This window comes from Gopherus evgoodei, chromosome 3, assembly GCF_007399415.2.
Source record: "Gopherus evgoodei ecotype Sinaloan lineage chromosome 3, rGopEvg1_v1.p, whole genome shotgun sequence".
NCBI lineage: Eukaryota > Metazoa > Chordata > Testudines > Testudinidae > Gopherus > Gopherus evgoodei.
This window is the reverse complement of record NC_044324.1, coordinates 30,795,390-30,923,451: the sequence shown is the minus strand read 5'-3', so window position 1 is coordinate 30,923,451 and position 128,062 is coordinate 30,795,390. Positions and strand designations below refer to the sequence as shown.

Below are 128,062 nucleotides of genomic sequence, written 5' to 3'. Positions count from 1 at the left end.
GAATAAATTTAGCCTCTTGCACAACTTTCATAACTCTTCACAATTTAGCTGTCTCTTATGTGTTTGCTCTTTTCCATTTGTTTTCTTCCCTGGTCTCCAATGCTTGCTTTACTCATCATAGTTTGCTCATGGCGCGATCCTAAAGTGTCCTTTTCCTTTCACTCACTTATGCATATTCTTTCATACTGACTTTTTTGGAACTCCCGTTCTGACCCTGTCCACCAAGCATCCACTCCCTCCTCCAGGACCCATCTCAAACCTAATTCTTCAAGGTGGTTTATATGCTACACATTCATTTTAAAAATCTTATTGTGCTTTCAAAGGTTACATCCTAGTCATTCAGGCAACTAGATCTTGTCGTCACCGTCCTCTACCTACTCAGCAAGACATGACCCCACCCACCTTGGGGAGGTCAGTACGACAACATTTCTAGCATTATTCAGGACACAGAGGAGAATGGTCCCTGCCCTGGGAAACCTACACTTGTTGCCAAAAAATGGCACACTACAAGAGGACTCCTGCTGTGAAAAACGCCCAGTTTGAGCAACAAAAAACTTCCACCCCTACAAGATACTTTTGTCGACAATAACGGGAGGGGAAAAGAGCCAGTGTAGACACTGCTGACTGTTGTGGGGACAGAACCAGTATCCCACAATGCCTGCCCTGATTGCTCTGCTCAGTGTTTTGATCTCTGCTGCCCCTGTAGGCATGCACCCCTCCCTTTTCAAAGCTCCAGGAAGTATCTGTGTGCTGCTCCCTTTGGGGAGCAAAGAGCAAATCATTGGAATGCTCCTGTTTTGCACTGCACTAGGAACACAGCAGCAGGCAGACTGCTGCTGCAGGGGGGCAGACTGCTGTGCTGCTTTGCCATTCCTCAGCACGCAGAGCTCACAGAGCTACTCAGGATACTGCTCTTGGAAGCTGAGGGGGCTGTGGGAGAACTTGGAGAGAATCCCAAGATGCCCACTGAACACTGCACTGTGGTATACATACCTACTGTGCATTGCTCACCCTGCCGATAATGGTATCCCCACTGTGGACATGATCTGTCGACAGAGGAGGGAGCAAGTGTGAACACTCTTTGGCGAGTTTTGTTTTATCGACTTTTGGATGTCAACATAAGTCTTGTCAACAAAACGCGGTAGTGCAGATAAGCCCTAAAAACAAGTCAGAGAGCAGCAGGAGAGGCCCACATGAGAGAACAAGCTCGGTGCTACTTGTTTCTCCTGCACTGAGGAAAAGCGGTGGGGGAGCAGAAGGTCCCTGCAGTCTGTGGAGAGCGACAACCCGGGGCCCCGCACAAGCAGCGAGTCCCGGAGGGGGGATCTGAATGTGAACACGGCCCTGCTGGCTCGCAGCGACTCCGGTCCCGTAGTGCACAGAGCGCCGCACAGCCCAGAGCCTGGGGAGACGCGCAGGAAGGGCTGGGCGGCGACTAGCCAGTGCAGGGGCGAGGACACAGGCCCCTTCCAAGGCGGGGGAGGAGCGGAGGCCGACGGAGGAAGGCGGGGGGGAGCAAGCCCCCTCCCCCCGGAAGAGCTCATGCAGCTTCACAACACGACTAACCGTAGCACACAGGACAACAGCCACCGCACATGCGCCACATGGGCGACCCACGTCTCTGCCCCAAACACGCATGCGCTTTACTGCCTATGTCTCGGGGATCCTGCCCGCCCAGCAACAGACGAATTCCTTACGCATGCGTAGTGCGAGAGGGCGCCCCCTTTCCTTACGCAAGCGCAGTGAGGTTGAGGGAGCCCCTTTCTGTCCCCGCGGGGTGCGAAGCCTCTTACCATGTACCACGTCCCCAGGATGATGGTCCCAGTACGGACATGGCAACAGCCGCAGCAGCGGGTGCTGTAAAAACGGTCCCGGGCCCGGCTGCCCTTGAACGTCATAGCGGCGGTAACAGCGCCTTTTCCTCACACGGGCCGCTCGCTCGCGGTCTCAATCGACAAGCCCCTTCCCCCTCTCCAGCGGAGAGAAGCGCAGCAACGCTGCCGTATCACAGCCGCTCTGGCCAATCAACGGCGAACAGCTGGGGCGAGGGAGCCAGGCGGAGGAGGGCGGGGGCGTTACCAACAGGCGATTGGCAGGCGACTCCGCCAATCGTCGCACAGCATCTCTGTAATATGGATCAGCTGCCTCCGGGAAAGTTGGTCAGCGCTCCCGATAGCTGCCGGCAGAGGAGCTCTGACGGAGGGAGGGGGCGGGCCTTGCTAGCAGGGGCGGGGCCCAACCGCGCAGGAAGGGGAGATCTGCATACGGTGAACAACCCTAGGCAAGGGGAGGGGCTCGTATGGGTAGGAGGGGGTGGAGAACACGTAGGAAGGGGGCGGGGCTCTGTGGCGGGGAGGGGTTCAGCTGAGCAGGGGGCGGGGCGAGAGCACCTAGGGTTCAGGTTGCTGGTGCAGGGCGTCTGGAGCCGCCTGTGCATAGAACGGGAGGGGGGTGACTTTAACTCCAGCACCTGGTTCCAGCAAAGGGATTGCATGTACACAGCGGTGCCTGCTTCTGTGCACACAGGCATCCACCACGTGGGAGGAATACCAGCCTGAGCCTGGGCAGCACTAATTCCTGTCTCCCAAAGAGGCTGAAGGTGGCCCCTTCAAAAACCAAGATCCTTATTTTATTAAATAAGCAATTAACTGCTAATTTAAATGTTTATCAGAGTCAAACACATTAATTTGATGAAATGTCTAAATAATTAACCTTACAGAAAGAGAGTGGAAAAAGCGGGATTTTGAGTGTGGACTGGACTTTCCTTCAAATGGACACAAACTATTAGAGTAAAAGCAAAATAATAATACTGTATATCACAGAAAGGAAGCCCTTTAAATAAATTACCCACGGGAAAATGTTTCTGTAAGTGGCTTGCAAGATAAAATCCTAGCTCCATTTAAGTCAATAGTAAAACTCCCACTGAATTTAATGTGACTAGGACTTTACGACTTTACGTATAGTTTATTAGGAAACTAACCTTTCCACTGAGATAGACTCTTTTGGAGAGAGAGGAAAAAATTGTGATGTTCTGAGTTCAAGTATCGGTTGCTTCAGATTCCCTCATAAAAATCAATTACATCAAATAAAGAGACTGATTCTGGAAAACTTGCCTTTTTTAAAAAGTTTGTCCAAATAAAATGAATCACGTTGAACTTTGCATGTTTTTTAATTATTATTCTTTGTTTACTGATCTAACACTGTCACCACTTTTGAGCCCTTTAATGTGATACTCCAATCCCATATACTTTATGTAGTTAGATTATAGTACCTTCCCTTTTACTGGTGAGAAGCAATTTAACTTCATGTCCAAACTACTTAAAACAGCTGGATCTGAGGGTGAGGGTTAGCAGGCAGGTGAAATATAGGAGTTATAAGTATAGGGAACATGTAAAGTTTTTATTAGCATGAGGCTGGATGCCTGCTTTATTTGTATCTTCAGGATTTTTGGATGTGACACATCACAGAAAAATTCTCTTGCAATTGTTTTATAATTTCTAAAAATGTTATTCAGAATATTTTTCATAATGCCTTGCCTATAAAGCTTTAGTTACCATGTGTCAAACTGTATAAGGCTGAGGAGGAACCATAAAATCCTCTAAAAATTATGTTCATAAAATGTCAGAAATATAAACTCTGATATCTCATCTCCTGCATGGCTAGAAGTGAGCACTGACTCCCCTTGGAAACTGGGAAGATTAATAGTAAGATTACTTTTTCTAGGCCTGTGGGGCCATGAGATAACAAACTTTACAGTCATGACATTTTTATTTATAGAAAACAGGCCCTGGTGCAAGGCTGCATCTAGTCTGTCCTGGGTTTCATACCATGGTAATATAGCTGGCTCTGAGGGTCAGAATTCTGCATTTAGGAGTAGCAGGAAAAGTAATTTATGTGACAATTTGATTTTTTTTAATTTTGATTTTTCTCTGGCTTGTGGTTTGGAATGTTGAAAGTAATCCTGGTAGAGATGGATTAGTGGCAGAGGGCAGGTGATGCAGTCAAAAGAGCATGATAAATACACATAGCTCTGTAATTATTACACTAGTATCATATCCATAAATGTGGTTACTGTGAGAAAAAATAAATTACATTCATTATATATCAAAGTTTGACAGAAAAACTGTTTACCAAGTCTTTGGGAATCTTTGAATGAACAGAACTAGACAAAAAACTCAATTTCATTACTGCCCTAAGCATGGTAGCTTTTGCCTGATCAGTCACAGTGAAGATCAGTTTTGGGCACAAGGAATCTTACATATCTGCTCTCCCTTTCAGATAAGAATAGCTAGTAGGTAAAATGTGTGCGCTTTTAGATATTGAAAACTTCAGTTTGCCTTGAAAAGGTTCCAGGGGCTGATCCACTTGGATTCATAAAAGAATTACTGGATGAATTCTTGACCCTTCCAGACCATAGTTAACAAAAAAACCCTCCTTGCATTATTATGGAGTAGGCCGGGGTAGGCAACCTATGGCACATGTGCCGAAGGCGGCACGCGAACTGATTTTCGGCGGCACTCATGCTCCCAAGGTCCTGGCCATCGGTCCAGTGGGCTCTGCATTTTAATTTAATTTTAAATTAAGTTTCTTAAACATTTTAAAAACTTTATTTACTTTACATACAACAATAGTTTAGTTATACAGTATAGACTTATAGAAAGAGACCTTCTAAAAATGTTAAAAGGTATTACTGGCACACGAAACCTTAAATTAGAGTGACTAAATGAAGACTCGGCGCACCACTTCTGAAAGGTTGCCGACCCCTGGAGAAGGCTGTTGTTCATCACAAGAATAGTAAGTAAAGTAGCTCTAGTTGAGCAATAAAACCACTGTCCAACATTCAGCTCATACTTGTTTGTCAGCTGTAATACTTGTTTATAGTTTGGGTGGATACTTGTGATTATATAAACAGATAAGTACAAAGCACTAGGCCAAATTCATCTACGGTGTTGCTCCATTATCTTCAATCAACTTGGCCAATTGAGCCCAATTAAGAGTGCAGGATGTAAATCAAAGCTTCAAATCCTGCATATACATAATCTCTCTATATCAATACAGATAAACTATGTAGGTCAATTTCCCAATCAATTTCATAGTGAGGACCACATGTTAATATAGGGATTGCCTCATGAATGCATCTCCCACCCTATTCATAATTACATGGCTCCTTTCCCTTCTGCTCCCGGAAGACTTCCTATGAGGAAGAATAACAATTCAGTCATCTTATTAGAGAGCTGGGAGTCTTATATCAGAAAGAAGAGACTGGTTTTGAGATGAAATTTGAAATCTTAAAGAATTAGTTAAACAGAGAAAGGCTGGTCTAGGTAGTGGATGCAGCATATCAGAAGCTACCATGCTCTATAAAATGACAAGTTTGACAGACAACAAAAATATCCAGAGTTATCATAAAAACAACAGTTTTGGAAGGGCTTAAACCAGTCTAATATTGATCAGGATCAGACCTACTGGGGGGGGAGGGGACGGAGGGGCTGGTAGTCCAATATCTGCTTACTGCATGGGTTCTTATTACTTCTTCCTCAGAAGCAGGTGGTGCTGAGAAAGAAATGTGGCATTTTAAAAGCATATAAGGAATGAGCTAGAAAATGGCATGAGGTTCCACAGATGAAAGAGGCAATTTCACAAAGGCTGTAAGGACTTGATTTTCAGAGGTGATGGGCACCTGCACACCCTATTGATTTCAGTGAGTTATGGATTTTCAGCCCTTAAAGACTGAGAAAGTAAAAGAATACACATAGAACTTTATAGGAGGTACACAGAGAAAAATCAGGCCATTTATTTAGTAACTTAACCGCAGGCATACTTCGCATATAGTTTTGAAAAATCTTGTCATATTGTGCAGCTCCACGCATGGTAGCAATAATGGAAGATGTAATTAAGACAGGGCTCAGGCAGTTTTACCACTATGTACCTGACCCTTTACCTAGACTAGCCCTTCCACCGCTCATACCAGTAACACTGATACCTTTGGTGGTGAATTACAGCCAGAGTATGCTAATGTACAAGCAGCCTTGGAACTGCGCATGCATATAGGAGGGCATACTCGATTAATATTGTAGTCTTGGGGATATACTCTCCTTCCTATGGCATTTTGTATAATTATTCATTTCCACATGAATACGACATAAGGTATGAACATCTGAGCCCTGTCTACATTACAGTGATCACTTACTACCACTGGGTAAGCTGCACTAGTGGGGAAATATGGTTACAGGGTTTGCTAATGTAGCCACGGTCCAGCTGACTTCAGTGGGAGTTGTATTAATAAACATAACAAAACTGGGCCATATATAATCTGTTTCTTGTTGCTGTCAGACTCTCAGCTGTACAAGTGAATGTCATTTGCCCACTGCATGTGTTCTTTTATTCTAACAAAATAAAAACTTCAATAAGTTTTCCTTAAAAAAAACAGTGTTGAGAGATTTTCCCATTCTTGATAAACTGTTTCACAATATCCCTGTGGAAGCCTGAAAATAAAATGTTTCCTTGCCAAAAAGCTTTTTCTTCCACTTCTTTCTCTCTAACACACGCTTGTTACTGGAGGGTTACTCAGAAGTTACTCGGCTGTTGCCAGTGATTTTAATATTTTTTATTAGAAAGAAAAATAAAACATTTCACTTTGGAAATAAAACAACATTACATGAACATTGCAAAGTTTGCAGACAGACATATAAGAAAAGGTAGGTGAAATTCTGAGTCTACCAACCTTAACTTCTCTTACATCTTTCATTAAGATATTTTCTCTTTTTATTCAGCAATGGAAATTATCTTCTGCTGCTAAATAAAGATTTCAGGTAAAATCCACAGTGGAATTAATAGGAGCTTTGCCATTGATTTCAATGGGACTAGAACTTCACCTGTTATTTACATATTTAATTAATCCATCCTCTAAATCCTAATCCTTACTAGATTTGTTTTCTCAATAAGTTCAAGTATTTTCTTGTTAGTTTTATGCATATGGTATTAACAAGCTGCTTTTCAAGGAAGACATTGTTTGCTTTATTAGCCTCATTCATTAATTGCCTATATTTTCTCTTAACTGATATGTAAGCATTAAGATATGAAAATTCTAAAGTGTATTCTTGAATGACCTCACTTAAAAATATCCTCTATGATGGGAAAAAAGCTCACAACTATGTGTCTGACTCTGAACTAACCTTGTTTTGTTCACACTCAGGGCACATTGCAAGGCTCATTTATTATCTCTGGTTCTGTGTGAGGAAGTGGCTAGATGGGGCACTTGTCTGCGGGTGTGTGTGTATGTTTTATGGTAATAGGTTAGCTGCTGGTATTACTTTGATTAACTGTATCTTTAATTTGTGTCAAAGGTGCTTAGACCATAGGATAATTGCTCTTTTACATATATCGATAAATATAGTATTTCTGTGCAGTAGCTTCTTTAAGGGATACTAATGCTTTAAATCCTACAGCATGGGTGAAAGCCAACATGTAAGCACTCAGGGTTTTAGATAAGATTACACTTACACAAATACATTGACAACAGGGGCTGAGGTATGGAGCTTTTTACCTCTAGCTCAGTGGTTCCAGTGTGAGTGTAGCTGGTAATGACTCCAAGCTGTTAACAGCTGATGGTGGCCTATGTGAAATGACTTTTGTGATGTCAGACCAACTAGGAACAAATGTCCATTTTACACCCAATAGTAACTGGAATCCTTTTTAGCAGTTTCATCAGAGGCACAGAGATGAATAGGCACAGAGATTGAATAACTATCATCTCACGCATCGAGGTGGCCTTGCCAAGATGGATCAGGGTTGAGGCATATTCTCTGGGCAGTACAGGGAAGCATTTATAGTTACTGCTGTGCTGTAGATGTTCTGTGGATAAAGAGCCACCAGTGGTGTCAATCTCACACCTTTCACAGACTCTTGGCATTTAAGGTAGAACAATTTGTTTTTCAATACTGGATATTTTCTATTTTAAATAGCCCTTTGAAGATGAGAAGTATATGCCCTTCACCATAAAAAAAGATTTTTTTTAACTTTAATCTAGATACTTGGCTTATAATATTAGAAATTAAGCAATAAAATGGTAAAAACTGCCGAACTGCAAATTGGAAAAATGTCCTCAACAAGATCTCTCAGGTTAAAATACGGTAATAGCAAAAGGATCATGCTTTTAACATACAGGGTACTAAACTCTAGCCCACCACAAAAACAGAAAAGTTAAACAACTTTTCTAAGTAAATTAAAATCTCCTTTAGAAATTTTCACCTTTAGAGCCAACTGGTCTGCGTATGCACTGAAATACATTAAAATGTCACTGTGTTAGGTAAAAATCCAACTTCAACAGCTGCAAGGGGTTAAAAAGATTCAGAGAAGATTTGTGGGTGAGTGGTGCTGTTCTTTGTAGGTCTAGCAACTGCTTTCTTATGATTTATAGACGCTTTAGCATGTACCACCCACCTTCTGTACATTATTAACCTGTCAATGAGCACATCTGCACACATCACATTTTAAATTGCAAATGGAGGCTGGAATAAAAGGTGGATCCTCTATAGAATCTAAATACAACTGTGGTCATTTATGGATTTTGACTAATTCTCTAATGTCATACAACATGCCAACTTGATAAGTAACGGGACACTGAAGGGTTTAATGTAAATGGTCTAAAACCTACTCAATAGTTTTCTTTAAGTGATCAAGGGCAGTGGGTTGTTTTTAAACAGCAATCCTGTTTCAACACCAGCTCCTGCACACATTATGTTGGTGCATTCTCTCTCTCTCACACACACACACTCTCTCTCTCTCTCTCTCCCTCTTCCTCTCCCACTCACTGTTCCTGTTCTCCTCTTCTCCCATTTATTGGGATTCTTCTAGATCCTCTCTTTGTTTTGGGCTCAGTGCATCACCACAGAAAGCAGAACTCTTGCAGCTAATCAGCACACGTGCTATTTGGTTTTCACACTGTCAGCTACACAGCCCCATCAAGTCTCTTTCCTCATTTTCTTCCTCTTCCGCCTCTCCTTTTTACCAGGTACATCTGCCATACAAACAGCAGCACAGATTATAAAAAGCTTCCACGCCAAAATCATGTTGCTGGACAAAACCCAAACAATTTCCAGAGTATGATCCTTCATGTTGTGCATATGTATTTCTCAGTGGACACCTGGTTACCAGGCCTGATCCAATCCACACAAAAATCAATTAAAGGACTTTCAGTAACTTCAGTGTGCTTTTTGGGTACATATCTATCACTGTCACCCTGTTCCATGTTAAAAAAATCCTGCATAGGTCCTGATCCTACTCCCATTGAAATCAAAGGGAATTTTGTCATTAACTTCAATAGGTGCAGATGCAGGCCTTGTCAAAGAACATCTGATTAAACAATGTTATTGTGCTTCTCTGTAAAAGTGAACATATACATCTAAAGAAAAAGGCGATTAACATTTTAGTTAAAATAATAAACGAATAAATAAATAAATGGATGAACACTCCTTGAATTACCAAAAATTCTGAAATCACAGTTCTCTAAAGTGCAAATATAATCACTTACCATTATGGGATAAATTGTTAGCAGGGTCCTGGGGTATTTTGAAAGAGGTACAGGTAGCATGACTACTATGTTTCATAGATATCAACTCCCTTCGACCTTCCTCTGTTCTCATTTCCAAACCTTGCTGAGGCTTTAAGAATAAATATGAAATAATATGCTTAACTAAGCATATACATTAAATGAAGTATATGCAAGTATAAAATATGAAAAAAGCAAATATAATAAGCAATTAGAGTATTTAAAAGAAACGTAGGACAAATCTAATTCTAAAAGTATTAGACTTAACAGCATGTCATCTACCCAACTACTATATGTTTGTAGTAGACAGAAGTCAAGTCTTATAACCTTTTCTCTTCACTACCTTTGCCCTTATTATCCTCAGTGCATGGAAGAGGAGCAAAATGCTTTCAGGGAGAGGTGTAGAGCAGTCCAATTTTAGTCCACAATCCTGCAAGTTGCTAACTGGCAACAGTCCACAAAACTTGCTGATGAGGCACAGAGATTGTGATGAACAGCTATATCTGGATCTCTGACTTGTAAGTTTACATTATTTATATCTATTTCTGTATGAATAACTTGCACAGCAGCCAGCATCAACATTTGGGGTTAGCTTGAAAACTGGTTTTTGCTACTTTCTCCCCCAAGTGCAACCAACTCCTGTCCCCCATGATCACACTACTATACACATGGCAGGCCTAAGGATTCTGGAGTGATTTATGAAGGTAATTCTTGGAGAGATACCTCTACCTCGATATAACACCACTGGATATAACACAAATTTGGATATAACGGGGTAAAGCAGTGCTCCGGGGGTGCGGGGCTGCGCACTCCGGTGGATCAAAGCAAGTTCAATATAACACGGTTTCACCTATAATGCAGTAAGATTTTTTGGCTCCCAAGGACAGCGTTATATCGAGGTAGATGTGTACATGCCAAACTTAAGTGACTAAATTGACACCAATATTTGTGTGACTGAGAGATCTTTTAGTTCTCCAACGTCAAAGCCTGCTGCTGCAAAAGTGGGGTCTAGCTGCTTGTTCCGTCCAAGTCTAGGAATCATGTCACATTGGTTTATGTTTCCAAAGCTAACTTTGCAGCAACACACAGATGACTTAAAGCTGGTGTAAGCGGACAGCTTAGGATTCCCCTCGCGTAGGGAAGCCTCAAGTGGTGTCGAGTTATCATAACTGGATCTAGGTATGTGTAAGGTTTCAGACAGGTTAATGCTCAGGGTAGCTAGCCCACTGCAGTTACATTTGTATTTTTAGCAGGCTAGCTCAATCACAGCTAGTGTGGGTATGTCCACTTGGGCTGGAAATTACACCTTCCAGCTCCAGTGTAGACATACTTTAAGTCACCTCCTCACCTTTCAAAAAACCGCCAATATAGGGGACATGTTGAGGGGAAAGGGGCATGGCTGTACTCCAGAGATTCCTGCCAGTTACAATGACCCTTTGGGGGCCAATACCAGATGACATAAATTGGAGCACTCTGAAGGTTACTCTAACATAAGCTGGGGGCAATATCAGACACTGCAGCCCAAGCAGTTGAGGGAGCAAAAAAGTCCCAAAGGTTAGGTCCTGGGTACACAATCTCACAAATGGACTCTTATAGGATGAGTGGAAGGCCAAGAATATTGTACTGCTGTAAATGTTCAGAGTTAATTTACTATATCCAGATATCTGTTATTAAAGTCAATTAAAAACTGAATATATTTTGGTTTGTTTTCTCCACATCCCTTTCCGCAGAGTAGCAAGTACTTTTCAGACAGGTGGGCCAACCAGTATTCTCACTTCATAGTTGCGACTTGAAACACCTACCACACCAACTGTGCTCAGATGACATTTTCCTTACCCTGCAGGGCTCTCTGTGGGAACTTTCTCTGTGTAAACTTGTAAATGGTATAAAGCTGTTCCTGTTTACCCTTAACTGGTGCCCAAGGTCTCATCTATACTATGAAAAATTCTGCCAGGTGACCTGGTTACAATACTGCAGCCCCCCAATTCAGTCAAAACCTAGCTCAGGATTGCAGTGCAGACAGGGCTGCAGTGTGTTTCACACATGTCCCAGAAACATGTTACAGCACTGGATTTTCCATGGTTAACACAGCCTGTTCCTATCTACACTGCAATACCGAACTATTTTATAACCATGTTAGGGGAATACCATGTCATGACAGGGTCCCCTTGATACTATACTTATAACTTTTTTTTTTCTTTTTTTGCAGGGGGGCTCAGATCCTCACAGCAGAGAAGGCCTTCTGCATCCATTTTTAGCAATTAAACCTCAAAGGTGTCACTTCAGCTCCACCCAAGTTTTCCTGGGGTTCTACTTTCTTTCTGGTTATGTTCAGAGAGATAGGAACAAATTTCCTCTCTGCCTTTTGGCAAGTCCTAAGCAGCACAGAAGACCCAGTATCCTTTGTTAGAGGAAGCTGGGGACAGCTTTCCCTAGGACCATGTGCTGATGTAATGGATGTGCAGGTCCTTTTTCTATGGAAACTCTCTTTAGAGCCTCTGACTCATGTACAAGCAGCCCAAGTGGGGTCTAATAGACTGGTGTGAGAGAGCTGCCTGCAAAGAGCTCAGAAAGCTCTTCTCCATCCTCTCTTAAAGAGTCCTGCCTGGGCTAGTCAATAAACTTGGCAGCTTTTGCCTGGGTTTCTGGTAGGAGAAGGAGTTCAATCAGCAAGACTTGTGCCTTGGGTTGTCTGCCCAAGTTACGAACATGTCAGTTTAACTCAATTCTCTCATTTGAATATGTACCTGTGAACTAAATGGGAAGGTGTAAGAAAATAGGTTACTTGTGTTTGCTATGGACTTTGATCAGTTAGGGCTCAGACATTCTGGAATGTCAGCCTCAATAGAAGGAGTGCTTTTCTGCAGCATAGCAAACGTACCGTGCACAGACTGAATACTGATTGCATGTGAAAGCACCGCCACACTGATGATAAACTTGCAGAAATCAGCTGACTTCAGATTTATGAGGCTGGATTGCAGCTAGCCCCCAAAAAGGAAGCACATGGCAACGAGAGGAAGAGGAACTGGCACAAGGAACCTTTTCCTCCCACTGTGCCCTTGGGCCAGTCCTAGCATGACAGGGGAATGCAGTGCCTGTGCACACTGCAGCACCAGATGCCCCAAAAGGGTCGAGGAGGGGTAATCTCATAGTGCATCCTCTCCTAGGGTGAAAGGTCTTCTATTGCAGCGCAGCTCTTTCACACACCATCCAACCCAGGCTCATCCTTGATTGCTTTTCATCGAATATGGTAATGCTCACACATTCACTTACATCATTTCCTCACCTTCTCTCTCTCGGGTCCTGTGCATGTCTCCTCCTCTCCCAGCCAGTTTCCCCACTCCTCTGTGGGAGCATTCCAATCAGAATTGAGGTCAATTGCTAAGGGATCATCTGTTAATACAAGCACATGAATGAACTGCATTCAAATCTATAAATATTACTTCCTCGGCCTGTACTAGCAAAGCAAACATTACTTAAAACATCTAAGGTCTCACTGTCTGCACAAGGGAATTTGTGTATTTGTATCGTATTAAAAATGTCTGTATCAATTGAACGTTAAATGCACAACAAGGGATTAAATTGTTCAGGCAAGAAACACAATTAAAGGAAGACACAAAAACATTCAGACAGTCTATAAAAGTCTCTTTCACCATCCCCTTTGGGAAACAGGCTTTTACAAAATCTGATATTAACAGAAATGTTTTCAATTATTATTATTTTTTTCATTTCACTGAGAACATTTTATTTTTAGGGGATTTCCTGAACTGTCCGCAGAGACTGCAGCATGATGTTAGTTCAAGGGCTGGCACTGGTCCACATCTTAACAGAGAGATTGTTTCCTGAACTTCTCCTCTTCCATTCACAATGGCATAGAATCCCCATAGCAACAAAAGCAATTGCTCAGAGGGAAGTTTAATATTAGGAAAGGATTTAGGCATTTGTAAATGTCCTCAATGCAATGCAACTTTTCTTTTTCTGAAAGAAATTTAGTCACACTCTCTTGATTTCCTCTCCCTTTTCCATCTATTCCAGTGGTGGGCAACCTGCAGGCTGCCAGACAGTTTGTTTACATTTGCACGGCCACCCGCAGCTCCCAATGGCGCAGGCTGCAGGGACGTGTTGGCTGCCACTTCCCACAGCTCCCATTGGCTGGGAATGGCAAACTGCAGCCACTGGGAGCTGCAGGCAGCCATGCAAATGTAAACAAACTGCCTGGTGGCCTGCCAGCAGATTATCCTGACAGGCCGCGTCAGCCAGTGGGCCACAGGTTGCCCATCTGTGTCTATTCTGTGTTTCATAGTTGCAAACAAAGAGGAGAAGTAGCTGCAGTATCATGAGCCAGATTTTTTATGTTATTCAGGAGCATAAAGATGCAGATAGGCGCCCACTGAGATTTTCAAAGGCACCTACCTCCCAATGATTTCAATTCACTGTATAGGAGTTAGGTGCCTAATGTGCAAAAGCACCTTTGAAAATCCCCCTTGGCACCTATCTGGAACTTTAGGTGCCTAAAACCTTTGAAAGTCTGACCCCCCATGCCAGCTCTTCACAGACTCCCAGCAAGAGGTCCACCAACAATTCTGAGAATCACTGTGCTAGTGACCGAAAACCAGAAAGCAAAACAGACCAGTCTAGTTTCTTTGTACAAACTGAGTGAAGGGCAAAAGGCAAACAAGCAACATAAAATTATGAAAGTTCTGTCTGAGTTTTTAAAAAACCCTTTTCAGTTCTAAATTCCTCAGATCTTAACAGAGATAAGGATTTTTGAAACTAAAACTTTTAACCTACCATGTCTCCTGAAATAACAACAAATTTAAATAAACCCTGAGTAACAGAAAAAGCTTCTTCAAACTGAAAAGGTACCAGTATCAAAACACTGCTACCAGCAATAAAAGAAAAAAGTTTTCCAAAAGGTTGCTTTCTCCAACTTGATGCTAATTTAATATAATGATGCTAAACTTATTGCTCTACTAATTTTATATTTAAAAACATCCTCTAGACACTCACGTCTTTTCTTAATCAAAAGGAAGGAAACATTCTCTAATACACTGTCTTATAAAAAGTCAATCTAAGTACATATATGCTGAGTAAATGAACACATCTAGAATAGATGAAAGCATGTCCAAATGAATGATCTAGAGAGAGAAAGTATCAGAGGGGTAGCCGTGTTAGTTTGGATCTGTAAAAGCGGCGAAGAGTCCTGTGGCACCTTATAGACTAACAGACTTATTGGAGCATGAGCTTTCGTGGGTGAATACCCACTTCGTCGGTCTACATGCATCCGACAAAGTGGGTACTCACCCACGAAAGCTCATGCTCCAATACGTCTGTTAGTCTATAAGGTGCCATAGGACTCTTTGCTGCTTTTAGAGAGAGAGAGTAATAAACGAACATAAATTGTGAATATGAGGCAGATATTCTGTATAGCTATATTACTTACTAAACTGCAAATGAACACCAATGTGAGGAAGAAGTTTGGTGGAGTGAAAGTAAGAATGACTATACCGTAAGATGCATGTATTATAAATCATCATTTTAATAGTAATATATTAAATAGGGCCCTGATCCTGCAAATACCCACCCACTTGCTTAGCTTTAAGCATATACGTAATCTCAATGGCTCATTTCCCTACTAGAATGATGTATATGCTTAAAGCTAAGCATATGATAAGTGTCTGCAGGATCAGAGCCTTAGTGATACAGTTATTACTATTATTTACCTCAAAGTTACTATCCTTAAAGCTGTTATATCATAAGCCATTTAAATTCAACTCACAATAAATTGAATTTCATTATAAAAAATCTCCATAACCTGCTGGCTTTTACAGGGAAAAAAAGAATTAAATGTACTTATTCTAAAGATTTGGCTTAAGACTCTTTCAGTTTTACTGCATATTTACCTTTCAGTTGCATTAAACCCTCCTCTAATAGCATTATAAACATTACTTTGTAACACAACCAGTGTTTTTAGATCTGCAACTGTACCATTTTGGGCCATCTCTCAAAAGCTAAACAGAGTAAAGCCTGGCCTGGTCAACAGATCAATGAGAGACGTCCCAGAAAACCAAAGTATTTCTACAGGAAGACTCTGGTGATTCAGTATGCAGTTGTGATGGGGTTTGGAGGTGCAATCCAGACCAGTGAAAGCTTGTGTCATCATTTGCCCTGCAACCTTGAGTGCCTCAAATGCTTTGCTACTGTAACTCCCTGTCTGGGAATGTTCACAACCAGCTAACAAGCATGCAGGTCACACCTTGATTGTCTATGTATAGCTGCAGCTGGTCCAGTAACTCTGACTCCAGCAGCCTGCCAGCAACACACCACAGTCACAGTCTTGCTTCTACCAGCCTTGGTTACAACTAGCAAGGTGATTCCAACACGCTCACAGTCTAAAATTCGCACAAAACCATGTGCTCTGCAATATCCAGCCCTCTTGTGGACAGTTCAGGGAAGTGATAAGGCACAAAACCCTCGGCTTGCCACTTTAGCTGGAGTTAACATTCACTTTAATCCAAACACAGCTCTGTTGGTTTCGATTATTAGTGAAACAAGTTAACTAACAAAAGAAGATAGGGTATTAAGTGAGTTCAAGTATACAAGGGAAAGTTAAAAATGGTTACAAGCAAATAAAAGTGAAAATATGCATCTAAAAGTCTAAAATTTAATCTAGGAAAGTATAATCTTTGCCTCAGCAGGTTTCCTATATTCAGTTTCCAGAGACTTCAACCCACCCTTTAGTTGAAGGACCCATCTTTCTCAGCTTGCAAGAGCTCTGTTTCCTTGTATCTGTCTAGTGATGGATGCCAAAGGCCACGTCCAGACTAGGGTATTAAAATCGATTTTAGAAACGCAACTTCAGCTACGTGAATAACGTAGCTGAAGTCGAATTTCTAAAATCGAGGTACTCACCCGTCTGGACGGCGCGGCATTGATGTCCGCTGCTCTCCGTGTCAATTCCGGAACTCCGTTAGGGTTGATGGATTTCCGGAATCGATGTAAGCGCGCTCGGGGATCGATACATCGTGTCCAGACTAGACGCGATATATTGATCCCCGAGCAATCGATTTTAACCTGCCGATGCCGCGGGTTAGTCTGGACGTGGGCAAAGGTGGCTTCTGTCATTGCTTATATCTCCCAAAGTTCAATGACTTTGTTTCAAGAGGCAGGATGACCTCATGCTGTTCTTCCCTTCCTGTAGGCTTCCCATCCCCCCTGTATGTAAATAGTCCTTCCATTGTTTTGATTCCACCATGCTTAATTTACATAGGAGACAGATAAATAGCTGCTGTCTCTCCTGACTGGGAAGGAATTTGTTTATCGCTGTTTTTGGCCACAGACTTTAAAACATAATATCATTAAGTATCTACATTTCCTCATAGTATTAATACAGACATTTCACAATGGTATTAGTCACCAGTGTGTCATTAGCTTTCAGAAAAGACCTCACTCTACACACTTATAATACGGTAACATTGTATACAATCAGTTGATTCAATTGCTTATCACTCGAGGTTCAGCCCCCTTTGTCTTTATAGGCCAGCAAACTTTTGCAGTGTATTCTTCTGTAGGTTGCTCCTGAAAGTAAAGCTTATTCAAGTTGTAAGGGAGGTGACATGGAATCTGGGGGTGAAGGAAGCTCCATGCTCTTAACTCTGCCACTTGTGTTTACTGAAATGCAAATTGTTCTGTTTCCTCCCATCTCCTCCCACTGCCGTCTTGATGTCCTGTTTACTGCTTATATGTAAATATGGACCTTCACTGTTTTTCCCTGAAGATGAGGCTGGTGAAAGGATCAAATACACATTCCTTTGTCTAAGCAGACCTGTTTACCAGCTCCCCTGACAAGCTTGCTTTATACACACTTTAGTCACAAATCTAGTACATATCTTAATACCCACATATCATGCAAGAATATTAATGATCAGTGAGTTACTGGTTTTCAAAAGACACCTCACAAGATACCTCATATTTTGTACAGAGATTGTTACAATTCTGTGTAATGTGAGAATACTGGGGTGCTTAGCATAGGCATACTTTGACTGCAAGAACATGCCCCTTGGAGAGCTTTTCAGTGCTAGCTGAAGTGATTTCTGTACACACTCTGTAATTTGTTACGTGCTTTAAGATCTTTCAGGATTACTATATAAATAAGGTATTAGAATAGAACCTCAGAGTTATGAACACCTCAGAAATGGAGGTTGTAAGTAACTCTGAACAAATCGGCAAAGAGTTCTGCGGCACCTTATAGACTAACAAACGTATTGGAGCATGAGCTTTCGTGAGTGAATACCCACTTTGTCGGAGGCATGTGGATACGAAGTGGGTACTCACCCACGAAAACTCATTCTCCAATACATTTGTTAGTCTATAAGGTGCCACAGGACTCTTTGCCGCTTTTAAGATCCAGACTAACACGGCTACCCCTCTGATTCTGAACAAATCGTTATGGTTGTTCTTTCAAAAGTTTACAACTTAACATTGATTTAATACAACCTTGAAACTTTACTATGTAAACGAAAATTGCTGCTTTCAATCTTAACTTAAATGAAACAAGCACAGAAAGTTTCCTTAGCTTGTCAAATCTTTTCTTTAAAAGAATGTTCTTTTTTTTTAGTAGTTTATATTTAACACAATACTGTAGTGTATTTGCATTTGGTTGTTGTTTCTGCTGCTGCCTGATTGCATACATCCAGTTCCAAATGAGGTGTGAGGCTGACCAGTCAGTTCATAACTCTGGTGTTCGAAAGTCTCAAGTTCTTGTATAAACATTATCAGAGGTTACGGACTCTTGTGAACAGGAAGCTGTTCCAAACTCGAGCAACAAAAGTTCCTTACTCTCCTGTTATTTTACCACTGCAAGAGGGTAGTTAGCTACCTTTCAGGCTGGCAGACAGAAGAAGTAATGAGAGAGGGAGTGGGAGGGTAAGTCTACACTACGCAGGGCCGTCCTTAGGATTTATGTATGGTGCCCTAGGCGGGATTATTAAACTGGTGCCCCTGTGCCTGTCTTGCTCTTAGCAACACAAACATAAGCTTACAGTATTGGAAAACTTGCCACATGCATGTTACTAAAACCAGTTTAAGTTAATGAAGCACAGTGTAATGCTGATGAACTAGCACTAAAAAGTAGCACTATAGAAAAAATTCTGATTTGACAGAATGATGCAAATAATATCATTTTTTTAATTTGTCAACATTTTATTGGAAATTTATATGAAGAGGCATTGAAACAAGGATTAGTTTTTAATTAAAAGCAATCTTTCTGGCTTTTTTTGGCTGCAAAATCAGTAATACTGTCATCATATGACAAAGACAAAGTGATGTCTTGTTCGATTGCAAGAATAACAAGACCAGTCAAGTGTTCCTGACTCATTGTAGAGCGGAGATAGTTTTTAATGAGCTTTAGTTTTGAGGAATTCCGTTCTCCTGATGCTACTGTTCCAGGAATTGTCAGTAGAATATGAGTGGCAAGTTTGCTGGTATGAATAAACTGTACAATGTCCATCATCGATTTTGCATGTGGCAACAACTCAATTCTTCGTACAGTTCAAGTCCATTTAAATAAAAATGATCACCATGCTTCAGGAGGCTCTCTTGGTCAGGAGTCCCCAATGTGGTGCCCGTGGGCGCCATGGCACCCACAGGGGCCTCTCAGTGCACCCGCATACTGGCCGGAGGACGAGCATCTGCCGAAATGTCGCCGAAATTCGACGGCATTTCAACGCCGATGCCTCTGGATGACACTGCTTGCCGCCGAATTTCGGCAGGATTTCGGCAGATGCTTGTCCGCCACCATGGTCCTTCGTCTGGTGAAAAAGGTTGGGGACCACTGCTCTAGGTTCTTGCACTTTGTCATTAGTTGCTCTTGTTTTCCTATTTCGTTGAATTTAGTCCCACTCAGCCTGTTGCCAGCTGAGTGAATGGAACCCCAGGCCAACAGCGGGTTGAGTGGCTCAGCCGGAGTCTCAGCTGCTGGCCTGCTCAGCTCACTGCCAGCCTGGGGTTCCTTGGGGGTCTCCAGGCCAGCAGCGGCTGCTGAGTGGGCCTGACAGCCAGGACTCCGAGTGGCAATGGGGCAGTAGCCGGAACCCCAGAGTAGCAGTGGGCTGAGCTGCTTAGCCCACCACTGCATGTCATCAAAAATCAGCTTGCGTGCCACCTTTGGCCCATGTGCCGTAGGTTGCTGACCCCTGCCCTATATACTAGTAAGGAGATGAGCATATTACAGTTGTTGGAGGGTTCTATTTAGCAGTAACAGGGCTATAGGAAAATCAGTCAACAATTTTTGTTTCTCTGATGAAAACTGGCCCACTCCCTTCCCCATACCAAACTTGTCACAAATAATTGTCAACAACTTAATTTTCTGTTTTTGGCTAAGATATTGATTTTTAAAAAATATATATATTGAAATTGAATTCAGGATTGTTAGCAAGCATTTTTGGCAAACTAATTTGCTCAATGACAATCAAAATGACAACACAGTACTGCTTTCATGCTTGGCTCACCCCCCCGCCCCCAGCCTGCTGGTTCAACAGATGCAGTAGAAAAGGAGATAGGTGGAAAACTGCAGGACTCTAAAATCCAGCTCTTGGGGTGCAGAGTGACAACAGCAGCAGCAAACCCTCAGGTGTGATCACACGCCAATGAGCACCACCGCCAGCCCAACAGACCATGGTGAAGTTAGCACAGCATCTGATCTCAGGGACGGGGCACTCATGGAGCCACAGTAGCTCATCCTGCCCTGTGCAGCTCCCCTTGGAGAAGATGGATCACTGCCAACCCGAGAGAGAGACACGCTCCCCAGCTAGGGTGACCAGATCCAGATGTTCTGATTTTCTAGGGCTAGTCCAGATATTTGGAGCTTTGTCTTATATAGGCACCAATTACCCCCACCTAGGGTGACCAGACAGCAAGTGTGAAAAATCAGGATGGGAGGTGGAGGGCAACAGGAGCCTATATAAGAAAAAGACCCAAAAATTGGGATTGTCCCTATAAAAGTGGGACATCTGCTCACCCTACCCCAACCCCCATCCTGATTTTTTGCACATGCTATCTGGCTATCCCCAGCCCAGCCATGTGTGACCATTCCAATCCTGGGTGCCTGCGAGGAAGTGAGTTACTTTCACTGTCATTCCTCAGCAAGTAGACAGCCAGCCTCACCTCCCCCCCAGCACCTCACCCAACACAGCCCTGACAGCCCTCATGCTGGGGGAAAGAGTCATACTCACAGGTGAGTTCCTTTCCCCACCCCTTCCCAGAGACTTCCCAGCAGTCAATCCCCTCCTTCAGACTGTGCTGCATTCGGCTCTCTCTAGGACCCAGCAGCCCTGTTCTTACATTCTCCACTGCTTCCCATCTGCCTGGGCTCCTGGCAGAGTGGTGCCCCCAGACCTAGCGGTGCCCTAGGTGGCTGCCTGTTCTGCCTATGGCTAAGGACGGCCCTGACACTACAGGGTTAAGTCGACCCAAGTTAAGCAACTCCAGCTATGTAAATAACATAGCTGGACTTGATGTACCTTAGATCGACTTACTGCGGTGTCTGCACTGCACTGGGTTAACGGGAGAAACTAAGGCCTGGTCTACATTGGAGGAGATCAATCTAAGTTACACAACTTCAGCTACATGAATAACTTAGATCAACAAGGTGAGTCGACTGCTGCCACTCCCCCATCAACTCTGCCTGCGCCTCTTGCAGCGGTGGAGTCGATGGGAGAGCGCTCAGGGGTTGATTTATCACATCTAGACTAGACGCAATAAATCAGTCCCTGCTGGCTTGACCGCTGCCTGCCAATCCGGAGGGTCGTGTAAACATACCCTTAGTTCTATTTACTTAGTAGAATGTTTTACATTCTCCAGAGTCATACAGCCAGATGAGCGGTTACACTGATTGCAATTTGGACGCAAGTCTCAACCTTCCCCACACCCATGAAATAGGTCATTATTATTATCATGGATGAACTGGAGCAGAGAGGGTGACTTGCCCATGAGCCAGTGGCAGAGCTAAGAATAGAACCCCAGGCTCGTGACGTCTAGTCCCTTGCTCTAACCACTATGCAGTCCTACCAAAAAATTGTTAGGGAAATGAAAAGGAATTGATTGACTGTATTCATCTGGATGTGTTGGAGTCACATCCAGTGGTCTTCATGTAATAAGTGACATTTTTAGTCCTCATATCTGAAACAGCTAACAGGCCTTGTTTAAAGAGCTATGTCACATGCCAGCACAAATCCTAATGCCAGGCATTATCTCAGCTAAATTGAAGGAATATATGTTAGTGACATTCCCCTTCTTTCTGCTATCTGATCAAAGCTGTGCTATGCAAATCAAAAATAGTAAAAAATGATAATAATAATAATTACAAAAAAACTGCTGTGTGCAGAAAACCTTCCATTTCCTCTTTCAATTAAAATGTACAGTGAATAGCAACAGCTGCGGAGTTCACAGCTATATATTCAAGCTGTCAGTTAAACATGATGCTATTCCACGGAAGCAGAAGAGCTCTGTTTCCCTATCCAATTGGGAATCAAACACAAAATGCTCAAACAGTAGCATGTGCCAAATAAGATACAAAGAAGTACCAATGGATGAACCACCTATGCTGCCATCCTCCTTACTCATGTGTAGCCAGGACTATGTTCAGAAGTTATAATGTGAAGAGTCTGGAATATCTAAACAGCTCCTTCAAGATAAATAAACAGAGTGCAATGGGCTGGGAATACTTGTTTTTCTTTTATAAAAGATGTTATTTATAAAATCCTGTGACAGGCAAGCTGTTGTGTCTGTTTCAGAATCTTAATTAGTGCTGGGCTGAAATAGAAAGATGCCAGCAGATTAATATCTGCTTCCTCTATTCAGTCAATCATTCCAGATTCCTCTTTAGTTAGGATGACCATAGATGGAAGAGATCATGCAGGATAGAGTACCCCACCAGCAGAAGTATAATTAGATAATTTTTCACATCTTAGCTCACAGAGACAAGAAGCATTGAATCTTTGGAGAGATGAAACTACCAGATACCCATAACACTTGTGACAGCCTCACCTTCCAAGATCTATATAGGTCTTTCCCACAGATTCTAAAATTCAAACACTGAAATCCTGGCACTAATGAAATCAATGGGAGTTTTCCTACTGACTTCAGTGGGTCCAGGATTTCCGCCCTTGTTTTAAGGGATACTAAGAGGTTCCTAAATTTAGGTTCTGGTTTTTAAAATAAATTTCTTGACAAAAGTTAATACAAATATATTTTAATTGTTTTTTGTAAAAATATCATTGAAACCATTTCCCCCCAAACATTCCAGCATCGTGCTATGGTATGGGAATCAAGATGTGAAATCAACTACAAGCTGTCCACTTTAGTTTCACCATGGAAGTTCAAAGAAGCGAGAAAAGTAAACAAAGTACACTGGTTACAATGATTCCTTCTGGCCTTGGAATCTATGAAATAGTAAAAAGCAAATTCAGTAAAAACCTATGCTGACTAGTAACACATCTTTAAAATACAGAAATCATATCCACAGTGTTCCTTTAACCCTGCGGTTTAAATAAACAAAACTCAAAATTCATGTTGAAATTCTATTATTAAAACAAATCTTTAAAGAGATACTGTCAAGTCAAATTTACTCCCAAATTTAGATTTAGCAAAACCCAAGTTTTTATGAAATAAAATGTTTCTGTGAATTAAAAAAAAAAATCCAACAGAAACTTAAAAACAAAGAGATGAACAATTCCCTGAAGTGTCTGCAACCCAAATACTGCAGCACTATGCCAGAGCATAAGAACCTGGAAAAGAAACTGATTAGAAAAGTATTGTAACTAAAGTAAAAATGAATAGTCTTGTTCAAGGTGATAGAAGTGCACTAAGTAAACAATCAGGATAAATGCTAAAAAGAAAATTTGATTTGTAAACTTCACTCAGTTTTAATAAACTAAGGTGTTATTTATAAAAGAAGCAAGAAGGGACTTTTAAATGACACTTAATCATATTATTAACCATCAACCAGATTTTTTGAAAAGGAAAGGACTTGTGCTTCTGACTGATTTCAGCTGGAGTTGGGGGTGCTCGGCACTTCAGAAAATCAGGCCCCATCTGAATTTTAGCCTGAATGCGCACTGAATCCTGCTCACCTTCCTCAAGCAAGCAGTCCCACTGGCCAATAGACACTTGGTAGATCAGGGGTTCTCAAACTGGGGGTCGGGACCTCTCAGGGGGTCACAAGGTTATTACATTGGGGGTCACGAGCTGTTGGCCTCCAACCCAAACCCTGCTTTGCCTCCAGCGTTTATAATGGTGTTAAATATATTAAAAAGTGTTTTTAATGTATAAGGGGGGGTCGCACTCAGAGGCGTGCTGTGTGAAAGGGGTCACTAGTACAAAAGTCTGAGAAACCCTGTTGTAGACAGTCTCTTATTTTTTATGCTCAAACAATAAAGGTAAAAAGCAACCTGCACTCATCTCTCCACAAACAAACAAATCAATCAATCAATCAGAAAATTGAACATACGCTGCCCAAGCCATGCATCATCCACTGTGAGGAAGGGTAAGTTGGCATTCCAATGATATTTGGAGGGGTTGTCCTGAGATGATTTGCTCTTCTGATTACCTGAATAGAAACAAGTATGCCTTTTAATAAAAAACAAAACAAAAACCAAATCACTTAGGTATATTCACATTGTTAAGGCCAATTAATCCTTTCCTGATCAGCACAGCTGTGGCACTATGGAATTTAAGCTGCAAAAATTAATTTCTGTTGCTCATAACACTGAACTTATTTTAAAAGGCTGGACAAGGACAGTACATGATTAAATTACTATCAGAATATCCCTCTGAACAGTGATTGAACATGTATTGTCCAAAGTCGTAATCTGTTTGGCTGGCAAATGACTTTCAGAGATGTCAAATTGAAGTTTTAGTTCCTACAGAACAAAGACCTCATCCATTAGACACCTGGTAAAAAGCCAGATCCATCTCCCTATTCACATTAACAGTAAGACTCCTACTGACTTGAAAGAGAGCTGAATCAGGCCCATAGTTATCCCTTTTTACACGTAATGAAAAGTAGGGTGGAGAAAAAAGCTCATAGAAAGAAGGAAGCCAAAGCTTTTCTTGATGATTATTTGCAAGTAATTGAAACAGCAGAGTTCACTCCTACAAGTGCTGAATAATTCCTTACAGCACATCAATCTTTTAAACTACTTGTATTATGGATTAGCTCGTCTCATATTTTTTCTTGTTTATTCTTCTTCATGTCCAAGAATATGATTTTGTAGGTTATATTTTTCAATCTTCCCCTAAATATTTGTTCTTTGTGCAGTTCTGCCCTGTAGCAGCTTGCCTTTTTGATGCACTCACTAAGGCAGATGAAAGCAATGATTTTTGTCTGTCTCGTGCTGTCTATTATGAGATGCCTCAGACCACTGTTTAATACAAGATTGGAAAATATATGGCTGAATAAGTTATACATTGTTTCATCTGCAATGTCTTGCTATGGAGCAGAATTACATTATTTTGGCTTGCACAGCTCAATATACATGATGCATGTATGTATGCTTTCACTTAACATATCATAAATGTTTAGGACCAGATTCTGCATTCCTTATACATCCAAAACGCCTTTTGAAGTCAATGGCAGTTTCTGGTGTGCAAACCAATGCAAGAACAAGTCTTTTCAAAATATTCTATTAAGAATTCAGGAACCTAAACCCCACATCTACCTTTTCGCTCATTGGTATTACACATTGATAAGTCAGTGTTATGCTGTCTACTGTGACGTTGCTTCAACCCAGCACCACTCAGGGCCTACATAGCCAAAAGAAGAAGCATAGCAATTTTAGGTGAGGTTAGAGAAGGCACAGATGAAGCTGAAGTGGAATGGGAGAGACCAAGAAAGACTGCCTCTCTCCCCACAGTTGCAATCAGCAGAGGCTCTCAAACTGGAATTCCCTAAATGTAAAGAAGGAGCATGCCACTGGCAAGGTGTTCTCCACAAGGGCCCCATGACTTCGGCTGCTGGCCCTTCTCCTTTGGTCTGAAATATCCTGAATTTGCTTTATGGGGGATTATGGGGAGAGAGTTTGCTGGCAGGGCAATATTTGAGGAGAGTAGGGTGCTTTCTTGTTATCTGATCTGAAGCATAGTTACTTACTGCTCAAATGGTGGAATTTGCTAATCTCTATGTTTAGATGTGTTTTTTAAAATAACTGGTAAGGACACATCTCAAGTTTTAAAGTCATACCAGGATGACACAAAAGTAAGGACTAGTTTCAAGGAAATACACTGAAGTCAGTCACTAAAAGGTTGGAGCATCAGATTTCAAATGTGAACAAGGTGTCAGAGAAAACATTGAAATATGGCTAATGGTGTGCAGAATTTTTAAGGGTCTGAATATCTGGGGATATGGGTGATGGAAAACTCAGGAGGAAGTGAATCAAAAGTGTCCACAGAAAGACTACTCACTTAACTCCATGGACAGCTCTGGTAAAGTCCCAAAGGTCACAGGATAAGCTTTTGCTTCTGCAATATCCCATGTTCCTGGATTAAAAAATAAACCCAAACAGGCCATTCAGAATTGGCGCATGTGGCTCCAGACACATTCAGAATGTTTCAGTCTCTCCTCCCCAACCCTGTGGGCAATGCTGCTGCAGTTGGGAGGACAATCGAGTTTGAAAAAGTTAGCCTCTTAGGATATGTCTACACTGCAAGCTAACTTGTGACTGCAGTGCAGGTAGACATACCCATACTAGCTTTATCTGTGCTAGCCTAGCTAAAAATAGCAGTGTAGACAAGACAGCATGGGCTTCAGCGTGGGCTGTGTAAGCACTCTAGGGATTCTAGGTATATATGGACTAGCCCACACTGAAGCCAATGCCACCATGGCTATTTTTAGCCATGCTAGCACGGGTAAAGCTAGTGTGGGTATGTCTACCTATGCTGCAGTCACATCTCAGATTGCACTGTAGACCTATCCTAAGAGGCTAATTTTTTCAAACTTGATTGTCTTCCCAGCTGCAGCAGCGCCTCAGATTGCAGTGTAGAAATACCATTAGTGCAGAGGAACTTTACATCTTCTTCTGACCCTCTCAAAGTGCATTAACTTAGACTCATTATAGACTTACTCCAATTTGAACTCTCACCCCCTTACACATAAATTTGCATGCAACTCTCCTTACATATCAGCTGGGAATTTGGCGTACTGAATCTAAGGGAGTATGAAATGATATTATTACACACATCCCTCCTGATGGGGCAAAATAAAGGAGTGTAGCAAAGAAAGCAACTGACATTGTAAGAAAGTGAAAATTAAAGTAGGGTAACCACTTTGTGGCTCCTGAGTGTGTAGGTTACATCAACATCCCTTTCATATCAGTACATCTTATAAATGTAATGGATTCTGAGTTTAAAGGAGTCTAAGTTACACCATCTTACATCTCTGGCCTGTTGGGTTACTGTAGACAAATCACTTTACTGACTTGTGTATAATTCAATCTAATAGGATGGACCTTAATGAAAATCAGATACTGATTTGAATTAAGTAGACTTAAAAAGAGGTGTTACCGACAACAAATCTATTTAGTTTTATTTTTCAAATTTCTTATCACACACTGTCAAAACTAGGAAGAGAAACAGAAGATACTAAAGGCCAAACTTTCAGCCTTGCCATACTACTATTTGTATCACAGTAGTTCCTGCAAGCCACAACCAATATAACATGGTGAGAGACAGTCCCTGCCCTGAAGTCAGACCAATAGTGAGAGCCAAAACAGATGTACAGAGAGGAGAAGTAACTTGCCTAACATCACACAGCAGGTCAGTGGAAGAGCAGGGAACAGAAACCAGCTCTCCTGAAACGAGGTCTCTGTGTTGTTTTTACTGATACAGACTAACATACATGGCTACACCTCTGAAACAGCTCTCCTGAGTTTCAGTCCAGTGCCCTACTCACTAAATCATGCTGCCTTTTGACTGGGCCTTGACTTTTATGGGCTCAGTTTAGCACCTTTGGTACAGGTGATGTAGGAGTCTAACTCTGATTTGCAGGTGCAGCTGTGGACTTTGTACTCTAAATGAGTTATACTGTGAGCACAAAACTGCACCACCAAAGCATCTGCAATTTGCATCTACTAAAATGGAAGACTACATCTAGAAATCTGTCCCCAAGCTTTGACGTAAACAGACTCCCACCACAGAGTGTTTTTTGACTCCATAGCTGTTTTTGGTCCTTTGTCTAATGCTAGAATAAAAGTCTACTGTGAGAACCGTTCAATGAACAAGCTGGAGGAAAATGCCATAAAGGCAGATAAATAGAACTGGCTGAATGTTCCCTTGCCCAAAGTCTGAACTCCTGCAGTGAGCTGGTTTACTGGGGACACTCACCTACATTGGAAAAAACATCCTCTTCAGACCGTGTGGGCTCAGATTCTTCTCCTGTGGCTTCTGAGTTCCTAACAGTGGAACCACCATCTGTCTTTGTCCCTGACTCACAGAGAGCTCCCTGTCCACTACTGCTGTTGTCCTCTGTCCCACTCACAGGGTGTGGCCAAATGGTTCCTTTCCCATCCCCATCACAGACTGCTTCAACCACCATGGTACCGGATGACACCCTGCTAGGGTTTTCTTGAAAACAAACATTTAAAATGGATTTTTTTTAAATAGGGTTGGGACTTTGTACAGTATAAACAAAAATGTAAGGCCTGATCCAAAGTCAATGGAAAGACGCCCTTTGACTTCACTAAGGACCAGATTCAAAGCCCATTGAATATATTTACACATACAGTAGCAAAAAGACAGAGCCCCATGGTCTGAGGTTGGCAGAAGCTGAGAGTACTTGGAAGGTAGCACATTCAGCCCATGTAGGAAAGGAGGGCATCACACAGCTCATCAGTGACCCCTTCAGGGGATTAAGAAACAACGTCAGAGGAGTCTTGTCCATTCTTCCTTGGCTGGAAGGATAAATCAAGGTCATAAAGTACAGATGGGGGCACAGAGTGTTAAAGGAAGAGAAAGAAAGGGAACTTCAGGTTTCCTTCCTGCATATGGAGCACTGTTCACGGGAGAAGAAAAATAAACACAATTTGTTGAATGTTGACATTTTCAAGATTGCCAGAGAAATGAGCACTTGGAAGGACATTTATTATGATAATAATGATCACGATGATTTCATAGCACCTTTCATCCACAGGATTTCCAAAGCAATTCACAGACTTAACCTAAGGGTAAACAAAGCATCTCCCTGGTTTTCTGTGTGGGGAGGAGGGGCCACAAATGATCCTAACCCCATCTCCACACAGCTTAAGCTGGTACTGCTGCATTCCTGCTATGAAACAGCAAACAGAACTCAGCAGGATTAGGGCTTATTTCATAGCTTCATATATTTTAATGCCAAAAAGGGACCATTATGATCATCTAATCTAACCTCCTGCATAACTAAAGCTCTGAATATCTCCTAGTGATTTCCGAAAGCCCAATAACATGTGGTTCAGTTAGGACTGGTCCCTGCTTAGCACTCTGGCCCCAACCCAGCAAAGCACTTAAGCACATGCTTAACTTTAAGCATGCAAGTCACAGTGACGTAAACAGAGCTACTCACATGAGTAAAGTTAAGCATGTGGCCTACATGCTTTGCTGGACTGCAGCAAGAATGCTCAGCACCTCCCAAGATGGAGCCTCTGGACCATACCTTTCGTAAGGACATCCAGTCTGGATTTAAAGACCAAGCGATGGAGAGGGTGGTCCCAAAAATATCTAAATATTTGTACAAATCATAGTTTGTCATTTTTGTCCTGATCTTCACTTTTAGAGAAATACACAAGTGCACTTTAAGGTGATGCGCTTTTGTAAACAATTCTCTCCTTCCCCACAAATGCCCATGTTTGTGTCACTTCGGGTCACAATTCTAAATTCACATTATAGCCTCTAAGATGTTCTGCTGTATTTACCTTTGAGGATTTCTTTGTTGTGTTAATAGATTTACTGAGGAGAATTAAATTGCGAGGTTTTTTAAAAAAGCATACATTTCATTACCTGCTTTCACATACCAGAGTTATAAGAACATAATTAGCATAAGTACGTAGGACCTTCCTATATAAGTCAATGGAAAGCACTGTGAGATCACCAGAGGAAAGGCGCTGAGAGTGCACAGCATTATTTAATGAGCATTGGTAATGTTGGGTCTCCCTTTTTTATAGCTGCAAAAGAAACAACCGCTTACTATAAATAGCTCTTAATTTCAGAAACCTTTCTGAAGTAGGCAATTATGTAGGTTCTATAAATCAACTGTTACACAAGATTTTTTTATGAAGTTATACAAATGCAACAGGTCTGCATGACAACCTAACTGCTGCAGATCTCTTATTCACCTCATATGTAAATCTCATTTGTTTTCAAAATTCTGAGACTATTTTTGTGGACTTTCATGAAAGCATGCGGTAAAAGCTGAAGCTCTTTTCCTTAGCAAATGGCCTTTTATGGGAAATGTTTACTGTGGAATAGCAAATTATCAAGAAAACTAGCAGGCAGTTGAGGGGTAAATAGGCTCTAGGCGAGAAAAAGAAAGAGAGACCCAGCCAGAACATATATTGTACATGCATGTCAATATATGTTGGAGGTTTACCTTTTTGTTTCAGACGTTCTTTCCTTAAGTGTCTTTTTTCTCGGCTACTGATCTTAGTCTGCCAAATACCTGCAACACAGAACAAAGTTCGCCATCTCCATGCCACTAGTTGCTATGAGTGAATAAGAAATTTCCTATATGACCCACATTTGTTTACAAGGCAAAGAAAAGGAAATACTCTCACACACATGCTATCCAGTGATGATTATAAAATCGATGTTGCAACAATCTTGGTAAGGGCCAAACATACAAAACACAATCATTGTGGTTAGTATCATGTACAATCCTAGGTATTAATTTGTAAGCATTAGAGTGTGCCCATCCCTGTGGCACTTCAGGCTCCCAGAAACTCAGGCTACAATATATAACTACTCTGCAATGCAATACTGTCTATTATATGGGCTGACTGATGTGTCGCCACATAATTTACCGCCCTTTATGTAAGTCAAACTACATGACACTCCTTTCCTCAGGGAAGATGTCACAGCAGAGAGCCAAGTGCCCTGTATGCTTGAGAATTGCTTTGGATGACAACATCAATGAAAACATTAACTAACAAAAAGGGCACTATTCTATTGCTGTCTCAGTTGTCAATTAATCTGACTCATAGCTTGGAGCCATCTTCCAGCAGCTCCTGAGCTCAGCTCTGTGGGAAAAAAACTATTTATTTAATATTTGTATATAACACTAATTCTTACTTAGTTTTCTAACATAGTCCCTGACTAGCTCATTAGATCTACTCAGGGATATGGCTCCCTCCAAACATGCAAACACCTTTGTACATATTGGGCCAAATTCTGTCCTGACTTATACCCTGTGCAATCCCTGTTAAGTGAATGGGCCTGGCACAAGCTGTCAGGCAAGGCAGAATCTGACACTTTGATTTTGCTTCCAAGAACAAGCCACTGAGGGTATCTCTACACTGCAATGAAAAACCCACAGGCTGGCCCATGCCAGCTGATTTGGGCTCAGGGGGGCTCGGACTGTGAGGCTATTTCATTGCAGTGTAGACTTCCAGGCTTGGGCTGGAGCCCAGGCTCTAGAACCCTGTGAGGTGGGAGAGTCCCAGAACTTAGGCTGCAGCCCAAGCCCAGAAGTCTACACTGCAATGAAACAGCCCCTCAGCCCAAGGCCCGCGAGCCTGAGTCAACTGGCACACACAGGCCAACCGTGGGCGTCTACTTGCAGTGTACACATACCCTCAGGGAAGCTGCGGCCTGAAAGAGATGTGGTTAGCAGAGATGCAATCCCCTTCTCTGTGGTCACCGGTGGGAAGGAAGGGGTTAGTCCAAAGACATCTGTCAAATTTGCAATTCTTTTGTAATGTTATTATTTTAAATACCAACTACCAAACAGCACCTGTTCTGTCCACTCCTATGAAGATGTTTAATCGTTATAATTCTCACTTCTTTCTGGCAACACAAATCTGCTAACTGAGCGAGCCACACATTTATTACCTTCCTCTTCTTCTGGCAATTTGTTTTTTTCAGCAGAGATATGGTCTTTAGATGCCCCCTTTTCTGAGCACTGGGTCTTCTTCTTTTTCTTAGACTACAAAAAATACACACACACACACACATAAATATATATATATAAATAAATCTCTCAGCTAGAGGCTTATTAGAGAGAAAAGAGGATGAGACTGAGTGAGGACTAAAGTCCTCGTCCTGCAATGAGCTCACACAGAGTTCTGTTGAAGTCAATGGGACTCCACATGGGTGCAGGGGTTTGCCCAGGTACAGGTTATTGTGGGATCGAAGGAATGACCCTATTACGAACTCCAGAGAGCAGAATATTATACTCTCTGTACTACAAAATGACATTTATCTGCAAAGTTAGAAACTGTGCATTCAAATTCAGACAGCTGCTGTATATTGATATTTAGCCCTTTTTGTCTTCAAAGCCCTTTATAAACAGTAATTATTTCTCAGAACAATGAGATAGGAAATACACACTATCTACCCTATTTACATTGGGAAAACTAAGGCAGAGAAGACCAGCCCACCAGATGCTTAGAGTATGGCACTACAGTAAGTGGTCTGATTTTCAAAGGTACCAAGCACCCATAGTTTCCACTGACTATAATGCAGGGGTTGGCAACCTTTCAGAAGTGGTGTGCCGAGTCTTCATTTATTCACTCTAATTTAAGGTTTCGCGTGTCAGTAATACATTTTAACGTTTTTAGAAGGTCTCTTTCTGTAAGTTTATAATATATAATTAAATGATTGTTGTATGTAAAGTAAATAAGGGGGTTTTAAAATGTTTAAGAAGCTTCATTTCAAATTAAATTAAAATGCGGAGCCCCCCGGATCAGTGACCAGAACCTGGGAAGTGAGAGTGCCACTGAAAATCAGCTTGCGTGCCGCCTTCAGCAAGCCTGCCATAGGCTGCCTATCCCTGCTATAATGGTTGTTGTAGGTGCTCAGAATCTCTGAAAAGCAGGCCGTTTTCATGTAGGAACCTAAATATGAATTTGTATCACTAACTTTAGGCCATAAAGTTTAAACATTTTAGTTTCCCTTAGTAACTCTCAACTTTTCCAAGCTAAAATACCCACCTCCTCAAATGTGCTTCCTGTCTAGCCAGGGCCCTGCTCTCATTGAGAAATATGGCAAAGGCAGATTGTCATGGCCCCCAACATCAGTTCACAACCCCAAGGATGAGAAACCCAGGCTAAGTGATTTTTCCAGAAGTCTCCAGCATCAGAGCTAGGATTTGAATTCAAGAATTCCTAGCTCCCAGTTCCGTGTTCAGACCACTGAACTATGTCCTTCTTCTTACGCTATAAAGCAGTAAAAAAAATGCATTCACTATGGTCACACGAGTGAAACAAAGTCAGCAATCTGATTAGCTAAATAAGATTCCGACGCAGCAATAATGGGATAACCACCAAGTAGGATGGAATCTCTAACTAATAACTCACACAAATCCATGCACCCAGGATAAAAAAAGAGCAGAAGAACAATATGCTCAAAATATTCATTTGAATCAACTGCAAATGAATAAAGAAACAGGAGCTTGTGTTTATTGAGCTCTGCCATCTGTTACAGTGAGAAGCTTTTCAAGCAGTTACAGCTCAGATTGAAGACACTTTCAACAATTGGGGAGACAAACTGGCAGTTTAAAATAAGAACAAAAATAAATAAATTTCTATTCTGCTTCCACTTGGCTTTTAAACTTTACTAATCTGGAAGGAGAACAATTTTCTGTTTTACGAACTATGGGTTTGTCTCCTTAGTTGTTCAGAGTAGCTTCAACCTAAGCCTTTGCTCACTACAGTTACCTCATGTGTGCATCCTATTCTGTTGCGTGTTGTTGCTTGTAAAGCAGATTGTGAAGATGTCCAAGGTGACTTTCTTTAAGACAGTTTTGAAGTGAAGTCAGGACTACAATATTGGGAGGGTTAATGACAAGTTTTTCTAAGTTAAATGTATTGCTGAAAAATTCATGTAAAAATAAGCATTCCATAGCGATCCCTGAAGATTGGGAACATTCTTTGACTTCACATACATGGGAAATGTGCTAGTACGTCGAAACAAATAAAAGAAGGTAAAATCAAACACTCTAAAGTTAGAAATTGCCAAAATTAAGGTTTAATTCAAGCCCCCTTGTGTGTACACACTGGTACAGTCTTCATCTACATGCTCACATACTACTTATTCCATGGGACTCCTGCCTCATTCAAGTCACCCAAATACTGAGCTGAATATAAAGTTATTAATTTCCTCATGGGCTTTTCTATGGTGCTCATCTGAGCTCTTCACAAACATTAATGAATTTATGAAATTAAGTCTTTATTATCCCCATTTTAGCTTGGGAACTGAGGCACAGAGGCTAAAATTGTCAGCAGTTTCCACTAATTTTGGGTGACTAACCTGAAGCACATACACGGCTTTTTCAGAATACTTAGTATTTTATAGCACTTTATAATTTCAAAGAACAGTTCCCATTGACCTTAATTGCAGCTCTGAGTGTTCAGCACTTCTGCAAATCAGACACCAGGGTCTGAAGTCAGGCATCCAGAATATGAGAAACACACAATTAGTGGCCAGCTGTGAACATTTTGGTTTAAGTGATTTTCCCACTTCACACAGGATCTGAGGTAGAGACAGCATTCTGTCATTTTTTTGCCCAGTTAGCCAGTTTACTTTAAAGCAGCATTCAATAGCCCTGACCATGAGACCATCCTTTCTCTTCCTGCCATGCCTGCCACATTCACTATACACGGAGCAACCTCTGCTACAAATGAGGCAGGGGTCCTACAGATAACAGCCTCCTTCACTACACAACCTGCATTAACTGTCAGAATTTAGCCCATCTTGTGCACTGAATGAGTGCACTGAATGGAAAAAAACCTGTATGTGATCATGTAATTAAAGATCCCATCCTAATGCAGACACAACATGGCCGATTTAAGGATGTCCAGGCAACATTAATTCTGGCATTTCCTACCTTTTAAATGCTTGACTTTGCAACCTGAACATTCTTGTAATATAGGCTTTTAAAAAACTAATCTTTTAATTAAAAAAAAAAAAAAAAAGGACACCTCTTCCCCAGAAATTCTATCACGTGGAACCATTCTGGCTCCCACCTTGAGTCATCAGCAGGATTCGTACCTTTAGATACACAGCACAGACCTCTACCACTTGAACTAACGGGATAACTAGTAGCTGTAGTAGGCTGTTCTGCTCTACATGGACCAGTTGTTAGAGGGGGAAAGCGATACACACCCTGCCAGTGGCTTTCACAGCTATTTGCTGTCAGCAGAGGAATAGAGAGAATCTGGACTCCTGGTTTTAATTCTAGGGCCAGGTCCACACTAGAGCGTTAAATCGATTTAAACAGCGTTAAATCGATTTAACGCTGTAACCGTCCACACTACAAGGCACTTAAAATCGATTTTAAGGGATCTTAAAATCGATTTCTGTACTCCATCTAAACGAAAGGAGTAACCCTAAACTCGATTTTACAAAATCGATTTTGGGCTAGTGTGGATGGAAATCGAAGTTAATGGCCTCCGGGAGGTATCCCACAGTGCACCAGTGGCCGCTCTGGACAGGTAAAGGAACTCTACTGCTGGCCAGGTACACAGGAAAAGCCCCGGGAACTTTTGAATTGCATTTCCTGTTTGGCCAGCATGGAGCTCTCAGCAGCACAGGTAACAATGCAGTCTCCTGAGAATAGGAAAAGAGCTCCAGCGTGGAACACACAGGAGTTATTGGATCTGATAGCTGTATGGGGAGAAGAGTCTGTGCTATCAGAACTGCGTTCCAGTAGACGAAATGAGAAAACTTTTGAAAAGATTTCTAATGCCATGAGGCAGAGAGGACATAAAAGAGACTCGGTACAGTGCAGAGTTAAAGTTAAGGAGCTCAGACAAGCGTACCAGAAGACCAAAGCAGCAAATGGCAGATCCGGATCTGGCCTAAAAACATGCTGCTTCTATGCAGAGCTTCACGCAATTTTAGGTAACTGCGCCACGAAAAGCCCCCCCTTGTCTGTGGATTCAGAGGTGGGGGTAGTAATCTCAGCCACTGCTGATGATTCTGCGGACGGCGAAGATGTGGAGGAGGAACAGGAGGAGGACGAGATGGCAGAGACCACACAGCACTCCATTCTCCCCAACAGCCAGGATCTTTTCCTCACCCTGACAGAAGTACCCTCCCAGCCCTCTCAAGCCAGTAGCACAGACAATGAAGCCGTGGAAGCGTCCTCTGGTGAGTGTACTTTTTTAAATAAAAACCATAGTTTAAAAGCAACCGTTTTTTAATGATTGATTTGCCATGAGGGCTTGCATGCAGTAGTTGGCATTAAAGTTACTGGAAAAGTCTGTTAACATGTCTGGGGATGGAGCGGAAATCCTCCAAGGACATCTCTATGAAGCACTCCTGGAGGTACCCCAATAGCCTTTGCAGAAGGTTTCTGGGCAGGGCAGCCTTATTCCGTCCACCATGGTATGAAACTTTACCACACCATGCCTGGAGCACGTAATCGGGTATCATTGCATGACAAAGCCTAGCTGCGAATGGCCCCGGGGATTGCTGGCATTCAAGAAGCATAATTTCTTTTTCTCTTTCTGTTATCCTCAGGAGAGTGATATCGTTCATGGTCACCTGTTAAAAAGTAATGTACTTTATTAAGGGGACAGAGATGACCATTCCTTCGTTTCTGCTTTCTTGCTCCTTTAATAAAAAACCTTTCCTAGCAGTTAGCCATGTGGGGGATGGTAAAAACCTGCAAATTCCTACGGGGAGGTGTCTCTAATGGCGCTAAGCTTTTTAGCATTTGGGCAGCAGGAATCATCGCTGCTAATTGCCAAGGCAGAGGGTGGAGAGGGGAGGCGGTAAAGTGACCTGCTATTACAGCAGAGATGCAGATTGGGGAGGGGAAGCCATCCACAATTTTCCTCTAGTGCTGAACCTTTCTGATGGCATAAGAAAAGAAGCAAGAGTTTTGCTTTTTAGCAATTTGGCTGCCAAGCGTGAATGCTACCTGTTAATAGCCGGGGGTACAGAGTAATAAAAGAGGTTGCACGGTTCACTGCCATTAGACTTACCATGTCCTCCAGCAAGCTTTTTTGTAATCTCCTGACCTGCGTCTGTGTTGATCTCTGACTCCACAGCCGCAAGCACTAAATACTAAAAGAATCCTAAGGCGACCTTGTAGTGAAGTGACGTGCTACGTACGGTGAATAGTCTAGTTCACTGTGAAAGAGTATAACCATTGTTCTGTGAAATGTATCTCTTATGATCCTTCTATCACTCTTTTCCCCCACACACGCAGCTGCACATTTCTCCAGCCTCCCTTCTCCTGTCCGAAGGATAGGTCAGAGAAGGAGACTGAGGAAGAAGAGGACACGGGAGGAGATGTTCACAGAAATAATGGCAGTAACCCGCAGTGAAAGAGCTCATCTGGGGGAGTGGAAACACGTGGTCGCAAAGTACAGGGACGCTGCCAGTGAACGTGAGGACAGGAGGGCTGCTCGAAATGACATGTGGCGGCAGGAAGATCAGCGGTGGCGGGCAGCAACGCTGGAGCTTCTTCGCGATCAGACTGACCTCCTCCGAAGTCTGCTGGAAGAGCTGCGAGGTCACAGAGTGCCACTCCAGCCCATGTTTAACCTCCCTCAGTACTCACCATATCCCATATCTTCCACACCCAGGCGTGTAGGAACACGTGGGGGAAGGCTTTCTGCACCTGCCCACTCCACCCCTGTGGACAGTCCAACCAAAAGGCTGTCATTACATTGAAATGCCCTTAATGGCATTTTTCTTCCCTCCTATACTCCTCCCAAACCACTCCCGGGGTACCTTTTCATTTCTTTTACTCTTAGGACATGCTATTCAAAGGCAGTGGGAGGGTGGGTTGGTTACGATAGTAAGCAAGATGTTCTGGAAGGGTGGAGTCAATACATGGGGGGGGGGTTAATCAAGGGGAAAGAAACACAGCAGTCACACCGTACCCTGGCCCATGATGAAACTCGTTTTCAGGGCTTCCTTAATTGCCTTTGTCTTCCCTTCCTCCCTCCCTCCCTCTACTATCCTCCCCCCAAAACCCCTACTTATGTATTTTTAATCACATGCTTGTAAAAGCAAGAGGGAGGGTGGGTTGCTTACAGGGACTGACTTTTAATAAAGAATACAATGTTTTCTACAGATAGTAACTTTATTTTCCATAAGCAAGCTGTTTTGGAAGGGTGGAGGGAAGCTCGCTTGCAGCAGCAAGAGTCAATACATGGGGGGGGGGTTAATCAAGGGGAAAGAAATACAGCAGTCACACCGTACCCTGGCCCATGATGAAACTCGTTTTCAGGGCTTCTCTGATGCGTACCGCTTCCTGGTGTGATCTTCTAATTGCCCTGGTGTCTGGCTGCGCATAATCAGCGGCCAGGTGATTTGCCTCAGCCTTCCACCCCACTATAAAGGTCTCCCCCTTACTCTCACAGAGATTGTGGAGCACACAGCAAGCAGCAATAACAAAGGGGATATTGGTTTGGCTGAGGTCTGAGCGAGTAAGTAAGGTTCGCAAGCGCCCTTTCAAACGGCCAAATTCACATTCTACCACCATTCTGCACTTGCTCAGCCTGTAGTTAAACAACTCCTGACCACTGTCCAGGCTGCCTGTGTATGGCTTCATTAGCCAGGGCATCAAGGGGTAGGCTGGGTCCCCCAGGATAACTATAGGCATTTCAACATCTCCAACTGTAATTCTCTGGTCTGGGAAGTAAGTCCCTTGCTGCAGCCGTTTAAACAGAGTAGTGCTTCTGAAGACACGAGCGTCATGAACCCTTCCTGGCCATCCCACGTGGATGTTGGTGAAACGTCCCTTGTGATCCACCAGTGCTTGCAGCACCATTGAAAAGTACCCCTTGCGGTTTATGTACTGGGTGCCCTGGTGCTCCGGTGCCAAGATAGGAATATGGGTTCCATCAATGGCACCCCCACAGTTAGGGAATCCCATTGCAGCAAAGTCATCCACTATGACCTGCACGTTTCCCAGAGTCACAACCTTTTGTAGCAGCAGCTTAATGATTGCTTTGGCTACTTCCAGCACAGCAGCCCCCACAGTAGATTTGCCCACTCCAAATTGATTCCCGACTGACCGGTAGCTGTCTGGCGTTGCAAGCTTCCAGAGGGCTATTGCCACTCGCTTCTCCACTGTGAGGGCTGCTCTCATCCTGGTATTATGGCGTTTCAGGACAGGGGAAAGCAAGTCACAAAGTTCAAAGAAAGTGCTCTTACACATGCGAAAGTTCCGCAGCCACTGTGAATCGTCCCACACCTGCAGGACTATGCGGTCCCACCAGTCTGTGCTTGTTTCCCGGGCCCAAAACTGGCGAGGAACGGGTAGAACCTCCCCCATTACCATCAGGAGCTCCAAAGAGCGGGGGTCCGCGGTTTCAGAGAACTCGTTCTCCAAGTCCTCATCACTCTCGTCGCCGCGCTGCAGCATCCTCTCCTGTATTTCTGGCTCATGGTTCAGCATAGACAGCAGGAGAATGCGTGAACTGTTTACAACATCCGCGATCAAGGTAATGATCTGACCAGGATCCATGCTTGCTGCAAAATGGCGTTTGCTCACTTCACCCAGTAAAAAACGCACGAAATGGCTGTCTGCTGCTTTCCGGAAGGGAGGGGGTGGGGCTGTACCCAGAACCACCCACGACAGTGATTTTTGCCCCATCAGGCACTGGGGTAGTAACCCACAATTCCAAGGGTCAGGGAACACTGCAGGAACTGTGGGATAGGTACCCAGAGTGCAACGTTCCTGAAATCGATGGACGCCAGGGAACATGGATGCACACCACCGACGTAAGATGCCCTAGTGTGGACGCGTAAAATCGATTTTATAAACCCTGTATTATAAAATCGATTTTAATAATATCGATTTTAAGCTGTAGTGTGGACGTGGGCTAGGTGTAAGCAGAGTCTGGATGAGCTCTCCCTTGACATCTAGTAGTGAGCTGTGGAAAAATACTTCAGAAGCTGATCTCATTTGCATGGACACAACCACCCTGCCTAGGTGCTCCGTATGATGGGACTGCTTGCACAAATGATCACTTGTGGCTGATGTTGGATCCCCAGTCTCCTTGTTATTGGGGCAGGAGCAATAAAGCATTGTTATCCTTGTTGTGTGAACCGAGGGCAGCAAAACTGTACCTGGCATACTCCAATGAAGGGACTCACCCTCAGCTGAACAGCACTCGCTAGGCAGGGGACATGGGATCCAAAGCCCAATGAGTTGAGAGAGAGTGGGAATAGGTATATATACACCTTGTGGTGTGGGCCCTGTTTAAGGGTCCTAAACACCCTTTCCCTCTCTGTGGTATAATAAAATAGCTAACTGAAAGTCTTGTTACGTGCTGCAGAGCTGAAATCACTGATACCTAAATATAAATATTAGACCTACTTTGTAACAGTGTCTCTATTACAAGAGACTACCCAGTGTGCACCAGCAGTGAGGCTCTTCCACTAACACTTGAAATCACTGAGAGGGGGGTGTCTGTGTGTGTTTGTGAAGACATCTTGGAGAGCTGGTGGAGAGGCATAGCAAGCAGCTAGCAGGGTGGCTGATGGAGAGGTGTGACCAGCAGGGCGGCTGGTAGAGGGGCGTAGCAAGCGGCCAACAGAGAAGCTGGTGGAAAGGGCCAGAGCAGAGCCCCGCAGATGCATGGCGATCGGACATTGGAGCAATGAGCAAGTGTTCGAGCAGTGTGGTGTGTAAGGTGCCTCCTTACCCCCTGGCCTTCCACACAGGGTGGGAGGTGAATTATGCAGATGAACCTCTGAATTCCGTACTGGCCAAGGACAGCAACTGGGAGTGGGGTACAGAGAAGGGATGGGCACGTTAAAGGGACTTTGGGGTTGCTGGACTTAAGACCCTGAGGGGAAAAGGACACTGCCCAACATACTTGGGGGTGGGTCTTTTGCTCATCACTGCCTGAGGAGGTCACACACCTTCCTCTGAAGCATCTGGTGCTGGCTACTCCTAGACACAGAATACTGAACTAGATGGACCTTGAGTCTGATCCAGTCTGGCAATTTCTGTGTTCCTAACTGCAATTCTTTAAGTCTTTCAGATAACAGGAACGTGTTATCCTTACAAAAACCATAATAGAAAATAAGAACATTCATTAAAAAAAATCATTTTAGAAATACCGTGTAAATTCTGGAACTAAAAGTGGTACCTTCAGTAGCTTTTTTTCTCTCCTGCCAACAATGGTTAGAAGCTGACAATTCACTGGAACCTGGAACATGGATATTCAAAAATGTTATATTATGGGGGAAATACATTCCTATAAGCACAATGTTGCAATTCTTGTAACACATCTCTATGAGAGTCAGTCACATGTTATCGGTCTGAAAGAATACACAGAAATTAACAATAACCCCAGGCTAGGAGTTTCTGGCCTTGTTGAAACTTAAGTTAATTGATTGCCAATTGATTTCAATGAGCTAAAAACCTTTACTAAAGACAGTCTAGAAAATCCACAAACATTTGTTCCAAGACAGAAACATTTGTGGTTTACCCTAGAGTATGTCTAGACCAGGATAAAAAGTGAACTAGTCAACACATTTTAAAACAGACAGGGTGATTTTACTGTGTATTTTACTGTGTATTAGCTGGTTGAGGTGGACTCTAGATTATGTCTAGACCAGGGGTAGGCAACCTATGGCACGTGTGCCGAAGGCGGTACACAAGCTGATTTTCAGTGGCACTCACACTGCCTGGGTCCTGGCCACTGGTCCGGGGGGCTCTGCATTTTAATTTAAGAAATTTTATTTAAAATTAAGCGTTTTAAAAACCTTATTTACTTTACACAGAATAGTTTAGTTATATATTATAGACTTGTAGAAAGAGACATTTTAACATTTTTAGAAGGTATTCCTGGCATGTGAAATCTTAAATTAGAGTGAATAAATGAAGAGTTGGCACACCACTTCTGAAAGGTTGCCGACCCCTGGTCTAGACATACCACTAGAGTAAACCACAAGTGTTTGTGGAACGTCTAGATAAGCATATACTGGCTAACTCAAACTCTTTGGCAATCAATTAATTTGAATTACAAGAAGACTACAAACTTTAGCCGGATATAGCTTGAGACAGCAAGGCCCACATCTCTTTGGGAAGGACAATGCACACTACTCTTCCCTAAGGTTCTGTCACAGAAGGGAATCTGTCATTTCTGCTTGGGATACTGCAAAACCCCCACCAATGGAGGCTGCCAAAGGAATGCACTGTATTGGCATCCCCCTTAGCTGCTCCTAGCATACCACCCGCTCCTCCCAGAGCTACCCAGGTTTAGGGATGTGCTGGCTCTCTGCAATCCTTCTGGTAAAGAAGTTGCTACCACATTCTACCATCTGCTTTCCCCTTTCCTCTGAGAACTGAACAGATGCTGATTTTTTAGACTCCAGATGTCCTGGGTAAATAAGAAATGATCTCCACCAAAGGTTGTGATACTGAATGATCACCAATAAGAAATTGCAATTCCCTTATAGTTTTATCAACAGAGACATTTATTCATTGCTGGGCCAATTGCTTTCACAGTCATTCCTATACCACTAACTCTGGACTAGCACAGCTTAGGGCCCTGACCTTGCAAAGAGAATTATCTAAATAGCACCCCGCATATAACCCCACTGAAATCAGGGGAGCTCTGCCCCCCATAGCTCACTCTGCAGAACTGGTGCTGTAGTCTGTTCCTATGTTTTCCAGAGTTAATTCTCAGTCCTCAATACTATGGTGATTAGGTAGATCAATCTATGCTGCTGCCTCCTGGATCACTTCCTACCAGACCCCTCTCTTCCCACATGGTAAAGCAAAGAACTGAACAACACAATAGAGTTTCTGACCTTCAAAGAGTCACCAGTCCCTCCTTTGCAGACTTGATCTGAGGAAGCAAGCATTCCTGTGGTGCTCCTTCCTAAGTCAGCTCACCTCCACTGCCTGCCCACATCTGAGCTACTCTGCTCCCACTGTTAAGCTCCTTCTCCAGGTTGTGCAGACTTTGCAGGTGTGTGGGCCCAGAACAGCTCCATGACCCGTTCCTCTCCAGTGTGGGGTTTGTACATTCCATCACACTCACTAATGATCTCTAGATGGACCGCCGGTCTGACCCAGTACGGCTGTTCTCATGACATGTTTTCTTGCCCTCGCTATGATATTATGCCAGTTAGACCTCCAAGTAATATTCTATGTCTCTCATTTTGTTCTACCCCCATTTTGGTCAGCGAGCTGGCCCTACAGCTCTGGAAGTCCCTCCTACCCTTTCCTTCCTTGTCAGGGCCCCTAGGTTTCATTTTTGGCCACATTAATTTATGGCACTGTTTGGTTGTTTTGAGGAAAAAAAAAATTATTTGATGTAATTTATTGTTACTCATGTATCAAAGGGGTGTTAGTCTGGATCTGTAAAAGCAGCAAAGAGTCCTGTGGCACCTTATAAACTAACAGCCATATAGGAGCATGAGCTTTCGTGGGTGAATACTCACTTCATCGGATGCATTCACCCACGAAAGCTCATGCTCCTATATGGCTGTTAGTTTATAAGGTGCCACAGGACTCTTTGCTGCTTTCATCTTTACTGGAATCATTGCAAATAAATGAATAAATGTAGATTGATGCCTTTCCTCATTCTTGGGGGAAAATATTGGTTTTTATGCAGTCAGAGATAAACTGGATTAAATAATAGTATAAATCCACTAGTACAATTCTAAATAAATTCAAACACGTGCAAAAAAGCATCCTCATGGCCTTTTATGGAATTCTACACTGTAGCATATTAAATTGCATTCCTCTTTTCCTGGAGCAATCTGAAGGCTTTTCTGACTCTATGGCCATTGGGTTTGTGATGCACAGGGTGGTGAGCTGCCTTTTCTCCTTTATATAAAGATGATGCTTTCTCTCTCTATCACTAATCCTTTGTGGTTTTTTTGCAGTTATTGATTCAACTTTATTATGTAGCCCCGGAGAGAGGCGCAGGGGACATTTTTACAAGACATGCCATGCAATGTGTTTCTGAATGTTCACCCCTCCACTAGGACCAGGACCTCTAAACACGCTCCCATGCACACTCATGTAGTTTATAGTCCTGTGCACGGCAGAGAGAGGGCATGTGTGCCAGGTTGCTGCTGACCAGAATACAATCATGGAATACAAACGCATTGATGCTGCTCTTCTGGGTCCTCCCCATCCCCCCACCATTCTGTTCCATCTTTAAGAGTATCAAATATAGTTTAAAAATATACCAGATAATACAGGAGACACCATCTTCTGCGAGGGAGGCTTTTTAAATAGAAAATACAATGAATGTAGGTGGGCGCAGTAAAAGAGCACCTCTAGAACTAGGTCTGTTTCATCAGTAGCTGGTATCAATTTGTGACCAGATACCTAACTGGATTTTTCAGCTATAACCCAAGATATCAGACACATGATGGCTTAGAGTTGGATTGCCAGTCAGGAACCTCCAATATGCAACCTAGTCTGGCATCCTCATCAAGGTTAATTTAGTATGTTAGCTACTCAGGGCATGAACCATAGGCCCAGATTCCCCGCTGTGCCTACATCCACTGCACACAACTAAAGGAGGGAAAGGAGAAAGGAGATGGTTGCAGCTCCATCTTTCTGGAGCAGTTCTATGCCAAGCCTAGCCCCAGTGTAGTTTAGGACTGCTGTAAATTACAGTGGGATGTTACACCAGACAAGCATTGTGACTCCACAACAGTATTCTGGTCACGTCCTGTGCCATCCTTGATACACTATGCTGGAATCTGCATGGTGAGATGATATAGGAGCTGGCTATGCCAACTCTTTCGCCAGTTGGGGACTGCACTATGGTGGGGAGACCCACTAGTTTTCCACCCCCTTTTCCCACCAGGGGTCAGATCAAAGTAAAAATTTGGCCTCATACTTTCTTCTGGGTCTTGTACACTGAGAACACCATCAGCGCTTAACAAATAATTATTAATGTCTTCAATGATGGCCAATGCATGTGTTTTCAAGGAAAACACACTCCCCCTATATAATACATCTAAGTATGCTATGTTATCCACAGAGGAAATAATTGCCTAACCCCAGCATGCGACTAACCTGTGCTCTGAAACAAAAGGACGAAACGCCTTTAGGTTTATTATCTACTCCTGGGGTAAAAAAATTGTAAGCATATGAGCAGCAGGAAGCATGCTAAACAACCAGTGGGGCCACTGGACATTCGAGATGCTAAAGGAGCACTCAAAGAGGATAAGGCCATTGCAGAGAAACTAAATAAATTATTTGCATTGGTCTTTACAGCTGAAGATGTGATGGAGATTCCCCAACCTGAGCCATTCTTTTTAGGTGACAAATCTGAGGAACTGTCCCAGACTGAGGTGTCATTAGAGGAGGTTTTGGAAAAAAGTGGTAAATTAAACAATAATAAATCATCAGGGCCAGATGGTATTCTGCCAAGAGTTCTGAAGGAACTTAAATGTGAAACTGCAGAACTACTGACCGTGGTATGTAGCCTGTCATTTAAATCAGCTTCTGTACCAGAAGACTGGAGGATAGCTAATGTGATGCCAATTTTTTAAAAAGGGCTCCAGAGGCAATCCTGGCAATTATAGGCAGGTAAGCCTAACTTCAGTAGAGGGCAAATTGGTTGAAACTACAGTAAAGAACAGAATGATCAGACACGTAGATAAACACAATTTGTTGGGGAAGAGTCAAGATGTTTTTTGTAAAGGGAAATTATGCCCATCAATCTACTAGAATTCTTTGGGGTGTCAACAAGCATGTGGACAAGGGGATCCAGTGGATATAAGGTACTTAGATTTTCAGAAAGCCTTTGACAAGGTTCATCGTCGAAGGCTCTACCAAAGTAACCTATCATGGGGTAAGCGGGGAGGTCCTCTCATGGATCAGTAACTGGTTGAAAGATAGGAAACAAAGAGTAGGAATAAATGATCAGTTTGGTCAGAGTGGAGAGAGATAAATAGTGGTGTCCCCCAGCATCTCCTTCTGGGACCACTATTGTTCAACATATTCATAAATGATCCGGAAAAAGGGATAAAGAGCGAGGTGGCAAAAATTGCAGATGATATAAAACTACTCAACATAGTTAAGTCCAAAGCAGATTGCGAAGAGTTACAAAGGGAACTCACAAAACTGGCTAACTGGGCAAAAAAATGGCAGATTAAATTCATGTTGATAAATGTAAAGTAATGCATATTGAAAAACGTAATTCCAACTATACATATAAAATGATGGGGTCTGAATTAGCTGTTACCACTCAGGAAAGAAATCATGGAGTCACTGTGGATAGTTCTCTGAAAACATCCACTCAATGTGCAGCAGCAGTCAAAAAAGCTTACAGAATGTTGGGAATCATTAAGAAAGGGATAGATAATAAGACAGAAAATATCATATTGCCTCTTTACAAATCCGTGGCACACCCACATCTGGAATACTGCATGCAGATATGGTCACCCCTGTCATAAACAGATAGTTAAGGGTTAATGTCTCTTTCACCTATAAAGGGTTAACAAACAGTGACATGCAGACACCTGACCAGAGGACCAATCAGGAGACAAAATACTTTCAAATCTCGTGGAGGAAAGCCTTTGTTTGTGGGTTTGGGGTTTGGCTTTGTTCTCTCTGGGTCCTGGATGGGACTAGAGGTACAACCAGGTTTCTGACAATCTCCCTGCTACAGTCTCTTATCTATTCAAAATTGTAAGTAAGAAAAGGCGGTCATAGTCTTTTAATTTGTTTTTTTTTTCATTTGCATATGTGTACTTGCTGGAAGTAGCTTAAATTGTGTTTCTGCTGGAGAAAGTTTTTTCTATTGTTTATAGTTAAAAGACCCTGTAACTTTTTACCATCTAAAGTGCAGAGATAAACCTTTTACTTTTTCTTTCTTTTTTTATTAAAAGTTTTGCTTTTAAGACCTGTTGATTTTTCTCTCCTAATTAAGGCTCAAAGAAATTGAGTCTATATATACCAGGGAATTGGTGGGAATTGGTGGGAAGCAAGGAGGGAAAGGTAAATTTGTATTGCCTCTGGGTGAGGGTGAGAGAGAAACTTGATCTCTCTGTGTTGTGTTTCAAGGAGTTGAATCAGGCGATCTCCTAGTGTTCCCAGGGTGGGAAGGAGCTGGGAGGAAGAAGGGAGGGGGAAGGGAATGGTTTATTTCCCTTTGTTGTGAGACTCAAGGAATTTGGGTCTTGGGACCCCCAGGGAAGGTTTTTGGGGGAGACCAGAGTCTATCAAGCGCTCTACTCTAAGTCCTGATTGGTGGCAGCCTATCAGATCTAAGCTGGTAATTAAGCTTAGGGGAATTCATGCTAGTACCCAGATTTTGGACTCTAAGGTCCAGAATTGGGAATTATACTTGACAACCCCATCTCAAAAAAGATATGCTGGAATTGGAAAAGGTTCAGAAAAGGGCAACAAAAATTATTAGGAGTATGGAACAGCTTCCATGTGAGAGAGATTTTAAAAATGAGGGCTGTTCAGCTTGGAAAAGAGACAATTAAGGCGAAATATGACTGAGCAGTGGTGAGCTGAAGCTGGTTCCCAGCAGTTCTCAAGAACCATTTGTTAAATTTAGAAGCCAATGTAGAACCGGCTGTTAAAGGGGCGGGCGGGTGGGCAAACAACTCCAGTCCGCAGGCTGGACCATCCTGTCTCCGGCCCGCCTGAGCTCCCAGCTGGGGAGGCTCCCCTGACCCCTCCCCCACTTCTGCCCCCACTCCTCACAGAGCTGCAGCATGCCAAGCCGCTGGCGCCAGCATTCTGGGCAGCTCTGCAGCTCCTGCCACTTTTGAGCGGCATGGTAACATAAGAACTAGTGGTTATCAAATGAAATTAATAGACAGCAGATTTAAAGCAAACAAAAGGAAGTATTTTTTTTTCACACTATGCACAGTCAACCTATGGAACGCTTTGCCAGAGGATATTGTAAAGACCAAGACTATAAGAGGGTTCCTGGAGGATAGGTCCATCAATGGCTATTAGCCAGGATGGGCAGGGATGGTGTTCCGAGCCTTTGTTTGCCAGAACCTGGGAATGGCTGAGAGGGAATGGATCACTTGATGATTACCTGTTGTGTTCATTCCCTCTGAAGTACCTGTCACTGGCCATTGTCAGAAGACAGGATACTGGGCTAGATGGATCTTTGGTCTGAACCAATATGGCCATTCTTATGTTTATGTTCTTATGTTTATGTTCTTATGAATTCTGTGCCACTTCGCACATGCAGAATTCATGTGATATGCAGAATTTTTTTTTCAGCAGAAAGTGCCTGCAGTTACACGTTTCACCCACCAGAGACAGATGTGGCACCAGAACAGACAGCAAGTTCATCTCAAGTGAGATGGGCTCCAGCTGCATATAGGAAAGAGCAGAGGCTGCATTCCGCACAACACCCTGCCTGTGGGGCCAAATCAGGAGGAACCAGATATGGGGGGCTGGACAGCATGAAACACATAGGACTGCGGGGGTGTGTCAGAAGGGGATTCAGAAGCGGCAGCTGTGGGGGACAGATTGGGGTATGGACTGAATGGGAGTGGGGGTGCAGAGACACATGGGGATGGGGGGCAGGGGTGGCTGACTTGGGGTGATGGTAGAGTACAGAAACATACATGAACAGAGGCAGATGTGCCTGACTGAATGAGAGAGGCTAGAGCTCAGCCAGGGTCTGCATGGGGGAGGCTCCCTAACAATCCCTCCCCCTTCCCAAAAAAATTTTTCCATAATTCTCCCACCCCCACACCCAACAACCCTCCAAGTTCACACTCAGGCTCCTTCCCAGCAATTACTTCCCTCTCCCTCAGCTCCTCCGTTACCCCGACTCCTCCAAACCTTTGCACTGCCTCTGAGGGGTGCAGGAAATACATTTCTGTATTGTAGTTTAAACTAATGATTACTCAAAGTTCTGTATTAATATGTCCAGTAAGGAATCTATTTGTCAAAAAAAAAATAACATTTCCTGAATCTTTTTTGTTGTCTGTATTGTAAGAGACATACTTACTGAAAGGTATTTTAAATAAATTACCAAAATATTTGAAACTGGCATGATTATATTATGTTATTTTGACAAATAAAATATGTGGAATTTTGCAGAATGTTGTGCACAGAATTTTTAATTTTTGGTGCAATATTCAGGAGCTAGATGCTGTTTTAAATCTAAGACACTTTTTTCGGCAGGGAGTCCAACAGGTTAATTGCATGCTTTAAAAAAATGTTCCTATATTTGTTTTAAATTGGTTGCCTTTCTCTTTTTGCATTACGGAAAATGTTCAGTACCTACTCTCCCCCTGCTGCCTCCTCTTTCCATCTTTCACTATTTTATATAGCTCAATCATAGCAGAACAGGAAGGAAAGCTGTCACCAGAGCAGCTGTGTATTTCTTTCTTCTGCACAGTATCTTTGTCTCAATAATATTTGGTCCACTCTAGACTACTGGTTCCCAACTACAGGTCTGGGCCCACTGGAGGGCCACAATCAGTTTTCAGGGGGTCCACCAAGCAGGGCTGGCATTAAACTTGCTGCGGCTCCAAGCTCTGCCACCCAGGCTGAAGCCAAAGACTGAGCAACTTAGCTTCCAAGGCTTCCTGTGGTGTGGGACCCCAGGCAATTGTGCTACTTGCTACCTTCTAACAAGAGCCCTGGCTTTTATATGCAGAAAAACGTAGTTGTGGCACAGGTGGACCGTGGTGTCTTTTATAGCATGTTGAAGGGACCTCAGAACATGGGTTGTGAGTATAATAGGCCAGGGAAGACCCATCGCCAGACACCCTGGGCCATAGTGGCCCCGTCCCTTCCCCGAGACCCCGCCTGCTGCGTGCTGCCTGTGCCTGCCTGCCATCATGTCTCCTTCACGCTCCCCTCCCCTGAGTTCCTCGCTGCTCACTGCATCCCTCCTCCTCAGAGACAAGGAAGTGAGGAGGGATGCAGAGACCGAGAGCCAGCAGCTGACGGAGTGAGGAGGCTTGGCCCAGTGCTGCGGCTGGGGCTGGTCTGCTCGGGTGGCCAGCCTGGCGCTGGACCAGTGGTGGGAGCCATCAGCTCGGGCGGGGTAGGGCCTTCAGGGGCGCTGGGGTTGGCCCAGCGCTTGGGGGCGGGAGGGGGCGCTGACTCAGCTGGGTTGTGTGTGTTAGGGGCAGAAGGGCCGGTAGCTCGGCCCGGTACTGGGGCAAGCCCAGAACTCAGAGAAGCTAACAGTGCAACCTGGTGTTGTGGGGGCGGAGGGGTGGTCAGTGGCAGTGGCTTGGCTCAACAGTGCGGTAACAAGGGTAAGGCGAGTGAGGCACTTGCCTTGGGCGTGCAAAGCAGAGGGGCGCAGCTCTACCACAATCAGCAGTGCTTCAGCGGCAAGTCCCTGAGTCCCTGTCAGAGGAAAGGACCTGCCACCAAATTGCCACCGCTGCTTCAGTCATTCTTCGGCGGCAATTCGGCAGCAGGTCCTTCTCTCCGAGAGGGACTCAGGGACCTGCCGCCGAATTGCCACCAAAGAATGAACGAAGCGGTGGCGGCAGCAATTCAGCGGCAATTCCCTCCCTCCAACAGGGACTCAGGGACCCGCCGCCAAAGAGCCTGGAGCCGGCCCTTGCCTCAGGCACAAAAATTCCCTTTTATGGCTCCGTGGCCCAATGTGGCTGGGGTGGGCGGGCCAGGGCTCCTCCAGTTACGGGGGCCCCTCCAGGCTTCTCCTTTTACAGGGGAGGGGTGTTTCAGGGCTCTGGCATGTGGGGGAGTGGGGCCTTAGGCAGCAGGGGCAGGGCCAGCGGGCTAGCCTCCCCAAAGCTGGGGAGAAGCCCTGCTCTAGATCATTCCTATTTCTGTTAGATCTTTTTCTAGTGATAATGTGGTATTCTAGGTAATATACCATCAATTTATATGTAATGATATTATAGTATTTTAAGTATCATTTTTCTTTATCATCTTCTTACTGTGATCTAAAAGCTGATTAAATTTTTAATTTATGATGTATATTAAGCAAACATCTTTAATTACGTGTGTAATTCTTAGAGGATTAGGTCTTCTGAGTCAAAGGTTACAACTAATTCCAAACTCATCAGTGTTTCTAAATACCTAAAGTTGTTTGTTCCAATGTGCTTTAATCTACACTTATCTATACTGGATGTAAGCTTCTATTGTATTACTCACTTAAAGTAATTGTTAGGTATTCCTGGAATTCTTCACAGTCCACTTTAAAGTTAACTAGGTTTCTGCAGTGACCAAGTTTTACCACTTCACGTCTTCTTCCAGGTTTATACATATACTGAACACCACAGATTTTAGTCCTGATCCCTACGGCTCCACAAATATTATCCTCTTTCCACTCTAGTAATGAGCTATTTATTCCTACTAATTACTACCTATAAATTTTATTCCATTTGGGTGAAATTTACCCCTGTGCAGAGGGCCAGCACAAGGTTTTAAGTGGGATTGATATGATGCACAGAGAGAACTTCACTTGTAGTCCCTCTCCCACACAGACTAAATTCCTTTTTAAAATTCACACTCTGTTACAGGTCTATCACCTTAAGAGTCTACCAGCAGAAATTTTAGAACATTTAAGTCAACTTTATTGAAATCTGTTTTGTTTCTGAACAAGAAATCCTTTCATTTTTCAGTTTTTCCAAAGTAAAAATCCAACAAGCCAGAAAGCAAATAGGAATTCTGAATTTCTTCAGGCATCCACTTGAAGATTTCTAGCCTCACTTGGGTATCAGTCATTAAAACTGAGCTTATGACATTTTTCACATTGCCCTCCTACAATCTATCATTCTGCTCTATGACAAATAGCCCACTTTCCTCTTCTGGTTAAAAAAATACAGCCTTAATCATGGTGTAACTACTCTATAGTGCCACAGCACAATTGCATAGTGCTACAACAACAGACACTGAACAATCTGCATGACAAGCAGTCTTTTGGGAAATAAAGCAGCATGAGTTTAATTATTTGCTAATCAAATTTTCATAGGTGAAAGCAGACATTCTGGCCAGCTGGGCTGTGATCACATTGCACTGCCATAATAACAGACCCAAACCTGAGAGACTATTTGTTCCCTGAACTGATGGGAACCAGGGGAATGAGAAACAACAAGCCTGAAATTCTGAAAGCAAAGAGGATGTTTTCTTGGCAGTGAGAGTCAATGAGGGAGGCAGCCTGGGCATTGGCTTCAAGGGAAATTACTCCTAGTACCCAGAGAGAAAAGATAATACTATGGCAGTTTCCACTAAGGTCTAAATAGGAAGCAACAGAGAGATGCTGTGTTAACTAGCAAAGAAAGGAGAAGGACTCCCCATCCAAGCCAGAGGACTGTATGATCACTATATACATAAGCTACAATGTTGCCCCCACCCCCAAAATCATCTTGAGCTAAATCATCCGCCCTTTCTAGGAAGGGAAAATTACTTGGGAAACTGCAGAGTGGACATGGAGCTTCTTTTTCCTCCTCCTGGGAAGGTTGGCAGAGGAAGAAGGAGACCTGGCCCTCCAAGTACTCCGGATGTCCTGAGAGCCACAGGAAAACTCCACAGATCTGGGGGCATCCACATGGAAAGCCTGTTCCCCTGCGCTTCTCAGGGAGGAAACATGAGTTTTATAAGGCAATGAGTGAGGACACAAGACAAGCCGTGGGAATTAGTGCTGCAACTGTTTGCATTGAATGTTGAAGGGAATCCCAAGGGAAACCCTATGGGTTTGCCAGGAGATGATAACCCATACAGGACATATACCCCAGTTCCAGCCCTCTCCTACTGGCCACCTCCCCCAAAATCATGCAGAGCATGATCCACTAACTAAGGGAAGAGGGGTGATTCCTCATGACCCTTCTGGATAGAATGGTCTGATTTGATGTCAGGTAAAGAGGCAAAAGTGCTCTCCAAAACCCTAGCCCCAGGGATAAATAAATCTATTGCTATTGACTGGGAAGTGTTAACTAATTAAAAACATTTCAGTAAGGGATAAAGAGGTAATTTTACAGGGGCAACTAGACCACTTCCCATGACACTGATTCAAGCAATTCCTACCCAAGGTAGATGATACAATAACACTTACAATCAAATTTAATCTGCATCTAGACCAGAGCTTAAACTGAAAGGGTGGGAAAATGGGAATATTTCCATGCAAGCCGGCTGATGGGGCGGGGGACAACAAAGAAGGCAACTGCCAGGTGCCCAAGTGATTTAAAAGTGTCTGGGGGCCACCAGCAGTGCAGCAGAACTAAGGCAGGCTTCCTGACCACCCTCGCTCCGCATCACTGCTGGAAGCGGCCAGCACGTCCCTGCAGCCCCTGGGGAGGGGGTCTCCGCATGCTGCCCCCTCCCCAAGCACTGACTCCGCAGCTCCCATTGGCCAGGAACTGCAGCCAGTGAGAGCTGCAGGGGCAGTGCCTGCAGGCAGCCGCGCACGGAGACCCACTGGGCCCACTGCCTAGCAGTCACTGCCAGAGGGGTGTGCTAGTCGCTTTAGGGAGCCGCCCGAGGTAAGCACCAACCCCCTGACCCCCTCCTGCACCCCAACCTCCTGCCCCAGCCTAGAGCTCTCACCTTGCACACAAACTCACTCCCAGAGCCCACATCCCCTCCTGGACCCAAACTCCCCCCCAGAATCTGCACCCCAAACGCCCTACCACACTCAACCTCTTGCCCCAGCCTGGTGAAAGTGAGTGAGGCTGGAGGAGAGTGAGTGATGGAGGGAAGAGGGATGGAGTGAACAGGGGGTGGGGGCCTTGGAGAAGGGGTGGGACAGGAGCATGTTCTCAGGGAAGGGGTAGGGCAGGGGGCAGGGCAAGGGTCTTTGGGTTTGCATGATTAGACAGTTGGCAACCCTACCGGGTGGGCATGTAAAAGCCCTGGCTGCGCCGGAAGAGCACGCCCAGAAGCGCAGCCAGCACAGGCGCAGCACTGCCCAAATGTCAGGCGAACTGTGTCTGTGCGGGTGTGGTTTTTGTGTGCGTGGAGGCCCATTGACTGTTCTGTCCTGGGGCCTGGAATTGCTGTTGGCAGGCCTGTTTCCATGCCTCTGGAGTAGAAGCAGGTCATCCCCACTTCTGGTACTGCTAAACCATCAGCTTATAAAGATACTTCTGAAAAGCAAATATTTGCTCTATGGAATGCACCAGATTGCACATATTTAAAAAAATACCCAAGAGAGGATAACACTAGACTTCCCAACAAAAGTGCATCTTTGAACTGATCGTTTTGAAGACTGATCCAGAGAATTTTAAACTAAAAAGAACAACCACAGCATAGTTCAGTCCTGATGACTCTTGGCACTTCTTGTTACTATTTCCTGAAAGACTCTTTATTAGGGAAAGGGAGAGGCTGTGGGGAAAGAGACTGATCCCTCCATCACCACTCATGGTAAGTTATAAATTGTGACAACAACAAAGTCACAGTGCAACTTGTGATGTGTATTCACAATGTGATTACACTTAATTTTTGTTCATATAATTATGATGACGGTTTTAAGAAACATGAATGCAGCATTCTCTAATCTGACTGGAATTACATTTGTACAAAATTTGTATAATGTACTGTAGTGAGGGGGTGTAGCCTCTCTCTGAGATTGACAGGGAGGAATCACCGCCTGCCCACTGGTGGGCAGGACCAAGAAAGCCATGTTCGCCCCACTGGAAGCAGAAGGGCAAGACAGGAACAGGAAGTATAAAAAGTGGGCCCTGCAGCTCAGTTGTGCTGGAGCTGCTGAGGGAGACAGATGCTTCTCCCCTAGTGCTGGAGCAGGACACTGAGAGGATATCTGCTGACCTGAGGACTTGCCTGAGCTTCCAGAGCGTCTCACCACTCCAGACTCCGAGGAGCTGCTGGGACTACCATTGGCAGCATGTTCCAGGGAGATGGAGGATGACCCATGGATGCATGTACGCCCTCAGGGGAGGGGAAGAAGTAGCCCAGGGACAGCTGACTGTAGTCTGGCTGTGTTGCTGCCTGAAGACAGGTAAGCATGTTGCAGCTGGATTCCCCGCTGACCCAATGGTGGAACACTCTGCCACTCTTAGGGCCCTGGGATGGGACCCAGTGGAGTCTGGTGAACCTGGGTTCACCCCAGTTCTGAGGTGGCAGTCTCCTTTCCTTAGGGTAGGGGCTCTGTGTTAGCCTACTATCCACCAGAACTAGGACGCTAGACTATTCATTGCTTTGCCCTGCCTGAGGGCCAAAGCCCAAAATCATTTGGGGCTCCCCCTTGTCAGAAGGCTTGAGCCCCAGGGCATGATTACTGCCCAGCCCTGCTCAGAGGGCCAGGGCACCAAACACTGCTAATTTCCCCTTGTTCCAGACTGCCTTTTGCAGAACGAAACAGTGAGGGAGCATGGTCTTCCTTTGAGATTGACAGGAAAGAATGGCCATGCGGTCCTACATGTACACACTTCAGATGTGCTGAAGGAGAAATTCTGATTTGGTTCTTATCTTGATACACAATATTTCTCATGAAGCTGGTGCTCATGCCAGTATGAAAGACAGATAGATGGCCAGATAACTAGAGGCACTGACATTTTTAGGATGATAATGTGACTGCTCTTGAGCATGTTCACCTAGGTTAGAGAGCACAACCACAGGAGCACCACAGCACTGCCACTGATGCTAGGATGGATGAAGCCATGTAGCTGTCTTCAGGGTATGTCTACACAGCAATAAAACACCAGTGGCATGGCAGCGTCTGGCCCAGGTCAGCTGACTCAGGCTGCGTGGCTATAAAATTGCAGTGCAGACGTTTGGGGTTGGCGGGTCTCAGATTCAAGGGCTCCAGCCCAAGCCCAAAAGTCTACCCTGTAGTTTTATAGCCCTGCAACTCAGCTGACCCAGGCTCTGAGACTTGGTGCAGCAGGTTTTTTTAATCACAGTGTAGACATACCCTTAGCAGCTAGGGCAGGATTTTAGGGGAAGAGTGGGAAGTGGGCTGGTGGCACTCAGGGTTGTGGCTGGGAGCAGCATGCCAGCAGGGAACAACAGAGATCAACAGAGGGCATTGTTGCGCTCTCTCTGTAGAGTGCAGTGGCAGTCTGAGGCACATGGCATGCACAGCAAGCACGCAATAGCTGAGTTACCAGTGTATTAATATGGAAGCAGTTAACTAGACCTCTAGCTAGCAGGGCATCAGCTAACTGGGCAAATATAACAATGCAGACTCCCTGGACAGGGGACCATGGCCTGGAAAACACTGGCACGCACACATTCCAAAATTGGAAAAGATAATTAACCACCTTGGGGAAGGGGGGTTAATTAAAAATCTCAACTTTATCAGCAGAATTACACACTCCAGGATATGCAGATGTTTGGCTGCTGTGATATATCAACACACCTGAGTGCTGGAGGCATTTTGTCTTTGGCCTCATATCTCAGCATGCACCAAAGATGGGGTATTATCATTTAATATCTGCACACTCTGGCTTATGCTATTCCTTACATCTTGATGTTTCATTATTAATTGTGAAATTATTTGCTTCTTATAATCTCTGGGGCACTGTTTTAATATAGTTCTTGATAAGCTAATTTCAGTATATTAAAGGTGTTCTGCAACTTCAGCATTAACTACTGAATTCTAAATGATTACCATCATTCAGTTATATATAGGCTTGGAAGGATTACATTTTTATCAGTAAACATCAATTTCACCCTACACGCACAAACCAACAAAAAATATTTCCATCAATAATAATCTAAATTTACAGATAGACAAAGTAAGAAAAATGCTGCTTGAGTTTTATTTAAGGCTCTTTACTTTGTATATTTTGACAGGTGCTGTTGACTATGTGTGTTTTACTGGTTATAAAGCTTTAACTTAACTTTTTGACTCTCATCTACTGTACTTAAGTAATTAATGTCTAACCACGTCACCCATTGTCTGCCCCTCATAACTTCCTGCCAGTGTGAAAATTTAAAATCAATAAAAATCAGAAAAAAATATATCAAACCCATAATTTTGCACATTTGAACATTTAAATTGATAAAAATAAAAAATGCTTGAAAATAAACATCAAAATTATAAAATCAAATCCTGCCAAGCCTAGTTAATATGTGGTTCTCTAGGTGCACAATGCACTTCACATACATATTAGAAGATAAGGTCCCTGCTTCAATGATATTACATTCCAGATTATACAGGTAAGACGATGAAAAATGACAAACGACAGTGTGGAGTGAGGAAAGAGAAAAGGAATGAGGCAAGCAAGCAAGCAGAAAGGGCATCATACAGTTTTGGTATGAGCACTATTTTTCATTTAATCAAGCATGAGAGGGTTTTTTTCGCAGGTTATTTTTCCTGTTCTCCCTTTCTTCCCCACCCCCCTCCCCTTTAGGTCCATAATTTGCCACATGTACACTCAGATCAACTTTGATGGGGCTGCCCACAGAGTAAGGTGCTAGCCAACATCAGTAAGGTTGGTAGAATCTGACCCTTAAGGAGCCAGTGTGAAAGCAAGAACCTATTGCACCAAAAAAAGAGATTAATGATGGAAACCGTAGCTTAGTAACAGCAGGTGAGCAAATGTATCATTTTAATTTACCTTTTCCCCCGTTATTCAGACCTAAGAAGTGCCTGCTCAAATAACATGCCCACCCCTGGGAATAATTCAGATCTCCAGTACCACCCCCCTCCAATTCCAATAGTCAGTGTTTCTGCCAAAATTGTATTTTCAGATTATTTACAACCAGATCAAATTCTTCAGCACTAATGATAATAAAACAATGATACTACTTTGTATAAAAAAGGCTTCCACTCACAGTAACATCACCAGCAGAGTGCATGCTGGGATGACTCAAGAGAAGCATAAAATCCACCAGTTTAGAGCTAAACTCTGCTGATCTGGAAAACAGTTACCAATGTCGATGTAACATATTTGCTGAAATTTCTTCTCATTCTGTTTACACAGACAATTACTTTAAGATTACTTCAGTGATGTGATCAGTACAAATGCACACATATCTATTAGTCCATTATACCAGGCCAGCGTGCTGTTTTCATTTTCAAAAGAAAAAAATACTTGGAAAATGAACTAACCAATTCAAATATAATACAGCCAAGATTCAGCCTGAAGGTAACTTTTATGGCCAAGTAAATAAATCCCTGGAAACAGGGGTTCTGATGAAAATATTGACACATGTATATATATATATATCGGCAAGAGCAAAAGATACCACAGAAGTACCATACTGAAAGACAAATTCAGCAAATATGCTCTTTTTTCCTCCTATCTCCCAGAATGAAGCAGCTAACAGATAATACTAATAGACCAGACTGTTCAAATCTATGTTGCATCTATTATTTTATATACAATGTGCTGTTGTGATGGTTTACATACTTGTTAGCATACTTTACCCAGCTGTTTTCTGTAAGTCAGGCTGAGGGTTTCTGCTTTACACATGCCTAACGGAGCAAACAGTGACAATGCTGCATCAAAAATCCATCCCATTGTATCAAAACCTGATCATGATGATCAGTATGGCTGCAAAACCTCATCACATTGCAACCAAGATCACATGGCCGTGCTTACTGAATGAAGTTTTGAAGCAACAAATAAAAACATTTAGTGCTTAGGTCCGCCATCCTACTACCATTTAAACCAACAGAACTTTTACTACATACTTCAATGCAAACAGGATTTAGCCCTTATTTAGCAATTAATAATAAGTATATGAACAGTAAAAAAAAAGGAGGACAATCCCAGAAACCATGGGAAAGGTGGCAACCCTGTCTTGTCCCATAAATTGTTTGGGAAATATAAGTTAGTGTGAAAGATAAAAGCTCAGGCCCCGATCCCCTAAAGTATGTAGGTGCTTAACTCCTATTGATTTCCATGGGAGATAGGCATCTAAATACCTTTTAGAACTGCGCCTCAGTCCTGCTCATAATACCTAATTCAGCAGTTCCACTAACTCTTATGTTTGTAAACAGAGGTTATCCTATGAATTAGGGTGCAGAGTCTAGCTCTGACGTTGGACTATGTATCTTTATTGAGACGAAAGTAGAACAGTTCTTTCTAAACACACACTTTGAAGGGTGCAATCTGACAGCTGGCCTGCCAGTAAGGGTGATACCCTATGCTGCAAGATGGGATTGGATGTGGGGAAAGGATGGGATGAATCCCAGGACTGGAAATGGAATGGGAGAAAGAGAAGGATCCTACACTTCTAAATGCAGGGAACTATGCTAAGAGAGAACCTTGTGCTTGAAATGGATAGGGCCCCCTGTGCAGGGTACCAGGCTGGGAGACCAAATGACTGTATGAGGCCCCAGCAGAGGGGATGCGAGATTCACTACTGGGATACCCTTGTTGAGAGGAATGGAATGTGGGGGGGGCTCTGCAGAGGGGAGTGGGAGAGAGGAATCCTGTGCTGAGAGTAGGCTGAGCCACCAACAGTGGGGACTAGGATGGAGAGACCCTGTGTTAGGGGTTGTGTGCAAAAGGGCAGACTCTCTGCATAGGGGACTGGAATGGAAGGAAAAGGGCAGACTCTTTGTGTACGGGATTGGAAGGACCCTGTGTTAGGGGTTGTGTGGAAGAGGGCAGACTCTCTGTGTAGGGGACTGTGATGGAAGGACCCTGTGTTAGGGGATCTGTGGAAAAGGGCAGACTCTCTGTGTACGGGATTGGAATGGAAGGAAAAGGGCAGACTCTCTGTGTAGGGGACTGGGATGGAAGGACCCTGTGTTGGGGTTGTGTGGAAGAGGGCAGACTCTGTGTAGGGGACTGGGATGGAAGGACCCTGTGTTAGGGCTTGTGTGGAAGAGGGCAGACTCTCTGTGTAGGGGACTGGGATGGAAGGACCCTGTGTTAGGGGTTGTGTGGAAGAGAGCAGACTCTCGGTGTAGTGGACTGGGATGGAAGGTCCCTGTGTTGGGGTTGGGTTGGTGGGAAAGGGCAGATTGGGATGGGGGAAAGGTAGGGGAACGGCTGGTCCTTACCTTTTCCTCATGGCTCTGCCTCGCCCTTTGCTCCTGCTGCCCAGCTATCCCGTTCTGTGTCCGCGGGTCCGGCGCTGGCAGCCGTCCTTCCTCGGAGCTGGCAGACCCAGCACCACCCTGCTCCCCCTCCACGCTGTGCTGGGGGCCCGGCTGCGCCCGGTCCCAGCGCCGGAGCATCCCCAACAGGACAAGCAGCGCCACGGCCCCTCCTAGCAGCAGCATGGGCCAGAGGGAAGCGAGCACCTGCGCCTGCAGTAGGGCCAGCCGCTCCGAGAGCTGCGGTCCCGGAGCCACCAGCTCGCCGGCTCCCAGGGCCAGCCGCACCGCCGACTCCAGCATGGCTGCAGCAGGCGGGCCCCTCTGGACCCCACTGGCTGGGTGCTATAGCCGCCCCCTTCCCCTGCAGAGATCGGGTCCCAGCGGTTCTAAAGGGGCTGAACGCCGATCGCTACCTGCCGCGGAGGCGCGTCTTCCAGAATAGCCCCAGCGCTAAACCTCGGGGCTTCCCGGCTGGGTTCTAGAGCGGCTCCCTGCACCTTCTAGAACGTACCGAGTCCTAAAAACGGGAGTGGAGTCTGCCTTCTAGATCGCACTGCGCCGGGTTCTAGCACTGCTCCCGCAGCGGGGGGCGCCGCTAGGCGGCAAGTCGGCCAGTGTCCAGCACTGCACATGGAGCGGAAGCAGCGGACACCCTCCCTGTCCCCCCGCGCTTAGAACTCACTGGGCCGGGTTCCAGGACCCCCCGCGAGCGCCAGCGGGGTTCTAGAGCAGCATGTGGCGCTGCAAATGCAGCCGAGATCGCAGGCGCCCAGCTGCCCGGTCTCCCCCTGCCCTAGAGTGCACTGCCTGGATAGTTGGTGGCGGAGCCCCAGGAGCGGTAATAAACGGATTCAGGCCAATCGCGATGGGGAAGGGATCTGAGCCAGGCTGTGGGGGGGGGCTGATCCGAGTAGGGGGGGTTACGTATCTGATGGCAGACGCTTTACGGTGGCCATGACAGACCAGAAATGTTTGTGCAGCGAGTTTAGGTTAGACATACTTATGTTGCTGCAAATGGGTCCAGCGCGGAGAGGGATGTTCTGCAGGGCACACCCTGTGTATTGTGTGTCAGGTCTGTATGTAGAAGCCCACATGGTGAGAGCGAAAGATATACTGGGGTAATTGTGACTAATGTGTTTCAAAATGTGGATTCATATGGTGAGAGAGCACTGATTAAATGACCCCACTGAAAGTCAAAATGTCAGGTTTATAGGCTCCTCACTGTGCCGGGCATATTTTGTGACTAGGGATAGGAATCAAAGAAATAATCAAGTGATCAGCTCAGTCCCTGCTGTAATTTAATTCAAAGCAGTAGAGTTACATGCAGTATGGATGAATTTGATCTACAATGTGTATTCTAGAATTAAATGCACTGTGATGTTTCTAAAAAACAATTATACAGTTTTGTCTAGAACAGTACTCAGATTTTTCATTAGTGCAGACCAGATCATAATATAGAATGTCTTGTACATATACCTCCCCTCCCAAACACAGCTGTATAGAGACCACTTTTGCTATAATTCACAACTGAATAACATCTCTGGCAGTTACAACAATTGCATACCCATGTAAAATGTGTGTTGTGTTCCTCTCCAGGGCAGAGAAGTTAACAGCCTATTACTGCTAATAGCTAATGGCACTACTCCTTTAGCTCAAGCAGTGCAGGTCTCTGCACTGGTAACAAAGGTTTTAGGTTTGAACCCTGTTGATAACCCATGGTGGGTTGTTACATTTACAAAGAAAAGTAATGTCCTAAAAGTATCTTATATAATTTTAGGTGCTTTTAATGTGACTTTCCAGGCAGAGATAAAATGGATTAGCTTCGTGGGACCAAGCTACCTCTTCATGATCCACTGCCCATAGCTTGAGAAACTCTAGTCTGAGAGCTGGTCTACACTCGAAAATTAGATCAACTCAGCTACGTTACTCAGGGGTGTGCAAAATCCACATCCCTGAGCATCACAGTTAAGTCGACCTAAGTCCCGATGTAGACAGCACTCACTCGATGGAAGAATTCTTCCTTCAACGTAGCTGCCACTTCTCGAGGAGGTGCATTTACTACGATGGGAGACCCCCTTCAGTCCTGTAGTGTCTACAGTAAGTGCTGCAGGGGTGAAGCTTAGCCTTAGAAGCAGGGAAGAAGCACTGTGCTACTGCCACTGCAGCCTTCCTGATAATGTCAGAATACAACAGCCAAGCCAAGGAATTATTTGTGTGATTCTTACTAAATCACCTCCCACCTCCAAACACTGAATCACACTGATCCCAGGTTTAACTCCACTGATGTCTATATTCTTTCAGAGGCCCCCCTCACCATAATATAACAACTCCGCAGCCCACCTGTGCCAGAACTGGTTTTCTGAATATTAAAGCCAGGGCTGGCATTAGGGGGTAGCAAGCAGGGCAATTGCCTGGGGCCCCCCACCACAGGGCCCTTACAAAGCTAAATTGTTCAGGCTTTGGCTTCAGCCCCTGGTGGGTGGGCTCAGGGCCTTTGGCTTCAGCACCATGTCATGGGGCTTTGGCTTTCTGCCATGGGCCCCGGCAAGTCTAACTCTGGCCCCACTTGCAGGAACCCCTGAAACCTGCTCAGGGCCCTGGATTCCTAGTTGAGAAACACTGGTTTATAGAATGCAAACAGATTTTCTCACTTGCTTCATATTGCTCTGTTTCAAGGGTAGGCAACTTATGGCACGCATGCTGAAGGTGGCACGCGAGCTGATTTTCAGTAGCACTCACACTGCCCGGGTCCTGGCCACCGGTCCGGGGGGGCTCTGCATTTTATTTAATTTTAAATGAAGCTTCTTAAACATTTTAAAAACCTTATTTACTTTACATACAACAATAGCTTAGTTATATATTCTAGACTTATAAAGACCTTCTAAAAATGTTAAAATGTATTACTGGCACACGACACCTTAAATCAGAGTGAATAAATGAAGACTCGGCACAGCACTTCTGAAAGGTTGCTGAACCCTGCTCTGTTTCATTCCACATTGTCCCCCTTATTTCGTGTTGCTTCTAACACAGGTGTTCTCTCAATTAACAAAGTGCTTACCCCAAGCTTCTTGGAGCCTTTACAAAGCTCAGAGGTGGAATTAATAGTCACCTCAGAAATAAAGACCTATTTTCAAATATTCTTCTAATAGAATAATATGCTAACAGAAAAACACCAGTATGGCCACTGAAGTGTACCTTCTCCAGGCCTCTCCCACACCATCCCTGCAGTGTTATGGCCTGGGGAGAAGGAGATAACAAGTCCCACAGCCAAGCAGAAACATGCTGCTCTCACCACAACAGGAACCAGTGGGCAGTAAATGCAGAGGAACACAGGGAATTCCTCCACCAGTCACAGGCAGCTTGAGAGGTTTGCCTCGATCAGGTTTCTGCAGCATGGATCAGAGGCTTCAGCCACACAAAACAGGGTGAAATAATGTATATTATTACATAATTTATGTTACACAGAGGTGAAAGTAAGCCGATCCGGTCCGGTACGGCATACCAGCAAGAGCCAGTACACCATGCCGGACTGCACTGGCTTCCGCGGCGGGGATTTAAAGGGCTCTGGGCTCCCCGCTGCAGCAGGCAGCCCAGAGCCCTTTGAATCCCACCCGTGGCCCTGGCAGCCGGGCTGGGGCTGGGATTTAAAGGGGTCAGAGCTCCCGTGGCTGCGGGGCGCCCAGAGCCCTTTAAATCCCAGCCCCAGCCCAGCAAGGCTTGGGTTTCCCCGCAGCCTTGGGAGCTCCAGGCCCTTTAAATCCCTCCCACAGCTCCAGCAGACAGAGCAGCGGTGGGGATTTAAAGGGCCGGAGCTCTGCGGTGGCTGGGAGCCCCGGGTTGATTTAAAAGCCTTGGGGCTCCCAGCCACAGCCGGTGCCCCAGAGCCTTTAAATCTTGAGAGGCACAACCTCTTCCGGTTGAGGCCACGCCCCCTTCAGGACTCCGGCAGTACTGGTAAGTCCTGTAAGTTACTTTCACCCCTGATGTTACATCACATCCCTACAACACAACTCAGTACGTTAGCAGTGTGAGCCAGCCTCATCAGACAGCAACGAAGACTTGCACCAGTACTGCCTCTTCCTGAAGTCTTTATTCACAGGTGTTAGGGGGCCTAAATGGTAGCTGATGCAAAGCTGACTAAAAGGTTTTTACATAAAGGGAAAAACAAAAAGCCCTGCTTCTACCGAAAGCCAGTCCAGCCTTTCAGCTAGTAAGAAACAAAGTCCCATCCTCTGAAGCTCTCCATGCCGGGTTATTTTTAATGTGAATCAACACAAAGGTTCCCAGAAAACCTAACACAGCCAGCTAGTTGAGAAATGCAAACCAAGGATCCTTTCCTACCAAGAATTACGCATTGCATAACTTTACATAATGCTAATTCTTCCGTTGGTTCCAGTGGTACTACTCACAGTGAGTGAAGTTAAGCACATGCATCACTCTTTGCGAGATTAGGGCTCAAATGGCCCTGGCAAAATTCTTTTTCATTCCAATGGAGTTGCTCTATGAATGAAGGGCAGCCTAAAAAGAAAATAAATGTCTTTCCTTAACTGGGCTATTCTGAATTTCACAGTATCTTTCTAGAAACAAGCAAGGGAGGAAATGAACAATATTGTAAGCTCTTTGTGGCAGCAACCATGGCTCCTTATATGTGTGTACAGTCACTGGCGCAATGTGTGTGCCTCCTCACTGAGGCTTATGGCACTACTGCAAAATAAATATTAAATAAGATGATTTATATAAAGAGTGGTATGAAAAGTCAAGTTTGTAATAAAGGTCTGACAAACAGGAGGGCACTAGGAGAATGATCTTTATTTCCTGGCACCAGTCTGTGCTTGGCTGGGATCAATATCCATTGACTCCTGCCAGTGTCTGGTTCTATACCTACCTGTGCCAAAGACTTCCTGAGGGAACATAGGTAGGTCAGTTAGACACCTAAATCCACGAGTAGGCACCTCAATAAAAACAACTGATTGTCAGAGGTGTTGTGTTCTCATTGAAGTCAATCGATAAAGTTAGATGCCTAACTTTTGGGTGCTTATGTTCATTTTAATTTCTCTACTTATAAAATGGAGATATGTTTCTTCTTTTCTCCTTCCCCATGAATGCCATACAGTCCATGCCTTAAATTATAAATATAATTTGTTTTAGCCCCTTCAGACTTGGCTGCTTGTGCTAAAAATACACAGACTGAAAAGATCATTTTAGGGACCACTATTGCCGATTCTTTATTGGTCCAAGAAGTTGCTGTTCTGCTGCATTCTCTCTTGATTTTTTTTCAGCAAAGGCAGCCTGTGAGCCTGCTCATCACAGAGAGCCCTAGTGCTCTGCTTCTGAGGAATTAAGCTCTCATCAGTTAATAACTTTACTAAACTAGGCCCCAGTCCACCAAAGCACTTAATCACATGTTATATTTTAAGCATGTGAATAATCTCATTGACAAAGATAAGCACATGTTTACATGCATTGCTGGATTGGGGCTGTACTTGTTAGTTATTTAACAGTGGAGGTTTCAGTTTCAGGAACTGGTCTATTAAATACACACAAATTATCATTGATGTGATATGTGAAATCTGAAACCTTTTGACAAATTTGGGGGAAATGACCTTTTGAATTATGACATAAAGCTTCCAACTCCTAAGAATCTAGGAGGAGCTTATTGCTGGCCAGTAAAGTTTGTAGGTGAAATTCAAGAATCCATAAGTAGTACCTTAGGCTTCATGCAAATCTGATATCATTATTTTTCCAGCAAAATATGAGGCAGCCTTCCACACCTAATAATCAAGTAGTGTTTGAACATGACTGTGTATATATTCAGAATTAGTTACTAGAGCTTTCAGAATTTTTTTTTTGCTAAATTGTTTTCAATGCAACTTCAGTGAAATTGAAATGTTTCATACAACTGTTTGATTTGTGACAACATTTTTGTTTTTTAAAACAAATATTCAAAATGAAACAAAATTAAAATTTTGTTTTCTTTTAAATTGAAATGTTCATGTTTGGTAAAATAAAGGAAAAATTGCAATTGTTTCAAACTGAAATTTTCATTTTGTGTTGGCTTTTGAAAATCAAAAATTTCAGCACAAAAATCAAAAATTTCAGCACAAAATGTGAAGCAAAATGGTTTTTTCAATATTTTTGCAGAAATAAAACTAGATTTTTTGACCAGCTGTACTAACTATTGACTGAATGAGGCACCTGTTGAAGCCAATTGAATTTTTACAGTATTAAGATACTGAGTATTTGCACCCCTGATATAGTTTGTTAGACAGAGTGTAGCCAACAGTAACTAACTAAATGTTAAAAAATGTGGCAGAGAAGTAATCAGGAAGCTTTTAGACTGACACAGCAAACAAACCTATTTGTAAATACTTAGCACTTTTAAATCTCCTTCTCTGGGTTGATAGATTAGGATATAGCTAAGAGATACTGAGCTGAAGCAAGAAAGGCGGGTTTGATTAATAACATAGCTGCTCTGAAAACCTTAGGCAAGGTGGGAAAAGGCACACGCTTTCCCTTCATTATCCAAAAGAACAAATACTTCTGAGAATGTTTACAACAGATTCTACTATTAAAATTGCAGGGCCTGATTCTCCACTCAGGCTGCTGTGAATCAGGAATATATGGAAACTGATTAACTTAACACCACACTGGTGTCAAACAGATGTAAGTGAAAGGAGAATTAAAACTGTCTCTAAATTACTTCGCCAACTTTCTTCCATCTTTCCTAGAATATTCTCCTCTGGCCGGAGACTAAGTGCAAGAATCTTCAGCTCCAGGGGCCCAATTCTGGTCCTACTGCAGGGTTTCTCAAACAGGGGTCACTGCTTCTGTAGGGAAAGCCCCTGGCGGGCCGGGCCGGTGTGTTTACCTGCCCCATCCACAGGTCCGGCTGATTGCGGCTCCCACTGGCTGCGGATCGCTGCTCCGGGCCAATGGGAGTTGCTGAAAGTGGCAGCCAGTACATCCCTCGGCCCACGCCGCTTCCAGCAACTCCCATTGGCCCAGAGCAGCGATCCATGGCCAGTGGGAGACGCGATCGGCCGGACCTGCGGATGGGGCAGGTAAACACACCGGCCTGGCCTGCCAGGGGCATTCCCTACAGAAGCGGCGACCCCTGTTTGAGAAACCCTGTCCTACTGGATGGCAAAACTACTATTGACAGAACTATCAACGGAAGCCAGACTGAGCTCCATATGAACCCTCATCCATGAGAGAAAATACAAAATAGGGCTTAAAATGGAATATGGGTGATTTAGGACCTGACTCAAAGCTCACAGAAATCAATGGGAGTGAAAATAAGGGAGCAACCTGATGGGCTGATGAAAAGTCCACAGATTTGTTTAACTACACTGGTCAGAACGTGGGAGCCTTAATACTCTCCCCAGTTGCCGGACATACACTGGCCTGACCGGCCCTCTGCTGCCAGCATGCCCCTTCCCCTCGGAGGCGGGTCTACACCACACAGCCCCCCTGCCCAACACCCCCCGATTCCCTATGCTCAGTGCCCAGGTCCTGCCACTGGTGCCATTGTAAATCCTGTAATGCCTAGGGGGGAGAGGGGGGAGGAATGAACTGTGTTTAGATCATTGTTGCTAGGCAGATGCACAATTAGCACTCCACATCCAGAAATTTCTGGAATTGGCTGTGGTCATTTTGGGTATGCTAAATAGGTTTTCTGTAGCTGGACTCAGACTCCATGAGGGCAATCAGGCAGCAGCTTTACAAAAGGCCAGATGCCCTGTGTGAGTTGGGAGAAGCTGAGCCCAGGAGCAGAAAAGCAAGCTGTTTTCCAGAACTCTGAAGCATTTTGTAGCTGGTTAGTGATATTGTTAACCCTCCCACAGGGAAGCCCTTGGCAGTGCTAATTATAAAAGGGAAAAATAATGTCTTTTATTTTAATTGTATACTTTGAGTGTTGCTTGATTTTAGCCAAACTGTTTTAGTTAGATTGTCTCTGTCAGTACCCGGCCTGGGCCAGGGAAGCTAATGATCGAACCAGTGGACTAAATTTAGTGATGAATCTGGGTCACCTGCCAGCCGAGGCATGTTGTGCATATATGCTAAGAAGAAGTATGATTCACCAACTTTTCTTTAAATGTGATAATGGGGAAAAAATCATATATTTTATTATTCTCAGTTTTGTGTTTAAAAAAAATCTATATACTTAACTAGGTGGTTGGTTAATCAGTTAGCAGACTGGCTAACAGTGATTTCAGCAGAGGAAGAGGAAGAGTCTGCATGGATTCCAACTGAAGATTCCTACAAGCAAGCGGAGGGAAGATGTTGCTTTTGGCTCAGCAGACTGCATAGTTTTGGTAATCAAAGACTCTAAAAGCCTTGTCTCCACTACACAGTTTTGTCGACAAAAGTCAGCTTTAAAATGGAGGTATACACACTGCAATGCTCCTCTCACCAATTTTAACTCTCCTGTGACAACGACATAATAAAATCACCTCAACGCGAGGCAGAGAGCTTTTTGCGATGAAGTTACAGCAATGCAGTATCAGTATAGACACTGTGCTTGCTTATGTTGCCCTAAGTGGCCTCCAGGTGGTGTCCCACAATGTCCATCATGACTGCTCTGGGCAGCAGTTTCAACTCTGCTGCCCTACAGCCAGGTACACAGATATGTGTGCCTCCCACTCTAAAGCTCTGGGACATTTTGAAATTCCACTTCCTGTTTGTTGGCACTGAAAGTTCACGTAGACTTTTCTCAGCTGACCATGCCAGCTTTCTGCAGCAAATGTGCTCCCGCCTGGAGTACACTGAAACTGTTGGATCTGCTGGGGCTGTGGGGAGAGCAGGCTGTGCAGTTGCAGCTCCAATCCACCTGTAGGAACTTTGATACCTACAAGCAGATTGCTTATGGTATGGAGGAGGAGGGGGGGGGACAAAAGAGACATGCAGCAGTACTATGCTGAGATCAAGGAAGCGGGTGTACCAGAGGGCAAGGAAGGCTAACCAATGCCCTGGTGCAGCACTGAAGACATGCCACTTCTACAAGAAGCTGCATACCATTCTTGGCAGCAATCCCACCTCCACGGCCAAAAGCATTGTGGATACTTCAGGGAACTGTAAAAGCAGCAAAGAGTCCTGTGGCACCTTATAGACTAACAGACGTTTTGGAGCATGAGCTTTCGTGGGTGAATACCCACTTCACCCACGAAAGCTCATGCTCCAAAACATCTGTTAGTCTATAAGGTGCCACAGGACTCTTTGCTGCTTTTACAGATCCAGACTAACACGGCTACCCCTCTGATACTTCAGGGAACTGGAGGCAGCAGCCGTGGAGTCAAGTGTGAGGACAAAATGGTGGACAAGAAAGTAGAGTTGGAGGAGGATGTCGCACAGGTGACAGTGTCATCCAGTGGTTTAGAGAGCCAGGACCTCTTTTTGATTCTGAAGGAGTCTAGCCAGTCCCAGTACTCTGGCTCTAGTGCGCCAGAAGCAGGAGAGTGGAGCTTTGATACTGCATGGTGACATGAAGTAGAGGTGTCCTTTATTTTGTTACATGGTAAAAGTGGGAGCTACACAGTGGGGGCCCTGTGGAAAAGTTTGTAAATGCACACTTGGATATCTTGGGAATCTTCCATAAAGATCTCTAGGAAACTTTCCTGGAAGTAGTATATACCTCAATAGTATTCATCACCATTGATTTTTGACAGGTTTCCATGCTGCCTCTAGGGCTTATGTTCCACCCTCCATTCCCATTTCCGTTGGTGTCAAGGTTTGGTGCAGTCGGCTATTTTGAAAATTATTTTTTGATTAATTTTTATGTTTGAATAGGGGGAATGTTGCATGCTTGTGCTTTGATACATTTGGTTGATTGTTGAGAGGAAAACGTTGAAAGTATAGAATGAGAGAACCTAAAGAAAAATAAAGATTTTTGTTTTTAAACGGTTAGTTTGAAAGAATAGAGTTAAGTTATTAAAGAAAAGAAAGATTTTTGGTTAGGTTTAGTAAGGAGAGGTGTTTTAAAGGACTAGTTTGGCATGTTATTAAAGAATAAAAACTTTGAGATAAATTAAAAAGGTGTATTAAATATAAGGGTAGGTTAAAAAAGAACTTATAGCAAAAAAGGGAATTTTATAAAGCAGAGACTATTTAGTAAGCACATGTTAAAAATATAAATGTTGGTTAATAAAGAAGCATTTAAAATATTAAATATAAGGGTGAGTTAAGAAAAGAGCATTTAAAAAGAGTTAAATAAAACAGAAACATATAAAGATAGGTTAAAAGTGAGAACAAGGCAAAAAAAAGGGAAAAGAAAGCCCCTTTGCAAAGGGCAAAGATAGACAGCACATGGATGAGTCAGAGAGAGAGCGATCTTACTCTTACGGCTGTTCCTGGGGCAAGAGAGAACTTCCAAGGCTCATAGCCCCTCAGGCTAGTTCTCTCCACCTTTGGATCTGACCAATCAGATGCTCTCTCCCCTCTACTCACTATTCCCCCTCCTCATTCTTATCTAAAAAACCAAACCCCAAGCATTTTTCCCACCGTGTAGTACTTTTACAAAGGTGCTTTAATAAAGATTAAAACCATAAGCCCTTAGTAACAAACAGTTTTTAAAAGTCCCCCCCACACACCGATGTTTTAGACTAACATTGGTCATTTTTAGTGAGAACAATTTGAAGCTGGAGCACAGCCACTGTTAGCAAAAACAGCATCTGTGGATATGGCTACACTTACAGCTGTACAGCGCTGGGAGTTACAGCTGTCTTCGTACAGCTGTGTAGGGAAAGCGCTGTAGTGTGGCCACATTGACAGCTACCAGCGCTGCAGTGTGGCCACATTTGCAGCATTTGCAGCACTGTTGGGAGTGGTTGAACAGGCATTCTGGGATACCTCCGAATACTCTGGAGGCCAATAACAGCACTTTTGGTGGCCACACTGGCGGAGCAGCGCTGCATCACCAGCACTGCAATCGTTATACCCCAGGCAGAGCAGGAGTACAGCCAGCGCTGCAGCCAGGGAGATGCAGCATTGTATGTGCCTTGCAAGTGTGGACGGTGAGTAAGTTTCAGCGCTGTAAACCCACCACCAGCGCTGCAACTCTCCAGTGTAGCCATACCCTGTGAGTCAGTGGATCAGAGATAAGAAGGCTGCTTCTTCCCCCACTTTTTAACAAATACAAGTGAAAGTTATATTGTTTTTTAAAGGAATAAACACTTTAAAAGACAATCCTGTATGAAGACAGAGCCCTTTTAAAAAACATTTTTACATATGCGATTCAATTAAAAACAAAAATGAGCATGCAGACACACCCCAGAGTGAAAACCACAGAACCTTAGTAACAGTTAGTTTATATTCCCTTTATTCTGTAATCCAGTGGATCAGACAGAAGTTTATTTTCTGCCTCATATTTTAATAAATCCATGCGAAAGTTATATTAAGCTTTCATTTTCTTAGAACTTTTAGATTTAAATATGAATTTTTCTGTTGCATTATCAGAATGTCTTTGTTTTTAAATGTTTGCAACTCTTGTTCTGAGACACAGGTACAAGCTCCTGTGTTTGTTTTGTGTCCATAGATTTTATTAAAATAATACATCACAGGCTGGAGATGTGGCTTTCTCTACATTTTAAAAACAAATAAGACTAATTAGGCTAGCCAGTGATCTATGCACTATAGTCTGCCTTAGCAGTGCTCTAGGGGTCACCCCTTCAGTTTGCTTGTTTTTTTACACAGACTTCTTTCCTAACTTTAAACGCTGTTAAAGTTTTAACAAATGGTGAGATTGCATTGAAAGATACTTTGTGAAAGTTATAACAAGTATTTTATTCCATTTGCTGATTGTAAAAGACAAACACCATTGCTTTGTGACTGCATGAAGGTCAGAGAGAGCCTAGCTGAAGAACACCCAACCCCTCGACTTTCTCCCCATATTTTTCACACTTGCTAAACATGCAGTGTTTCATTATATAAAGGTTTTTTTAAACATTTAACATGAAAATACAGCATTGACTAATATGTAACATAACGTGACCTTTTTAAAGGTTATTCTGTATGCAGTGAGTCCTATTTGAAGCATTATGTTTGTTTTTTTAAAAGTTTAACATGAAAAAGCAGTATTGATTGAGCTGTAGCAAAACAAGGCCACTCTTAGGAATATTTTGTAGAAGTTTAGTGAACTAAAAAGACTTAAGATACTAGCCTATCCTTTTAAAATAGTGTTTTTTAAAGTATCAAAACACCAACTGAGTAAGAATATGAAAACTGGCAATTCAGAGGAGTTTACAGATGTGTTTTAATTTAAAAAAAACCAACATTAACAAAAAAATAAACAAGAATGCTTTTTAAAGTTTGGATTTATACAAAAAACACAAGAAAAATTAGCGTATGTAAAAAAGTTAGCTTTTTTTTTTAACCAGAGATAAGGAGTCTGCCCCCCACACACACACACATACCTTCTTCTTTTCTAATGTTTTTTTTTAAATCTAAACCAAGGACAAACAAATTTTTAAAAACGCTACAGCCACAGAGATCAGGCCATGAAGATAAGAAAGCTGTCCTGAGTTTTAGGGGGAATGTTGATAACTCTTTTAGTGAAACAGTTCTATAGGCAGCCATTCTGGGTTAGTTGTTATGCTTTAGCATGGGCAAGCGTTTGTCATTCGAAACCATTTTCCCACTTTATGAGGTATTATCTACCCCATGCTACGGCCTATCAGAAATATGAACAAAAACATACGTAAAGATACTTTGTAGCAGAGCCTGCAAAGCAACGATTACAATTTTGTTTATCATTATCTTGTCTAAACCCTAGAGAATATTTTTTGTTTTGTTTTTATAAAACACTTTTATGCAAACTGCAACCATGGATGACGTACAGCATTAAATAATATGAAACAGTAGATGTTAGACCTGAGACATTGTTGAAATCAGAGGGGTCATGATTAAGTCCTAATGCAGAGGACCTGGGGTGCAAAATGAAAAGATACAGCCGAAGCGGAAGACGGTATGATTTAAGAGGGGTTCTGGGGCTGCTTTGCAATGGTCCAGATGCCCCAACAGCCTATATATTTCATGCACAAGCGCCAGGACTGGGTGGGGTGGGTGAGCCTTTGTTAGAGGAACAGGCTGCTCATATACCTCTTGCTTTTGACAAACTGTAACCTAACTGCACGTATACTATGGGGTCAACCTACTGCCCTTTTGACAAACTCCACACCCCTTGAACTCCTTAAAAACACGCTTCACACAGTTATTTTCAACTGACATTTTATTTTACAACATGCCCTGTTTTGTTCCCAGAGCATGCTCTAACTTTTAGTGTTTTTTCTTAGCAAGACTTTGTAATTTGCTGAACGAAGAAGACATTCAACATTTTGCATTAAACATTTATCTGTCGGTTTGATGATTTCATCTGAATCGCTAGTTGGGGCCTTGGCCTCTGTCACTTTGTCCACCAATTCTGCCCCTAGCGCTAAATGTTCCTGGGTTAAACAGAGGCACTGCAGCACATATCCCAATGTGATAATGTAGAGAAAGTCACAGCAAACTGTTTTGTGACTGACTTCTACCAGTCTGGAGTTGCCAGCTTCCACACAGCAATCACCACTCGCTTTTCCATCAACAAGGCAACTCTCATTTTAGTGTCCTTGCACCACAGTGCCGGGATGAGCTCTGTACACATCTTCCAGGAAGGTGGCTTTGTGCATCTGAAAGCTCTGCAGCCACTGCTCATCACCCCATACCTGCATCACAATGCAGTCCCACCACTCAGTACTTGTTTCCTGAGCCCAATAGCAATGGTCCACTATGTGCAGCTGTTCTGTAAATGCCAGAAGAATCTTGAATTATTTCTTTCCAGGATATCCAGGAAGGCAGGCACCACAGATTTGCAGCGCATGAAATACTGCAGGATCAGCCACATTGTGTTCATAACACTCATCACGAGACTGGAGAGCAGTGCGGAATCCATGTTTTCAGACAGAGACTGGTGCATCATTTACAGTGGCAGCTGAAAAAGCTGAAGCTGATGGAATGATGGGAGGGGAAAAAACTGCATCATGGGATGGTGAGCCTGCCCCCATGATGCACTGTGATCCATTCGCAGAACTCCTAGTGGCAGAAGGTGGTAATTTGCACAATGGGATAGCTACCCACAGTGCACAGCTCTCTCTGTCGATGTTAGCGCACCAACTGTGGACACACTGCACCGACACAAGCAGTGTTATGTGAACATGCACAAGCAATGTAATTACAGCAATTTATGATCGTTGACATGACTTAAGATGACTTAACTCTGTAGTGTAGCTAGAGCCTAAGACTTAGGTGAACTCAACCTAAGCTTTTGGGGAACTCTGGGTTTCTTCTCACTGTGTTTTTGTGGGGACTGACCTGCTTAGATTTAATTTATTTTCTTTATTTATGTTTATGTATAACTGTGAAGATAATGTCTGTGGCTTATAAAGTAGCTATTTTATGTTGTAAAAATTAAGTTATTATTTCTTTATCATAATTTTTTTATAAAGTTGGTACTTTAAAAATAAAGGTCATTCCTTTTGTTCTTTTGCACTTGATTGTGGGGAGGTTGACCCTGTGCAATCCTTGCTGAAAATCCTCAGTGACTGAATTCTGAGTGTCCAGGTGCTTTTCTATGGCAGTTGGGGGGTGTTTTAGACACTGGAAAAGGGCAGCGAAGTAAACTGTAGCTCACCAAAAGGTTACATTTGCTCCCCTTGAATCATTCAGTTTTGTAATGAATCTATGGCTGTTCATTTTCAGCTTGCACACTGCTGTGTTGCAAATCTGACTACTGCTGCTAAGGCAAAGGTATTATTCAAATGATTACACTGAGACATTATACACATGAAGGAAGGAGACGTTTCACATGGATACAGAGCAGGATACTTTTGTGCTCATTTGCTTGTTGCATATCACTATAAGGGATGTCATCTCATCAAAAGTTAATAGTTCTGTCCCCGATGGCATTATTGGTGAATGGAAAAACATGTTCTCACCCTATACTTTTTGGATGATCTCCAAATGCCAAATAAGCATTTTTATCCTTTAGAGCTAAACAACAAATTCAGACTTGGTCTAAAAGAATGGAAATCTGTTTAAGGCAATGAATTTGCATCCACTTCCATCATGTCTATATATCCCCCCTGGAGTTGTTAGAAAATCAGTTCAGATTAGCTGTAGATAAAATTCCCAAGTCTTAGGGTATGGCTACACTTGCAGCAGCGCTTTGAAGTTTCGAGTGTGGTCGCAGCACCAGCACTGGGAGAGCTCTCTCCCAGCGCTGCACGTACTCCATATCCTCTATGGGTGTAGCTTGCAGTGCTGGGAGCCGCGCTACCAGCACTGCGGCACTGTTTACACTGAGGCTTTACAGCGCTGTATCTTGCAGCGCTCAGGGGGGTGATTTTTTCACACCCCTGAGCGTGAAAGTTGCAGCGCTGTAAAGCGCCAGTGTAGCCATGGTTTTAGCAGTTTTTAGGCAAGATGAAAGGGGAAAGTCAATTCCTTTCTTTGTGACAATAAAGTGAGGCAAGATGTATAGCCCAGGTAAAAATCTTCATTGCATAAGTAAAATTATCACTTGTTATTCTAGCTAAGGGGACTAAGAGTTTAAAAGGTAACACAGGGGAAATGTAGTGGAATATGCTTGGCCCCTTAAGGACAGGCACTGCCAGACAGGCTTGGTTACATGAGCTTGGACCTTTAAGGTAATCATGTGAGATGTAATTCCCAGGAGGACTAGTCACAGAAAGGTTATATGACACAGGGTTCCTATGAAAGCCAAACTACATAAAGGCCTTGGCTACACTGCGCTTTACAGCGCTGCAACTTTCTCAGGGTGTGGAGTACGTGCAGTGCTGGGAGAGCTCTCTCCCAGCGCTGGCGCTGCGACCACACTCACACTTCAAAGCACTGCTGCGGCAGCGCTTTGAAGTTTCAAGTGAAGCCATACCCAAAGAGCTGTGTGGGCCTCTGTAGAGCAAGAAAATTTTGAAAAGATGCTGGGAGTCTTACTTAACTAGAGTAGGAGGTGTTGGAAGACCAAAGAGGTGAAGCCTGGAGAAAGATTCTCCTCCAAGACTGGGGAAGCAATGAACCCGAAAAGGGGATGGTGGAAAACCATGAGGAAGCAAGATATGGAAAGATCCCTGTCATGGTATAATTCCCCACTCTGAACCTTAGCGTCCAAAAGATGTGGTACCAGCATGAATTCCTCTAAGCTCAATCCCAGCTTAGAACCTGTAGCGCTGCCACCAACCAGGAATTCCAGTGCCTGGTACACTCTGGTCCCCCCAAAACCTTGCCCGGGGACCCCCAAGACCCAGACCCTCTGGATCTCAACACAAGGAAAGTAAACCCTTTCCCCCACCGTTGCCTCTCCCAGGCTTCCCCTCCCTGGGTTACCCTGGAAGATCACTGTGTGATTCAAACTCCTTGAATCACAAAACAGAGAGGACAATTCACCTTCCTCCCTCCTTCTCTTTCCCCCTCTCAGACTCTTCCTGAGAGAAAGTAATCCTGGCACAGAGAGAAATCAGCCTCTCTCTCCCTCTTCCCTCCTTTCTCCCCACCAATTCCCTGGTGAATCCAGACCCCGTCCCCTCGGGTCTCACCAGAATAAAAAAAAAATTAGGTTCTTAAACAAGAAAAGCTTTTAATTAAAGAAGGAAAAACAGTAAAAATTATCTTTATAAATTTAAAATGGAATAGGTACAGGGTCTTTCAGCTATAGACACTGGGAACACCCTCCCAGCCTAAGTATACATGTACAAATTAGAATCTTTTCAGCAAAATGCCAATTTGAACTCCTTTCAGCCAAATGCACATTTGAACTTCTTCCAACCAAATACACATTTGCAAAATAAGAAAACAACCATAAGCCTAACTCGCTTTATCTACCTAGTACTCACTAGTCTGAACTTATAAGAGCATGTATTGGAGATATTGGAGAGAAACCTGGTTGCACGTCTGGTCCCTCTGAGCCTCCAGAGTGAACAACAACCAAAACTAACAGTACAGCACAAAAACTTCCCTCCCTCAAGATTTGAAAGTATCCTGTCCTCTGATTGGTCCTCTGGTCAGGTGACAGCCAGGCTCACTGTTCTTGTTAACCCTTTCCAGGCAAAGAGATATGAAGCACTTCTGTTCCACTAACTTTTCTTATCTGTTTATGACAATCCCATTGGGATGGGGTACTTGGGAAGATGGTGAAGCTATTGTAGGAGTTGTCCTGAGAACAGGGCAGTTGGAGTTGGACAGCAGGCAGCCTATGGATTAGGGGTCCATAGTTTAGGGCATCAGTCCCTCTTCTAGTGCCACTTACTCAGGAGGTTTGAAAATTCTCTTCTAAGTCCCTTATCATAGGAATTTTTAGAGGCCAAGGAAGAGTGTAAGGAGAGTTGAGCACTAGGAAAGAATGAACCAGCCACTTGCCTAGGGAGATGTGGTGTGGACAGACCCTCTGTTAACAGAGAAGACCCTAGTGGGGAGATTACTCTAGTCCGGGAGTGCTGAAGATACTTTTGTTGGATTCTTCCTTATCACTGAAAAATGGCTTTTGATTGGAGAGTCCAAAGCACCACAGCGGACTACAAGTCTTTGGAGGACAGCTAGAGAGAGAAACTGAGGCACTGCTCTGGAGGTAAACACCTACAATGACATTGGCAGGGTAAGAACCTATTACAGGAAGCTGAGTAAAAGGGACATGTCAGTGGTAGAGAAAGTGTCCTTATGCCATAATTGTTTTGCATTGCTTGCACTTGGCAAGGTTAAATTTGTTCTAAAAAAAAATTACTTGTGATACTATTCAGAATCCCCCATTCAGTAGCTCTCAAGCTCTGGAAACATTGTGGCAACTTCTCTGGAAAGTCAAGGGCAAAATGAAGCGAGAGTCATGTCATACACAGCCCCAATTTTAGAGTATAGTTTTGTTATAATTAAGATCTTACAAAAACTAAAACCAAGAGAAATATTTTGTTTACTCTTAGTCATTTCCAGTGCAAGGGACTTAACCCCCCCCCCATATTCACCACTCACATACCGTTGGCCCAAGTCTTTGGCAATTACTCACTGTAAGTGGATAGATGGAGTTGCACATCGATGGTGATGTACAGGAATGTCAGAAAGTCCCTAAAAGTGGGGGGCCACCAACACCCAAACCATGGCTCTGCCCCATGGTCCCACCCCCACATTGCCCATTCCCCCTGAGGCCCTGCTCCCACACTGCCTCTTCCCCCGAGGTTCCTGCTCCACCTCTTCCCCCCAAGACCCCGCCCCCCACTCATTCCTGTCCGCTCCCTTCCCCTGTCACTCGCCCTGATGACAGCTGATAAAAAGTGGGAGGGCATAGCCCACCCACTTTTAAAAGTGATGGGACCTTGGCCCGTGGCTCCCCCTGATCTGGCACCCCTGGTGATGTATGAGGATTCAGCAAACACAATAGGTGAACCCATATATCAGAGGTCAAATCAATACAAGAAATACAAACATGGTTACATGTGAGACAGACAAGATTGTCCATGACCATTGCAAGCTATTGTATTCTTCCTTTGCACTGTTCACTTTTTTACATAAGGTGTTAATGCACCTTGCTTTAAAGGAGTTAATGGCTATCTGACAAATCTGTCATCGCCATGCTCTGTTGCTTCCCAGTTGCTGGGGTCAACCTGACATGCTTTCAAGTTTGACTTCCATGTGTCTTAATGTATTTTGTACTGGTCACCATGAGAACGGGGACCTTGCCTTAGCTGGCCATAAAATATGGCCTTAGGTGTTCTTGTGTCTGCTATACTAATGAGATGCTCAGACCAATGTAGCTGAGCTTTTATGAGTATACTTTAAATGCCAGACATGCACGAGTGATACTGGGAATCTTGCCCCACCATTTGACCCTGCAAACAGACTGAAGACAGTGTATATGGAACTGATAACGTTTCCTAATGCAGCAGCAATATATGGTCCATGTCTCACAGCCAGGTAGAAGTGTTGTAAGCACGACTGCCCAATAGACACCATGCAGCTGAGTGCTTGTTTTGACACCCCTATTGTTCCATAGGCGGTAGACAATTTGTGCCTCCCCATATTGGGAGGTGGGGGGGAGTTCTGTCCTTTGTTGCTGCACCACCCCCTGCCCCCGGGACCTTTGGCTGCTCTCCCTGGCAGTCACGCCCGAGTGGGGAGCAGGACAGAGCTGAGGCCAGTCCTGGTTGCTGCCTCTGTGCGGCACAGCAGCTGCCTACAAGGGAGGCTGGCTGGGGAGGGGCAGCGGCCCGCTCCCTGTTCAGGCTCAGCTGCCGGAGACGGGCTAGCTCTGAGTATGCAGGGGCAGGGGGCTCCAGCTCACTCAGCTCTTGTCTCCAGCAGCCAGGACTGGGGGGTGGTCTGCCACCCCTCCCCAGCCAGGCTTTCTCACAGGCAGCTGCTGTGCTGAACAGAGCAGCATCCCAGTGGCTGGCCGGTGTGAAAAGTGGCTCTGGTCCTGCCCCTTCTTCTCCCTGCCCAGGTCAGCTACTGAGGGGCACTTGACCCCACATGCCCCCCATGCAACACCTCTGGCTGGCCTTGGCTATATGATGGGTAATCTTATCAGATGTTGCATTCTGTGACGGCATACTTCCTAGGTAGCAAACTTCTCCAGAGCCTTGAAGGAACATTGTTGGTTTTTATAATTGGGTGGCTATGCACAGTCTGTTCAGTTTTCTTTAGGCCAATTGTGAAACCAAAATGATTGACTGCACTAGCAAAGTGATCAGTTATCAAGTGAGTGTCATCAGTTGAGTGAGCAACAGTGCACTGTCATCAGCAAATAAAAGCTCCTTAATGAGTAGAGTTGCCATTTTTGTGTGAGCAGGGAAGCACTGCAGATGGAACAACTTCTCATCAGTACTACGGAGCTGGATAAATGTCAATGTCAATCCATAAGCACAGCCAAAAAAGGGATGGAAAAGAGTGTGGGAGCCAGCAGCCAACCATGTGGGGGAGGGATAGCTCAGTGATTTGAGAGTAGGCCTGCTAAATCTAGGGTTGTGAGCTCAGTCCTTGAGGGGGCCATTTAGGGATCTGAGGCAAAAATCTGTCTGGGGATTGGTCCTCCTTTGAGCAAGGGGTTTTACTACATGACCTCCTGAGGTCCCTTCCAACCCTGAACAAGAGTCTGATGTTCAACCTCTTGAGAATAATAGAAAAGTTCAACTAATTTGATATGGAAATCATCTTCATTCCCTACCTGAAAGTCATTTCTGTTCAGAAATTGGAAAATCAAATCAAAGCTGAAATGATCATCTTGTTTGGAAAGGTGTGTAAAGGCTACTGAAGAAATCGAAGCACTTGATGATGTTCGGAGGTTAGAATGCATAAAGAAACTTGTATGCCCAGTAATTCCTCCACAGGAACATATTTGATTTAGTAAATGTTTCTCCATTTTGGAAACTTGCTCAAAGGAATACACTTGGCCACAGTAAGGAAAAAAGAACATCCAACTGTATCAGTCACTAGGCAAACAGATTCATATATACACTGAGGATTAGTCAGAAAAATTCTTCAAGAATGTTGATTGTGGTATCTCTCCATTAGGTCCAGTAGCCTAATATAGAGATAGTAAAAGAAAGGACACTAGTTCAGGGTATTTGAGCTTGAACTATACGGCTGAATGGAAAGCTATTCTCACTGTACTGCAAGAAATAAACAGAACTGAAATAGAAGTGGATGTCGTGATGCTTGTTGACTTGCAGGTGCTGACCCTTGGTTCCTTTAGGAGAACTCTGTCAACAATGCAGTTCATAAGGAGGCTTAGAGGGTCAGAAAGCAAGGCAACAAAATTACTTTTCAATGGATTCCATCACATGTTGGTGTATATGGGAGTGAGGTAGCTGGCCAAAATTGGAAGATTGGAAACTCATGGTCAAAAGAGGAAGATCTTCTGATATCAAAGCATTTCAGAGAATAACATCCGCTGTCATGAGATTGTGGACTGGCACACTGCAGGAATGAAAATCAATAGAGCTGGGACCAGATCATATCATCTCCGCAAGACGTATCAGGAGCAGGCTTGAATATCCCCACACTTTTGAATATAATATACTTAAGTGAAGCTCTTCAGATTGGAGATCATGGATCAAGCCCTTACAAACGACCCTGTACAAGTTGCCAAATTCATTCTCAGACTTCATGGTTTGATAAAATCACAGGACAAGACAACAACAGTAATGGCTGGAGGAAGGAATTTCTTGGAATATAATGACTTCCTAGAGAAATTGAAAGGCAAAGCAAAGCTGAATGACCTCTGCTCCTCCAGCTGGTCATTAACTTTCAGTAACGGTCTTACCCATCCATCACTATTGCACCTAGAACTCATGGAATGGCACAACTGTAAAGCAAAAATAAAACTTTATTGTGGGTTGGTCTATAAACCTCTTGCTCCCATTGGTGACTGACTTCACTGGGGCTACTGATGTGAATAACTGCCTAGGAATGGGAGAAAGGAGTTCACATCCTGGCCTTTCATGTTGAAAGCTCAGCAATGGAACTAAGCATTGTCATGCATAAGGAATTCTGTTCAGAGAACTGTTCTTTTTCTAGTGGCAACGTAGCGATATTAATCTATCGTAAAGCCCGATTGCCCTTTATATATTTCATTTTGTTTATGGTAGTAGGTAGACTGCACTCTGCAATTTATGGACCTCATTACATTTTAAAGCTGAGCCTAGGCACTTGGTGCATGAATAACTTCATGATAAAAAATCCAAGCAAGAAATTATAGGTAGCTACTACAGGGCAGGAGGAGGCTGTTGATTGTGGATATGTTGCCACTGACTGAGAACTGTGGTGGCTTCAGAGGAGACAGAACAAAAGTATGAACTTAAATACACTAGAAGAACAGTTGAAATGAAGTCAGCATTGACAGTTTAATCACAAGGTCGTCTCCAGAAAGAATCCATTTCCTATCACAGCATATGCCTGATGAAGATCTCATGGTCAAAAAGTCATTGCTGATTTTATTTCCTGTTTTCATCTCTCTTATTTCATTTGTAGCCCTGTTACTGATTTGGGGCCTGATCCAAAAGCCATCAAAGTTGGTGACTTTGGAAGAGATTTTTAGTTTCAGAGAGAACATCTTGACCACTTTTTCTATAGCCAGAAGAAGGGAAACACAACATTACCTTGTATGAAGAGAGGCAGCGGGGAAAGCAGCCTCCTTGGACAATGGTTCATAGTGGAAGGTCCAGCCCAGAAGAAGGGAAGAAATAAAGTGATGGAAGAAAGTAACCATCATTTATTTTAAAGGGACACTGTCAACATATACATCACACTTCTTTCTGAAAATATTGTTACAAGTAATTCCTAACCTATTTTTAACTGAAAGATTAGAGACAAAAATACCTGCCACTTTTCCAGCCCGTTAACTTTGTGCAGTCAGTTTTGTTGTATCCTCAGTATTTTTACTCCTTCCTCAAAGCAATGTTAGCTTTGTGGTTAAGACTCTACCAGAGACTTCCCATGTGATTCTGGGCAGAACATTTAATCTCTGAAGAGAAGTTTCTCTTCCATACCTTTTGTCTGCCTTGTCTATTTAGATTGTAAGATCTTCAGTCCATGTGCTGTCTTTTATTATGTATATGTAAGATACCTAGTACACTGGAACTCTGATAGTGCTTGAGACCTCTAAGTGCTACTGGAATACAAACAAATATCAATAATGTTTGCTTAAGGGGATCTTTCTTGCAGCAATCATGGGAGAGAGAGAACTTCAAAACAACCTCACGCAAATATAAAACCACAAGACTTGGTCAGGACTGTTAGGGGCAGATGAAAGGAAGGATAGTCCAGTGGTTAGGGTGGTAGCCTCTGATATAGGAGACCTGGATTCAATCTTCCTCCATCGGAGTTCCTGGGTGACCATGAGCAAGTCACTACATCTCATTCAGCACCTCAGTTTCCCCATCTGTAAAAAAGGGTACTCCCTCCCTCACCAGGCATAGATGACTGGTGCCTCCCCATACTGGCCAGCCTGATGCCGCAGCCAGGAGCTTTCACAGGCAGCTGCTGTGCCGCACTGGGCAGCATCCCATTGCAGCCGGAAGAGGATCTAGCCCAACCCCTTCTGCTCCCCACTGAGGCGGCTACTTGGGGAGCACTTGACCCTCCATGCCCCCCCCCCAGCATTGCTTCTGTCATCAGCGATAAACACACTCAAGACAGTAAGGAGCTGGGACACTACAATGATGCAGGGGAAACAGATGGTGTAGTATACTTGATGTGATAGTTTTTTTTCCCAGCTGGTTAGGTTTCAGAATGATGGTGTTCTCCAAGGACTGATGCTTAGAGTGGGTCCCAGATGAGAATGCCATATTCAGGACAGACTGATAAAAATAGGGCAGACACACCCCAAACTGGTAGTTATTCAAACATTGGAGTTCACCAAGCCAGTAACAAAAGAGTGAGCTTCTGTATCACCACGCTGGTTAACAAGAAGATAAAAACAGTGTCCTTAGGCAATCCAGCCACTATCACCACCCAGACATCTGGTCACTATGATGAGAGGTTACTGAAAACTGGATTCATCGTATATAAAGTTCTTCTGATCCCAATTCCTTCTGTAACTAAAAGCTAAATTTTTAATAAAAAAAGAGAGTTATGAAATGGTTAAAAGAATCATATACATTACAGTTGATTTCATAGTTTGCAGGTCCAGATGATAGCAGTGAAGTAAAATCTGCTAGCTTGTAATAAGTCTCTCTGGTTCACTGTAGCAAAGCCACAACTCACTGGCATGGCGCCTCCTGCTAGTTGTCTGGGAATTAGCTCTCCAGCATGTGGAGCATCTCCTCCTGGCCAGCGTCTCACCTACCACTGGCTCCCATACCCTGTGCCACTTTACCTTGGGGTGCTACCCCCTGGCAATCCCCATATTCTGGATCTCCCCTCCCAGGGGAACCCCAACCTTGTATTCCCACTTTGCCTCAGTGGCTACTGCCAGTCATCATCCAGCCCCTGCTCACTGGGGCAGACTGCAGTCTGTAATGGCCACTTATCATTGGCATGGGGGGTTGGACCTGTTGCCTCTGCCTAACCCCAGGCTGAACCTTTGCAACCCTAGTACCTGCTTTAGGCCTTTACCAAGGCCTGCAGCCTGGGGAGTTGCCCGGCTGGAGCTCCCCAGCACTGCCCTGTCCCAAGCACCCTTCTCTCCCAGGCAGCCAGGTCCTTCTCTCTCAAGGGCTAGAGAGAGACTGACCCAGCTGCTGGTTCCCAGCCCTTTTGTAGGGCCAGCTGTCATCTAACTGGGCGTGGCCTCAGCTGTGGCTGCCTTCCCAATCAGCCTTTTCTTATTGTCTCTCAGTCCCAGCCCTCTCCAAGGGCTGGCTTTTAACCCTTTCTGAGCCAGAATGGGGTGACTGCCTCGTTACATTTACCCAAGCACCTGGAACCCAATAGGTACATTCACCCAAGCAGATTTGGGGTAATTCAGTCTTTTGTTCAAAGCTTCCTTAGAAAATCACAGTCCAGAGATGAGAAGCAGGAATGAAAACAAAGCAGTGATATCACAGACTAGCTTGCAATTTATAACTTAGCCCATGTGCAATGGAAAGTTATTGGCCAATATGGGGTCCAGGGTCATATGAGCATGGAAAGTTACTAGTAAAAGATGGAGTCTTAGATCACATGTCCTTATTACGTGTCTCACTGAGTCATGAGGCATTTATTGAGTACATGTTCCTTGAGGAATTTTTGGGAGGGTCCCTGGAATAGTTGTTTGTCCTTAATGGGCCATCAAGCAGGCTGGCTAGTGTTAATGCAGATCTGTCTGGGGGAGGTAGTATCACCCAGGAACACAACACAAATACATAGCAAAAATTTATAACATCAGATTCAAAGATGATATGAGCATATAAACAGGATTATTGTACTTACCAGGCTATAACTTTTCCATTGATATCTTCCATGATATACTTTGTACATGATTTATTGCAACTTTGTAACAGTGGTGACTGTATCAGTGTAACTAGTTATCTTCCTTTTTTACAGCATCACATTCACACCCCCACCCCCTTTTTTTGGCAGCTCATCTACATGCCATTGTCTTTCCACTCTGCCTACCCTCTTGAGTCAGATTCAGTGTGACTTTTACTAGTTGCAGTAAATAGGCTCTGAGCACACTGTACCAATTTTGTAGTGATAACACGAAGGACCCTACTTGTTAAAATTGTGCCTCCAAACTGAAAGGCACGCTGAGATAATTTTCTTTTCTAACTCCTCTCTGGGTGTTGCTAAATCATCCCTGACTTTCCTCTGAGGCTCAATACTTCTAAAGAGTCAATATTTTCCCTTTGGAATGGGTCACACACTAGTTTCAACAGCTTTCTCAAGGGAATTTACCCCATAACCTGTTTAAATTGCACTAACTGAACATTGTGTTATATACTGCATGGGGCAGTGGTGCTATGGTTAACAGTGCAAAATCACTTCCTTTAAAATCTCTGGTTTAGGGCCTGATTCAAAGCTCAGTAAAGTCTGGGAGTCTTTTCAGTGGGCTTTGGATCAGGCCCTTACTCAACATAGTTTTCAGAAGTTATGTGGTTCTAATACCATTATAAATTATACAAACTATAGCATAATCCAGTGGTCAATGTGTTACACATCCCTTGCTGTATTCAAGCCAGGGAGGATTTGAGTCTGTTACAGCCCCTCACTACAGAACCTGTCTCTTTAATTCAAACTGTGAGAGTCATGCTCTTAGCTTTGAAAGTGCCCATTCTAGTGGGTTGGCCACGACACTCCTGTTATGCTAGCATAAACTCACTCTTGGAAGGCATTTGGATACTGTGCTGATCAGGGCCAGCGCTACCATTTAGCCAGCCTAGGCAATTGCCTAGGGCGCCAGAATAAATGGTGGGCGCCGTTTTGCCGGAGGGAGCGGCAGGCGGCTCCGGTGGAGCTGCCACAGTGGTGCCTGCGGAGGGTCCGGTGCTCCGTGGCTCCGGTGGAGCTGCCGCAGTCGTGCCTGCGGAAGGTCGGCTGCTCGCGTGGCTCCAGTGGACCTCCCACAGGCACGACTGCAGCAGCTTCACCGGAGCTACGGAGCACCGGACCCTCCGCAGGGACCACTGCGGCAGCTCCAGCACTGGCCCGGAACCAGAGCACGGGGCGGCGAAATCGCCGGCCGCCTAGGGCACTCAAACCCCTAGCGCCGGTGCTGGTGCTGATGGGCATGAATATAAGAATTTAAGCTGGAAATACTCAGCTAAACTGCATATTTTTCCTAAGACCTAATTTTTCAAAGTTAAGTGTTGATAGTAGTTTGATCCTTCTGTTTATAGTTGTTTTCCATCTAGGACTCAGCCCACACTGAGGGCCTGATCCTGCTAAGTGAAAAGCATCCTTTGTTCCCAGCACTTACCACCTCTTGAAAACACTCAGCATCTTGAAAGATCAGGCCCTTAGAGCAAACTGTGCACGCTACACTTGTGTTTAAACTTAGCTGCTGCTAGTAGGGATCTTGTACACTTTCTCTGAACAGTATAGGCTGTAATTTGTTTTTGCCTGAGTACCAGGTTAGGTCAATATTACAAAGCCTGCAATAGATGTGTGGTCTGTACCATGATCTGTAAACAAAACCCTTTCCAACTGCATAGGTAGAACTGCAGTAAGGACAGGACCAAAGATTATAGCTAAGATGGCTTCCTGAGTTGGGATGGACAGGACTAACCTTGTCCAAGGGACCATATTTGTCCTTATGTAAGGAAAAAATTCACAAGACAGCGAATTCCATGAGTTTCTTCCACATTCCATCAAAGGTCAGAGTTGCCCTCTACATGGAATGGGTAAGGGGGTTGGCTCCCTAATCCATTGGGTGTCCCAAGATTCATGGTTGATTTTAGGGCTTTCTTGGAGTTCCAGTGCTTCCACACAGCTGCCCTGGGAAGGAGTTTTGCTACTATTTGTTGCTTCCTCTGTGGTTGTGAAGTAGCAACCTCAGCCTGGACCCACTCAGCCTAGAGTAGGAAATTCTATGCCATGAAGAGTGGCTTCTTCCTTCCCTGTGAATTCACATGGAGCCCAGATGCTATAGGGTTTTTGCAGAGGACTACAACTGGATGAGGGGCAGGGGAATGTGTTATGGGACTGACACTAACCCTCATGCACCTGCATCTCATTAGTGCTGCTGGGTTTGGATTGCTTGTGCTCATGGAAGTGGAGGGCAGAATGGAACTCCAACATGGGGTTGCAGCTTTTTCACCTCCCACATTTTTCTTGGGTAAAATTCCACCTGACATAATGATCCTCAGCAAGAAGCACAGGATTGGGCCCTAGGAGGTTTGTTCTGACATGAGATGCTTTAAAATTACAGACTTAACTCTTCTGGGGATGTTTGAACCGCACTGGAAATCATTCATTCACCCCCCAAGCTTCATTCTGAGATAGGGGAGCAGATTTCAGTGCCTGCACCACCAGACTGTTTTATCTGGTTTTGCTGAGCAGTTACAATATGTGGACTTATTCCCACTTCCAACAGCAGATGGCATAGTCTGAAAACTAAAATCAGATGTGTGAGCGTATTTCTACTGGAGGACTCCTGAGAGCATTGCACTGAGTCTGTCTGTCTATGTGGTCACTTGGCAATACAAAAAAAAAAAAAGGCTTTTTAAATAACGTATCTCCTTTTAGCTGAAATGTACCTTTAGATGAGAAACTTAGCAATGTATTTAAGAGGTTGGGTTTGTAGAGGTGGGTGCACGTGGGGTTTGTCGAGCACTGAATATTGAGAACATTCCAAAGGTAATTAAAAGTTGTTTGATTGTTGTGCTTCAGAAAACAATGTTTTAACTATTACAGCAGATTGCAGTAAACTCAGACACAGTGGAACTGTACTGAAATGAAGGGGGAAGAAAATCCAGAATCAGTTCAGTGCACAACAAAGTTCAATTGCAGTCGTGCTGCCATGTGAGCCCATCCCTGCTAATATTGCATAGCCAGCATTCTGCGTCTTGTAGGATTTCGCCTGAAACACACTTCCTCTTTTGCTAACTAAAAATGTGATTTTCAAATACGGAAGGAGACCATATGCTCTAGAAGACTAACAGTGCTAGAAGCTTACCATTCTAGTTGCTTGGGCACAGATAACATGCTTTTTTATTGCATTTTCTTATTTTAGCACTCTGTATATTTACAATAATAAATCAGAGGTGGCAGGAGTTATGGGATAGAGTTAATTTGGTTTTAATATCAGGGATGCCCATATGAGGTATGGTGCCTGTACAAGGACGCTAGCCATTGGAAATGTTAAGCAATGGGCTGAGGTCATTGTCTAGTGGTTAGAGCAGGAAACCAAGAGTCAAGACTCATTCCCTATTTTGCCACTGAATCACTTCCCTCCTAGAAGCCCCACCATGTGCCCACATAATGGCTAAACAGAGTCTGGCCCTAACTAAATTAAAAATCTTACTGAGTTCACTTCCATGCTGCTCCCTAGATGAGAGCTTTAAAGTGGTTTAAAAACTGAAAGTTTACAATGTCAGAATAAAAAGTAATGTGCTACACTCTCTTGTATGGGTTTTACTTTGACAATCTCTGTAGAGTCTGTAGCCTTATTATTATTTAAGTTGTAATACTACCTAGAGGCCCTACCTGAAATTGGGACCCCATTGTGCTAGGTGCTGTAAACACATAGTAACTAAGAGATTTTCCCTGCTCTGAAGAGTGTATGATCTAAATAGACAAGACAGACACAGAGAAGGTATGGTATTTTCTCTAAGCAGTTCAGTGTTAGAGCCAGGAATAGAACTCACATCTCCTGATTTCTTCTTTAGGGCCTATCCAACCACACTGCCTCTTCAGGCACTATAAATGCACTTCTGCTGTTGTGTCATGCGTTCACTACTGCAGTTGCTGTTAATACTGTTTCCACTACCCCTTTGTCACTGCAGTTCTTACCCCTGCATTTGCAAATGCTGTTGGTGCTGTTCTGTCCAGCATCGCTTGTCCAGTAGCCGGCTGCTCCAGAAGTACAGCAGTGTCTTTGGTTGTCAACCTGAGACCCACTGCAATGCTCCTCTATCCCATTCTTATACCTCATCCTGCCCCAATGCTTAGCAAACAAGAAAAATACTGGTACTGCTGAGATAACAAGGATTAAAGGTTTGATGCGTGTTTATACTGAGGCTGTGAGCATTCCATTATTTACAGTACTTTCAGTAATTTCTTTCCCAATTCTCTACCAAAAGGACAGACAATCTTTACAATTCAGGACCAGGAAATAATAGGTGATAAAACTGTAGAATATAATTAGCTAACACTTAACTATGTTAAGTATCAGGGGGTAGCCGTGTTGGTCTATATCCACAAAAACAGCGAGGAGTCTGCTGGCACCTTAAAGACTAACAGATTTATTTGAGCATTAGCTTTCATGAGAAAAAACCACCTCTTCAGATGCATGGAGTGAAAATTACAGTTACAGGCATAAATATACTGACACATGAAGAGAAGGGAGTTACCTCACAAGTGGAGAACCAGTGATGACAAGGCCAACTTAACTATGTTGAATTCCTCCTCCTAAAAAATATCTGTCATACAGAATATCTCACGGAAGTGTTCTCTGGGAGAAATCCTACTGCCTGTGTTATGCAATACATAAGACCAGATGAATCATACTGATTCCTCCTGGCCTTAAAGTCTCTGATCAGTGGATTATTAGGACCACTTATCTCCTCCCTCTCAAAAAATTAAAATAAAGTAAAATAAAAAAATCCAACTACTTCTGTCCAGTTTACAGCATCAAAGTCTGCCAGATAGATACATCCTTCTACTAATCAATCTGCAATAGATGCTATATGCTGGATGCTGTGGGGCACTATTCAGCAAAGCACTTAAACATATCTTTAAAGTTAAGCACAAGCTTAAGTGTTTTGCTATACTGAAGCCTGTTCTCTTTCTTTCTTTCTTTCTTTCTTTCTTTCTTTCTTTCTTTCTTTCTTTCTTAAATAGTGATAGAAAAACTACTTTTTCTTTCAGATTTTGTAAGGTGTCTTGAGTTTTCATAACTAGATATATTTTATCAATAGGAAAATAAAGTATACATTGTGTTTCATCCAGGACCAAACTTTTATGCCTCAGTGCCAGAAATAATGCCAATCTTCTGAATGGTAGAAGCATGGGCGGCAAAAATTTTTTCCTAACTTTCTGGCTTGAACCGTGATCCTACAAATAGTCACAATGGCTTATGAGAAGGTAGATTCATGCTAGCACAAGTGAATAATTCCAGTAAGTTATTGCCAAATATGTTTATTCTGTCTTTTTGACAAGTTTTCAGAAATAAAGGAGTGAATAAAAAGTGGTTGTTTTACCTGCTAAGTATGTCACGGCATGTGCATTAAAGATATCAATGTGGCAAGATAATCAATGTAAATACAAGCAATATTACTTTACTTTTTGCAAAAAATATTTACCATATAGAACATATTTCTGTATTTAAAGAAGTTAATATATGGTAAAATGTTAGGAGTTATTTGCAATACAAACAAACACTCAACAAATTTAGTTAAAAAGCTTTTCTTGCATAATTCACATGGTTTCTCAGTTCTCTAACAATCTCCTTTATGTAAGACAACTCTCAGTCATAAACCTCGAGCATATATAGCTGCATGCCCATTTGTGCTCAGGCAGCTATGTGCTTTCCTGACCATGGTCATAAGATGATACACATCCAGTTGTATCACAGTTTGTGAATTATACATGCATCACATACACCTGATCACCTTATACAGAAAAATTGCATAATGTCTTTGTAAGTCTTATTTGAATAAAATACTGAGTTAAATAATAATATAAGGCTCAGTACTGCCCTCTCTTATGTGTCATTGCACATCTTGAAGAATCAACAGCTGTGGGAGCTCAGTAACTATTTTCCCAAGATACATTGCAGAGCATGACAGTAAATAATTATCAGGAGTAAGGTGTCTTTAGGACATCAGAATTCAGATGCTTTAAATAGGACTCTGTATTCCCTTGTACCAAAGGGCCAGCTCTAGTTTTTTATTTTCTTTTTCTTAGAACCAAGTTTGGGATCATGTTGATGTTACCCCCATAATGGAACTGGTATAAAATTGAGTATTGTAATCTCTTGTTTGGCAGCAATCTAACATTTCTATACACATATTGATGCAATTCTCTGCTGTGGTTCCGTTGCTTTACCTTTCCAAAGGTGTCCACTTTGCTAAAAACCACCTCCCTCTCTGCATTACGTGGCACATTTGTTAGACCCAACAGTGAGGCCAAAAACTGACTGTGTCATGGATATTGAATTGTCCTCTGCATACCAGAAAGTGGTCCCTCCAAAGCAGAGGTAGGTGAGACAAATTGATATGGCAGTGTAGAGCAGCTCACACTACTCTATTGCTGCCTGAGTCCACCTGTTTTGTGGCAAAGCAGGAGACTTCCCATCTCCAGATATGTCAGTCTGTCACCTTTCACCAGCATTAAATTCACACCAGAATGACTAGTCTGGTTACTGAGATCAGATAGAAAAGACTGGATGGGAGAAAAGGCTTGGATAAAATAAAAGCAGATGAAACCTTTGACGAGCCCTCAAACCAAATCTTTAAGGACAAAGAAAGTGTAACTGAGCTTCCTTCCCCTCCCGCTGCCAAATTTTTACGTGCCCATGAACCTGGGGGTGCCACTCAGTACTGAACAGGAAAGCATCAAGTTAATATAAGAAAGGGTCATTCATCTATTTTAGTACATATATATGGCCCCTATTACTGTAGTATCTGAGCTAGTCACAATCTGTTATGTATTTATCCTCACAACACCCCTGTGAGATAGGGAACTGTTGTTCTTCCCATTTTCCAGATGGAGAAGTGCGGTTATAGACAGGCTAAGTGACTTGCCCAGGGTATCACAGGAAATCTGGGCTGGAGCACAGAACTTGAACAGAGCCTTGTGTATCAGTTACATTGCTCTGCAATTAGAAAAGAAACATCTGATGCAGAAGGTCCCATGAAACATAAATCAAGGCGTGTTTATCTGACACTGTTATTTGCCGCTGTACTCTATATTCGGTGATTGTCAGAGTGGTGGTGTTGGCTAGTACTGTGGGGTTATCTGGAAGGGCTAAGCTTATATCATCCAGTAGAACACAGACTTGCCATACCAGATCGGATCACTGGTCTGCATAAATAGGTGAGTGGCAGACACTACTGATTTGCTTAACTTGATATACCCTCTACACCAGTGGTGGGCAACCTGCAGCCCATCAGGGTAATCTGATTGCGGGCTGTGAGACATTTTGCTGACGTTGACCATCCGCGGGCATGGCCCCCCACAGCTCCTAGTGGACGCAGTTTGCGATTCCTGGCCAATGGGAGCTGCAGTAAGCGTAGGCCAGCACGTCCCACTGGACTGATTCTGCTTGTAGTTACACTGGGATAATCTGAAATAACTCAATTGACTTCAGAAGAGTTACTCTAGATTTACAATAGTATAATTGAAACCAGTACCAGCTCAAGGCATTTGTTACGTATATGTGCATTCCTTGATATTTTTTCCATGAAACTTTTTATCCCTACAGTCTCTAGAACTATAACAACCTCATATCTGTAGCTGTAGTTTTTTCCCTTTTAGCAGAATCAGTCAATCAAAGATACATCTCTTAAATAATTGCCCTATTACCACCTCCTCCTTCAGTAGTCTGGTGAATTGCCAAAAAGGATTGCAAAGAAGTTGGCCTGTGGATTTGCTGGCAGCCCTCCAGTTTAGAAGCTAAGGGTATGTCTACACTGGCAAAGTTACAGCACCGGGAGTTACAGCGCCACTCAGAGAACACTGAAGGGAAACCGTTGTTGTGTGTTCACACTGTCAGCTGCCTGTGCAATAGCATGTTCACACTTGTGGCACTTGCAGTGGTATTTGGAGCATTACTTCCTCTTCTACCGCTAAGAGTTGTAGGAAGACGGAGAGGGTCGTGGGCATCCTGGGTCCTGACCCAATGTCCCATGATGCATTGCTTCACATCCCAGCACTCTCTGTGCTTCCATCAGAATTTGGCGCCATCTTTCAATGGTTTGTGTACTGCGTGCTCTGCCTCTTTGGGCTGCAGGAATGGATCCCACACTGTTGACCAGTGTGCTGCTCACCCTGACCAACACATCACAAGTGGCAGTGCAATTATTAATGAAACTAAAAAGGCAAAAGGAGTGTGACACTGATCTTGCCACACATACTAACTACAATACGAGATTGCTTGTGGCATTTATGCAGGTGCTGACCACAGTGGAATGCTGCTTTTGGGCTTGGGAAACAGGCACTGAGTGGTGGGATCATATCGTAATGCAAGTCTGGGATGATGAGAAGTGGCTGCAGAACTTTCGGTTGAGGAAAGCCATATTCATGGTACTGTGATGAGTTCACCCCAGCCCTGTGGTGCAAGGACATGAAAATGAGAGCTGCCCTGCCATTGGAAAAGCACGTGGCGATTGCACTGTGGAAGCTGGATACTCCAGACTGCTACCGATTGGTCACTAATGAGTTCAGAATGGGAAAGTTGACTGTTGGACTCGTGTTGATGGAAGTTTTCAGGGCCATTAATCGCATCCTGCTCCGAAAAACCATGACTCTGGGCAACGTGCGTGACACTGTGGATGGCTTTGCACAAATAGGCTTCCCTAACTGCAGAGGGGCGATAGATGGTACGCATATTCCAATTCTGAAACCAGACCACCTAGCCACCGAGGCCATTAATTGGAAGGGGTATTTCTCAATGGTTCTCCAGGTGCTTGTGGATCACAGTGGGTGTTTCACAGACATTAACACAGACTGGTCTGGAAAGATGCACAACACACACAGCTTTTGGAACACTGCCTATTCAGGAAGCTGCAAACAAGGACTTTCTTCCCAGACCAGAAGATCACTGTAGGGGAAATCAAAATGCCCATTGTGATCCTGGGAGACCCCGCCTACCCCTTAATGATGTGGCTTATGAAGCCATACATGGGGCAACTCGATAGCAGCAAGGAGTGGTTCAGCCACAGGCTGAGCAAGTGCAGAATGACTATTGAGTGTGCTTTTGGCCATTCTGGTGCTGGTGCTGCCTTTATGGGAAGCTGGACCTGGCCAATGACAATATTCCTATGCTTATATCCACGTGCTGTATGCTCCATAATATTTGTGAAGGGAAGGATGAAAGCTTCACTCAGGGCTGGACCACAGAGGCTAAGCACCTGGAGGCTGAGTCTGAACAGCCAGAGACCAGGGCTATTAGAGGGGCACAGCGCAGGGCCATAAGAATCAGGAATGCCTTGAGGCAGCAATTTGAAGCTGAAAGCCACTAATATTTGTTGCTATGTTCGGGAGTGCAGTGCTTGTAATCCTAGGAGATTATTGTGATTAGCGCAGATGATGCACTAAGAAGGTTTAACATAATTGTCAGTTGTTTTGCAGGGTTTGCAATAAAGATTGCTCTCAAACCAACAAAATTATTTTATTAAAAAACAATCACCAGAGGAGAGAGTTAAACAAAAGAAAAAAAATACAGCAGTAAGGGGGATAGGGGAAGGGAAGGTCCCAGGAGGAGGTGGGGTCCCAGGACAGCTAAAGATTTGTGTATGTCCAGGGATCATATCCAACCTTCTCCTTTGGAATACAATGCAGTGTGTACTGTACTTCAACAGGGAGAAACTGCAGATGGATGGGTGTTGAGTGCAGTGGGTAGTGAGAATCTGCAGTGCTGGACTGTGACAGAAGAAGAGTGGAATGCTGCGGATATAGACTGGAGCCAGGAGGTTGATAAGAGTGTGTTGGCAGTATCTGGAGGGTGCATGGGAAAGAGTTTTGTGACAGCAGCTGCAGGGGAGGGCAGGTGCAGAGCTCCTCAGTTTGCAGAGCTAGTATCGCCCGGAGCATGTCTGCTTGGGGCTCCATAACCTTTAAGAGCCACTCTGTGGCTTCATTCCGGCGTGCCGCATTCTCCTTTCGGTCCCTCTTCTCACTGTTCCGCCACTCCTTCAATTCCTATTTCTCGACAGCGGAGTGCATCATGGCATCACGCAGAAAGTCCTCTTTAGTTCTTCTTGGCCGCTTTCTAATTCTGCACAGCTGTTCTGCCAGAGGTAACAAAGAGGGAGGCTGGGCTCGCAAAGTCATCTCTGTGAAGTTTAAATGCAACATTTTACAGAAGCAGTATTGTTTGCAACATACAGACAACACTGATTTAGTGATTTAAAACACAGCCAGTACTTACACACCTGTCACTAACTGCCTGACCCCAGGCAAGTACACACGAGCCATGAGACTCCCAAAATGGTGAGTAGCTGCAGAGGCAGGGTAAATCACTCTTCCCAGACCCTGCTATACCCTTAGGGTCACCAGACAGCAAGTGTGAAAAATCGGGATGGGGTGGGGAGTAACAGACGCATATAGAAGAAAATGCCCCAAATATCAGGACTGATCCCTATAAAATAGGGACATCTGGTCACCCTATGTACCAGTTCTTTGGGTGATCCCCCTACACTAGGATGTTCTCTGGGCACCTCCAACCATCCATTAGCATTCCTCTCATTTTCAGGAGTTGAAGTCAGAGAGGACATCAACTCCTCACCAGCTCTGCTGTAAAGCGCATTGGCAGGGGCAATCCCCCACAACCATGGTGAAGTGTCCTGGCCACTGATTCACATTTGCCCCCAGGGGGTTAGACATGTTTCCCTCATCTTGTAAGGAGATGCCCTCAGGACGCCCACTATGTACCTTTTTGAATCTGGAGCCTAAATCAGTGATTTCCTGCATTGGGCACATGCCACAAGGGGGCACCAGCCTCATCTTGGGTGCCTCCATCCACTCTGCATGGGCTACTTTGGGTTTCAGCCAGCTCCATGCAGAGATCACCGAGGAACAAATCAGCACCTATAGCAGAGAGGAACATTCCATCCCCTCAATAAAGCTCAGCCACACTCTGGTCTATTAGTGTCCTGTTACCCAATGTGGACCATCCTGGTCAGGATTCAGACGCATTAATAGAGCACTTTGAGGAACTTGTACTGCTGCTGCCTGTGCTGTACCTTCACTGTAAATCAGTTAGACTGCAGTGGCCAAGGTTGTGACTCCAGCACCTTTTAGCATTAGATTCATACACAGTCTTCTTTGAAAACATAGTGAGAGCTCAACTACACAAATATTGGGTATCCAGGTTAGAACCACTGATAAAATTCGGACAATGCTTGTAAAGCATGTAAATCAACTCTAACAGCCCACAATATCTTCACCTCTCAGCTGTAAATGGGATGAATGAACATGTGTTTTTTCTTCATGATCATTTTATTTTAATTAGAAACAACGTATCATCCTCCAGGAAAACTAGACCGAAGGCTCCTTTGTGGATATGTAGGGCTTTGCTGATGCCATTTTTGTTCTGTTGGCCTTTTCAAATTTATGATGCACATTTGCATATACTTCTTGAAAGGTATTTATCCCTCTGGAAACAACAAAAACTTTTTAGCAGACTTATCCCAATTACAGATATTCTGTAGAATTTCGAGCAAAATGCCCAGTGGCTTTGTGAACCTTATTGTTATTATTGAGTTAGGAAACTTTGAATTTAACTCCACAGACAAATACTTACTGCAATTTCTGTATTTCTACGGAGATCAATAGATCTGACTTTATAGAAGCTGCCATTTTGTGCACAGCAAGTTTCCTTTACTCCTACCTTGGGCCAGGAATAAGAAAAGCAGGAAATGGTAAAGGGGCACTGTGAGAGGGGGCACTCACCTCCTGAGCATAGGCACCAACTTCTGCTGGTGCTGGTGGGTGCTCTGCCCCCAGCTCCGCTCCGACTCCACCCCTGCCCTGCCCCCTCCTGCCCCTGACCCGCCCTCATTCCAACCCCTTTCCCAAAGTCCCCACCCCAACTTCACCGCCTCCCTGCCCCTATTCCAACCCCTTCCCCAAATCCCCTTCCTGGCCCCACCTCCTCCCCTGAGCACACCACATTCCCACTCCTCCCCCTCCCTCCCAGAGCGTTTTACGCTGCTAAATAGCTGTTTTGCAGCGGCAAGCACTGGGAGGAGAAGCAGAGATGTGGTGCACTCAGGGGAGGAGGCGGAGGTGGAGGTGAGGGAGCTTGGCTGCCAATGGGTGCGGAGCACCCACCAATTTTTCCCCATGGGTGTTCCAGTCCCGGAGCACCCACGGAGTTGGTGCCTATGCTCCTGAATACCTCCTATCAGCAGGGTGTGGTGTTGCAATCTTTGCTTCTACTCTTGGCTCACATAGTAGGTTGCCAACTTTGCTAGGCAGATCTACAGTGGCTCAGGCCTCTGGCCAAGTCACACAATCAAAAATGGATGAACCCCTTCTGGGGTAGCAAAAGTCCAACAAAGCTATCTGCCCTCACTAGGGTCTTCAGCCCCATCTCAGGGCCCTTTAAACCTCACCCTTTGCTTGGGCTTCTAAACAAGACTTGGTTTAAAAATCCTGGACAGCACCTGCCAAAAAAAGAAACAAAGACATTAGAACAATTCAATTCTTTAAAAACATCAATAACAACAACTCATGGCTATTTATCTGAAAGCAGCCCTCTAGGTCTCTTACTCTTCCTGTTGGCTGAAGTGCAGTGTGAGAGTTTCCTTTAATCCTACTCTGTGTCACTCCCTGACAAAGTAGGAACGTCCAGGTTCTTTAATGAATTATGTTTGTAACCCATCTGCCCCTCTGAGTTGGCAGCAACAAGGGCCGGATTCAGTATCCAGGGGTTTCGTTTCAATAACCCAATGCCAAACCAGCTCGAGCCCCCACCCAGTGACCTGGAAAAATCTTACACACACCCCTAGGTGCCTCGAAGAGGCAATACTTCCCCTCTCACAAGCACAGAGTCTCGGTGTAGTAGAAAAGGTTTAATTACATGAGATAAACAACAAGCACTAAATTGGGAAAACACCTCAATTAGAGTTCATAGACCAAACCTTGAGCAAAGACCCACCCCAGGAAATTGGGCCGTGTCCTTTTCCCTGGGCTCTTGAGTCCAGCAACCCCCAAATCACCCACAGTCCCAAAAGACCCACAATCCAAAAGTCTCTGTCCTGGGTCAGTGCAGCCCCAAAGTTCGAGAGTCTATCTGCAGACGTCCCTCCCCACAGCCTGGGTAGAAAGGGGCACCTTAAGTGGTCTGGGGCAAACTGTCCTCCCTCTCCGTGGGGTTCTGCTTTCGCCTTTTCCACGAACTGTTCCGCTTTACCAGCCACTCCGCTCTGCTCCTCCAGCCGTCCTCACAAACTGCTCTGCTCCGCTCCGCTCCACCAGCTGTCCCATGAGCTGCTCCAGCTGTCCCCGCAAACTGCTCGGCTCTGCTCGCTCTGTGGGCCGCTCCAGCCATCGCCACAAACTGCTCCACGCCACTCTGCCAGCTGCTCTGTTCCACAGTATATATAGCTTCAGGCTCCTCCATTAGTTATCACAGTACTCTGAGCTCAGTAATTCCAGCTCTTTAGTGATTTCAATTCTTAGTGATCTCAGCTCATAGTAGGGGAGCCCCAGTGCTGGCGCACCATTAGCCCAAAGTGAGTTCAGCTCAGTAACCTGTATCTAGATTCTTAAGGGAATAAAAAATCAACTCTGACATTCCACAGTGGAGAGAGGAGTGGATGGAACTGGTGCTTCTGGCTCCACAAGGAGCCTACACCACCAGGCACAGATACCTGTCCCCAGCCTCTTTCAATTCACTAGGTTTTGGAACCCATGTCCCTTGTCTAGCAAGTACCACCCAACTGAGGTTGAGTCATTTGTCACAAAGCAGGCCCACAGCTCGGCAGCCTGGGATGGGGTAGGTGTGCCTATGCAAATACATTCTCTGAAATTCTTTCCCCCAGATGTCAGGGTAGAGCTCATCCTGACTCTGCTTACATGTTAAATATACTTTTTATGCCAGTATAGTTTTTTAAAGAAAATTAAATGAGTCTGGAATTTTTGGAAAACCACGAGTGTTTTCTTTAATTAAGGGAGAACCGAAAACATTAACAGAGAGATTTGTATGCTTCACATTGCCTAGCAGATCTTCCTGGATACCCAGTAAACGACAGCTTTACTCAGCCTGGGCAATACATGCAAGATCCTAGTGTGCCAGCTTTTCTAAGGTGGTCAATGGTTCTGCCCTTTTGTCTCACCCTGGCTTCTTTTTGAAAAAATGCAGATGCTTAGGAAATTGACTCCAGGTGCTTAACTATAACAGTTTCACTGGGATAATAAAGCTGAATTTGAGGTAGGTGACCTTGTTTCAGCAAAGGACTGCAAAAGTGGCTTCTTGAATGCAGCACTAGTCCTGTTTGTGAGGAGACGGAGGGCCCTCCTCATTAAGAATAAATCAAAGCCTGCTAAATTATTAGTGTACACTGGGGAGGGTGGTCTTGGGGTTAAGGCCCAGGACTAGAAGTTAGCACATCTGTAGTTGATTCCCCTCTCTACCACAGACTTCCTGTGTGATGAAAGCAAAGTCATTTAAGCTTTCCTTATCTAGAAAATAGAGTAATGCTATTTATCCACCTCACAGAGATTTTGTGGTCCTTAATTCACTAATGGTTGTAAAATATTAGGAGATTTTTGGAGAGACATTTGCTATAGAGAAGGTCGGGTTTCCAGTACAGCTCATTAGACCAAATTATGATTTGAGGATGCCAGATTTATGTACCCCTCAAATCCCATGTTTCTGATTCCCTTTCTGTCCAGTGCAGCATGCACTAGTCCAGTGATGTATCTCTTGTTTATTAATTTGATCTGCCCTCAAATTTTCAGTTTTCACTGTGCTGAAATATTTGCATTGCAGATGCACAATTGCACTGTCATTTAGTGAATGTTAGAGGTTTAGACAGCTGAATAGGGAATATTAGGCACTTACGGTACCCAAAAAGGCAAGAGAGTTGGTTTCTATTTGACAGGAGGCAGCAGAGGCTTCTGGCATTGGAGACTTTAAATATGGTGGTGACAGATTTGGATTCCCCATTTCCCTATCACAGCAAACCTTGAAAGCAGGTACCTGCTACACTGTACCCCTGCAACCGACAGTGATGAAGTCTGTTAATTTGATTCTGCTAACAATCAGTAGTGAAGTGGTAAGTTATCCTGATATTTTAAATCTTCATGCTGTCTAGCTACTAGAGCTTTCATTGTTGGCGTGCACGGGATAGTAATTTTCGTAGTGCAGACAAGACCAAAGGGTATGCGCTGTCCCTTTGCAATGTCAGTTATTGAAGGAAACAATTCTCCTTGGGGAATATTTCAAAGCGAGCAAAAATATTCTTTCCTTTTTGGGCTTATGTGAGCCATGAATGTGTAAATACCGATCTACTCAAAACCAGCTTGGAATATCTGACATGTGTGCGTTTTTCATGTTAGGCAGTGTGCCTTTTCACAGTTCAACAGCGCATTTTCACTGGCATTCGGTTCAGAGCAACAGAATTCAAACATGCTGATGGGGCTTGAAATAGAGCAGGTAGGTGGTTAGAAGATTTTAAAAATGCAGTCATTGATTTTAATGGATGCAATAAATGACAGATATAGCTGCAGTTCGTGTTTGTAACAGGAACTTTTGGATAAAATGTAAAATACATGTTCATTCTAATCCGGCACAGGACAAATGATCTTGTGAGGAAGATACTGGATTAGCAATCAGGAAATGTGTCACCCAATCCGGTAGTGTAGACATAACCTTCCCTGCTGGTATGCCTAAGGACGGCCCGGACTGGGTGTCTTCTGATCTTAAACTCTATGTAACCTTTCTGCCCCTCTGAGTTGGCAGCAACAAGGGCCAGGTTCAGTATCCAGGGGTTCTGTTTTAATAACACAATGCATAACTGGCTCGAGCCCCCACCCAGTAACCTGGGACACTTACATACCACACCCTCCTGGGCGCCTCTAGGAGGCAATACTTCCCCTCTCGCAAGCACGGAGTCTGAGTGTAGCAAAATCCTTTTAATAAAGGAAGGAAACAATGCGGCATCCAATTAGAGAAACACCCCAAACAGGATAATAAAACAAACCATAAACAAAACCCACCTCCAAGTACATTTGGCAATGTCCTTTCCCCTTTAGGGTCTTAAGTCCAATTACCCCAAAGTCCAACAACCCAAAAGTCTCTGGTCAGTGCCACCCCAGAATTCAAGCATGTTTTCCAGAAAGGCATCTAGTCTTGATCTGAATTCATCAATAGATGGAGAATCCATTACTTCTCCTGGTGATTTGTTGCAATGGTTATTCACTCTCACTGTTTGTTGTTGTTTTTTCACCTTTTTTTCCATTTGAATTTGTCCAGTCATTGGTTCTTGTGATGGCTTTCTCCACTTGATGAAAGAGCCCTTTAGCACACAGTATTTTCTCCCTGGGAACGCATTTACACAGTTTAACCAGGTCTCTCTGAGACTACACAGCTTTTACAACATGGCTCTGTTGTCACAGCCATGCCACTAAAAATCACATTGTGTAGCTGCTGTTTGTTGGCTCTCCTGATGACAAAAAACTTCCACCCCCAAAGAGCGGGGTTAGCTTTGTCAGCAGGAGAGCTTTGTTGTCAGCAAAACTTTTGTCTTTTGGGAGGGTGTTTTTTTAACACCTCTGAAAGACAGAAGTTTTGTTGTTCAATTGCCAGTGTAGACTCAGCCCACGTCCAGACTAACCCGCGGCATCGGCGGGTTAAAATTGATTGCTCGGGGATCGATATATCGCGTCTAGTCTGGACGCGGTGTATCGATCCCCGAGCACGCTTACATCGATTCCGGAACTCCATCAACCCGAACGGAGTTCCGGAATCGACACGGAGAGCCGTGGACATCGATGCCGCGCCGTCCAGACTGGTGAGTACCTCGATTTTAGAAATTCGTCTTCAGCTACTTATTCCCGTAGCTGAAGTTGCGTATCTAAAATCGATTTTAATACCTAGTCTGGACGTGGCCATAGCCTCAGTCTGCTCTTTGATAAGCTAAACAGATCAACTCTTTAAGTCTCCCAATGTAAGGCATTTTCTTCAGCCCTCAGATCATTTTTATGGCTCCCTTCTGCATGCTCTCCAATTTTTCAATATCCTTTTTAAAATGTGGACACCAAAACTGTCCATCTAGTCCAGTGTTGAGCTCACCAATGCCAAATACAGTGGTACAATCACCTCTCTACTCCTGCTCGATATTCTCCTGTTTGTATGTCCAAAGATCGCAGTAGCATTTTTTTCCACAGCCTCATGTTGGGAGTTCATGTTGAGTTTGCTTCTGCATTGTGGCCCCTAAATTCTTTAGTCCCTGCTTCCCAGGACACAGTCCCCCATTTTGTCGGTATGGCCAACATTCCTTGTTCCTAGGACTATGGCCTTGTATTAGCTCAGTGCCTCTTAAAATCAGGCTTTACGTGGATAACATTCATATATCTGAATTTCCGATCTGCAAAGGCAGATGATAATACAATAGTACAATACATCTTACGCTGGTGTTGAGAAGCTAGAGTAGAACCTCAGAGTTATGAACACCAGAGTTATGAACCGACAGGTCAACCATACACCTCCTTTGGAACTGAAAGTGCACAATCAGGGAGCAGCAGAGCCAAAAAACAAAAAACACAAATGCATTACAGTACTGTGTTAAACATAAACTACTAAAAAAAAAAGGGAAAGTTTTTAAGAAAAGATTTGACAAGGTAAGGAAACTGTTTCTGTGCTTGTTTCATTTAAATCAAGATGGTTAAAAGCAGCATTTTTCTTCTGCATAGTAAAGTCTCAAAGCTGTATTGTCAATGTTCAGTCGTAAACTTTTGAAAGCACAACCGTTCAGAGTTACGAACAGCCTCCATTCCCGAGGTGTTCGTAACTCTGGGGTTTATTATAAATCCATTTATGTCTGTGAAATGCTCAGACACTGTTGATGAGACCCATGGAATAAAAAATAAACCCTGTTCCCATTAAAGCTAATGGCAACACTCCCACTAACTTTGATGGGAATTGCTCCAAGCCCTCTAATTTATTCACTAATATTAGCCTGTGGGTGAATTTTCCAGTTGTACAGGGGGGTGAAATGTGTACTGCTCTTTTCCTTTCTGCACACACCAGGGAGGAACCTCATTGTAACCTGTCAGCACATGTCAACATCTCTCCATGGGGACTGACCATATTCTTTCAACTTGTAAATAACAAAGCGAGTCTAACCTGTCTTTCCAACAAACATTTCATTCTCATTAAAATCTGGGTGGCACTGAATGGATTTCAGCCCAATACACATAGGGTGCCTCAATCATCCCAAAGGCAAATGTAATCTACAGAATGGTTAGCTTGGCGTTCTGATGATTTTAATCAGAGCTGTGCTGTTAGGAGCTGTCGTTGCACAGTCACAGGGGCATGTTTCACAGTGGTACAAACAGTTGCAGACCAAGCTGCTCCTGCACTGTTTCTACAGATTTTGTTTAGTACAGATGGAATGGTGACACAAAAGCATGAGTACCAACCTCAGAGCAGACTGTTAAGAATAGGACAAAGCCTCAAATTGGTTGCGAATTCTAAATTTAGATTTCATCAACCAATTGCACAATGTACAAACTCCTCAGGTCCATTAACAGCCTTAACACAGAGTCACAGAGAGTCCCTATGGGTACTCCAGTCTGTCTTGCCACCCAGGTGAGTGTATCTCTGAGATAGATGGCCCCACGGGTGAAAGTAACTTAAAGGACTTACCATTATGACAGAGTCCTGAGAAGGGGCGTGGCCTCAACCAGAAGAGTTATGGCCTCAGCTGGAAGAGGTGAGGCCTTTTAAGATTTAAAGGCCCTGGGGCTCCGACTGTGCCTGAGAGCTCCAGGGCCTTTAAATCACACCGGAGCTACCAGCTGCAGAGGTGGCTGGGAGCCCCGGGGCTCAGGAGCAAATTAAAGAGCCCAGGGCTCCAGCAATCGCAGAGTTCTGGGCCCTTTAAATCACTGTGGGAGCCCGGCTGCTGGAGCTCTGGGTGTGATTTAAAGGGCCTGGGGCTCCCCGCAGTGGCCAGAGCCCCAGGCCCTTTAAATCCCTGCCCGAGCCCGGCTGCCGGAGCTACGGCAGGGATTTAAAGGGCCCAAAGCTCCCCACAGTGGCAGGAGCTCCAGGCCCTTTAAATCCCCGCCTGAGTCTGGCTGCCAGAACTCTGGCAGGAATTTAAAGGGCCTGGGGATCCCCACAGTGGCTGGAGCCCTGGGCCCTTTAATTCACTGCCGCGGAAGCCGGTCCGGTCTGGCACGGCGTACTGGCTCTTGCTGCTATGCCGGACCGGACTGGCTTACTTTCACCTCTGGATGGCCCCTTACACCAAGAATCACAACAGTATTCAGGAGTACTAGTGACACCTTAGAGACTGGCGCTTTACAGCGCTGCAACTTTCGCGCTCAGGGGTGTGAAAAAAACCACCCCCTAAGCGCTGCAAGATACAGCGCTGTAAAGCCTCAATGTAAACAGTGCCGCAGCGCTGGAAGCACGGCTCCCAGCACTGCAAGCTACACCCGTAGAGGATGTGGAGTACGTGCAGCGCTGGGAGAGCTCTCTCCCAGCGCTGGCGCTGCGACCGCACTCGAAACTTCAAAATGCTGCCGCAGCAGCGCTTTGAAGTGCAAGTGTAGCCAGACCCTATCAAATTTTTTTGAGCATAAGCTTTCATGGGCTACAGCCCACTTCATCGGATGCATAGAATGGAACATACAGCAAGAAGATATTTATACACACAGAGAACATGTAAAGGTGGAAGTACGCATACCAACTGTAAGAGGCCAATCTACTGAGATGCTCAATCATCAGCAGGAGAAAAAAACTTTTGAAGTGATAATTGAGATGACCTATAGAAGATATGAGGAGAACTTAACATAGGGAAATAGATTCAATTAGTGTAATGGCCCAACCACTCCCAGTCTCTGTTCAAACCTAAGTTAATTTTATCTAATTTGCATATTAATTCGAGTTCAGCAGTCTCTCTTTGGAGTCTGTTTTTGAAGCTTTTTTGTTGTAAAATTGCCACCTTCAAGTCTGTCACTGAGTGGTTAGAGACACTGAAGTGTTCTCCCACTGATTTTTGAATGTTATGATTCCTGATGTCAGATTTGTGCCCATTTATTCTTTTGCACAGAAACTGTCCGGTTTAACCGATGTATATGGCAGAGGGGCATTGCTGGCACATGATGGCATATATCACGTTAGTAGATGTGCAGGTGAATGAGCCCCTGATGGCGTGACTGATGTGATTGGGTCCTATGTCACTTGAATAGATATGTGGACAGAGTTGGCATCGGGCTTTGTTGCAAGAATAGGTTCCTGGGTTAGTGTTTATGTTGTATGGTGTGCGGTTGCTGGTGAGTATTTGCTTCAGGTTGGGGGGCTGTCTGTAAGCGAGGACTGGTCTGTCTCACAAGATCTGTGAGAGTGAAGGATCATCTTTCAGGATAGGTTGTAGACCTTTGATGATGTGCTGGAGAGGTTTTAGTTGGGGGCTGAAGGTGACAGCTACAATGTGGGCTTGGAGTGACAAAAGGAGAGGACACGGCTGCTACTCTGAAATAGTATTCAGGTTACTCCTAATCCCAAAGAACCAATCACTTACCCCCAGTCAATTGCACTTAAGGTCTCACCCCGCAGACAAGGCTTGTAGCCAATCCTATGGCAAATTGTATGATGATTTGTTAAATAGGAAAAAGAAAGTAGAGAGTTATTTACAAGGTTAAAACAAGGAAACATAGGCACACAAATAAGTTACAGTCCTGGGTTTAAAATGTAATACAGGCTTCTATAATCAGCAAGCTCTATTTGTCCTATAGGGCTAACCCAGGCTAAACAGCTGGAGATCTTTTGCTTATGCCTAGAAACAGATTGCCCCCCGCAGTGTCCAAGCATTAAAGTTTCTTTGGTTTGGGGCTTTTCTCTCCCTCCAACCATGTGCTTTGAGCTGCTAACTCAGCTGATGAGAGGAGTCCATTTGCATGACTCAGCTTCCCAGGGAGGAGAGTAGAACAACAATAAGGGTATGTCTTCCCTGTCATTGAAAACCCATGGCTGGCCCATGCCAGGTGACTCGGGCTCACAGGGCTCTGGCTAAGGGGCTGTTTAATTGTGGTCTAGATGTTCGGGCTCAGGTTGAGCCCAGGCTTTAGGACACTGTGAGGAGGGAGGGTCCCAGAGCTCAGGCTGCAGCCTCACTCCGAACATCTACACAGCAATTAAACAGCCCCTTAGCCTGAGCTATGTGAGCGTGAGTCAGCTGGCAGAGTGAGCTGCAGGTGTCTAACTGCACTGTAGACATACCCTCAAAGTCTTTAGTCCTTGTGTTCATGATTCCTCAGTCCAGATGCAGGGAGTTTCCAGTTGTAAGATCCCCCCATAGCCTATCAATGGGTCTCCATCGGAAGAGACATAACAATTTCTGTAGAAGGTCAGCTCTTCATACTAACTAATGTCCCTTTCCTGTGTGGTGACTTATATAGTCACAGAGATTCACAATACAGCTGCTCAAATATTACATGACAGTATGAACATAAAAATGGCCATACTGGGTCAGACCACAGGTCCATCTAGCCCACTGTACTGTCCTCTGACAGCGGCCAAGAGGGAATGAACAGAGCAGGTAATCATGTGATCCATCCTCTGTCGCCCATTCCCGTCTTCTGGCAAACATAGGTTAGGGACATCATCCCTACCCATCCTGGCTAATAGCCATTGATTTTCCTGTCCCCCATGAACTTATCTAGTTCTTTTTTTGAACCCTGTTATAGTCTTAGCCTTTACAACATCCTCTCGCAAGGAGTTCCCCAGGTTGACTGTGCAATATGTGAAAAAATACTTCTTTTTGTTTGTCTTAAACCTGCTGCCTATTCATTTCATTTGGTGACCCCTAGTTCTTGTGTTTTGAGAAGGAGTAAGTAACACTTCCTTATTTACCTTCTCCACATCAGTCATGATTTTCTATCATATCCCCCCCCTTAGTCATCTCTTTTCCAAGCTGAAAAGTCCCAGTCTTATTAATTTCTCCTTATATGGAAGCTGTTTCATACCCCTAATCATTTTTGTTGCCCCTTTCTCAACCTTTTCCAATTCCAAGATATATATTTTTGAGTATTAAAGATGTGGGCATACTATGGATTTATATAGAGACAATATGATATTTTCTGTCTTATTATCTATTATCTTCTTAACGATTCCCAACATTCTGTTAGTTTTGGTGGTCGCTACACATTGACTAGATCTTTTCAGAGAATTATACACAATGACTCCAAGATCTCTTACTTGAGTGGTAACAGCTGATTTAGGGTCTAAATCAGCAGTTACCACTCAAGTAAGAGATGTACTGTTGGGATTATGTTACATGTACTGTTGGGATTATGTTTTCCAGTGTAAATTACTTTGCATTTATCAACACTGAATTTCATCTGCCATTTTGTTGCCCAGTCACCCAGATCCTTCTGAAGCTCTTCACAGTCTGCTTGGGACTTAACTATCTTGGGTAGTTTTGTATCATCTGCAGATTTTGCCACCTCACTGTTTACCCCTTTTTCCAGATCATTTAAGAATATGTCGAATAGGACTGGTCCCAGTATAGAGCCTTAGGGGACACCACTACAGTATTTCTCTCTCTCCATTCTGAAAACTGACCATTTATTCCTAGTCTTTGTTTTCTATCTTTTAACCAGGTAAATATCTGGAATACAAATATGACAAGAAAGGTTAGTGCATGGAGCAACTCACAAACATTCAATACACTGACCACTTTCTTATCTTTCTAATACAGGGGTAGGCAACCTCTGGCATGCATGCCGAAGGCAGAATGTGAGCTGAATTTCAGCGGCACTCACTCTGCCCGAGTCCTGGCCACTGGTCTGAGGGGCTCTGCATTTTAATTTAATTTAATTTCAAAAGAAGCTTCTTAAACATTTAAAAAAACTTATTTACCTTACATACAACAATAATTTAGTTATATGTTATAGACTTAGAGAAAGAGACCTTCTAAAAACATTAAAATGTATTACTAGCATGCAAAAAATTAGACTGAATAAATGAAGACGCGGCACATCACTTCTGAAAGGTTGCTGACCCCTGTTCTAATACCTATTTTATCAATGTTAACCTGCAAGGGAGCCAAACAGTTTCCAGCTATGTATCTGCCAATATCTGGCTGAGACATGGGGACCTTGGCCTGTCACTGTCACACAAACATCTGGGATGAAAGCCCAATCCTGAAATGGTTCGGTGAGCAGTTTTACTGCTCTAGTCCCACTGACGTCAATGGAAGTTTTGCCTGAATAAGGACTGCAGGTTATGATCCCCAATTGATTATTTGTGCTGTTTATTTTCTCCATGCAAACTCTAAGTGGACAGCAGTGTCACAGCACTGACATAGATCTGCATTATGGTTTCTTTAACTGATCGCTTGTGTCTAGGTGACCATGATAGGTTATGGTTGGCCAGGGATTATAGCTTAAAGTCAAGTATGATCCCCACTGAAAGGAGAAAGTGCCTATATTTATCTGTATATGAAGTTGGTAAGTAATTTCATGCAATATGCTTTGTGTTAAAGCATAAATGCTGATGTTCATCCACTAAAAACAGGACTGGATAATTCAGGGGAGTAATAAAATGGGATATGGAGTCTTGCCTCTGGGCTGTTTCTGAAGCCCATCCACAACCAGCAATGCCACATCTAACCTTTTCAGAGCTTTAAGAGAAATGAACTGGTGAACGTAGTTCAGTTTCCAGTGCAGAGTGTCCACATAGGCAACCAGCAGCACAGCTGACACCATTCTTGCTGATTTTAGCCAGATTAAGACCTTCCCCAGTAGAAATAATCCCTCTTGGTCAGGGTTGAGGCATATTTTCAGGGCACAAACATGTACAGCTCTTACTTGTACTTGACTGTGGTGTACTTGTGCTATTCTATTTTGGTTCTTATGACACACACATCACTGCAGTATCTGAGCACATACATGACTAGCACCTGCCACATGTGGTGCTTCGGCTGCTTTTCAGATAAAAAGACAACCCCATGAGTCTCTGATTGTCTCTGACTGTCAATCCAGCATTTTTTGTGAACACTAAATTCTCTTGGTTCTCTCTGTGCTTTTCAAAACATTTAAACAAAAAGGTTCTGATTTAAGTAGTCAAAAGCAAGAACATAAATAGGAAAAACTACATTAATAATCCTCTGGTCATTACTTGTGCCATGTTAACTAATAAACATGTTCCATGGGTGATGGGTGGATTTTTCTGTCAACATAGATATAGCTGTCACAGTGACTGGGAGGCAGTAAGGTGTGTTTACTCGTGGGAAACCTGATTTGGATAGTTCCCAGGCATATGAGTGAAACTAGGCCATGCTGACTGTCTATCTGTTGGATGATTTGGTGATGTATCGAGTGGTCTAAATCAGCTAAATAATAAAGGCCAAAATGTGATATTTATGCAGTTTAGAAAATGTTTAGAAAAATGGTCTAGTTGTGTGGCCCAGTTGTGAATCAATGGTTTGTTCTGCTTTTTGTAATTTCTGCACCAAGGCAAAGACTCTAAAACAACCAACTATAATGGGGTAGGCAACCTATGGCACATGTGCCAAAGGCGTCATGCAAGCTGATTTTCAGTGGCACTCACACTGCCCAGGTCCTGGCCACCAGTCCAGGGGGCTCTGTGTTTTAATTTAATTTTAAAAGAAGCTTCTTAAACATTTAAAAACTCTTATTTACTTTACATACAACAATAGTTTAGTTATATATTATAGACTTATAGAAAGAGATCTTCTAAAAACATTAAAATCTATTACTGGCACACAAAACCTTAAATTAAAGTGAATAAATGAAGACTTGGCTCACCGCTTCTGAAAGGTTGCCGACCCCTGCTCTACCGCATTAACTAAAAGCCAACTGGCTGTTAGCTAAGGCTGTAGAGCAGATTCATTTTACCTCTCTCTCTCTAAGTTGTCTCAGTGCCACTAGATGGGACAGAACACCACACCCAGAAGGTGTGTGGGTTACACAAACCTCTCTCCTAGAGAAGACTGGATTGGTATTCAGGAGAACTAGGCTCAATTCTTGGCTTGGCCACTGACCATAGGCAAGTCACTGTACCTCTCCCTCTGTTTCCTCTCACCTTCTTTGCCTATCTAGTCTATTTAGATTATAAACTCCTCAGAGCAGACACTGTCTTACTCTATGTTTGAACAATGGACTCTCAGTCTTAGCTGGAGTAGCTAGGTACTCCTCTAATGCAAATAATAATAATGATAATAAAAGTTTAGATAGGATAATATTAGATTTAAAGTAATCTTCATTTCTGAGGGGCATATTCCTGGCCCTCCTTCCCTTCCAAGAGTTGTGGAAGATCTCATTTATGGCAGAAACAGGCTGACAAAGTCAAATACCATCTTCCAAACCACGCTGGTTATAGTTCATACACTTCAGTCCATTAGGAAAGTGCCACAATGCGGTTTATAAGAGGTAGCTTACATCCCTCAATAGTCTTCACTGTTGGTATAACCAAATGAGATAACGAGTAGAGGATACAAAATGTTAAGCAATTAGAAATCGGCTAATGCCATTCTTAGAATTTTTTGGATCTGGTTTCTGTGTTGAGTTCTCTGTACTGTTCAGCTCAAGGCAAGGCAAGGCAAGGCCCTGGCTTCCAAATACCCTTCTCCACTCCCCTTCATTCCCACGCCCCCCCCAAGAAACCCATGTCATAAACAGATAGCTAAGGGTTAATGTCTCTTTCACCTGTAAAGGGTTAACAAACAGTGACCTGCAACATTTGACCAGAGGACCAATCAGGAGACAAGATACTTTCAAATCTCATGTGGAGGGAAGCCTTTGTGTGTGTTTTTGGGTTTGGCTTTGTTCTCTCTGGGTCCTGGACGGGACTAGAGGTGCAACCAGGTTTCTGCCAATCTCCCTACTACAGTCTCTTATCTATTCAGAATAGTAAGTAAGTACAAAGGCGGTCATAGTCTTTTAACTTGTTTTTCTTTATTTGCAGATGTGTACTTGCTGGAAGTAGCTTAAATTGTGTTTCTGCTGGAGAAAGCTTCTTGCTATTGTCTATAAGCTAAAAAACCCTGTATATTTACCATCTTGATTACAGAGACAGTTTTTATGTTTTTCCTTCTTTATTAAAGTTTTCCTCTTTTTTTAGAATCTAATTGATTTTTTGGTTATCTTTTGTAAGACTCCAGGGAAGGCAGTCTGCACTCACCAGGGAATTGGTGGGAGAAAGGAAAGGGAGGAGGGAAGAAAAGCCTGCTCTCTGCGTTTATCTCTGTGTCTCTCTCCGGGAGAGAGGGAAGGGAGGGGAGAAGGATGGAATTCCTTTGTTTAGCTTCATGAAGCTGGAATCTGTCTATCTCTCCTAGAGTACCCAGGGCGGGGAGAATCTGGGAGGAGGAAAGCAGGGAGAAGGGAAATGGTTTTTTACCCTCTGTTGTAAGACTCAAGGAATCTGGGTATTGGGGGTCCCCAGGGAAGGTTTTGGGGGGACCAGAGGGTATCAGGCCCTGGAATTCCTGATTGGTGGCAGCGCTACAGAATCTAAGCTGGTAATTAAGCTTAGAGGACTTTATGCTAGTACCCATATCCTGGACGCTAAGGTCCAGATTTGGGAATTATACTATGACACCCCAAGTAGCAAATAGCAATTGTATACACATGCCATGTGGTTTCTGAAAATGATTACAGGTGAATTTCTACAAGGGGTCTTGCCTGTTCTAGAGGCTAAGATGGAGGAATCTATCCTGCTGCATGTCAGAAATGTTTTCACTTCTGTAGCTGGAGTTACAAGAGACTGATGCCTTTGGATCTAGTAACGCAACACTGATATGTGCTGGCCAGAATTTTATAGGAAACAAATATAAAATCTGATGTGTTAGCAAATGATATTTCTTTATTTTCCTTAGTACAACACTCAAATGCCGATCCATTTACAGGCACTGTAACTGACATGATGGCTCAGTAGCAATGTCTTTTGAATACTGCCTTTCTGTGAGGAAGAACTGTTCTAACCTGGCTCAGGAACCTAGTGTTCTCATTGTACGTGTGGATCCTGACCTGACCAGAAAGTCAATATTGCCTGGTTTTTAACATAACCAGTTTAAAAGGGTAACAGAGTGTATCTCACTCATGAGTGACCTATATGTGAGCTTTCCATCTCTCTGCAGCATACACAGTGTACCTGTATCTTCAGAGTCCAAAATCTACATATGCTATTCCATGTACAGTAAAAAAAACTCCTCAAATTCATCTGGTTTTAGTTACTGTAGAAGCTGAAACCCTCTAGAAAAGAAACCTGAATTGTTTCATTTCTTTCTGTCTAATTTGTTCCGCTTCAGCAACAAGAGCAACAAGCAGCAGCAAGTCTAACTGAATGGGTTTAGGGAGGGTGAATGTGTGGGTGTAATTATGTCATACAGCGCACCCAAGGATCACAAAACAGGCCTGTAAATAGCTCTAGGAGGAAGCAGTACCAAAGAGAGAGAGAGAGAGAGAGAGAGAGAAACATTTCAGCCTCATGTCAATAAGTGATAATTCTCTTAGTCACCCAATTTCCAGCAATGAGTTGTATGCTGAGATTTAAAATTATGAATTTGCTTCAGAACTCAAGCACTGTACCCATTACAGCTGTGCACAGCAGCAGATGTGCTGCAATATACACTAATTGGGCCATGCTGTCAGAGGGTGTAAATTAGCATAGCTGCATTGCAGTCAACACAGCTCTGTGATTTGTGCCCTAAGCACCAGAGGTCCCAGGTTCAATCTTACTGACAGATTGGGGTCTGTTGGTAATACATTTGCACATATAAGGTGCAGTGAGCCTGACTAAAAACAAATATGCTGAATTTGGCTGATGTTTCGAAAATTACCTTTATAAATTGATGGCTTAATTAAACCAACATTTTAAACCCAGAACTAAATATTTTTCCAAGGCTTTCTGCAGTACCTTATGCCTACGCTGTAGTTATGTATGAGCAACATGCAATTTAACTTGCTGAAAGAAAAATCTAATTATATCATTTAAAAGGTGCTTGGTAGTCCCAGGGGCTCAACACCACCTCTTTCATTTCTGCTGGGGAACAAGAGGAACAGAGTTCACACCCACACCTTGACCAGCCTTCTTACCCCAGCACCCAAAGTACAGGACTGTATTGTCAGAATGTCAAGCCTTAATTCATAGAATAGCAGGGTTGGAAGGGACCTCAGGAGATCATCTAGTCCAACCCCCTGCTCAAAGCAGGACTAATCCCAAAACAGATTTTTGCCCCAAATTGCCCCCTCAAGGGTTGAGCTTAGAAGCCTGGGTTTAGGAGGCCAACACTCAAACCGCTGAGCTATCCCTCCCCACATTTACCTTCTCTTGTGGTACTTTGGTGTTGAAAGTGGCGTATGACCATAACATAATGATAATCCTCTGCACTCGGGGCAGAGCCAAAGCCCATTGATGTCAGTAGGAAATATCCCATTGACCTCAATGAATTCTGGATCAGAGGCTTAAATAGTGTTTTTCAACTGAAGATTTCCAACCTTTTTTTAAAATGGGTAACATTGTGCTTGGTGTGGGAACAGAAGTGGGGAAACCAAGGCCTTGTCAACATGAGAATGCTGTTCTGATTTAACTAAATGAGCTTAGAAACTGATTTAGTTACTTGGTTGCCGCCCTGTGTGTGGACACTGGTATTTCAGTTTAAGAAAGCCAGATATAATTAAGGAATCAATTTAAGCTAAGGTGCTATAAATCACTCTTTATCAAAATAAAATGGTGCACACAACAGGGGTGTCCTGATTTAACTAAATCAGGTTAAAAACTAATTTAAATAGGTTCAAGTGTCATGTGTAGGCAAGGCCCTAGGTGCAGAGAAGAAGTGACTTGGCCAATGTAATCGCAGGAGAAAGGAACATATTTGGTGTATTTTGTTGTGCCTAAATGTAAAGGCCCTGATTCTCCACCGCCCTGGCCCTTGTGGATTCACTTACGCCTGTGCTCAGTTCATGTAAAATGCTAACAAATTAGAACAGTTGCATTTTACACCCTCTTTGAACAAGTGCAACGGATGCACAAGGTGCAAGTCAGTGAAGAATCAATTCCAAATGTATCAGCATTTCCTCTTTATAGCATATGAGAGTTCATCCACTTTCATTCTCCCATATAACAGTGCTTAAACAAAATAAAACAACAAACAATACTTTGTTAACTTAAAGTTACCACCATGGATCTCCCCGATCCCATCTGCCTTCCCCGTCTTTTGGACCAAACAGTCCATGCACTAATTATTAGGAGAGACTATAGGCTTTGTCCAGCTAACATTTATGCTAATGAGAAGATTCCTATAGACTGAGCAGGCCTTACATATAGGTACACTTTGAAGTCATGAAACCTATCAGCTGAGTTATGAGTGGAGAAGCAAACTTTTTAAATACAAGTAAATTCTCACTATTGACACCAATGTCTTGGCAAATTGCCTTCAAGAAATCCACTGGCCTGGAAAAGTCTCTGAGAATATTAATATTAACCGGAGTATTTTGATAACTTGTAGTGGAGTAAAGGACATGGCTTACAATAAAATGTTAGTAACGGTGTTAACCATGGAACCATGACTATGACTCTATAATAAATGCATATGATGCTGTAGGGATACTACTTCTGTACACTGGATACTAAGTACCTTTGAGAGGGGGAATTTTAAAAGGCCAAAAATCTATAAAGTCACTGTGACACCCTGGAACCCCAATATTCACCACTGTCATGTAATTAGGATGTGTTTTGTACAAAGTATGTGCCTTGTGAGGTATCATTCTAAAAGTCTTGATCTGCTAGACATTAATATTTCATTGGATTGTATGTGAAGTTATGGCTGTGTATGTTTTCCTGAAATATGTGGTGAGGTTGAAAACATCCACAAGCAACCTTTCAGGTACAACAGTAAAAAGGCCAAATGATGTTAATGGCTTATTGAGGAAATGCACAGAAGCACAAGGTTTACCCCAGGAACTTGTACAATAGAAACTTCTCAGAGATAGCTCTACACAATGGGAACTGTTTGACTCAGGTCACAGCAAAATCGCTTTCCAGCAAGTGGGAAGAAGATATAAAAGGGGGACATGATATCATGATGGCATCTCACTCTCCCTACAACAGCACACCTAGAAACACTTGAGGGGCAAGGACTGAACTGTGGGAAGTGATGGTCCGAGGCTACAGAGATTTTTAGCCTATGTATGAAAACCTGGGAAAGCCACGGCAGCTTGTGCCTTAAGAATCTGCCAGCCTGTTTATCACTTAGGGTGAGAATTTGCTAATTCATATCCTACCTATCTAGTGTGTTAAACGTGGTTTGCGGTTTTGTTTATTTACTAAGGTAATGTACTCTGATCTGTTTGCTATCACTTAAAATCTATCTTTTGTAGTTAATAAACTTTTTTTGTTCTGTCTAAATCCAGTGTATAGAAATGATAACTTGGGGCAGAAAGCTGTTGCATCTCTCTCTCCACATTGAGGGAGGAGTCTGCTCAGACAGACTGGCAAGGAGTGGAAACGGAAAAAATTGTAAAATATGCACTCACTCTGCTTTCAGTCCTGGCCTGATGCAAATCCCAACACAGCCTCTTTCCCCATATTTATCTTTATAGAGAGAGATTAGAAAAAGAGAGAATAAAAAATTGGGGCACAAGTTTGCCACCCTTACAATAAGCTGCGCGCATGTACAGTTGTTATCATGAAGTCAATGAGACCTTTCCAATGAATAAGTGCTACTCAGTGTCAGAAAGGACTGTGGAACTAAGCCCCCATAGCAGTGCTGCAATACTCAGTCACAGACAGGGCCAGCTCTAGGCACCCGCAAAGCCAGCATGTGCTTTGGGCGGCACACTTCCAGGGGTGGCATTCTGCCCATCCTTTTTTTGGGGGGTAGTTGCGCTCTTGGAGCTGCACCACTTAGACAGGGCAAGGGTGCCGCGCCCCCGGCAGCAGCTGGAAGGGGAAACCCCAGCCCCAGGATGCTGAGCTGCCAGGGCCCAGCCACTACCTCGGGAGGAGACGGCAAGTCTTGCTGGGGAGCCGGGGCTGTGTCACCTCATCTGTGCACTGGCTGCTGTGCTGCCTTGTGCCACCCCTTATATCAGGGCTTCTCTGCACGGCTGGACGCGGGAGGGGGTAAAGCGCCTGCAGATGCTGGGAGAAGGTGACATCACTCCCTCCGCTTCCAGCGTCACCTGCGAGCCCCAGCCCCACCTGAGCTTGGGGCAGAAAAAATCCTAGAGCCGGTTCTGGTCACAGAGGTGTTAAGTACCCTTGGTCATTACCAATACCTTGCCATTTGTTGTCATAACAGGTAGATGAATGCGGGAGTCTTGACTAAATTTCAATGGAGGAAAAATTACATGCTGCCTATCTAAAATTCCCCCTGCAGCTGAAGGTGATCAAAATACCCTTCACTTCCTCTTACTGCTTAGTGTTGCTGTGTGCTGTTTAACAGCTGCACTCTTCCATCTCTTAAGTGGCTGCAATTCAGCAATGTAAAAAGTGATGCCACTAATGATCATTCCTAGCCCTGCCATGAGTGCAGGGGAATGGACTAGATGACCTCTTGAGGTCCCTTCCAGTCCTATGGTTCTGTGATTCAAAGGGGACACTTTTAATTGTAAGGTCTTTGGGGGAGGGACTGTCTTTGTTCTGTTAGTACGGCACCTAGCACAACAGGGCCCTGGTCCATCACAGGGGCATTTAGGTGCTACAAAAATACAAATAATAAATAATAACAATAGATGAGCTATTGGCTCTCTCCAATGATAAATTCTTGTTTATGTTTGTGGTATGGAGTATACTGCGATGACCGTAGCGTTTGCAGTGAATCAACACAATATGCAGAGTCCCTAGGTACAAGGCCTATTTTTTTCCTCCATTTATACCAGCATTGCTCAAATACGGCCACCAGGGGCTTTTCTTGTGGTCACAGGCTCCTGGGCTGTGATTGGGGTGGTGGATGCACCACTTTGGTGTTAGTTGCTGGAGTTGCCAGCAGGGGTTGGACCCTGCCCTCCTCTGGAGATCCCTGGGGCACAATGCTGGAGGAGCAGGCAGCTGGTAAGTTCCCCACCTTCCCAGGGGCAATGGGGCTCTCAGCTTTAGGCTTAGGACTTCAGCCTTCCCCCAGCCACACACTCCCGGTCTCCCACAATCTCCCATCTAGGGCTTAATATGCCCCCAGGCTTGCCAGTGATGAGTAAATCTACTATGAAAAGTGATACTTGTGTCTGTGTTAATATCACTTTTCACAACAGACTTACTAGCTAGCAATAAATACATTACAACAATTTGGACGTGTATATGTGTATATTTATTTGTTTTTTCCTAAAGCTAATTAAGTATTTTAGGAAAAAGTGTCAGTGTGGCCACCAGCAAGAGTGGCCACTGCACTCCGAGGCCACCAAATAATTTGTCCTGAGAATCCTTGATTTATACCCAGATTTCCTCGTATAAGACTCCATTTCCCAAAATGGCAAATCCCATAGTTCAGGAAGTCACTGCTCTGTGGCTATAGCACTCTGGCTAGCCTGCTAATTAAACCTGACTCACATGTTCTTAACTAAAGGTCAGATTCCAGCCTCAGTTAGATCACTATGAATCTAGAGTAATTCCCCTGAAGTCAATGGCATTACTCCAGCTTTACCCTGGTATAAGTGAAAATGGAAAATGGCCCTAAAGAAAATATTACTCTCCCCTTTGCATCATTAAATCATTCTGTACGTATGATATCTGTGAAATTCAAGTCTTTCACAGAAGAATCATAAAAGAGAAATCCTGTCATTTTAATTTTTTCCCCTCATAGTAGCCCTTGGGGTATGATGTTCAAAGTCATTATTTATTCTCAAAGAGATCCTGCACAGTGATTTTTTCTAAAGCAGGCAAGTCTAGTAAGTCCATTATCAAGTCACTACAGGACAGAAGTAGTGGCAGTTACACATCTCTTCTCTGAATAATCTCACAGAAGTACCTTTAAACATATCACTTACTTGCTCTTGGGAACCTTGCTGATTTACAATGAGCATCTCATGAAAAGTGTGTTTGATTATATCCTTGTTTGCCATATTGTACTGAATTAAAAAAAACATTTTTTTAAATCTCTAGTTTTGTTCTGAATGAGTGGATGGGAGGGATCTTTAAAACAGAAATTATGTACATTACCCATGCACCTGGAGAAAGCTATCTCGGTGTAAAACTGCAATGCTCAGAAATACATGAAGTTTCCCATACCCATAATGATATGTGCATTAACTGATATTTATTTCTGAGTACTCATAAATGTGCTAGGTGCTTAATAGGGCTATGTAGAGAGATGGCCTTACCTTAAAAAGCTTTACAGGTAAAACCTAGATGCACACAAAAAAGTAAAAAGAATAAACAAAGATGGGGAAAGAGGACGGTTTAGGACAAGAATTACAATGTGATGATGACATGGATATGTAGTTCATTACACAGTGTATTGCACATAAATTCAAAGTATATGTCAACCTAACATGACTTTAAAAAGGTCTGAAAAATATTAGCAAGTATAGTGTAGCATGACAGTATACTATATAGAGATTTTATTCTAAGTATAATAAGTTGGATGTCAAATCTTACGTTAGTGATGGTCCCAAACTCCATTCCAAATACCATGTAACCACTGGGTGTTCAAAATCTGAACCTGGATCCAGATCTGAATTTTACAAATAGGCCCTATCTTTTTAGTGGCCTAAGCAAAACCCCCTAATGTAAATACCTCCTATGCTGTTGGATGGTTGGACTCAGACCTACACTGTATGGCTTAACCAAGCAGTTAGCTAGTAATGTGGTAGGCTCTTCTAAAGGGCCTTTTGTGCCTTTTAAATATAGAGATGGGCCAATTTTATCCTATTTTTAATATTGCTCATGCAATAACTAAAAGAGCTATTGTGCATGTTAAAAGAAGGCTAAGAAGCCAAAACCTACTAAAGATAAACACAGCAGAAAAACAGAAAAACTACCAGGGCAAGGAAAAAAAGAAACATCGGAGTTATTTTACATAACAAATGGCAGTGTAACAGAAAGCAGCTGATGTTTCAACCCTGAGGGGTTTCCCTGAATTGGAAGAAAAATAAGATCTAGCATATATGAATCCGCTCATAAATGGAGTTTCACAAAGGAGCATGGACATATATGGATATGGATTTATATGTACATGCATAGACATTTATCACATGTGGGTTGATGGAAGCTGTGATCCTTCTCATCTGAGAACAGACTATCATCTTCCTCATCTGCTGCAATCTACATGACACTCCTTCCTTTGCAGTCCTCCATTGGTTTCCCTCTCTCATATCAAGTTCAAACTTTTCCTCCTCCACTTCAAGACTCTACATAGCTCCAACTGTGCGAACATCTGAGCTCCTATTTGCCAATATTCCTACCTTCACCCCCCTTTGTTCTGCCAATGAATCTTGCTCCCCACTCACTTTGCTTCCTACTCTCCTTTCAGATTTTCTTCCCCTTATGTGGGGAACTCTCTTCTGCCCTAGAATGCAAAACAACCTCACACTCTATTCAAATCTTTCCCTAAACCTCTTGTCTTCCACCAAGCCAACCAGGGTAGACACGTCAGGAAGAAATGCTGTGCCACATTTGTCAAAGCTTCCGCTCATGTAAGGCACTTCATGTGTCAATTGTTTTGTCTGTTTAGACTATATGCTCTGGAGGTATTAACTGGGGCTTCCTTTGGTTGTATTAATTATTATTTAAGTAGCATCCCAATGCCCCACTTGGGAACCAGGCTTCAGAGTCTTCTGATCTAGAGTTCAGAATATGGATTTGTTGACCCAGGGCCAGTTTTACTAAATATGATTTTTTTGTCTGCCCCACAGTGTGTCAATGACCTTGCCTTTCACTGTAGGCAAGGGCGGTTCTAGCCATTTCGCCGTCCCAAGCACGGCGGCACGTCTCAGGGGGTGCTCTGCCGGTCGCCGGTCCCGCAGCTCCGATGGACCTCCTGCAGACGTGCCTGACTGTAGGAGATTGCTGAAGTTGGAAGTCTCATTCTGGAGAGTGGGGGTGGTCCTCTAGCAGACATTTCTCCACTTTTCAACCCCAGTTTCCATATTCTTAAAGTACCCTGCAACTTGGTACAAATCAGGATAGCTGGCAACCCCTGATCAAGAAGGGTTTGGAATATCTGAGTTTTTGCAAGTTAGGATAGAGGTGCACTCTTGGCAGGTCAGGGCATGCACTAAAAATATATCAGGCTTAGACTCCTTTAAACTTCCTTCCCTAGCACATCTTAGTGGATACTGACTCCCAGTCCTCCAGTCTCTCTTCCTCCCAGCCTCTTCCTCCCACACAACAGACTCACTGGCGTCCCATTGGAGTTTCTCACTACCACTTGCATTGAGCCACCTCATATCAGTGGGTGATAAATCCAATAATACCAATAGCCTGTTTGAATCCCTTGGGCAGAGATTTGTGGGGAGGCCTGCATAGAACCTGTCTGCATTCTGTCTGCTTTGCATTTATACTACTACTCCCTCACTTTAATCATCTTATGCTAAATTACAATCAACTAAAACAAAACTAAAAATAATTTGTGGTTCATGTTGTGACTTATTTTAGCTCTTCACTCTACAATCCTTCAGCTTCTGCATGGCTGGTGCTCTAATCTAGCCACTGATCTAGCTAATCAACATCTCTTAGGCCGCAGTTACTGGAATATCTGGGTATTGTGACAGACCCAGGCCAGTGGGGTACAGGAGTCTGGTAGAGGGCAAAAATACTGGTCACTGGATGAGTAGTTTTCTGTTCTCTGAGTGACCAGAGCAGTGGCTGCACTAGAGTAATCAGGAACCTGCTAGAACCAATTAAGGCAGACAGGCTGATTAAAACACCTGCAGCCAATCAAGGCAGGCTAATCAGGGCACCTGCGTTTAAAAAGGAGCTCACTCCAGTCAGGGAGGGGGGAGCCAGAGGAGAGGAAGTGCGTGTGAGGAGCTGGGAGCAAGAGGCACAAAGAACTGAGAGTGAGAGGGTGTGCTGCTGGAGAACTAAGGAGTACAAGCGTTATCAGACACCAGGAGGAAGATCCTGTGGTGAGGATAAAGAAGGTGTTTGGAGGAGGCCATGGGGAAGTAGCCCAGGGAGTTGTAGCTGTCATACAGCTGTTACAGGAGGCACTATAGACAGCTGCAATCCACAGGGCCCTGGGCTGGAACCCAGAGTAGAAGGCGGGCCCAGGTTCCCCCCAAACCTCCCAACTCCTGATCAGACACAGGAGGAGTTGACCCAGACTGTGGGGAAGATCACTGAGGTGAGCAAATCTGCCAATAAGCACAGGACCCACCAAGGTAGAGGAGGAACTTTGTCACAACTGGTGTTAGTAATGGGATTTTGATGTGCACAGCACGGCAGAAGAAGGAGGATGATTTAAAAAAAAAGTAGAGGCTTTATTTTTTTTTCACCACAATGGATGACCTAGTATGGGCCTTGATACAAGTTATGGCGGCCAAGCAGGAGACTATCAGTGTCCAGGCAGCTGCCCAACAGGAGGCAGTGTGGCTGCAACAAGAGACCAATCACCTGCTGATGGACCAGGCTTCTCAAGACTGAGCTATGTTGCGGGAACTGGTAAACCAGGTAAAGACCCTTACAGAGCTGAACTGTGGCCATGATGGGATGCAGATCATACGGGCCAGCCATTGGCTGCAGAAAATGATGTGGAAGGATGATGTAGAGGCATACCTTCTGGCCTTTGAGAGGACAGCCCTATGAGAGGCCTGGCCTCAAGATCAGTGGTCTGGCATCCTTGCCCCATTCCTGTGTAGGGAGGCCCAGAAGGCCTACTATGATTTGCCTGAAGAGGCTGCAGCAGACTACCCCCAGCTGAAAGCAGAGATCCTGGCCAGATCTGGGGTAACAACTGCAGTGCGGGCCCAGCGATATCACAAGTGGAGGTACCAGGAAAACAAAACCCCGCGGTCCCAATTGTATGACCTCATCCATCTCACACGAAAGTGGTTGTGAACGGAATCCCAGAGTCCAGAAGAGATACTAGAGGTTCTAGTCATCGACCGATACATGAGGGGGCTACTGCCAGACCTTCATGTTTGGATAAGCCAGAATGAACCCTCCACCTGTGATGAGGTTGTCGCACTGGTAGAGAGGTGAAGGACAGCGAGGGAGCTGACCCGACCAATTAAGGAAGAGGCACCCTGGGTTAAACTAGCAGCATCAAGCCCTAGAGCTCGGGTGACTGGGCAACCAGGAGATCACAGGTGAAAAAAGAGAGGGGCTGAAGGCCCACCAGAAGCCACAAAGAGTCGGAGCACTGAGGGAGAAGAGGATCATGATGTTAGACTGCCCAAACCAAGAGACCGGGGAATGCCTAAGGCCCCATACAGATGTTATGCCTGCGGGGAGTGGGGACATATAGCACCACAGTGTCCCAGTGCTGAGGATCCTATGCAGTATAACCTGGGGAACTGGGCAGACCCATGCTCCCTAATCCACCTTGTGAGGGTCTCACTAACCCCATATATGTACACCAGACCAGTAAAGCTAAATGGGGTAGAGACCATGGCACTGGTTGATTCAGGGAGTGCTATCACGCTTGTCTCGGGGAAGCTTGTGAAGTGTAGTCAGCTGCTGTGGGCTAAGCGTACAGGGATAACATGTGTCCATGGGACAGTTGGTTATTACCCCACCATCTCAGTAAAAATTGAGATTCGGGGAACACTACTGAGGTAGCAGCAGGTGTAGTCCCTAAACTCCCATACCCGGTGCTCATAGGGAGGGACTTCCCAGGGTTTGGAGACTTACTCCCAGTAGGAGGATTGGAGAAAGAGGGGAACCCTGAAGTTAGTGAGGCATCTACAGTAGACTGTCAACCCCCAGTCTTCTCTGAAATATCCCCAGATTTATTTTCCATTCCCAGACAGGGTAGAAAGTAGAAAAGGGAAAGGAGGGCAGCTAAGGCCTTGGGAATCTGAATACTGGCCCAAAGCCAGAGGGTCGCTCTCGTAGGTAGGCGGACCCGAGCAGCTGAAAAGAAGGCCACCCAGGCTGAGTCTGACCTTCAACCTAACGCTTCTGAACCAGTAGAGGCAATAGAGATTAGGCCCCTAGATCTTGGGCAGATTAGCCCCGGAAGAGGAAATTTTGGACGGGACCAGGCTGAAGACCCAAGGAACAACAACATTATGAAGGAGGTGACTGAAATAGATGGGATTCCCGTGGAAGGGAGAACCTAGGGACCAGGACCCTACTTCATAATGAAGAAGAATCTCTTATACTGAGTTGCACCAGTACAGGGGCAGAAGGTACAGCAGATCTTAGTACCTCAAAAACACCAGAATGCTGTATTAAGTCTTGCTCATAGTCATCTTTTTGGGGGGCACTTGGGGATAGAGAAGACCCTGGCACGAGTCCTGCGACGGTTCTTCTGGCCCAGAGTACATGAAGAAGTGAGGAGGTACTATGCGCCCTGCCCAGAGTGTCAGCTGCACAGTCCCCATCCCCACCTCAGGGCACCTTTAATACCCCTTCCCACCATAGAGGTCCCCTTTGAGCGAATAGCCATGGACCCAGTGGGACCCTAGAGAAGACGGCTCAGGGCCACCAATATATACTTGTTGTTTTGGACTATGCTACTTGCTACCCAGAAGCCGTCCCCCTGCGGAACACAGCCTCTAAAACGATAGCCAAAGAGCTGGTGGGGATCTTTGCCTGAGTGGGGCTACCAAAGGAGATATTAACAGACCAAAGAACCCCATTTATGTCAAAGCTAATGAAGGACCTCTGTATGCTGCTCCATATTCATACCCTGAGAACTTCAGTTTACCATCTGCAGACTGATGGGTTGGTAGGAAGGTTTAACCGAACCCTCAAGGCTATGATAAGGAAGGTGGTAAGTCGGGATGGGAAGGATTGGGACACCCTACTGCCTTACCTTATGTTTGCTATCCGGGAGGTACCTCAGGCGTCAACTGGGTTTTCCCCATTTGAGTTATTATACGGACGTCACCCCCGTGGCATACTAGATATCGCCAAAGAGATTTGGGAAGAGGAACCCAATGAGGGGAGAAATATACTAGAACATGTAATACAGATGCGAGACTGGATAGCCCGTGTCACCCTTATTGTATGGGAACATTTGGAAAAGGCACAGGAGGCCCAGAGAGCCTATTACAATTGCCAGGCAAAAGTCCGACAGTTCCAACCAGGGGATCGGGTGATGGTGTTGGTACCCACGGCAGAAAGCAAGCTTCTGGCCCAATGGCAGGAGCCCTATGTGGTGGTTGAACCTGTGGGGGAAGTAACCTACAAGGTGCGGCAGTCAGGATGCCGAAAACAAGAACAGATTTATCACATCAACCTTCTGAAACCCTGGCACGCACAAGAGGCATGCATAACTGTCCGAAAAGACCTAACCCAGGAAAACAAGCCTTCCAAACAGGTGAGAGTGTCTCCCTATTTAACACCAAACCAGAAGAATGAGGTGTCTGAGATGATCTTCTGGAACCAAGATGTGTTCTCGACAAAACCAGGTCAATCACCGAGACATACCACCACATTGTCACGAACCCTGGGGTCAGAATAACAATGAGGCCCTATAGGGTCCCAGCGGCCAAAAGGGAGGAAATAAAAGCAGAAGTAAAAAAAATGCTGGAGTTGGGGATCATCAAAGAATCCCACAGTCAGTGGTCCAGCCCAATTGTGCTGGTACCCAAACCTGATGGCACCACAAGGTTTTGCAACGATTTCCAGCGACTAAACGAAGTATCCCAGTTGGACGTGTACCCCATACCTCACATAGATGAGCTAGTGGACCATCTGGGGAATGCCTAGTAGTTGACTACCCAAGACTTGACAAAGGGGTATTGACAGATTCCCCTTGCGGAAGACGCAAAGGAAAAGACTGCGTTCTCTACACCAGAGGGTCTTTTTCAATATACTGTCCTCCCTTTTGGACTACACGGGGCCCCAGCTACTTTCCAGCACCTCATGGACAAGCTATTACGCCCGCAAAACAGTTATGCTGCTGCCTACTTCGATGATGTGGTCATTCATACCCCAGACTGGGAAACCCACTTAGAGAAGGCGGAGGCAGTCCTTGATACCTTCAGGCGAGCTGGCCTTACAGCAAACCCTGCCAAGTGCACTGTAGGGTTTACAGAGGCCAAATATCTTGGCTACATTGTGGGAAAAGGTCTGGTAAAACCCCAAGTGAATAAGTTGGAGGCCATCCAAAATTGGCCCCGACCACGTCGCAAGAAACAAATCCGGGCATTCCTAGGTGTAGTGGGGTATTATCGACGATTTATCCCCCACTTTGCCACAAGGGCAAGCCCCTGACAGACCTAGTGAAAGCCCGTGGACCTGATCTGGTGAGATGGTCTGACGCAGCAGAGGAAGCATTCACAGACCTACGGACTGCCCTCTGCAGTAACCCCATACTGATAGCCCCTGATTTCACCAAGGAATTTATCCTGCAGACAGATGCATCGAAAGTAGGGTTGGGGGCCATTCTATCACAGATGGTTGGGGAGGAGGAACACCCAATTCTCTACCTCAGTAGGAAACTCCTTCCAAGGGAACAAAAATATGCAGTGGTGGTGAGAGAATGCCTCGCCGTAAAATGGGCCATGGAAGCATTGCGCTACTACTTGCTTGGGCGCAGATTTGTCCTCGTGACCGACCATGCCCCTCTTCAATGGATGCAGTGAAGCAAGGAGAAGAACACAAGGGTGACCAGGTGGTTCTTATCCCTCCAACCTTTCCAGTTCCATGTGCAACACAGAGCAGGGAGCCATCACGGTAATGCCGATGGCTTGTCACATGTGCACTGTCTGGCATCCCAAGCTGCCCAATCCGTTGGTATTGAGCAGGGAGGAGGGATATGTGACAGATCCAGGCCACTGGGGTACAGGAGTCTGGTAAAGGACAAATATACTGGTCACTGGATGAGTAGTTTTCTGTTCTCTGAGTGACCAGAGCAGGAGTTGCACTAGAGTAATCAGGAACCTGCTAGAACCAATTAAGGCAGACAGGCTGATTAGAACACCTGCAGCCAATCAAGGCAGGCTAATCAGGGCACCTGCGTTTAAAAAGGAGCTCACTCCAGTCAGGGAGAGGGGAGCCAAAGGAGAGGAAGTGCGTGTGAGGAGCTGGGAGCAAGAGGCACAAGGACCTGAGAGTGAGAGGGTGTGCTGCTGGAGGACTAAGGAGTACAAGCATTATCAGACACCAGGAGGAAGATCCTGTGGTGAGGATAAAGAAGGTGTTTGGAGGAGGCCATGGGGAAGTAGCCCAGGGAGTTGTAGCTGTCATACAGCTGTTACAGGAGGTACTATAGACAGCTGCAATCCACAGGGCCATGGGCTGGAACCCAGAGTAGAGGGTGGGCTTGGTTTCCCCCCAAACCTCCCAATTCCTGATCAGATACAGGAGGAGTTGACCCAGACTGTGGGGAAGATCACTGAGGTTAGCTAATCTGCCAATAAGCGCAGGACCCACCAAAGTAGAGGAGGAACTTTGTCACAGTATGTTGTCTCTAGGTTTTAATGGCATAAATACTGTCTTGCGGGGATGGACGGGTTTGAGGGACAGCTACTTATACACAGAGCCAGATTATCAGTTTGAGTCAGCCCAGGTCAGCAGTAACTGAAGGTTCTTACCACCAGATGGGTTTGGTAGTGTAGATTAAATGAGTTTTGTGGAAATCCAGTTCCTAGTGCAGAGAGCTTCATAAAGCTACCACTAAAATTGGCGGTAAATGCCAGAAATCTCAGCACAGAGGCCAACCTCTGAATGGACCACAGGCCTTTCCAGAACTAGCATTTTTCTTTATATATCCTGCTGTTGCATTACCTCTGGGTGCAGCTCCACTACCCATAGCAGCAGTGGTAGCTGAGGGGCCAGCAGCATTTTAACCACAACATTTGCCTAACTCTGCTCCAAGCAGGTCATGTTGGTTAAAGCGCTGGCAGTCTGACTATGCTCGTGCTCCTGTGGAAAAAAAGGACTATCCTCTCGTTCCATAGTGGTCCTTCCAGGACCTGATGCAAGCATTCTGGGGAGGTCGTAGAGCAATTGTGGAGAAGGTGATACTGTCATTGACTGCACCATACCAGCCTTGAGAATATACAGAGGTCTGGCCACTGCACGCCTGTCCAATCCAACACTCTTCATGAGTATAAATATTTTTAAAAAGGAAAACTTCATACATAGCAGTACATTCTGCTTTCCTCTGACCAAAATACTTATATGCAAATTATTTTTTTGGTAATTCTCCAGTATTGATTTATTGCATATAATGGGCCAGATCGTTAGTGGATGTAGGTCAGCATCACTCCATCAACATTGGTTTACACCAGCTGAAGAGCTGTCCCAATCTGTTTTATAACTCTGAACACTAAAATCAGGTCAGAGAAAGCACTGACCACCAACATAAATAAAAGATTCAGAGCTCACAGCCTCACTCTGTGTCTGGGTTGGGACGATGGGTGGTGACAATAGGTTGCAAAGATGTATAGTGCTGGATTGAGACGTCATTGCTACAAAGTGAACAGAACTGTAGTTTGGTCTGTGTTACTCCATTACAGGCCCTGATTCTCCACTGTGTTACAGCACTTATAAAGTAGGCTTTCAATGCAGTCAGAGCCATGTAAAACTGGTGTAACACAGTGGAGAATCAGGCCCACAGATTCTAGACTGACAACAATTTTGTAGTGGTTTGTTTCATACTGGTTGTTTTTTCCTCTTCTCATTTCACCACCTCACCTGGTTACTCTTCTGTTTATTTGGTTCAAGTCTGCTCTTAATGGAAAGCAGGTTGGAAACAAAGTTTTAGTTGTGTTTGAAACATGTAGCTGTTTTTCAGGTCCTCACTCACCACTACTGTCTTTCCTAGAAGCCTGTAGCAGACACTAAAGCTTGTGACTCAACCAGTATTTTGTGAACAGGGAAAATATAGAGTATTGGTCTGAGGGACTTTTAATTAATTTACCCTAAACACTGAGGGTACATCTACACTACCCACCGGATTGGCAGGTAGTAATCTATCTATCGGGGAGTGATTTTATCGTGATAAATCGATCCCCGAGTGCTCTCCGTTGACTCCGGTACTCCACCGCTGCAAGAGGTGCAAGTGGAGTTGATGAGGGAGCGGCAGCAGCTGACTCAGCTCTGTGAAGACGCCGCAGTAAATAGACCTAAATACGTCGACTTCAGCTACGCTATTCTTGTAGCTGAAGTTGCGAATCTTAGGTCGATCCACCAACCCCCCCCGAGTGTAAACCAGGGCTGAGTATAGAACAAAGATGCTCTCAAGCTACAAAAGTCAGATCCATTGTAATTAGAACTACATTTACAACAACTGCCCCTTATCCCCACTCCTCCCAAAAGGTCTCTGGTATATTATAATTCCCATCAGACCTCTGGCGAATGTCCCAAGCTCCACTCATTCCAAGCATTCTTTAAATTAAAAAGTAGGTCTATGAA

General features: G+C 44.1%; 2 protein-coding genes across 7 annotated transcripts in view; both read right to left on the bottom strand.

The window, feature by feature from the left end:
• Positions 1–2,054, bottom strand: part of LAPTM4A (lysosomal protein transmembrane 4 alpha) — a 21,115-nt gene extending 19,061 nt beyond the window's left edge. The window contains exon 1 of the mRNA XM_030555371.1: positions 1,794–2,054. Coding sequence (XP_030411231.1) covers positions 1,794–1,898 — 105 coding nt within the window. The 5' untranslated portion in view covers positions 1,899–2,054. The remainder of the gene's footprint in view (positions 1–1,793) is intronic.
• A 4,538-nt stretch (positions 2,055–6,592) lies between these two features.
• LOC115648159 (protein LYRIC-like) lies at positions 6,593–60,490 on the bottom strand. 6 transcript variants are annotated; one of them, XR_003999475.1, is made up of 11 exons: positions 59,575–60,490; positions 40,849–40,908; positions 31,619–31,712; positions 30,162–30,230; positions 27,926–28,165; positions 26,009–26,083; positions 24,057–24,155; positions 12,837–12,943; positions 9,533–9,662; positions 8,814–9,019; positions 6,593–7,854 (listed from the first exon to the last, which is right to left on the bottom strand). XR_003999475.1 is itself a non-coding variant. In XM_030555366.1 (10 exons), the coding sequence occupies exons 1-10, from the start codon at positions 59,911–59,913 to the stop codon at positions 8,964–8,966; spliced, it is 1,269 nt and encodes a 422-aa protein (XP_030411226.1). In that variant the 5' UTR covers positions 59,914–60,490; the 3' UTR covers positions 6,593–8,963. The 6 variants fall into 6 exon arrangements, 5 of the variants coding, with proteins under 5 accessions (XP_030411226.1, XP_030411228.1, XP_030411230.1 ...); XM_030555366.1 differs by having other exon boundaries at positions 6,593–9,019; XM_030555368.1 differs by lacking the exon at positions 24,057–24,155 and having other exon boundaries at positions 6,593–9,019.
• Positions 60,491–128,062: the final 67,572 nt, after the last annotated feature.

Excerpts from the sequence above, each read along its gene's own strand:
- LOC115648159 (XM_030555366.1), bottom strand. The coding sequence starts at position 59,913 with ATGCTGGAGTCGGCGGTGCGGCTGGCCCTGGGAGCCGGCGAGCTGGTG. Across the intron at positions 31,713-40,848 it reads GAGAAAAAAAGCTACTGAAG|TCTAAGAAAAAGAAGAAGAC; the intron begins GTACCACTTTTA and ends TATTTTTTGTAG. Across the intron at positions 28,166-30,161 it reads AGAACGTCTGAAACAAAAAG|AAAACCCTAGCAGGGTGTCA; the intron begins GTAAACCTCCAA and ends TTTGTTTTCAAG.